We start from the raw sequence: 144,179 nt of genomic DNA, 5'->3' as shown, positions 1-144,179 counted from the left end.
AGGTTCATTAGACAGATGTTAGATCGCCTGGAATTCTCCTCTATCTCTTTTAACTTTTCTCTCAGTGTTTTTTCTTTTCTTTGCTTTTCTTTTAGGGGGAGTCTCACTCTGTTACCCAGGCTGGAGTGTGATGGCATGATCCTGGCTCACTGCAACCTCCGCCTCCCAGGTTCAAGCGATTCTCCTGCCTCAGCCTCCCAAGTAGCTGTAACTACAGGCGTGGGCCACCACACCAGCTAATTTTTGTATTTTTAGTAGAGACAGGGTTTCCCCATGTTGGCCAGGCTGGTCTCAAACTCCTGACCTCAGGGGATCCACCCACCTCAGCCTCCCAAAGTGCTGGGATTACAGGTGTGAGCCACTGTGCCTGGCCTTCTCTCAGTGTTATCCCATGTCTTTATCCTTCTGCTTTGAGTCATGGGAAACTTCCTGGATGTTATGTGTGACATAATCATCAAATCAAATCAAATGAACTTTTGTCTTAAAGGAGAATTTACTGTTCCTTTTGGGCCTAATAAGCATGGGATTAAGAAGGCCCAGAGTCCAGCATGTCCCACTGCTTCATTTTAGATGGATAAGACAACAAAACCTGGGACCAAAAGGAGTTAGTGACTCAGTCAAGGTCATTCGATTTGAGTAGCAGAGTTAGGGTTAGATGGCCCAATTATTTTTCCATCACATCATGTGAAGTGTGAAATGGCCCCAGAGGGGAGACACCTTTAGCAGGGGCCCTTCGTGGCATCACCAGATACATCATGTCGTCGTGACCTATTTCCTGCAGACAGCTTCTCCCAGCAGCTCAGCCCTCTCATTTTGTCTTCCTGTGTTGCCCTGTAGCATGAATCTCTGCCCCATACGCTCTAACATCTACATTAATGAGCAAGCCTATTAGGGGTTGGCTTGCTCTTTGACATTTCTGCCTATATGTCTTCTCTTCCCAGTGAAGCTCTTGGGACCTCAAGACAGGGACTCACATTCTTCTGGCTTGTCTATAACATAGCACTGGCTCCACTAAGGGGGTGCTAGATATATCTGGGGACTCCCTGGGCTCCTGCAGTGGGGACATGATTTATTCATCTCTGAAATATTACTCAACCTAGTGCAGTGCCTGGGACATAGCAGATGCTGACAGTCTCTACTGACAGAGCATTTCCCATCAATCTGAACTAGGATATCATACACATACTGTTTTTCTTAAGGGCCTCTTTTCAACTCTGGGAATTTATATGGCATAGTTAGTTGAAAGGTAATTGGCTTTGGGGAACACAGATCCTCCTTTTATTATCTCTGGATCTTTAAGCAGTTCACACAACTGTTCTGACCCTCCTATGAAGTGGGTCATTTCCACGGAACCTGGGGTGGGGGGAGGAGGAGGGGAGAGATTCCTACTGTATATGGTTGTTGTGAGAGTAAAATGAGATAGAGAAATAAGATGTCTGTCAATTGCAGATCATTAAGAAAAGCCCAGATTCCTTCCCTGTCCCCGTTCCTCATCCACAAAAGCCATTGGCCATCATCAGCCCAGCAGCTCCTTCCCTCACTACTCACTTCAGGGTCAAAAGAAAGGCTTTGCTATAAATTAAATGGAAATGCCCTCAATGTTCCATCTACAGAGTCTTTGCTGAAGGAAAGGTTGTTAAAATTTAGAACCTTTCATTTTCTTGTTAATGATCTAGCTGGGTCTGGAGGAGTGATAAATATAGCCTTTCTCACACCTTTGAGTCAATGAGCCACAAGATGAATTTTAAAAGCTTACTCTAATTAAGAATTTGCACAAGCTGTACTCAATATTCATTCAAGTCTTTCCCTTTCTAATAAGCTACAACTTTCTCTTCTGCAGGGCAGAAGGCTCCAGGGGCCCCGTGGTTCCATACGGAAGCAGAAGCCGGTCTCTGCCCCACTCAGGACTCTACGTTCATTCCCTGTCCCACACCAGGGAATCAGTCTGACCAGCCTGACAAGCTCAGCCACCTAACCCTGTTCCCTCCCTGCCAGGGCACCCTCTGCACCCAAAAGACAGCTCAGAAAGGCAGGCCAGAACTGCAAAATCACTTCTGTTTGTTTCTGACAGGAATGGAAGCCCATTTCTTTTTTGGGGGGCAGAGTACAGAGTCTTGCTATGTCACCCAGGCTGAAGTGCAGTGGTGCAATCTCAGCTCACTGCAACCTCCGCCTCCCAGATTCAAGCGATTCCCCTGCCTCAGTCTCCCAAGTAGCTGGGATTACAGGTGCATGCCAATACACCAGTCTAATTTTTGTATTTTTAGTAGAGACAGTTTCACCATGTTGGCCAGGTTGGTCTCAAACTCCTGACCTCGTGATCCACACCACACCTGACCTTTTTTTTTTTTTTTTTTTTTTTTTTTTTTTTGAGATGGAGTCTCACTCTATCACCCAGGCTAGAGTGCAATGGTGTGATCTCAGCTCCCTGCAACCTCTGTCTTCCCAGGTTCAAGGAATTCTCCTGCCTCAGCCTCCAGAGTAGCGTGGACTACAGGTGTGTGCCACCATGCCCGGCTAATTTTTGTGGCCAGGTTGGTCTCGAACTCCTGACCTCAAGTGATCTGCCCACCTTGGCCTCTCAAAGTGCTGGGATTACAGGTGTGAGCCACTGCGCCTGGGCGCGGAAACCCATTTTGCTTCAACTTCTGACAAAGGCTGGAAGGAGGTGGGAGTAGGGGTGATGGGGCTTTTTCTATTTTCAACTCAAGTACAGGTGGGAGTCTCCAAAATGACACATGCAGATTCAGTCAAAAAAGGGTTCCTGGAAACAGCAGCCGCAATCCCTGCCAGCTCACTTTCAGTTCTTCACAATGAATACTCAGTTCAGTCTCTTTCCACCCCTCTCCCCAGGCCTTTCCCCCTTTCTCACTCTCAGCTGATGGTCTCACCTCCTGCTTCATGGAGTTAACAGCTGGGAACACTCAAGCTTTCCTCCCCAGATCCAGGAATATAACCCAGCCCCACACCCCCAGGCTTTCCTCCTTTCTCCTGGAGAAATGATGTGGATTTTCTCCCATCAAGCCTGGCTTTCCTACCTGATTCCCAATCATTTCACTTTCCCAGGGACCCAGAGTCCTGATTGCTACTGTTAAAAGAAAAGCTTTAGACAAATTAAATGTAACAGAGTTTAATTGGACAAAGGACCATTCATGAATTGGGCATCCTCTAGAACCAGAAGAGGTTGAGAGAGACTGCAGGGCAGCCACATGGCTGGATAACATTTATGGGTAGGAAAAGGAGTGTATAGAAATAGGAACTGAGGTACAGAAACAGCTGGATTGGTCACAGCCAGGTGTTTGCCTTATTTGAACAGCTTTAAACAGTTGGTCACCTGTGCTTGGCCCAAGCTCATCTGCTGTGATTGATTGAGACTTGGCTACTTGTTACAAGAGTAGGATGTTCTTGTTACAAGAACAGTGAGGTTTCCATTCATCATGTACTAGAAGCCTTTAGGTCGCTTGGCCTAAAGCTATGTATGGAGGCAGCTTAGAGTGAAACTGAATGCTACCCTCTTCATCCTCCCATAGCTTTCCCTCCTGTTGCATTTAGGCATGACCCAGTGTTGAGCATCTAGGGTTCCTCAAGTCCTGTTCCAGCCACCAGCCTACTGCTTTGCCTTTTGCCTTTTTATGCAAGCTAGAATGAGGTGTTCATAGACACAAGGCCAGGATTTGCTGGCTGGGGCATGCTGCTCAGGAGTTAGTGCTCTCCAATGGCCATTGGACAGGTTTCCAAAGGTGGCCTTACAGACGCCTTGAATAATGAGGTCAAGTTTCATAGTTTGGCTAAGATATTCACTTACAGGCACTTAAAACTGAATCAGCTAATCTTTGCACTACCTGAATAATGAGGTCAAGTTTCATAGTTTGGCTAAATTATTGGCTTACAGGCACTTAAAACTGAATCAGTAAATCTTCGCACTACCTCATGTAATATTGCATTTATGCCGTATTTGTTTATTTATTTTCTGTCTTTCCCACTAGATGACACGAGCTCCACAAAGACTGAGATTTTGTGTGTCATCTTCACTGTATCTCCATGCTTGGATCAGTGCGTGGCCCCTCTGTGTACCCAATCAACACTTGTTTTTAAAATAACTGGATTAGAAATGAACACCAAAATTGCCAGTACTATCAAGAACACATACATTAAAACCCAGCTCATCACAAAATATTAAAAATTGGTGAAATGAGGTGAAAGGTATCCAGGTGTCTATCCAGCTATTCTTTCCATTTTTCTGTAGGCTTGCAATTGAAAAGCCAGCAGTTAAGAAAGAAAAGCACTCTACCTAAAATAGTGGTTTTTAGTTTCAGAGCTGTTTTTCATGATTGAAATTAATATTCCAGTAAGAGAATACTGAAACCTTCTGAATTCTTCCAGAAGTCACCATCATCTTTGTATTCATCATCAAGGAACTAAAACTGAGCAACAAAATTAATTTCTCACATCTTTTTTGTTCTACTGTAGAAAGTTGACATTTTGTCTTCACAAAGTTAGGGAGCACATTGCCACTGTCCTTGGAACTACACACCAGGCAAAATTTCTCCTGCCTGGCACCCTTGGTGGGGGGACCGAGATCACAGAGGCTGAAATTCCCACCCCCAGAGGTCTTAGGAGAATCTCTATGAGGCGTAGCCTGTCTGAGTCCGACATCCTAGGTTTCATATCTGTCCAGATTCCTGTAGAATCACTATCCTCCTTGGGTTTAGACACAACAAGAGTTGGTCTTGATTTCTTTTAGTTAATTTGGGGAAATTTATTAAGTCCATATCACATACTCTGTTTTGAGACTGGGTGTCCCTCTGTCGTCCAGGCTGGAGTGTAGTGGTGCAATCAGAGCTCACTGCAACTCTGCCTCCTGGACTCAAGCAATCCACCTGCCTCAGCCTCCCAAAGTGCTGGGATTACAAGTGTGAGCCACGGTGCCTGGCCATATCAGATACTCTTTTCATTAGCAGGGATGAGCTCAGAACAAGGCCAGACCTGTGTCTATCACAGCCTGTGGATCAGTATTCCAGAAGATTCAAGACACATTCTGATGCAGGATCCCCATTTCCTCTTCCTTTCTTGAATGTGGTTTTATAAAAAGGTGGAATTAAAATAGGGTCCATTAATCAATGGCAATGCACATCAAGTGAGTTTAGCTAATAAAACTCACAAAATCTTATGAACTGTCATGAATGACCCACTGATTGAAGTATCTCTTTCATGTCACCTAATCCTATTCAAGGCCTAGGAATAAAACAAATAGTTTTTAATCCATGACCTTTCTCCAATGCATGAGCTGAGGCTCATCTCCACATCTTCTTGGTTTAGTGGTTCTCATAGACCCTTGAGATCTTATATGGCTTGGCTGGGTCCCCACCCAAATCTCATCTTGAATTCCCATGTGTTGTGGGAGGGACCCAGAGGGAGGTAATTGAATCCTGGGGGCAGGTCTTTCCCATGCTGTTCTCATGATAGTGAATAAGTCTCATGAGATCTGATGGTATTGTAAGGGGGAGTTTCCCCATCCAATCTCTCTCTTTGTCTGCTGCCATCCATGTAAGACGTGACTTGCTCCTCCTTGCCTTCTGCCATGATTGTGAGGCTTCCCCAGCCATGTGAAACTGTAAGTCCAAGTAAACCTGTTTCTTTTGTAAATTGCCCAGTCTTGGGTATGTCTTTATCAGCAGTGTGAAAATGGACTAATTCAATATCCCAACACTCCTCCACCTAGGAATCTAGGGTTGCACCATGTAAATTTTGTCCAGCACAACAAAGGCTTCTAGAAGAAGCAGGGGCAGATTGGGTAGCATCTAGGTGTGCAACCCAGAGGCAGGCTTGGTGCAGAATGGCAGAGGCAGAAATTCATGATAAGCTTTCTAAGGAGGGTGGGGAGAAAAGCCAGGAGCAAAGATATGACCAAGCATTGGGTCCAGTGCCCACTCATGGGCAACTAAGGTTCTCCCATCATCTCAGGACATGCAAGCTCCAACACTATTGCCAACAGTATTGAGTACGTTGGCCTGGACTCATGGTCTTCCACACAGCTCCCAACCTTCCCCTTCATCATCTGGCCCATTTGCTGTGGTCCAGCCCATGCATTCCCTGTCCTGACATGCTTTGCTCTGCACTTCTCTTTTCCTTCCTCCTGCTACTTTCCCCTCCTCTGTCAAGGCTTCCATGGGTCAGTGTCCATCCCTCCTCCCACTGATGGGCATGAAGCTCAACTCTGGAAGTCTTCCTCCACCAGTCCCACCTTACTGTTGAGACATTTATCCTACCTTCCTTTAGTAATTACAGGTTTGGGGCAGCTATATTATTTTTCACCTACTGCTGTTCCTCTTGAATTTTTCATTAGATTGCACCTGTTTTATGTTCTTAATTTGGTGGTGATGGTTGTGAGGCTGACGAGGGAGAATGGCCTTTTAATCACATTTGAAGAGTAAAATCACTCATTAGACATTTATTTGGAAATACCAAGTACCAGCAATTTGGCTAACTGGGATAAAGAGGGATGGGAGCAAATTGAAGAGAAACAACTCTATCCAAATTTCTTTCCTACCATCGTGACTATTTAATAATTGTGATTTGGAGACAGCCTTTAAAGTGGGCCTTCCAACATGAGGCACTTTGGAAGCTTGAGACTCAAGAGTGCCATTATTTTCCCACTCATTCATTCAAAACATACCTATTGAGAGTCAGGCACTTTTCTAGTTGGGGGGACAGGTGGTGATTAAAACTTGACTTTGGCCTTCAAAAGAGCTCACAGTATAAAGAAGGAGCTAGGTAACTATGCCACTGATTAAAGTATATTTTAATATGTGCTATAGTATTAGGATTAAGAGATTGCCTGGGTTCAAATCCCAGTTCAACTATTATTATTTGTGCGACCTAGGAGAATTTACTTAATCTCAGTTTCCTGATTGTCTTAGTACATTTTGCGTTGCTATAAAGGAGTACCTGAGACCAGGTAATGTATAAAGGAAAGAGGTTTATTTGGCTCATGGTTTTGCAGGCTGCACAAGAAGCATGGTGCCAGCATCTGCTTCTGGCGAGGGCTTCAGGCTGCTTCCACTTGTGATGGACAGTAAAGGGGAGCCAGCACATGGAGATCACACGGAGAGAGAGGAAGCAAGAGAGAGAGGAGATAGGCCCTTTTCAACAATCAGTTCTTGTGGGAGCTAACAGCACAAGGACTCACTCATTGCTGCAAGGACAGCACCAAGACATTCACGAGGGACCCGTCCCCATGACCCGAACACCTCCCATTAGGCCCCACCTCCAACACTGGGAATCAAATTTCAACACAAGATTTGGAGGGGCCAAACATCCAAACTATAGCAGTTGTTATAAAAGTGGAGATAATAGTAAAAAGGTTATTGTGACTTGAAAATCATTCTTATGAGGTGGAAACAAGCTTATAAACAGAATCACTTAGAACACCGTCTGCACATATTGTCAGTTATTATGATAGATGTAAAAATGAAGGCTATGAAAACAGCAAAGAGAAACATGGAAATCAAACTGAATATGTCAAGGAAGGCTTTCCAGAGGCAGAAGTAGAAAGCTCCGTTTTGATGGATGAGTGGGAATTATCTGTATAATGAGAAGGATGGAAGGACATCTAGGCAGAATCATGTGGGTGAAGAACAGGAAACTGCATCTCCATTCAGAGAGTGCGGCCTGCTTTGTGGGCGGGAGAGAAGGGTATTTGTGAAGTTCAAGAGGTAAGCCACAAAGGCTGATAGAAGTCCAATTCTGAAGGGCCTTGAGAGCTCAGTGAAGGATTTGAGAAATGAAAGCCTCTGAAATGTTGAGAAAGAATGACAACACTAGATTTGCATTTTAGAAAACCACCTCTGATTGGAGGGAATCCCACTGGTGCTAGTTAAGAAGTCTTCTAATCCTCCAAGTGAGAAGGGAAGAAATTTCAGGAGAGTGGCTAGCGGTGTGTTGAGAAGAAACATATTCAACGGTGGATGTAGCTGGATGGGGATTTGGGATTGGGGTGGTTTGGTTTTTCTAAAAGACAAAAAAGACAAGAGTGTTTATGTAGTTTAGAGGAAAGAGTGTTTAGGGACAGAGATGGTTCAACTCAGAAAACAGGATGGGAGCATGTAACTGAGCAGAATCTTTGAGGATGCACTAAGGGTGGGCTCCACATCACAGGTGGAAAGATGGACTTTAGTGACAGAAGAGCATGCCTACCTGGCTGGGCCAGGAGAGGTAGCTACAAGGTGGGTGCAGATGGAGGTAGATTTGTAAGACCCCCTGGGAGGGGGTGGGGAAGGACTGCTTGGAGAGTTCTTGTCTTGTGACCTTCATTTTCTCAGTGAAATAGGAAGCAAAATTGACTGCTAAAAATGAAGAGAAAGCCCTTGGAGTGGAGAGTTTGGGTGCACAGGCAACAGGGCTGAGCATTTGGAGGTGGGTGGAGCAGCGATCTGGCTGAGGAGGTATGTGACACTTGTCTGGCTGCATCAGTGGCCCAGCCAGGTGACGGCACCAGCATGCACAGGGCATGATGTTCTCCAGCAGGACCTGGAGCCTGGAGGAGGGCACGTGGCGGGGGTGTTTTAACGCTGGGCTTCTTTGGGCCAGGTGCAATGGGAGGATGAGAGAGTCCGGGGAGTCGGCAGAGGAAACCTGTGGTGGTGATGGACTCCAGGCTGACCGAGAAGGAACTGAAACCAGAAGGCAGCTGATGACAGAGAGAATGGTGGGTCTAGGGACACACACTGAGATGAGATGGAAGAGGAAGAGCTTGGGCAGTAAGACAGTGAAGAGGCTGGAAGGACGGGGTCAGTGTGAGGATGGGACCTGGAGGTACCGTCTGGGTGGAATAGTGCTGAATGATAACATGGGAACAGAGAGTGGCCTTGAACTTAGGGTGCTAAGATGCAGTTGAATGTCTAGGAGGTGGGCGTCCAAAGGATCAAACAACTCCTCTGAGGGAGGACGGACTGCAGGGTGAAGACTGGAGCAGAGAACCCGAGATGAGCGTGGATGGCAAGAACAGCAACACAAGCAGCCTCAGTGTTTCCTGCCCTCTCCCCATCCTCCCAGGTTGGACAAGCTGTCTGCCTTGGGAAATGATCAGCAACTTTGAGCTCAGCAGTGCGTTTCTTCCTTATGTCACCTACAGCATCAGGAGCAGCCGCATCACAACATTAACACCAGCGCGATGCAGGACGGGCCCACCCTGCTTCCAAATTTGCCCCATGACGTCCCATAGGTGACAAGAACAAAGCATCTCTAAATTCGGTTGGGCCATGGGGAGTCAAAGATCCTGCATTCTGTGAGCACCTCTCCTGTCAGAGTGTCTATCTATGATGGACGCAGGCACCTCTGCTCTCCCACTGACTGTTCCCCTGCTAATCCCTAGTGGGCATTCCTGGCTTCATTTAGACCGTGAGGTTCATGCTTTCACCATCCTCCGGTTCCCTGATCAGTTCTGGACCTGAGCATGGGAGAACCGCTGCCACTTTTCTCCTTGTACACTGTGACATTATTGCCCTTTGAGAATAAGAGAAAAGTCCCCAAGGGGTGACAAGTTGTACCCTCCTTTCCCAAGACAGAGAACTCTGCTACTACCACCGGCTCCTAGGAATATATTTTGTAAACTATTTCAATTGTCCAAGGATCCAGAGAGGATCTTGGAATTCTCATTTTGTCCCTGGTTTGAGAAAAGGTTAGAGAGATATGGGGGTTCCTTTAGTATCAGGGAGCCACAGCCCTTTGGAATCTGAGACCTCATTAAAAATTTCTTCACCAAAATCAGTCAAATGCAATGGAGTGTGTCTGAAGGAAATGAGGGTGAGGGATGAGAAAAAGGGAAAACAAAGGTTTATGGCAGAGGGGGTGAGTCTACTCCAGGCTGGTGAGCACATTGGTGAGGTTTGACACGTCCGAGCCCGTCTGTGGGGCGTGATTTCTATGGAGACTGAGTTAGAAGCAGGAGCCCTCCTGAGCCTGAATTTGAATGTCAGAGGAGCCATCAGTTCAAACCACTGCCTGCCTTTATGGTTTCACCTGTGCATGCCCCATGTGAAGGCTCCTATTTCCACAGCTCCATGACAACAGAGGATAAAATAAATTCCTTTAGTCAAAACTCAGCACTGACAGGCTCCAGGCAAATATGCCATTCCTGTTTTTATAATGGTCAGTGGAAAGTGACGGTTCATCTGGGCCAAGAGCCAGATTTTGTTCCGGTGAGCTGGGAAGCAATGTCAGTTTCATCTGGCAGAAGTTACAACCCACTACGCCGGGGGTGGAGAATGGCTCTCCTGGAAGCCGGAGGCCAGCGAAAAATCCAGAAAGCCCCATTTGTGTGGCTGCCTCTGCCGGAGAGCTAACAGGGGAAAGAATCTCAGACACATTAAGGGGTATTGTTTGTCCCAGCTGAGCTCAGCTGTGTTTCAGCAAAAGACAAATTTGCCCTCCAGGACATGGGCTGCACTGCCCTCCTGGTGACCCGAACGCCCTCATGCAGCACCCTCACCCCGTCTCTTTCTGCTCACAACAAACATCAAAACGAAACAAACCAGGGCTCTCGCCACCCATCTTTTCTCTTTGATATGCCGTGGTGAATCAATCTCCACAAATGATGTCACTGAACTTTTCCGCTGGAAGAGGAGAGCTCTATGCCCTGATGTTATGCAGATGAAGTCACTGTGAGTTGCACTTCAAAATGTGTCTGAAAGTCCAATGAAAAGAAAAATCCATATTTGGGAAGAATCTCATCCTGAGGTCCACCGAACATTCTCAGTATCTGGGACACTTGTCACTCAGTCTCCTTACCTCTGGCAAGGTACTCAGGAGACTCATTTCTTAGGAGATGACCCTTGGTTGCTGAAGTATGCCACTGCCCACCTGGCTCGGTGACTCTGAATGCTGCACTGGAACTCACTTACCATAGATTCTTTTCTTTGTAGGCTTAGAATTAGGTCATGGGAAAGCTACATGGTAATGTATGTAAATTAACATGCACAAATATGCAGAAAGACTATATAGTTTTCCAAATTTCCTGAAAAATAATATCTTGCAAGCTTCTCAATATGGCAGTTTATCAGTCTGGCAGATATATTTAGATCATATTCAACTAATGTGTATAAATACCCAATATGGGCTAGGTGTGGTTGTGTTCCTAATTTCACTAAATCCCTGCAAAGACCTGTGCTGTCCTCACTTTGCAGATGATGTGTCTGAGGGTCATGGCTACTCTGAGCTCAGGTGGAGGCAGGGAATGGGGTCTCTGAGCCTGTATCCCACACTCTCCCACCTCCCCATACCTCTGCACAGAGGCCTCCCTGACCTGTGAAGGAACCTCTCCCCAGGAGTCCTATGTTTTGGCACAGAATGCTTTCTCCATATTGTACTGCTCTAGAAGCCCAGTAGTTGAAACAGATAAAAGTGGAGTCACTGGTTAAGTTGGGTGGGGCACCAAGCCCAGCCTTTCCAATCTGTCCTCTGCCTCTTCCTCCATTTTTAGTGATCCTTGGGTCTTATGAACCACAGCTTGAAAACCACTACCCTCCATCGCCCTCTTAGGCTATTTGTTTTAGGTCTATTTGAAGGGTTTCTCCAGAATTGGAGCTCTCACTTTGGCCTTTCAGTACTTACCGAGGCAAAACGCTGGGCTCAATCTGCGCACTTGTACCAGATGGTGACGACTCAGGTGGTTCTCAGAGCTGCCTGTTCTCAGTGCTGGTGGAAGGGGTGGGTGATGTTAGACAGACAGGCCTGGGCTCTCAGGTTGCCCCATCCTAATCCTTTATTTATTTTACATTATTATTACTATTTTTTGAGATAACATTTCACTCTGTCACCCAGGCTGGAGTGCAGTGGCATAATCATGGCTCACTGCAGCCTGGACCTCCTAGGCTTAAGCGTTCCTCCTGCCTCAGCCTCCGAGTGGCTGGGACTACAGGCATGCAAAAACCAAAGCAAACAAACAAACAAAAAACAAGCAAACAAATGAAAACAGTTGATTTAATTTTTAAAATAAAAAATTTTGATTTTTAAAAATTTTTGTAGAGATGAAGACTTATTATGTTGCCCAGGCTGATCTCGAACTCTGGAGCTCAAGTGATCCTCCTGCCTCAGCCTCCCAAAGTGCTGGGATTACAGGTGTGAACCATCATGTTCAGCCCCTGATCCTTTAAATGCAGCAGGCTCTCCTTGGGACAAGCCCTTAAATGGCTCTCTTAAGAACCATTGCTAACATTTTAAGTATGATAGTGGTGTTGTGGTTATATTAAATAAAAGAGCTTGTATCTTTTAGAGATATATATGAAAGTACCTACAGATGTAGTGATAAAATTATTACTTCAACATTATCCAGGGTGAGGGATATGGGTGGGATAATAAATGAAACGTTCGTTTTGTTAAAGCTGTGTAATAGGTACATAAGGGTTTGTTATATCATTCTTTCTACTTTAAAATGGGTTTGAAATATAAAGATAAAGAGATATAGATGATAGATAGATAGATAGATAGATAGATAGATAGATAGATAGAGGTACAGGCAAAAGAAAGAAAAGAGAGAGAGAAAGAAAGAAAAGAAAGAAAAAGAAAGAAAGAAAGGAAGGAAGGAAGAAAAGAAAAGAAAAGAAAAAAGAAAGAAAAAGAAAGTTGGTGCTAGTGAAACCGCCTTTGCAAAATTGTGACTGAGACAGTGAAAGAGATCTAACCTAACTAACTGAGTCCACCTTGCTTCTAACCTTCAAGCTGTCCTTGTTCATTCGTGGGTGTAGGCTGAACTAACTTTGGGAGGAAGTTAGTTTATAGGTTATAGTTTAAAACAAAGACGATAACAGCCTTTTCCCAAAAACAAGCCTCCTTCTTGCCTGGGGACTAGACTACTAACATCAGGAACAAGATTAGAAATTATGGTTTAGGAGTCATGTAGCTGGAGGCTACAAGATTCTTATCCTTCCTAAACTGCTCCTAAGATCAGTGCTTGAGATATTTTGCAGAGTCTGCACTTGATGGATCAGCTGGCACCACCCAAATTAACCGGCTCATCTGTTCTTGTGGCCCCCACCCAGGAACTGACTAAAGCACAAGAGGACAGCTTCAATTCCCTATTATTTCATCTCTTGCCTAACCAATCAGCACTCCTGGCTTACTGGCTCCCTCCTACCTACCAAGTGGTCCTTAAAAACTCTGATCCCTGAATGCTCAAGGAGACTGATTTGAGTAATAATAAAACTCCAGTCTCCCTCACAGCTGGCTGTGCACGAATTACCCTTTCTCTATTGCAAGTCCCATGTCTTGATATATCAGCTCTGCCTAGGCAGCGGGCAAGGTGAACCTACTAGGTAGTTACATTAGGCCCTTGTCCCAGGACCACCCTCGCTTCCTCTTAACTTATTGCTCCCTGCCCTCAAAGGTGCGTTCTGCTGCTCTTAGGCAGGATCCTAGACATTTTCCTGGAGTTGATAACGCCTTTAGTTCCTTTTCTCTGGCTGATTGACTAGGATTCCACCACTACTCGCAGCTTTGCCTGAACCTTTGATTTTGGCCTCTCCCACAGCTTAGGGTTCAATGTGTTTCTCCACAAAGTTTTGTGGCAGAACCTTCACCATTCAGTTCACCCTGGGAGATGTGAACAGTTACTTAGTTTCTTTCCAAAACTCATGTAAACCAAAAATAAAATTCGAAGGCCTCTCGCAACCACCTGAATGGACTCCCTCCTCGGCCAGGGTGCTCTAAAAATTAACCTGAAAGGCTGGCTCAGGCCATGATGGGAAGTGGGGGTTGAACATGCCTCATGATACCCTCCAGCATTAACATCAACACAGACCTAAAGCCTTATAAGAAACAGGCACAATCTATTCTCTCCAAAGCCTGCTACTTGGAGGCTTCATCTGCATGATAAAACCTAGGTCTCCACAACTCCTTCTCTGAACCCAGACATTCTTTTTTACTGATAATAACTCTTTCAACCTATTGTCAATCAGAATATGCCTAAATCTACCTATGGCCTGGAAGCCCCTTCTTCAAGTTGTCCTGCACTTCCAGATTGAGCCAATGTAAATCTTACATGTTTTGATTGATGTATTGCCTCCCTAAAATGTATAAAAGCAAGCTGTACCCCAACCACTTTGGGCACATGTCATCAGGACCTCCTGAGGCTGTGTCATGGGCATGTCCTTAACCTTGGCAAATAAACTTTCTAAATTGACTGAGACCCGTCTCAGATATTTGGGGTTTACGCTCAGACACTTTCATGATCTTCCATTTTACAGATGAGAAAACAGAGGCTTCGAGAGGTTATGTAAACTGCCTAAGGTCATGCAGCTAGAAAGTGGTAGAACCAGGCTTGTGAACTCAAGCAATCTGTCTCCAAAAATGATCACCAACAGGAGGTGATCTGACAAAACCCAATTTTCATCTTTTTTTTTAGTATGAAGAAAAAATCCCTGGAAAATAGAATATAATCTACAATCTTACCATTCTAACAAAATAGTTTTTCTCTGCATGTATTTCATATGACATTCATAATAATAAAAAATTAAAAACTTTTTAATGTTCTCAATTTTTAATGTTCTACCACAAACATTTCTTTGTATTGCTTTACTTCATCATATTGAAATTGCCTTTGTGAAAATTATTAACAGGGAGAAAATTACAACAGTGAAGGAGATCTGATTTAACCAACTCCCATCTTGCTTTTAACCTCCAAGCTTCCCTTAGGTATTCCTTGGCTTGGGCCAAGGTAACTTTGAGAGGAATTTAGTTTATAATTTAAATGATAATAGTCCTCCCCCAAAACTAAACCACTTTCATAAAGCTAATGGAAGACTACCAGGTTAGGAGGATGAGAGGAGCCTGAATTCTGCTAAGGTTTAAACATAAATGATTACCAGCTATTTTTCCAGAAGTCACAAGACTTGCCACTTCCCCAATTACTCCTGACAGATAACATCACTACTGTAGAACCAAAGATTGGCCTTTCGAGTCAGGTTTCTGCATTTCTGATGACCAATAGCTTCACCTGGACCCACCAACCAGCCCTGTGGCCCCCAGCTAGGAACTGACTCAGCACAAGAGGACAGCTTTGACTCTCTATGATCTCATCTCTGATCCAACCAATTAGCACTCCCTGGCCCCCTACCTGCCAAACTGTCCTTGAAAACCCTAGTCTCTGAATTTTTTGGGGAGACTGATTTGAATAATAATAAAACCCTGGTTTCCCATTCAGATGGCTCTGCATGAATTAAACTCTTTCTCTATTGCAGTTCCCCTGTCTTGACAAATTGGCTCTATCCGGGCCGTGGGCAAAAATGAACTTATTGGATGGTTACAATATCATTTCCAATGTGCTTTAGTTTTATTACAAATCCTTCTCTTCTTGGAACTTCTTGTTGCTTCCATTTTTATGCTGTTTGAAATAATCTAGGAATGAATGTCTTTAGGATGTAGCTGTTTCTTCTTTTTGACTTTTTTCTTTTGCACAAGTTCCCAGATATGAGATGATTCAATGGAAGGCTTATGGCACTTGAAACTTACTCTCAGCTGAAGTTCAAATTGATGGTACTATTTTATACCATATGGTATTTTTGCCATGGGGTATTATCAACAAATATTATCTATTTTATATACAAAAACATGAGGTTGTATTAATTTCAGTTTATTTTATTTCTAGTGAGTGGAGTGTTAGTGTAAGGAACGGCTTTGCAGCTGAACAATTCTGCTGGAGCTCCAGGCCAGCTTGACATTGCACAGCCCCAGACACATGCACACATACATAGAAAAGGAAGCTTCTCTTGACCTTGTTTGCACTGTTACAACACACAATAGCTCAGGTACACAGCCACAACATCTGAGCACTCAGTGGATATTGTTTGGAGAAAGAAGTAATGGAACAAAATGTAAGAGACAGAAGATGCTGACTTGTCTTCTTCACTCAGGCTAAAGTTTTGCCATTTAATAATTCAACAGCAGTTGTGCAGATAGCTCTAGTTTCTATGAATTTCTTCAAAGTTCTTTGTAAATGCCATTTCTCAGTCTGAGAAAAATCTCTCTCTCTCTCTCTTTTTTTTTTTTTGACAGAGTCTCACTTTGTTGCCCAGGCTGGAGTGCAGTGATGCAATCTTGGCTCACTGCAAGCTCCGCCTCCCGGGTTCACGCCATTCTCCTGTCTCAGCCTCCCAAGTAGCTGGAATTACAGGTGCCCGCCACCACACCTGGCTAATTTTTTGTATTTTTAGTAGAGATGGGGTTTCACTGTGTTAGCCAGGATGGTCTTGATCTCCTGACCTTGTGATCTGCCTGCCTTGGCCTCCCAAAGTGCTGGGATTACAGGCGTGAGCCACCGCGCCCGTCCTGAGAAAAATCTCTTTTGAGGTATTAAGGCTTGATTATACGGTACCTTTTTTCTCTTCAAAACACTTTTTTTTTTTTTTTTTTTTTTTTTTACAAAAAGGGAAATAGTAACTGTGTCAGGTGGTAGATATGTTAATTGGCTTGATGTGGTAATTATTTCACAATGTATATGGATACCAAAACATGAAGTTGTACACTTTTAATTTATACAATTCTTGTCAATTGTCTCTCAATATAGCTGGAAACAATTTAAAAAATGTTTTTATAATTGTAAATTTAATTAAGACATGCAAATTGTAGAAAACCTGTAAAATACAGAAAAGTTTCAAAAGGAGACAAAAATAACTCATAATCTTACCACTTCAAAAAAGTCACCGTTAATATTTGATGTATTCCTTCTCTTATTTTATACATCAAACAAAATTGCTATCATACTATCTGCATTTAGTTTTATACCCTGATATGATTTCACTCAACATTATATTGGGAGTGTTCTACCAGATCATTAGATATTCTCCAAAAATGATTTTTAAATATTTATATAAAATATATAATTGCAATTATTTGTATATGATACATAATTATAATTTTATAATATTTAGAAAATATTCTTAGTACAAATGTATCATCATTTATTTTACCATTTTCTTAGTGCTGGCCATCTGAAATGTTTCCAAATTTTCACTGTTGTAAATAATAACACAATGAGTATTCTGGTCCATTTATTTGCAAATGCTCAATTTAACTAGCAGGACATGCAAATGTGTTTTTCAGGACAAGTACTCCACACTGGGCACCTTACACAATCAGGAGTTGGGAGCCTGGGTTCTGGTCCCACTTTGCTATTGTGTGACCCTGCAAACGGCTAGCATTTTGTAAGTCTAAGCTACAGCCATAATTTACCCTTTATGAACATTATTCTCCCTCATATCTCACAGCACTTTACAGTTTTTATTATTTTTGCCTCTACATGTGTCAAGTGAGAATATATATGGGAATATTTAGTGATGATAATGAAGCAACCACTCTTATAAATCTTTACATGTGGAACTTCTAAGCTGTGCTCATTAGTAAGAACATTAGACTTAGATCACTGCTAGCAATTAACAGCAGACAACAATAATTAAGAAGCAGAACCATCTGAGATGAGATAGAGTATAATGCATGATGAGAGAGGGAGAAATGTATGGCAAGTTTGAAAGAGCAAATCCAGATTCTCTGGCTAAAAGTCTCTGCATTCAAGGGCGACTACAGCTAATACAGGGCAAAAGAAAATAAGAACTAGAGTAATTGAGGCTGCCAGTGATCCCCTGGGGTCTAGTGAAAAGGCTATTATTAGACCTGCTTATTGTCATGCTTTAACACTCTCTCCAAAACTCTGGCCCAGAACTGCACCCACAAGGTGACTGGTGGTTTATTCCGCAAAGCCCAGGGAAAGAATCTATGTCTTAATCACATTTTCTTCTTGGTTATGGAGAGATTTAAGTATAAGCAAAGAATGGAGCAGTTCCATATGATCACTTTTGATAAACGGTGCTTTCCCCACTTTTGGTTTCATAGCCTAATGCCTGACAATCACCTTAAAGTCTTTTCTGGGCTAGCAAGATGCAAAGGGGTGAGGGGATTTGGTATTTAAATGTCCTAGAGCCAACGGTGCTGCCTCCCAATTCCCTTCTCATTGAATCTAGTGGGATGATTCATCCGGAGGAGAGGCCCTATCACTCCAGGTAGTTTATGCTACTGCTGCAGTTCAGAAGACAGTAAATGGGTTGGCGGTTCACCGAGGGCCGCCTCCTCTGACTGAAGCTCATCAGGACCACGCCAGGGAAAGTGAACTGCATGTCACTGTTGTCACACTTGGAAAGGGGCATCGCTTCTGCTATTCTACAGCACTTCTTGAGATATTGAAGTAAAAGTTTTAAAAGATTAAGAGAGACTGGGGCACGCGGAGCATCTTCTCCCCACGGTAGGGCTCTTTTCCATGCTGAGCTTGCGATGTGACTGCCAAACGCTTAAGTCCATTAAAGCAATAACCACCTGATTCCTTCTCATTGAAGGCACAGTGCTTTTCACCCAGAGGTTTCCTCTTGTGGAAAAGGATTTCTGCCAAACAACGCTTTGCATATAAAGTTTGCTTTGCAGAGACTTGGCTCTCAAGGCTGAATTGGGCAGCTCCTGGTGCTGAACACAGGCGTTGAGCCAACACCAGAGGGCGCCATTTCCCCGGCATCCCACGAGCAGCGGCTACTCAGGGTGGCGGATTCTGGCTTCTCTCTGGGTCTCAGGGTTTATGTCACGTAGGGCATGGCTTCATAGGAAAATGTTCTCAAGGTCAGCCAGGCAGGGAGATGAGCACCTCTGGGAGAAAGTAAAAGAGCAGAGCTGTTGGTGTTTTCCCATGCACGGTCACAACCTGTGCGCCCTGGGGGACAACGGAAGCCTGCAGAAGCTCAGCCCTCTCCACGCAAACCCAGGCCACAGATCAAAGAGGGAGCAGTGTGAGATCCCATCGCAGCCGAAGGAAACTGTCACCAGGACACTGGTCTCAATGCAAAACAGGCTTAGGCAGTGGTCAGAAGGCATACATGTGATTTTCTTTTTCACCGCTGGGCCATGCTGCTGTCTTCCTGCTCCTTTTCACCGGCCTCAGGAGGCCTGCCTTTCACCTGGGAATGGTGACTGTCCTGTGCACGTAGAGAGCGGCCGTCAGAGCTTTGGCAGGCGCGTGGGGAAGGATTCTCGTTCATATGTTGTAATATTGATACTAACAGCCAGAGCAATCAAACCCCTGCTGTGGGCTTGACATTCATCATCCCTCATACCCACAGCAAAGCTACAAGGAGGAGTGAAGAACCGGAGGCTCCAAGAGGCTGATGGCCTTGCCCAAAACTACACTGGAGTAAGTAGCAGAGACAGAAACGAACTCCCAGTCTACATGGCACTAAAGCCACGCACTTTCCACACCATATTGCATCCCAATGATTAATCATTATGTGTTAAGGACAGCAAATGATTATCCATGCAATGAAAACTAGGAATAATTTTTTAAAATGATAAACTTCCCTGATTCACACTATTATGGATGTCCAGAAGAAAATAAACCTATTCACAAACCAGAGGCAATATCCGGCTAATGACCTTGAGTGAGGTCAGCACAATTACTAAACAATTTCACCGAAGAATGAGAGTTGTTCCCCATGGTAAACAAGCCTGTGCTCAAGTTAGCAGGATACAGTTCCCTAGAGATTCCCCACTCCCAGCTATCCCTGGGGTCAAAGAAGGCTGTGTTGGTCCCTTATTTTCTCTCCCTTAAGGGCATAGTCTCAAAAGTGAGAACTAGAAACGTGGGAAGATCTACATTTGCAATATTACATTCTAAAAGGAAGTAGTAGCTCACTATTTTCCCAGCTTGAGATGTATATTTAATAAAAGGTTCACCACAGTCCGCATGTAATACAGGTCAAACCTCTTCCTGAGAACCGATGAGCAAATCAGCTATTTAGTGTCCATTACAGGTGAGGGCTGCCGGCTGACTGCTGAGCAGATGTGGCCTTCTCCCCAGGGTCTGGGCTGCAGTAAGAAACAGTTCAGTCTTTAGAGCTGACTGCTGGGTTTAAATTCTGCCTCCACTTCCTTCCTAGAGATGAGGCTTTTGAGGGCTCACTAACTTCTCTGTGCCTCAGTTTTTTAATCTATAAAATGGGGATAATGGTCACACCCTCCCTTGAAGCTGTTGTGAGGATTAAATGATCAATGTATGAAAAGATCTTAGAACAGTCCTTGGCACATAGTCAGCTTTCTTTAAGGGTCAGCCATTCCATGAGGGTAGGGGTGAGATGCAACTAACAATGTTAATTTCAGACAGGTCTCTCCAAAATTAGGTAGTTCTTACAAATCATACCAAGGACATTTATTATCATTTCCAGCTGGCTGAAAGAAAGGCACTTCATCCATACAACAAATTTTTGAGCAGGAAGCTTAACTAAGATGTGTATAGACTGACACCTCCCACACACCCACCCTAAAGTTCTCAGAGAAAAAAATAAGTGAATAGACGTGTAGCTGCCAGAAACATTTATTTATCTGACACATATTTGTTGAGACAGGCACAGTTCTTGGCCCTGGAGACATAGTACTGAACAAAATCAAATTCCTGCCCTCAGGGAGCTCCCAGTCCAGCACAAGAGACTGACAATAAGCAAATAGACAAGATGAATATATAATGCCACCCAGAGGGATGGTAGGGATGTTACAGACACACAGCCAAGTAACTCTTCTCTGCAGAGAATGCTGTGAGGGAGACAGCCAGGAAATCGTGGGAAGGAAAGAGTGTTTCTGGGCAAGGGAGCCACACATCTGAAAGCCCTGGGGTAGGAGCACTTGGCCAGGAGGCCAGAGGGACTGGAGTTGGGGGAGCAGGGAACAGACGGGTGGAAAACAAGGCAGGAAAGGGTGTTGGGGCCATGCTGAAAGAGACCATTCAGGTTGTGGTAAGGACCTCCGATTTTTGTTCTAAGTGACGGGCAATTATTGGAGGGTTTTGAGCAGACCAGTGACTGTGATACATGTTATGTTTTAAGAGAATCTCTCTAGCTGCCCTGTGGAGAATAGACTGGAGCAGGCAAGAAGGGTGAGGGAGGTAGAAATAACAGAAGCAGGGACCAGGCAGGAGGTTACTGCACTGGTCCAGGGGAGAGTGGATAGTAGTTTGGAGTAAAATGGTGTCTTAGTCTGTTTTTGTTGCTATTAACAGAATATCACACACTGTGTAATTTATAATCAGTGGAAGTGTATTAACTCATGGTTCTGGAGGCAGAGAAGTCCTAGATCAAGGGGCTAGCATCTGTGGAGGGTCTTCTTGCTAGGTCATGCCGTGATGGAAGGCATTACATGGCAGAAGGGCAAAGAGAGGCCAAGAGAGAGAAAAAAGGGTGCAAAACTTGCCCTTTTATAATGAATCCACTTCCAAGATAATGGCATTAATTCATTCATGAGTTTGGAGCCCTCCTCATGACCTAATAACCTCTTAAAGGTCCCACCTCTTAATACCATCACAATGGCAATAGAATTTCAATATGAGTTTTGGAGGGCACAAACATTCAAACCATAGCAGATGATAATGGGTTGGAGGGGTACATTAAATGTAGTTGAATTTGATCTACATCTTAGAGGTAATTAAATATAGCTGAATTTGATCTACATCTTAGAGGTAAAGGTAGAGCGTACAGCATTTGCTGATAGTTTGGATATGGAGTTTGAGTGCAAGAAAGATTCAAGAATGACTGCAAAGTTTTGGCCTGAGTGAATGGCTACTTGGTGTACTATTTACTGAGATGGGAAAGACCACAGAGCTAGGAGAGTTTTGGGAAAACCCGAAGCCAATACTGGACATTGGGTTAATATTGCATATTAAGTTTGGAAAGCCTATTAGAAGATGTGGTAGGCAGAATAATGTTCCCTTAAAGATGTCTGTGTCCTAATTCCCAGAACCTGTGAGTATGTTAGTTTATATGACAAGAGAGAATTAAGGTTGTAGAGGAAATTGAGGTTGCTAATCAGATTACCTTAAAATAAGGAGATTATCCTAGATTATCTGAGTGGGCCTAAAGTGATCAAGTCATTAAGTGTGGAGAAAGAAGGCAGAAGAGTCAGCAGTGTGATGTGAGAAAAACTCAATCTGCCCCTGCTGGCTTTAAAGATGAAAAAGGGGCCTCTAGCCAAGGAATGCAGGCAGCCTCTTAAAGTCTGAAGTCAAGAAAATGGATTTTTTCCTTACAGCCTCTATAAAGGAATTCAGCCCAGTTGACACATTGGATTTAGCCTGGTGAAACCCATTTTAAACTTTTGACCTGCAGAACTGCAAAAGAATAGATGCGTGCTGTTTTAAACCACTGAGTTTTTGGTAGTTGTTTTATAGCAGCAAAAGGAAACAAATAGAGGTGGCAATATAATTTATTGTCTAAACAGGGACTGTTTTAAATGAAAGAAGTGCAATAACTACTTAAACAGGGATAACAGTCATAAGTCAGAACTATCCTAAGAAAACTGGGATGTGGGTTCACCCTACTGATCCATTGTTTTATAAGTGGAGATGTCAAGGAGGCAATGGGTTCTATGTGTCTTTTATTTAGAAGAAAGGCTGGGGCTATTAAATTTGAGAAGTGGCCCATGTAGGTGGTATCTAATGCCATGGAATTGAATGAGATCACAAGACAGTGAATATATATAGAGAAAGAAAAATGTCCAAAGATGAAGCCCACCTTTAGAGGTTTGGAAGCAGAGAAGGATCTGGTAGAGAAGATGGAGAAGGCATACCCAGTGAGGTGGAAGGAAAACCAGAAAAAAGAATAAATAAACTCAAGTAAAGAAAGTGTTTTAAGAAGGCAGGGTTGATTGATTGCATCAAATGGTGGTGATAGGTCAAGAAGGAAGAGGATGGAGAGCTGATGCTGGATTTGCAACATGCAGATCATCAGTGACCTTAAACAAGGAATATTAGCAGAGTGGTGGGCAAACGAATGATAGTAATGAGTCAGAGAAAAATTGGGACAGAAAGCATAGCAACCTTTCCAAGTGTGTCTGTAAAGGAGAGCAGAAAAATGGGGTAGTAGTTAGAAGGGAGCTAGGCTCAGGGAAGATTTCTAAAAGATGGAAAATATTAGAGCACATTTGTAAGCACAGAAAAGGATGCAATATAAGGAGAATGTTCAATACAGACACAGTGTGATTGCAGGAGCAAAGTCCTTGAATAGATGAGAGGAGATGTTATCCAGAGCGTAAATAAAGGAATTGGTCTTTAGGAAGCATGTGCACAAACCTTCCACTGAGCAGGAAGGAAGGGTGCCAAGGCACCCTAACCCTAACCCTCACTTAAAAAAATCCCACCCCTTTAGTAAGGCCTTTTGGATAAAAAGGATTTTTTTCTTATTGTTTATGTTTTTCAGTGAAATAAGAAGGTAATCAGCTGAGAGTAAGGAGTGGCGAAAAGGTGCTAACATTTTGAGAAAGGGGTAAAATAGCATTCCAGAGAGTAGGAGAGAGACTTGATACTCATTGAATTATCTATCAATGACATGATGAAAGTGACAAAAGGAAAGCTACACACTATCCACAGAATATCAGCTACAAACATTATGAAACGTGAGGGACATAAGTTCTTATTGGTTATGGGCAGTGTAAGGACAGATATTCTAAGAAGGAGAAAATAAAAACAAAGGCAAACTGTAATCACTTAAAACTAGCTGAGAATATGACTTTAGCCACACTCTTTCTGCTTGGCTGAATTGCCAGCCTGTGTGAATGTGTTTGTTCAAGTTGACAGTTGCACATACAAACATTTCTCTCCTTCAGGGGCTCGCCATTTCATCCATATCTTGCTGTGGTGGCTTCTGTCTTGCTAACAATAATGATTTGGATATGTCAGCAAAACCTTTTCTAGAGAGTGGCTATTTCTCTCTCTCTCTCTTTCTCTCTCTCTCTCCCCTCCCTCCCCCCCCCCCGTATGTCATAGTCTCTCTCTTCTCACCATAACATATCCCATAACTTGGTTTCTACTTTGCTGGAAGTTTGGACATAGGAATAGTCGGCACACAGCCCAGCCGTGCTATTTCAGAACCATGGACAGTGGCCCCACTTTGAAAACTCTGCCCCGCCTTGCAACAGGAGCATTTTGCTCATATTCAGCCCAGTATGCAACGGATACTGTGACAGATGTTTGAACAATAATCAGTCCTTGTCTTCAAAGAGATTTATAGTACAGAGGGAAATACAGGCTACAAACACAAGTACAATATAGGAAACTATGATTCATAAATAGAGGACACTATGGGAATACTTAGGAAGGAAGAGCTCTAATTTTGTCTTTGGATGGAGAATGGTATAAAGGAAAGCATCCTGGAATAAGAGATGTCTAAGCTGAAATCTCAAGGCTTTAATTAGCCAGGGCAGAGGTGTATGGAACTGCTTTTTAGGCAGAGGCAACAGCAATATGCAAAGGCCTAGAGGCAAGAGGGCATGGCTCACCTATGGACCCGCAAACAGCACTGTACAGTAAAGTGTAAGGAGGAGAAAGTTCCTCCTGACAGAACAAAAGAAGGAATAGAAGCCTGTAAGCATAAACTGCTAGGGGAGTGAAGTTGAAGGAGTAATTAAGTCTCATGGGGTGAAGAGGAGGTGACAGAAAGTGAATATGAAGCAGTGATATTTAAACCTGTCCTTGATGATACATGGACATTTTCTAGATTCCCAGCATGGGGAAAGGTGGGAGAGAAGAACAGAAAACATGTTGTCTGGAGTTTTTCTGTCCATTATGGTAACCACTAGCCACTGTCCAATATGTTAGCCACTAGCCGCATGTAGCCATTGACATTTAAATTAAATTTATTTAATTAAGTTTAATACATTAAAATTAAATAATGTTAACATTTTAGCTCCTCAGTCACACTGGCCACATTTTAAGGGATCAATACCCACCAATGGCTAGTGGTTACCATATAAGACAGTATAGACACAGGACATTTCTATCACAATACAAAGTTCTATTGGTCCATGCTGGGTTGGAGGGAACAGCACATGCGAGGGCTCAGAAGCTTGCATGAGTGTGGTGTGCTCAGGAAATGATGACCAGTCATGGGGGCCTTGACAAAAGTAGATGGAGGGAAGTGGCTGGAGATGGCACTAGAGATTGGCTGCAGCCGGCAAAAGGCCTTTTAAATCATTCTAAAGAAGGGTGGGTTTAGCAATTGGGGGCTGATAGAGGCAGAAGCAGATCTAGATTTATAAAGTTAGTTCAAGTGGCAGTTACAAGGTTTGTAAGAAATAGTAGAAAAGCAGAAGGCAGAGAGAACAAACCAGTCAGCCTTTGCAAAATACATTTTGCTAGAACATCACTTTATATCATGTCACCTTTCATGTGCTGGCTTCCATTGCTCCCAATTAAATTCAATTTTCTCTGCCTGGTTTTCAAGGTCTCTACCTTGTTGCTCACTACTAAACTGCATATTAGCTCTCCTTCAATAATGATAGTAGTGTCACTCTCTCCCTCACATGAAAATTAATTCCTATCTCTGTCCCTGTCAGTCCATGAGTATACTATAAACTCTGAGAACAGAACCACATCTTCCAGCAGGTGAGCTCATAGGATAAGCTTACACAACTCCCAGGATAGTCAACCATTGCCACTGGGATGTCCATTCCAAGGTGTGATTCTCAAGGGTCATAGAGTTAAGAGTCAAGAAAATGCAAATTCACTGATTGATCAGGAAGGCAGTGACTAGTAAGATACACAATCCTCCTGCTGGTCCCTGCCTCATTGGTCTATCAGCCAGTGTCCTGGCAGGAAGCTGAATTCTACTAAAATGTTTAAGGAAATTAACAAAAGGACAATTTACAGAGGTGTGAGCACAATTACGAAAACCTACAAAGGTTACTGAGCTTCCTAGAGGTTGACAATAATAGTAAGCCATTACTAAATAGGAAAAGAAGAAAAACAGTGTCATCAGAGCCCAGTGAGAACTGGAGACAGCGAGGAGAGCGCCCCTGGCAAGAGCTGTAGAGGAAGATGGGCAAACTCTGCTGTATTGAGGCACTGGAGCAAGAGGGAGCAAGGGAGGAAAAGTCAATCTCTCTCTCTCTCTTTCTGTCTTCTCCCACCCTCCATTCTTTTGCCCATGCCTTCCATTGCCTAGGTCCAAGCAAAGGCCACAGGGCAAGAGAGACAGAAGGTGCAGCTCACAGGATCTGGTGGAAACAGGTGAAAATAGAATTGGCCGCATTAACAGATTACTCAGCATAACAATGGTTTAAACAATACAGAAGTTTGTCTCCTGTAAATGAAGTCTAAGGCTAGCACACTGGCTTCCACTGATTGAGGACCCAGGCTCCTTCTATCTAGCTGCCCCTCCTTCTGCAGCATGTTGTCTCATGGTCCAAGATGGCTGCTTGAGCTCCAGACCTCATACTGGCATCCTAATATGCAGGAAGTGAAAGAAAAGGAAGAACACACTTTCTTACTTTAAAGGCACTTATTTGAAGTCACATGTGACTCTTCCATTTACGTTTCATTGACCAGAACTTAGTCACATGTGTACACCTACTTCCAAAGGGGCCCAGAAATGTAATATCCATGACAAGAAGTTTTGGGTCCTGCTAAAATCAAGGATTATTTTACTAAGTAAAAGGAGGAGATTGGATACAGGAGGATGACTCACTCTCTTAGAATCTCAGAGGAAAAATCCTATTCTGTGATCCAATAGACAAATTCCAGGAATGAATAAGAGCCACCTCAATTTCAATAACCAACAGAGTGAGCACGTTAGTGATAATGACATATGCATCATGGCACATCATGTGCCTTTTTGCCACATGATAGTAACTTACACTCCAACTTCTAAGGGAAATTCAATTTTGCTGTGTAAGAATACAGCACATTCAATGAGGAAATGCCAGTTAGAGACATTTGCCAAAGGAAATTTCAAGACACATTCCTGGAAAATATGTTGTCCGTAGCTATTAGGGAACCAGCTGGTTTGATACAGGAGTGACAGATTGTATTTTCGGAGCAGAGGGATAAGTCTGCCTTTAACAAGCCGCTCTTCAATGTGATTCACCACTGCTTATGGAGAAGAGCCCCAGAGGCTGTCACAGTTGCAGTGTGCATGCTGACTGGCTCAGCTCCAAACCTTCCTTGGGGACAACTAGTCCCTTTCTCAGATACCCAGGCACGTCCCCAGCCTGTGCACCCTGAGCACTCACAGGAGGCTGAGCCCAGGTAGAACAACAGTCAGGGCTGCCCCAGCTCACCTGTGAGCTACCTCCACCTTCTTCAGCCTGAAACACATCCCAGTCATCCACCATCCTGGGCTGCTCCAGGTACACAGACAGAAGATGTCTTTCTACCTTCTCCCTTCTAGCAGCCTCTGGGGGCTTTGGTCAGCCCACTTGGGGAGAGGCAAAGAGATCTCAGCCTTTTAATCATTTATTCCACCAGCTTCCTGGAGGAGCTACTGTGTGCACTCTTGTAGAAACATGGGGTACAGAGAAGTAGGGCATGAGGACATACAGTCTAGTTAAGGTGGGCAGGAGTTACACATATGGAGTTAAATCATCCATGGCAACAAGACACATGACACCCAAAACAGCAGTGTCTGATGACTAGCAGATGCTGTCCGTTCCATCATTCCACAGATGGACAAAGTTGCCATGAGTTGGAATGCTCAAGGAGGAAACAATAGACAGAATAACTGTTGGGTAGGGTCTCGGAATATGAGCCAGAGTCGGCTCATGGCCAGTGATTGGGAGAGGAGAGCGTGCCCAGTGACAGAGGCAGGAATGAGCATCTGCAAAGGGACAGTTAGGAGACCAGTCTAGTTGGAATAAGGGGTTTGTGTAGCACAGTACTGAGAAAGGAAGACAGAGGCAGGCTTGTGGAGGGTCTTGACTGCCATGCTAAGGAAATTGGAATTCAAAGAGGAGTCAGGGAGATTTCTGAGTGGAAGGATTGCATCGTAAACGCAGCGTTTGAGAAATACTAGCTGATGGTAGTGAGTAGAATGCATTGGTTGTGTTGTAAAGGAGCTGGCCCCTGTATATAAGGATGCCCTTGATTTTCTGGGTCAGAATAGTAATACAGTTGCGCATTCTGTTCATGTCTTCCGTGAAGAGCACTCATAAAGCAAATAATATCCCTTTATTCAACAAATGTGTGCAGAATGCCTGCTATCAAGAGGTACTGCGTATCGAGTGTCCTCAGTGACCAGTCCAGGCATGGTCCCTGCCCTCTAAACCCTTTCTCATCCACACCTGTAGAGCCTGCTGGGAGTGATGACATGAGCCTGAGCTCACAGAGATCAGGAAGGTGGTGCACCCTGGGGAGGGGGTATACAATCACAAGCAAGTCCAAACAGGCTACAGAAAAGCTGTGGTCAGACTCGGAGTTGTAAGTGGGATTCTGTGTTTGAGAGTGCAAGATAGGACAGTGCTGGACCACAGTGGAGGAAGTGGAGTTGACAGAGGTAGGGATGGATCATGTCCAAGGAATTCTGTCTGAGAGGAGATGAGGAAGACTGGGCAATGGGACCAGCTCCTGGAAATGGGACTGGCTCAAGAGAAGTAAGAAAGAAAACTTCAGCCCTCCATTTGGTGGCAGGACAATATGGTGGCACTGGAGACTTTGGGGAAGGGTGGCATGGTCCCCAGAGACACCAGTGGAAGAAGGGGTAAGTCAAGCACAATGTGTCCTCTGCTTCTGTTCCCTCTTCACACTCTCAGGGTAGACTGGGGAGCTGGATGTCCCAAGCCACTCATGGGCCCTCCCTACACCTCACCACTATGAATGAAGCAGCTGGAAGTGGTCCCCAAGTTTCCCTCTCCAGTGGAAAGAAATTGGCTGGTATTTTGCCTGCCTGAGAAGGGGCAGCCTGAGGATGACCAGATGAGCGTTGTCCTTTCCAGCATCTGGCTTGGTCAGGGCCAGCCAGGAACTGAGTCTTATGAGGGTGGTTGTGAGCCTCAGCATCACATCACACTATCAGCATCCTTCCCTTCCCACCTGCAGGCAATGACATGAAATCCCTCTAAACCCTTCTTGAGCTCAAATCTTCTTTAGCCATGCAAACTTGCACCATAACCTCTTCCACACTGGCTACCCATATACTTCCTGGCCCCTCCCGGTGCCCTGTGCTGGTTTTCCCACTAAGAACCCATCTCTCCCTCTCCTGTGAGCAGCCCCACTCCTCAAAGTCCTCGCGCAGACCTCAGCGGGCTCTGTTCCCCATGCCCCCTGGGGTTGTAGCCTGTGTTCTGGAACAAGGTCAGCAGCCATGCTCTCAAGGGCAGAGGCTAGGATGATATCCAAGCTTGACGTACTGAACCGAAACAAGGAGTAAAGAAGGAATAAATCATTTTAAACTGGCAGGTGAGGGGTCAAGACCATTTCTGTAGCCAACAAGATCTATTGATTTGTATTGTTAGTGAAACAACCAAGCTGTTCAGTTTTTTTAAAGCTGGTTATTTTATTAAACAGACAAAGCCATTCATATTCGCAGTACTGATGTCTGTGAAGACACAGCCTGAACTCCAGCCAGTTGGCAAGGCAGCCCCAAAGGACTCCATCACAGGGGACAGAGAGGAAGCTTGCAAAACTCCCTGCATCCATCATTGGCAGGGAGGCTGAGCTGCCCTTCATTTCCCCTGGATAGAGGCCAGCTATTTCAGTCCTAGTGCTTTTTATATTTTGTCTTATTTTAGGAAGTGGGGAGGCCATTTGGAAGCTACCTGAAGTGTGCACTTCCTTCAGGGTCACGTAACTTCAATCACCTGGGACGGGATAGGGAAATGGAGTTCCATTTATTTCCTTTTGGAAAGTAGCTATGATGTTTAGGAAGTGAGAAATCTCATTTAGAAACAGCACTCAGGTCAAGCAGGTGCCCTCCCTTGGAGTGTTTGTGTCTTCTAGCAGTATCTTCATTCAGTGGCACTCACTGAGCCCTTAGGTACACAGAGAGCAAATTTGAGCATAGTCTCTCCCCTCAAGGACCCTGTAATACAAAATGAAACACCATGACAGGGAAATGGATGGAAAACAACAGCAAGACTCAGGTGTGGGCCAGGTGCTGTGGCTCGTGTCTGTAATCCCAGCACTCTAGGAGGCTGAAGCAGGAGGATTGCTTGAGCCCAGACATTCAAAAGCAGCCTGGGCAATGCAATGAGACCCCCATCTCTACAAAAACTAAAATATTAGCCAGGCATGATGGCATACACCTGTAGTCCCAGCTAGTCAATGGTAGCTTGAGTGACATGGTCACTTGAGCCTGGGGGGTCAAGGTTGCAGTGAGCCAAGATCATACCACTGCACTCCAGCCTGGGAAACAGAATGAGACCCTGTCTCTTAAAAAAAAATATATTCCAGGTGTGTTGATTTTGACAATATTGTGTTGTGCTGATGAACCACGTCATTTCCATTCGTTTTGGCACCTGGATAGCAGATGTGCCCTGGGTGATATGGTTTGGCTCTGTGTCCCCACCCAAATCTCATCTTGAATTATACTCCCATAATTCCCACTTGTTGTGGGAGGAACCCAGTAAGAAATAGTTTAAATCATGGGGGTGGTTTCCCCCATACTGTTCTAGTGGTAGTGAATAAGTCTCATGAGATCTGATGGGCTTATCAGGGGTTTCTGCTTTTACTTCTTCATTTTTCTCCTGCTGCCACCATGTAAGAAGTGCCTTTCACCTCCTGCCATGATTCTGAGGCCTCCCCAGCCATGTGGAACTGTAAGTCCAATTAAACCTCTTTTTCTTCCCAGTGTGGGGTATGTCTTTATCAGCAGCATGAAAACGGACTAATACACTGGGTATAACTATAGTGCTCAGCTCAGGAACCCTGACAGGAGGTGACACCTGCTGAGGACCCCTCAGTCCCTTTTGCCACCTCAGTGGGTCAGACTGCACCACCCTGAAGCCCAAGGTTCCTTTTCCCCGAGAGATGGGACCTCCACCTCAGCTAGTAGTGCTGTTGTCAACACTAGACATCTCCTTTTCCCCATGGATGATTGACAGATGGTTGATGTCAGTAGAGGTAAAATTCCCTTCATATGGATGAAAAATGAGACAAAGCAGATGCTAAAGGAGCTAGGAACCTACAAGAATTTTCTATCAAAATTCTTAAAATTTTGGCATTATGGAGCTGGAACATATTTTTAAAAATTATTTGATCCAACATCTTCATTTTACAGATAAGAAAACCAAGCCCAGAGAAATAAAGGGCTTGTCTGTGGTCCCACATCTAGAATGTGACAGAGCCAGGCTCCAAAACCAGCTCCTACTCCCAGCTTCATCCTTTTAGTTCCATATGAGGCTGGTTTCCCAAAGAAGTAAATACAAGAAAAACTGGAAATTTGCCTCTTTCTCTGAACAAAGTCCAAAGGGTAGGATAATCCACAGAAGGCTATCCTGAGATTGGAGACCACAAACCCAACTCCATGGTTGGGTGATTCCTCAAAGCACAGCACTGAGAATATGAGCAGAAAATATGAAGATGGACTGATGGGAAAGTCAATGGGTTGCCAGGGTGTGGTGGGGGGCACCTGGGGAAGAATGGACCTGGGGACATCCTTGACCTGGGGAGCTAAAAACATTGGCACAAGAGCAATCGGAGTGACCAACCCCAGCCCAGGGCTGGCTGAGCAAGGACATGCAGATAAGAGGAGTGTGCTGGTGGGGTGGGCCTTGGGGTCAGGGCAGGAGTCCTCACGTGCTGAAACGGGGCATGGCAGGGACTTCCCGTGAAGGAACTCAAGGTTCAGGAGTGACAGAACTAGAACCTGGGATTTTGTGGTCAATTCCATGACCACAGGCAGAGGATGGCAAAGAGTTGGGTGGCTGAGGAGGAGTCGAGGACAGAAATGAAAAGCCATAAATTCCTCCAGGAACTCAGCAGGGCCTCAGGTGGAGGTAAGAATTGGGAGCCACACAGCACATCATTGGTGAGCAAGAGCATCTTTAGGGGATGCCAGAGGACCAGGCCAGAGGACCAGGCCAGAGGGTGGGGTCACCAGATGCCTGGCATCAAAAGCCCAGAACATCAGCCCAGCATCCTGTCTTCCTGGGAGGATGGCTGGGGAAACTATGTTGATAAGGTTTGGCTGTGTCCCCACCCAAATCTCATCTTGAATTGTAGCTCCCATAATTCCCACATGTTGTGGAAGGGAGCCGGTGGGAGATAACTGAATCATGGAGGTGGTTTTTCCCATACTGTTCTCATGGTAGTGAATAAGTCTCATGAGATCTGATGATTTTATAAGGGGTTTCCCCTTTCATTTGACTCCCATTCTTTTTTGTCTGCCATCATGTAGGATGTGCCTTTTGCCTTACACCATGATTGTGAGGCCTCCCCGGCCACGTGGAACTGTGAGCCCATTAAACCTCTTTTTCTTTATAAATTATCCAGTCTCGGGTATGTCTTTATCAGCAGTGTGAAAATGGACTAACACACATGTCCTCGAGGAAAACCAGGGCAAGGCAGCTGTGTGGAGGAAGCTGTCCACGGCAGAATGAGGAAGGGAAATTCTGCTTACTGTGACCAGGGCTTGGAGAGGTTATGGAGGAACAGTGTGGAGACATTGGAAAATAGAGGATCCAATGAGGAAACACTAACCTCATTTTTAAGGACCTACTGTGTGTCAGGCCCTGTGTTAGGAGCTTTCTATATGGTATCTCACCACTATGAGGAAAGTATTATTATCCCAACTCACAGCTCAGCAAACTGAGAGACAGAGAAGTTAAGTAAAGAGTAAAAGTAATGTGTGTGGAAATGCTTTGCAAACCCATAAAGTGGTGTGTGCATGTTGGGTATTCTTTTTTCTACTAACTGGGGTTCACAAAACACCCTCTAATACAGCACACTCCCCAATTACAGGTACCCCCACATGTACCCAGTGCACACACTTGAATTGATTGCCCGTCAAACAAAAGAGGAAAAATTAGAAAGCTCCTAGTTGCTCCATTAAAATCTATTTTAGTTCCCTTTCTGTGTGTGTATGGAGATAAGTTAATGACACAGTGATTTTACCTAAATAAATGTTTAATGGGCTTTTCTGGGGTTCTCTCCGGATGCTATTATGCAGGAGGGAGGCCTGTCCTCCTCACATCCAGCCATCCAGGCATGGAGTGGGTAGTTCCAGTCACAAACTGCCAGACATCTGGTGACAAGCGGTGAGAAGCCTCTCCAAAGGCATGTGAGTGGATTGCAGTGAATTATTTGGTCTCCAGAAGACAACTAGGTTTTTATAGACTACAGGGGCCCTGCTCCAGCTCCATTTTCTGAGTTCCCTTAAATATTTATTCTTTTTATAAGTACAGTGTAAATTAGATATAGCAGTGCTGAGGTGGGAAGAAACAATTTCAGTAGATCCAGTTTAGGATGTCTATCCAAAGGACAGAAATAAGCAAGGAGGGTGCAATTGCTAAGTAAGGAACACGATCCATACTACTGAGAAACTTGAAATAGGAGGGCTTGGAGAGTCCAAGTCCACAGAGTGTAGTTTCTCAGGATGGGGAGCAACAGAAGGTGCTCGTGGAGCAACAAGCAGAACTCAGCCCTTGCCCCTCTACCCGCTGCCTGCATGTAAGGGGAGAAGGTGAGGGAAGGCTCCCTGGCTCCTCTATTTCAAAGTTGGCCCTCTGATGAAGAGCAACTGTGCCAGCCTTCCCCAGAGGGTCCCATTTGAGAGTGCCAGCCCAGCGTCCAGGACCCTGGGGATGGTGGTCAGTCCTTCGCATGGCCAGGAGGGCCTTATCTGGCCCCAGACTGGACTACATGGCTTAGAAGTGGGCAGGTGTATTTTTCTGAGAGTGATAGCTAAATTCCCATTCTATACTATGATTATATATTTTGGAGGTTTGCTGATGAGAGGTCATCAATAACTAATAAAACTTTACTTTTAAGTAAAAAGATATCATGAAGATTTCGTGGTTTGAATGAAGAGTTTTACATGTGCAAACTGGCTTTTTAGGATCTTCTGAGAGTGGGATGTGGCTTGAGAGAAGCCCCAATGACAAATTTCAGTTTTTACTGGCTAGCAGATTGTATCAGTAAGGAGTTCAGCTGCATTCATTTAATGTGCAGTAAAGTATTCCTAAAGCATAAGATACAGCCATGAATGAAAAAATTGATGCCTTTGTGGAATTCTATTCTAGAGAAGAGAGATAAATAAACAAATGAATGCATGCATGTAATTGAAGGCCAAATCAGAATGACTTAGACCACATCAGGATTTATTTTTTTAATCAAAATGAAAAGGTCAGCCTTTGGCAGGGGCTGGTGTTGGTTTCCTGGTTTAAGAATGTCAACACGGAATGATGCAATGGACTTTGGAGGCTTTGGGGGGAAACAGTGGGAAGAGGGTGAGGGAAAAAAGACTACAGATTGGGTTCAGTATATACTTCTTGGGTGTTAGGTGCACAAAAATCTCACAAATCACCACTAAAGAACTTACTCATGTAACCAAATACCACTTGTTTCCCCCAAAACTTATGGAAATAAAAAAATTTTTTTTTAAAAAGAATGTCAACATGGAGGTCTCTGCTATTCTCTTGGCCCTTCCCTCATGGTGGTTGTAAGGCTGCTTCAGCTCTGGTAAACAAGTTCTTTTTCTAGGAAGAAAGAAGGAAGAAGTACCAAGTCAAATCTCCAGCTGACTGGGGAGTGTGAGTCCACCCCTTCTATGAGAAGCTTTTGCCAAAGTCCCAGCGGACAGCATCAACCTACATCTCATTGGCCAGTGTTCGTCATGTGACCATTCCTGTCTGCAAGGGAGCCTAGTTCTGTAGGTAGGTGTCTTGCCACATGCAATATTATCAGACCATATTGGATATTGTATATGCAACTAACAGCCTCTTCCTCTCAGATACGTAATATTACTAGCTGTAGTACATACTTCTGAGCAAATCTTGTTCATTTTCCTTTTGGGTCTTTAGGTGCAAAGCAGTGATTAAAGTATTTGATCAATATTGATTGATTTACTGCTGTCATCTTAGAAAAAAATGCCTCAAACATTCTATACCTGAAAAAGCTTTTTCTTGGACTAATCTACCAGTTCTTTGAGTCAATAAAATATCATTGCTCAAAAGAAATGTAGAATTAAGTGAATATGACTACCATTCCTTGTCTTACTCAACCAATTTTGAAAATGGGAAATGCTTTCCTTTTACAGCTAAATATCATGTTGCCAGAAGAAGCTTAATTATAGAATGATAAAATTAGACTATTAGAATTAGTGAAATGAATTATAATTAGTCTGAGGCAATGGCTATAGAATGTCGAGCAGAAAGCCTGAGAACAGCACTTGGTCCTGGAATAATAAAGCCTCTAAAAAATGGTTAGATTGAATTTCAATCTGTAGCTGAATCATCGTTTCTCCTTTTTGGTGCCCTGTGTAATCAAAACTGCTATCACAGTACAATAAAATGGCATTTTATCCTACGAAGAGTGATGGAGTAAAAATGAACTTAACTGTAATCACGTGCTCTACCTCTACGAAGGACTTTACAGACAGAAAGCTCTCTGTATGTGGTTTATGCAGAATGAAGACAGGCGATGCTGCCAGGGAATGGAACACAATTTTTATTAAACAAAGGGTGACTCTTGTACTAAACACAGAGGAGGCATTCTGTCTGTCACTCACCCAATGTCCTTAGCAGCCTCTCTCTAGGTTGAATGGTTTTATTTCAGTCCCAGGATCATACTGAAGAACATGTTGAACCTGGGAGACTGGGGACCCTACTGAGAGGTCCCAGAGAACTTTTAGAAACCGGAAACTTCATTGTGGGTTCCCTATGCCAGACAGTCCTAGGGGACAATCAGGAATGTATTTGGGGAATGAGTTGTGCGTTTTGTGTGTGTGTTGAGAAAGAGGAGCAGACATTTTTGTTCTCTGTTATTGTGTCTTTGAGAGCTAGAGATTAGGGGTTGGAATTGTGACAAACGTCCACCACTCACTGGTGAGGGTAATCTAGCCCGAGGAACAATGGGGGTTTGAAGCTAGAGGGGTCTCAGAACAGCTAGTACAGCACCCTCATTCTATACACAAGGAAACGGATGCCCATGGACTCCCCCAGTGCTTGGCATCACACAGAGAAGAGGCTATGGCCTGGGGGAAGGTGAAAGAACCTCTCCAGGCTTGGGTGTTGGGAGAGCCTGCTGCTCATATCAGGCTCCTAGCCCCCCAGGACTGCTGAGGAACCGGGAGTCAATAGGGAGGTATCATAGCCCAGAAAACAAACAAGCAACAAACTTCCTCTAGCCTATTTTTACAAATGACATTTGACTGAGGATGATCTGAGAATTTTTCACAGATGAGGTGGCATTTGAAAGGAGCCTGGAAAAATCAGGTTTTCAGACCATGAGTGAAGGGAGGACAGTGTTCTAGGCTGGAACTGCCAATCACGGAGCACCACAGAGCATGTGACAGGCAGCCTCTGTGTCAGGGGAGGGTGGAGCAGGGTAGGCGGGAACACTGAGGCGACCAGACAAGAGAAGCCAGATCCATCCCTACTGTGGGCTGTCCTGCAAATGTGCATTATTGGGATTCAGAGAAGATATGTGGGAGAGATTGATTCTTAATGTACTCCTTTTTGTTGTTTTATTTTTATTTACTACTTAATGAATCCATTTATTCAACAAATCTTTATTAAGGCCCCAAGGGAACCTCATAATAACAAATAGTGCTGGTGTCTGCATAGGTTCCTATAAGCCAAGCACTGTGCTGTGTGCACTGTCCTATGAGGTGGGTACCATTAGCATTACCATGTTGGAGACCAGGAATGAATGAAACCCCACACCATTAGGTGTCCTGCCCAAAGCCACCAGAATACAGACCCCAAAAATATGACTTTCCACTCTTCTTTCAAACTCCTTTCACCCTTCTTCTCACCTCTTATTTCCTTTTAGGAACAAACAAAGAATCATTAAATGCAATTATTTCAAATCATGATATTAACAGAAGGGAGCCAAAGTGTCACATAGCAAACCCTAGATCTTCAGGAAAACATGCCCGAAATTGGAAGGAGTAGCAACTGAATGGGAAGTCAAAGCACACTGTGGTTATGGAGGGCCTGACCATGTGTCATCTTGATTCATCCTCTTACCACTCTGGGAGAGGATTCTACCCACTGCAGATGGCAGTGCCAAGGCCTGGAGAGATTTCAGTGATTTGTTCAAGTTCACACAAGGGTGAGGCCAAGTCAGATCAGCCCCCAGACCCCAGACTACACCTGCCCAGGGTGTCCCCATTGCCAGATAGGAATCATCTGGGCTGGGTAAGGACTGAAGACAGAACCAATTTCCTGTACAGAAAAGCCAAGAAGATATAATCTTCTGTGGATGGTGTTTAGTCTTGGAATTCAGAAAAAGAAAAAAACAAACCCTGCTGCTCATTTTGCGCAAACTAACTCCTTTGCATAATGACCCTTTAAGGAAAACAAATTTTTTATTTTCTTCTTGAGTTTTGAGTGAGAAAGGGTAAGAGATACATTTTCTGGACTTCTTACAATTTTAAAACTTAATGGACTTACTCCACGATTTCCTTGTTCCAAAACGACATCAAATCTCTCAGTGGCTTTACAATAATTTTTATCAGCTCCTCCCCAGAGATTCAAGCCTCACTAATTAGCTGCATGTGAACTGTGACTAACATGGGGGATTTTCATCTCTCCTTCTGGATTCCAGAAAGCCCTTTCTGCTTCTCCAGGCAGGGTTTGTCAGCAGTCCTTTCTTCCCACTAACAATTCCTCATTGCACAAAGACGCTCCCCTGGTTGCTGTTGGTGAAAACACAGCATAGTCAAAGCAAAAAGACCAACTATTTTTGGGGCCATGTGTCAGGAGGAATCAAACGAGTGGATGAATTATGGAGGCTGTTCATGGAGTTGAGGGCAGCCTGCCTAAAATAGAAGACAGAAAATACATCTTTAACAGATTCTATCATTTGGATATAATTTTTTATGTATCAGCTCACTTCATTCCTCCATCTAAAAAAGTGAACATAAATGATCTTGTCTATGTGCATAATTGTCAGATCAACCCAGACTCGGCTGCAAAAACTTGATGACAGTTCAGCCCAAGAGCTCCTCTCCATGAATTTTCTCTGAGCAATAAAGATAAATGACAAATGGGCAGGAGGGACTGGTTTATTTCATGAGTTTTTCACTGCTCTGTGGATGGTGTTGTCACAATGAGGGGAGCAGACTTCAGCTCTGGTCTTTCTCTGAAATCCATAACCCAGCACTGACAGAGACCTGGAATCATAAAGCACAAGATGTTTAAGGGGAATGAGCTGGCGAGAAAAGCAGGGCTGTCCCAGACACCGTAATAAATTATCCATCTGGAAGGAATGGGGAACAACTTGCTTAAAGGAGAAGGCAGGCTGCCTGAAGATAGGATTCTGTTCAAAGTCAGACACCTGCCCTGGAAAAACACAGAACTGCACAAAACAGGGAAAAGACAGTTTCAACATGAAGCCTCTCATGACCTGCGGCTGGCTGCTTCCTGGTGCAATTCCTCGGGCCTGCCCTGCCACCATGGGAAAGGTGTGCCTGTATCATCGATCACCAGAAAGAACATCCATTGTGAAATATCCAGAGAATGGTGCAAAAACACCTTTATCTAGTTTTACTGTCAAGTCACCTACTAGTTCATCCAGAGCAAGTCTCAGATGGGCTTCCGGGAGCCTCTGGTTTCCTTTCATTCTCTCCTCCACCCCCGCCCCTTCCCCGTAGGCCGCTGAGCTTGGGCAGAACCCTCCTGCAGGGACCTGGTCCCACCCTGGGGGGCTGGAGTAGATCTCCTCAGTTCTGGTAAGAGCCTATACCCAGTCCTTCCAGACTCTTTAGCGCAGAGCATCTCTAAGACAAGCCAACCTTTCTCTTTAGCTTGTGCCTCTTAAAATGCAGTCTTCAGGCCCCAGAGGCATGATACTGTGGGCCGAGGCGAGAACTACAAATTGAATCCTACACATCAGAGAAACATGAGCTTGAAGATTGCACTGGGCAGGATGGCATGTTTTTGTGAAGATAGGGTTTATTATGCAGATGAATGCAAAATTAGACAAAAATAGAGACTACAAGGAAAATAATAGTCCTAACCTCCAATCCCTGAGAGGTAGTCCAAGCCAGGCCACACTGGTTCATATGAAACAGGGGCTGGTGATGGACAAGGGAGACCTTTCCTCAGAAGGGGGCTGACCCGTGCAGCTTCGTGGCCCGCTTGGCACCATCCTGGGCAAATTTTTTCCAGTGGCCCCTGGGACACTCAGCTCTTCATGGGTGCAGCAAGACCACAGCAAAGGCAGGGTCGGGGGCCAGGTAGTGATGCCCTACAAGGGAGATAGGACACAAAGACACTCCAGGGTGCAGGCAGTGCAGTCCTGGTCACAGGGAAGGGTGAATCACAGCTGGAAGTATAAGCAGACAAGGGAGGGTCTCTGGGGACTATAAAAATTTAATCCACTTGAGCAATCAGCCTGTTTGGCAGCCTCTTGCCCTGCAGCCTGTTCTTCCCCAAACCCTGCGGTCACCTTGTTGGTTTAAGCCAGCTCCTGAAAGACGCCCGGAAACTTGCAGATGAACCCAAGTGATCTTCCCTCCTTACCGTGCTAAAGTCTTCATCCTGGGAGAAGCTGTAGCTTCATCATCAAAACATGCAACCTGTGTGTTGGCATGATAACTCACTGCATCTGCACAGCTGGGACCCCTCCTCTACATGCCATGCCACATCCTCTCTGCTCTCCATCACCCCCTAAAGCCCTCTGTCACTTTCCCTCAGGGAGAAACTGCTTTGGAGAATACTCCCAGTGTCCTCCTTACTTGAGCTAAGTAATAAAACTCCTATTATCAAAACCTGTGTTCTCATGCACACGCATGTTTATTGCGGCACTACTCACAATAGCAAAGACTTGGAACCAACCCAAATGTCCATCAATGATAGACTGGATTAAGAAAATGTGGCACATATACACCACGGAATACTATGCAGCCATAAAAAAGGATGAGTTCATGTCCTTTGTAGGGACATGGATGAAGCTGGAAACCATCATTCTCAGCAAGCTATCGCAAGGACAAAGAACCAAACACCGCATGTTCTCACTCATAGGTGGGAACTGAACAATGAGAACACTTGGACACAGGAAGGGGAACATCACACACCGGGGCCTGTTGTGGGGTGGGGGGAGGGGGGAGGGATAGCATTAGGAGATATACCTAATGTAAATGACAAGTTAATGGGTGCAGCACACCAACATAGCACATGTATACATATGTTAACAAACCTGCACGTTGTGCACGTGTACCCTAGAACTTAAAGTGTAATATATATATATATAAGAAAAAAAAAACCTGTGTTCTCATGGAGAGTCGTTCATTACTTGCCAGGAGAATGAACCTGTTTTTTTCAGGCAATAGAAGGCGTCTGAGGCTCACCCGGAGGGCCTTTGTGATAAGACGCTTCTGCAAGGCAGGACGAGGAGAGCCTCCCTGAACTTGCTGCAGAAGCGGCCCCTGGGAAGGGCTGACCAAACTCCAGATTCTGGGGCCCATGTCAGATGTGTCCAACAAGACTCTCCAAGAGGAGGCCCAGAAATCTGTTTCTGAAAAGCTCTCCAGACTCTTAACAAAAAGAGTCAAACTCTGTAAAATATTTTTATTCTGAGCCGAATATGAGTGACCATGGCCCGTGACACAGCCCTCAGGAAGTCCTGAGAACACGTGCCCAAGGTGGTCGGGGTACTGCTTGGTTTTATATATTTTAGGGAGGCATGAGACATCAATCAAATACATTTAAGTAATACACTAGTGTGCTCTAGAAAGGTGGGACAACTCAAGGAGGAGGCTTCCAGGCTATAACTAAATTTAAACATTTTCTGGTTGACAATTGGTTGAGTTTATCTGAAGACCTGGAATCAATAGAAAGGAAAGTTCAGGTTAAGATAAAGGATTGTGGAGACCAAGTTTTATTGTGCAGAGGAAGCTCTCAGCAGACTTCAGAGAGAGCAGGTTGTAAAATGTTTCTTATCGGACTTAAAAAGGGTGCCTGACTCTTAGTTGATTATCCCCTGGATCTGGAAAGGAAGGAAGGAAAACAAAGGGGAGAGGGGATTCTTTATAGAATGTGGATTTTTCCCACAAGAGACTTGCAGGACAATTTCAAGGTATGGCAAGGAAATATATTTTGGGGTTAAATATTTTTATTTTCTTTCTTGTTATGCCAGAGTCAGATTGGAAAGTAAGTTATGACAAACAGGGTTAAATAAAACCCATCTGATGGGAATTTATGGTTTGTAGGGCATGACTCCCCAGACTCCTTAGATAGGAATTTGGGCATGATAAAAAAAAATCAGAGCTTAGTCCTCAAGGTGATTCTCAGGTGATGTAGCTCCAGTCCCCAGGTATTGAATTGAGTAGTTAATAGAGGAAAACTACATTTGTGCTTTTGTATAAACTGTTGGTTCTTAAGCTGGAGCACTGAAGTATTCAGCAGTCTCTGAGCTGTGGGTGCTAAAGATTATTTTCTGGGCCAAAAGATCCTAATCAACAAACATAAGAATTTGAATAGGCCAGAGCTCTTGATCTGTAACTGCCTATTCCACCTTTTCATTTCAAGAAATCCCCTAAGCAGATGCTGTCTGCACAAACTGATTTCAGAAGACAGTGCATCTGCTGACATGGAGCAACCATTTCTGCCACGGTGCCCGGGAGCCTCATGTCCTCAGGGCCAGGGGCACTGCTAGATTGTGAGGGAATGAACTTGAGGAAATCCAAGGGGAGCGAGTAGATGGGTTTGTGTGTTGGGAGGCTCTTCAGAACCTATGGCTCCAGCCAAAGAAGATTGGGGTCTCCCTCTCAGCCCAGACTCCTCCAACACCCCAAGCTTTGCTTTGGGGATACAGCCACGCTCCCATTCACTTTTACAGCTTTTCTCCAGCAAATCATTTCCAACTTCAATTTTGTTTCCTTGGCGAGTCTTGGTGGATATTATCGACTTTCCCTTAAACAAGAGCAAGGCATTTTCTCCAGGGCTGTTAGTGCAAAGGGTTTTTTAAAAAAAGAAAACAAAAGAGAAAAAAGAAAGAGAAAGTAATACCCCTCTTGTATTTGAGAAACACAATCATTCCTTACCAGCAACCATGAGAAGGACTCCTCCCTCCTCTAAAAGGCTCAGACCCTACTTTGCTATTAGGTTAGTTTTAGTCCACAAGAAAGAACAGGTTCACTGCTGCTCATTGCTCCAGCGATGCCCTGTTTACTTGGCAATTACTTGACCGATTGTTATTTCTGGAACACCAGACAACTATGTCCCTGTAGAAGAATCTCAACCAAGAAAAAGCAACAACAAAAAGCAAACAGTTGCGTAAAGTTAGATTGACAAGGATTACATGCTGGAGGAAGTCTCTCCATCAACATGAATTTTGTAAATATTTGTGATGGATGGAATGTCTTCTATGTGGACTGATTAAAATTTCAATCTCTGCTTAAAAGAAAAGGCACCACAGTTTCAGGGGCATATTCTAGGAGAGTTTTCCTGAATGTGCTCCACAAAACACTAGTCTTATGAAATGCTCCACTAAAAAGACTTTTGTGTCCAATTAAATTTGGCAAATGCGGCATACTTGATGCCCTCTCTAGGACACACATGATGCACTTTTAACTTGTGAATTATCTAGCAAGTATATTATTTAATTTCAAGATATTAGGAGTTTCCCTAGATATTATATTATTACTGATTTCAAATTTAATCTCATTGTGGTCAGAGAGTAAACTTTGTATGATTTCAATTTTCTTAAATCTATTGCAACTTATTTTATGGTAGATACATTATGTGGATTTGAAAATAATGTTTATTCTGTAGTTATTAGATGTAGCATATTACAAACATTAACAAGATCAAGGTGGTTAATAGTGTGGTTCATATATTCTATGTCAATATTGATTTTTTGGCCAGGCGCAGGTGGCTTACCCCTGTAATTCCAGCACTTTGGGAGGCTGATGTGGGCAGATCACAAGGTCAGGAGATCGAGACTATCCTAGCTAACATGGTGAAACCCCCTCCCTACTAAAAATACACAAAATTAGCCAGGCGTGGGGGCGGGCGCCTGTAGTCCCAGCCACTCGGGAGGCTGAGGCAGGAGAATAGCGTGAACCCGGGAGGCGGAGATTGCAGTGAACCGAGATGGCGCCACTGCGCTCCAGCCTGGGAGACAGAGCAAGACTCCGTCTCAAAAAATAAATAAATAAAATAAAATACTGATTTTTTTAGGTCATTGTTCTATCAATTGCTTAGAAAATTTTGGAATTAGACAATTTCTCACTTTAATTTTCTCCATTTTTGCTTCATGTGTTTTAGGGCTCTCTTGCTAGTTGCATACACATTATAATTATGCATTTCTGATGAAATTCCCCTTTTATTGTTATGAAATACCTGTCTTTCTTTTTGGTAATAGTCTTTGTTTTGGAGTCCATTTTACTGGATGCTAAAACAGCCCCTTTTGCTTTTTTATGCCTACTGTTTGGGTGGTCTGTATTTTATTTTCAACATATTTGTGTCTTTATATTTAAAGTGTGTCACTTGTAGGCAGTGTTTAGTAGAGTCTTGCCTTTTAATCTACAATGTTAATCTATGTTTTTTAATTGGAGCATTTAGACAATTTAACATTTACTATAGTTACTAATATGGTTGGAGTTAGGTCTACTATTTTATCATTTGTTTTCTTTTTGGACCCTCTGTTTTGTTCCTCTCTTAATCTTTTCCTGCTCTTTTTTGGATGATTTTTTAGTTTAGATTTTTAGCATTGTAACTTATTGGTTTGATTTTAGAGAAAGATGGTGGAATGGAAAGCACTGGGAATCTTTCCCCCCACTTAGACCACAATTGCACTGGCAAAATCTGTCTGATGTAACTATTTTGGAATTCTGGAGTCTATTAAAGGCCTGAAAATTCCAGGAAAGGCTTAGATGGTAAATTTCAGTTAGTTTTAGTCCATTTTATATCTTAGCATTGTAGCAACTACCCATTTTCCATCCCTATTCCTGTGGTAGGCAGCTGTGCACATGTTCCAGGAACAGCTTGCAGGAGTTAGTATGGGTCAAAAGGACAATGTTCTCTAAATGTCAAGGATCTGTTCTCTGACCTCCAATTTCTGCTTCTGATCCAGAGCTACAGACAAAGAGGTAGGGACCAGTGTTGTTCTGCCTACTGCCATTGTTGCAAGCCCCTGCCCCTCCAGCAGAGGTGACTTCCAGGAGATTTAAAGAGCCGAAATCTTTTGTTCCTCTCTCCACTTCATTTTTCTCTTTTTCTCCTTTGGGAGATAGATATTAAAGACTAAAATATTCAAAAGCAGCTACATATATGGGGGAAATTAGAAAGTGATCTTGCAATATCCAGGGAAAGGTGCAGGCTCAGAAAAGACCTGAGAAGACCTTAAGTTTACACCTCAGATTCATCCTTAGCACAAATACAGCATACATCAGTCAAAAAAAAAAAAAAAAAAAGAACAAAACATCAAATAGCAAGCTCTGGCAACAGGGAAATTTTTTATTTCCAGAGTTACTCTACTTTGTTAGATGCAAATATTCAGTTTTTTCAACAAAAAAATCACAAGGCATACAACAGAACAGAAAAGTATGGCCTATTCAAAGAAGAAAATAACAACAGAAACTGTTGCTGAAAAAGACCTGATGATGGCACTACTTGACAAAGACTTCAACACAACTGTCTTAAACATGCTGAAAGAACTAAGATGGGGGAAAAGTCAAGAAAGTGATGTATGAACAAAATGGAAATATCCACAAAAAGATAGAAAATTTATTCTTGGTGTCTAAAAAGACACCAAGAATCTTAGCTACTTGGGTGTCTAAAAAGACACCAAGAATAAATTCAGGAGAGAAAATAGCTATAGAATAGACACAAAAAGAAATGACAAAGGAATTTAAATATTTCACTACAAAAAATCAACTAAAAAAACAGTGATGCAGACGATGAGGTGCAAAAAGCTATAAGGTGTACAGAAGACAAATCATTACTAGGTGTAAATAGATTAAACTATCCAACCAAAGACAGAGATTGACAGAATGAATATAAAAACATGATCCAACTACATGCTGCTTACAAGATACTCATTTTAGCACCAAAGACACAAATAGGTTGAAAGTAAAATAATGGAAAAAGATATTCTATGTAACAATAATCAAAAGAGAGCAGAAGCAGCTATACTAATATCAGAAAAATACACATTAAATTTTAAAAATAGGTTACAAGAGACAAAGAAGAACATTATGCTAAATAAAATAAGCCAGTCACGGCCAGGCATGGTGGCTCACACCTGAAATCCCAGCACTTTGGGAGGCTGAGGTGGGCGGATCACGAGGTCAGGAGATTGAAACCATCCTGGCTAATGGGGTGAAATCCTGTCTCTACTAAAAATACAAAAAATTAGCCAGATGTGGTGGTGGGCACCTTTAGTCCCAGCTACTCAGGAGGCTGAGGCAGGAAAATGGCATGAACCCGGGAGGCGGAGCTTGCAGTGAGCCAAGATCACGCCACTGCACTCCAGCCTGGGTGACAGAGCGAGACTCTGTCTCAAAAAAAAAAAAAAAAAAAAGCCAGTCACAAAAGGACAAGTGCTATATAATTCTACTTATATGAGCAACTTAGCATAGTCAAAACCATAGAGACAGAAAGCAGAATGGTGGTTGCAGAGGTTGGGGAAGGAAAGAATGAGGAGTTATTGCTTAATGGATAAAGAGTTTCAGATTTTCAAGAGGAAAGTGTTCTGAAGATGGAGGTACAACAAAATGAATATATTTAATACCACTGAATTGAGCTGCATGCAGAAGCTCATGCCTACAATCCCAATACTTTGGGAGACTGAAACAGGAGGATTGCCTGAGGCCAGGAATTCAAGACCAGCCTAGGCAACATAATGTGAAACCCCATATCTACCAAAAAAATTAGCCAGGCATTGTGGCACATGCCTGTAGTCTTAGCTACTTGGAAGGCTGACATGGGAGGATCACTTGAGCCCAGGAGTTTGAGGTTACAGTGAGCTATAACTGTGCCACTGCACTCCAGCCTGGGTGACAGAGTGAGACCATGTCCCAAATAAATAAATAAATAAACAAATAAAATACCACTGAGCTGTACGTTTAAAATGGTTAAGATGGTAAATTTTATATTATACATATTTTACTACAATTCAACAATTGAAAAAATACATATATCTAACTTTTCAAAGTCTACTTAGAGTTGATACCTAAAACTAAGTTACAAACCTTGCAACCTTTAATTTTCCCACACTGACCTTTTTATTATGTCCTTATATGTATTATACTGGCATACATTGAAAACTACAAAGATAATGTTGTAATTTTTCCTTTCATCAGTCATACATGTTTTGAAGAACTCAAGAGGGGAAAATAGTCTTTTATTTATTTATTTTTTATTTATTTATTTATTTATTTTTGAGATGGAGTCTCGCTCTATCGCCCAGCCTGGAGTGCAGTGGCCCAATCTCGGCTCACTGTAAGCTCCACCTCCCAGATTCACACCATTCTCCTGCCTCAGCCTCCCGTGTAGCTGGGACTACAGGCGCCTGCCACCACATCCGGCTAATTTTGTGTATTTTTAGTAGAGACGGGGTTTCACCGTGTTAGCCAGGATGGTCTCGATCTCCTGACCTCATGATCTGCCTGCCTCGGCCTCCCAAAGTGCTGGGATTACAGGCTTAAGCCACCGCACGTGGCTGAAAATAGTCTTTTATATTTGCTTAGATAGTCATCATTTTTGTTGTTTTTCATTAATTCCCAAAGATCCAAGCCTCTGTCTTGCATCATCTCTCTTTGGTCTAAAGAACTTCCATTAATAATTCTTTTACAGCAGGAGAGCTGATGATGGATTATCTTAGTTTTCTTCTTTTTTTTTTTTTCATCTGAGAATCTTTTTCTTTTTTTTCCTCTCTCTTTTTTTCATTTTTTGGGAGACAGAGTCTCACTCCATCACCCAGGCTGGAGTGCAGTGGCACGACCTCAGCTCATTGCAACCTCTGCCTCTCGGGTTCAAGCAATTCTCCTGCCTTAGCCTCCCAAGTAGCTGGGACTACAGGTGCACCAGACCTGGCTAATTTTTATATTTTTTTTAGTAGAGATGGGATTTCACCATGTTGCCCAGGCTGGTCTGAACTCCTGACCTCAAGTGATCTGCCCTCCTTGGCCTCCCAAAGTGCTGGGATTACAGGTGTGAGCCACTGTGCCTGGCCCTGAGAATCCTTTTCTTTTGCCTTCATTCCTGAGGGGTATTTTTGTTGGATTTAGAATTCTGAGTTGGCAGTTCTTTTCTTTAACTATTTTGAAGACGGTATCCCATTGGCCTCCATGGTTTTTGAAGAGAGATCAGCAGTTATTTGAATTATTGTTCTCTGTACATAATGTGTCATTTTTATCTGCCTGCTTTCAAGAATTTTTTCTTTGTATTTGGTTTTTAGCATTCTGATTATGATGTGTCTAAGCATTTTAAAATAGTTTATCTAATTTATGGTTTGCTGAGCTTCTTAAATCTGTAAATTTGTCTTTCACCAATTTTGGGACATTTAAGGCCATCATTTTTTCAAGTATATATTTTTTTGTCCCAGTCATTCTTTTCTCTGTTTCTTGGGCTTCAGTAAAATGTCTGTTAGTCCTTCTGATATTGTCTCACAGAACCCTGGGTCTCTGCTCATTTATTTTCAGTATTTTCTGTCTTTTTCATATTGGATAAGATTTCCTTGACTCTCTTTCTTCATCTCTAGCCCACTATTGAGCCTACGTTGGGAATTTTTATTTTATATATTGTATTTTTCAATTATAATATTTTCCCTTGTTTCTTTTTTATAATTTATATTTCTATGATGAGAACACCTGTATTTTCATTCATTTCAAGTATATTTTTCCTTACCTCATGGGGTATAGTTTTCATAGATGCTTTAACATCTTTGTCTAATAATTGCAATGCCTGGTTCATCTTGGGGTTGACATGTTATTTGTGCATTCCTTTGAGAATTGGTCATATTTTCTTGTGTATGTCAGGTAATTTGGGGTTGTATCCTGGACATTGTGAATGGGTTATGTTGTGCAGACAGTGAGTCCTAGTATAATGCTATGGAGGATGCTCATGTTGTTGGTTTAGCAGGCAATCAGCTTAGTTAGATTTGGAACCGCAAGTTCTGCTTACCTTTTGTGAGTATCACTCAAGGGTAATGCTGAGACTCATGAAGATTATATACAGGATCAGCAGGGAAACTTTTTCTTCCTGGCTCTCTTCATGCTATACTCCCCTCATTCTCCAGACCTCAAAAGATATTGTTTCTTGATTCTTCTGACCAGAAAGATGTCATTTGTGTGGGAGTTTTAGCTACCTACATGGCCACCCCCTGCCACATTGCTCAATGCCTAGGGGCCGCCCTTAAGACAAAGCCCTGAAGAGAGAGATAGAGAAACTCAACCTGTAGGTTGTCTTCTCCAAGTTTTGACTCTCCTCCACAGTCCACCTGCTTTTATTTACTTTCCGGAAACAGAGGCCTCGTGTATTATTTTTTGTATTTTTTCCATCCAGAGTTTTTTGTGGTGATCAGACAACAGGATGGACTATAGTGGGCTTATTGTCACATTAGTGAAATGGGAACCCCATAGAGCACTTTAGAATACGGTGAAGTGCCAAGTAACAACATTTCAGTCAACAATAAACTGCATATGAGATTATAATGAAGTTGAAAAATTCCTACTGCGTAGCCATTGTAGTATCTTAGTGCAATGCATTACTCAAAAAGGGAGTGTGGCGACTCTCAATAGTGTTTGCAGTGATGCCTGTATAAATAAACTTATAGGGCCACCAGTCATATAAAAGTGTATGGTAATGTCCTAGGCCTTCACATTCACTCATCACCACTCACTGATTCTCCCAGAGCAACTTCCAGTCCTGGTATGTGCCCTATACAAGTGCGCCATTTTTTAAATGTTTTATGCTATATTTATTAATGCACCTTTTCTATGTTTAGGTATGTTCAGATACACAAATACTCACCATTGCATTACAATTGCCTACACTATTCAGTACACTAACATGCTATATACAGGTGTGCAGCTTAGGAACAGCAGGCTGTACCATATGGCCTAGGTGTGTAGTAGGTTATGGCATCTAAGTTTGTGTTAGTACATTTCACCATGTTCACACAATGATAACATCACTTAACAATGCATTTCTCGGAATATATTCCCACTGTTAAGGAATGCAGGACTATATTAAAGGTTTGGGAAGTCTGGTGATGATTACGTCGGCATAATATCATCTTTTCCAGATTTAAATGAAGCTTTGCCACAATGTCTTCTATACAGCAACTATTCAATACAATAAACTCTGCCATGATATCTTACAGCAAATTAGTATTCAATACAGGTGTGTTGAACTGAATTTTATGAATTCACTGCTTTTGGAACCACATCCTAAAGTAAGTAAAGAGAAAAATATCTCAAGCTAATCGATAGCCAATAAACGGAACCATTCTCTTTTCCCTCATAGTCCTGCCCTGCTCCATAACATGGAAATGTCCTAATAGTCCTTGTCTCAGAGGGGAAGAATTGGGGAACAAACTTTTGTACTTTTGTTTGTTTGTTATCCTTTCCAGTCCCCATTTTCTCGTTCTTAAGAGAGAATGGTGAGAACCTGACATTCTCTGCTCTGTTTCCCTCATGGTTGATTGTAGTGTGTTAAATGTATCTGCTCATACTTGGCCCCATGGCTTGGTTCTCTGAATTTTAATTACTCAGGCTCCTTGTGGTATGAGACAGGCTGAAGGCTGAAGTCTGCTGTGTCTGGGTGAGTGTATGCCGATCCCACTCTTCAACATGCAGTCCCCCAGGTCTCGACTGTAAGGGGAAGAGCAGACAGAAAGGGAATGCACCATAGCAGCAGGTGCCTATGGCATTCTCCAATACCACCAAAACAGCAATTAAGTGAATATTGCATGTTAATTTCCTCTGGGATCTGTGTCTTCTTCCCAATTAGCTTGAAATCTAGAGGCAATGAGGAGGAGTGGTTAGGCTCACACAGAACCCCCAACAGCCAATGTATTCTTGGTGGAGAAATCTTAGAGGTTGTTAAAAAGACATCAGAATAAAGAGGTATATGACAATCATCAGGAAGATAACAGTGATAGTTGCCATTTACTCATCCCCTAGTGCATGCCAGATATTGCATCTACGTCTCAGGAAAATCTATAAGGAAGGCATTATCACCTCCACTTTGCATGGAGGAGTCAGAGGCTCTGAGTGGCTATGTGACTTAGGAAGGCTGAGAGATGGGAGCTGAACTCGATCCAGGGACTCAAAATACTGAACTGTGTCTCCATGTATCTCCTGATACCACTTCTATTTAACTTCAGCTCCTCAAAGCTGCATACCATGAGACAGAAATAATACAGCTAAATATTAGAAAAGCAGAAAAAATATTTGTGAGTAATTTCTATATATAATAGCAAACCCAAAATAATTAAGTGAAAATTGGCAATCTTTTGTCCTTCATCATATGAGGCAAAAAGGCAAGAAACAATAAATATTATTATAAGGCTTCCCTTAGTTTGCCCAGACCCAATCAGAAGTATACACAGCTCATCATACTCCTCGCAAGTTTAACTGATGTCCCCAGAGAATTCTTTACATTCTGTCTCTTTAAGGAAAGTATGCAGCCGTATATACAGATAGATAGATACAAATAATTTTTTTAAGTCTCATTTACTCTATTTTCTTTATGGAGAAGGAAGAGCATAGCATTTCATCTTGGATATCTATATTCATAATATAACTTTGTTGTATCTGGTATAATGCTCAGGAAATCTTTGAATAGTAAGAGTTGAGTGAATTACATTGCTGGAATCATATTTCATTTAACAAATCTCTGCAAGAAAGAAAAGGATCATTTCCAGAACACTTTGGCTCATGTTTTAATGAGAGAGTGGGTCTCTGCACAGGTGCCTGGCTCGTTATGATTCTGGCAGAATAAGGAAGGATGCCGCTTTATATTTGCAAATATTGGCTTTCCATTTCAGTTTTTATTACCTCCTTATGTTTGTGGCTCCAGAAAGCAGGTCCAGGACCTCTGGGCCTGAAAAAAGGCTGATAATAGGAAAGCAGTAGGAGAGATTCTTGCTCAGAAGAGTGCAGTAGTGGGAGCCGATTGTTCTAGCAAAGTGTTGTGTTCCCAGGGATTTCACCATCCAATCTCACTAACTCTCCATAATGTGTCATCTGTGCAGATTTTTTCCAACTCAAATACTGAAGAATTGGGATGGGGCTCTCATATTACCTTGATAGAGTCACCTCTTCCTTCTTGAAGTTGGAAAAAACAAAAAAATCTGCATAAAAGCTTGTAGGAAGTTCAGGGCTGGATGCGGGTATTTGGGCTGTTTGCAGTCACACAATGAGACTGTGAGCTTTTCTGATCAGTGGATTTCAGTGGACAGCTGTAGTAATCGTGTTACAATCATTTAAATCCCTATGTTCCTTATTTTGCCCCTGAAAAAATAAAATTCTGGCAGTAGGTCTGAAACACAGGAAGCAGTGATCCGGGTTTTCACTCTAATCAAACTAAAAGAACTCAGAGTTTCTTAGTAAACAGAGTAGAAAAGCAACTCAGCCTTCTCTAAGGCATTTCATTTGTCACTCACTCGTTTATTGATTAATAACTGTGTGACCAACACTATGACATGCACTGGGGACGCAGTGGGATGGCCAGGATACTGCCTGAACCTAGTGAGAGAGAGAGGTGAGTAAATAAACTAAGTGACAGCGTGCCAAGTGCTGGCATGGAATGAGGCACACATGCTGTGGACACACATCTCCAGGAGAATAAAGCAGGTTCTTAAATGGGAGTCTTTTTTTTTTTTTTTTTTTTGACAGAGTCTCACTGTATTGCTCAGGCTGGAGTGCAGTGGCGTGATCATAGCTCACTGCAGCCTCAATCTCCCAGGCTCAAGTGATTCTCCTGCCTCAGCCTCCGGAGTAGCTGGGACTACCAGTGCACCCCAATGCACCCAGCTAATTAAAAAACATTTTAATTTTTTTTTTAGAGTTGGAGGTCTTGCTATGTTGCCCAAGCTGGTCTCGAACTCCTGGGCTCAAGTAATCCTCCCACTTTGGTTCCTCAAAGGGCTGGGATTACAGATGTGAGCCACTGCGCCTGACGAGTCGGGGCCTTAAAGCAGAGATTTTCCGGCTGGAGTCAAAACATCAAGTATGTTTTCAAGGCTACTCTTTCAGAGGGTTCTCCACGCATTAGCCACTTTATTTAGAGGGTCTCTTCTCCTTTCACTAGCCCGGTACCTCGAGCCAGTGCTGGTGATAGGAAACTTCTCTGTCCATTCTTCACAGGCCAACCTCGTCCGTCCTACGCACCCCCATCGCCGCACTGCTATTTTATCAAAGTGATTTGGCTTTGCATCTTTCTCTCTCCCTAAACTGTAAGCTACTGAAGGCTTTGGGCCCCTAATCTCGGGCATACATAATGTTGGCATAATAAGCCATGTCATAAATTTTTGCAGAACTGCTCATTGAAATGTTATACTAATAATGGTATAATATTAATATATTATTTATTATTTCATTTAATACATTTTAAACCATATGTTATATAATTAATGTATTAGGATATTATTATATTAATATATTTTTATGATTTTTCTTTTTCTTCAGAGATCTGACTTCTGAGAACCCTTACAGACCTTCAGGCATCCATCATATTTGGCTCTCTGAGCAGTGTTGGACCCTTCATGATGACCTTCTCCATCTGGATGGGACAGAACAGAGTGGATTCGCTTGAGCTAGGGCAGGGCAGGAAACGCCACCAGCTCTCTCTGGGAACACAGCAAGCAGGGAACTTCTAGGGGAGAGTGAACGGTGCCACCCCAGGAGCAGAACCAACACTTCCGTCCGCAGGGACTGGGAGAGACCCTTCCCATCTTCAGAGATCTCCTGATCCCCCTGAGACCCCCGGGTTCGAGGAGGAGCATGTTTCATGAGGACAGTCCTTCTCAAGACAGGGTGACTGGTTGCTCCCCTCCCACTGAGAGTGTCACAGCTGGTCCCTCTGTTTCCCTTGGCTGAGAGGGGAAATAGCCAACATCTGTCATTTGCATAATGTGTGTGCTTTTGCCACTTAGAATTCTCTGTTTCTATAAACAAATGCTTTTACAATAAAACTGAAATGCCAGAAAAAGAGACAACCTACTTTAAGGTCACCACTGCCTCCCAGCAAGGACGTTTAAAAATAACCCCCAATCTGCCATGTGCTCACAACTCTCATTGCGCCAGCTCAATGGCAGGCCCAGTGCCACCAGGACAGCTATGTGGAAGGTTCCGGGTGGGGCAGGGGTGTGTGTTATGGAGGAGGTGAGGGAGGCTGTTCTCATAACAATGCTGGCATCTGGTCTGTGGGTCCACCCTGCCGATGTCTGCGAAAGGGCATGTGGTTGGCCCCTGTTAGACCAGTTCTGGTGCCAGTTTCCAGCTAAAGTGAAACTGCTCCAGACCTGAGTGGGAAGTGCACTGTGAGAAGTCAAGTTCACCTGGAGGGTATGGATGCCAGGGTGTGGCATTGGGTGGACATCAAGCACATCCCTCAGGGAGTCCTGGGGCTATTACCTCTAGAAGCTGCTCCAGCAACTCTGCCAGACAGGATCATAAATTTTTGCAGCTAAATCTTGGGGATGAACTTTTTCAGTAATTGTCAAGCTGTGCCCCACAGATTGCTGGTGATTCTGGGGCAGTGATGTGGTTTGGCTCTGTGTCCCCACCTGAATCTCATGTTGAATTGTAATTCCCAATGTTGTGGGTGGCAGCGGGGGAACCGGGTGGGAGGTCGTGAATCGTGGGGGCAGTTTTCCACCTTGCTGTTCTCGTGATGGTGAGTGAGTTATCACAAGATCTGACGGTTTAAAAGTGTGTAGCATTTCCCCTTCTGCTCTCTTTCTCTCCCGCCACCACGTGAATACGTGCTTGCTTCCCCTTTGGATTCCACCATGATTGTAAGTTTTCTGAGACCTCCCAGCCATGCTTCCTGTACAGCCTGTGGAACTGTGAGTCAATTAAACCTCTTTTCTTCATAAATTACCCAGCCTCAGGTAGTTCTTTATAGCAGCATGAGAACAAATTAATACAGGCAGCTATTCTGTCCTTTACTTACAATAATTGTGTCTGTTGCACCAAATGTGTCCCCTCCCAGGGATTGTTGCCTGTAACTAGGGATCACATTCTGAAATAGAGGAATGGAGTTCTGCTGGGGGCTCCCCACAAGCCAAGAGGCAAGGGCAGACTAGCACAGTACTGAGGGACATTGCCTTGGAACAAATGTCCCACATGCCTGTGGGCAAAACTCACCCTGCTGGCAGCACTGTCTGAACTGCCCAGGCAGAGCCTGTGCATAACATTAGATATAAATCCATCTCTGCTTCCCAAAATTGTCCTGAAAGGGACCAGGGGTTTATGTCTGAAATTTCCCCAAGCAGAGACGTTTAATCCCTGTTCTCCGTCCTTTCTGAAGGGCTAGTCCAAGGACCAGAGACGGGACCAGAGTGAAGTATCTTTCTTATCTAGCACACCCACAACCTACCCTTTGCCAGTCACAGCATAAACAGAACACAAGTCCCACTCCATTCAGGATCATGCCAAGGTACCCCTGTCTACAAGGCAAGGGAGAGGATGGATGCAGTGAAGGATGAAGGAGAGGTCTGTCTCCAGCTTTCACTCCATTGTTCTTTACTGCCTTTGTCATTTCCCAGTTCTGCCTAGACTAGATCATGGGAGCAATTAAATCCTTAAAAGGTTGAAAGGCTTATGATAATTTCCACTTGCTGAGTGCACATGTTGTGGGAGGGACCATGCTAGTGCTTTGTGTACAGCAGCTCACTCACTCTCACACCGATGGGGCAAACATTTCATCTTCATTTTAGAAATAAGAAAGCTAAGGTTCAGAAAGTTTGGGATCTTACCCCCAATCTGGACTTTAACACAAGGCTGTGTGACTTCAAAATCTGTCCTCTTAACTCTGAGGACAGGGACTAGAATGATGAGCAAAAATGCAAAGCAAGTCGTATTTGTCCTCAGCAGTCTTCCCATAGTCCTGTTGTGTGAGGTTTCTCTTGACCCTGGTGGTGATTCCTGATCCCACCCCCTGCAGCTCACATGTATTCATGTGCACACATCCTCTACTCCCTCCCTCAATGTGCGCATGTCCACATATACAAATACCTCGGTTTCCTCCAATTTCACTTTAAAATCTCCTCGTGAGAATGGATTAGTGAAATTCATTCAACCTCAAGTTTTAGTAGATGAAAGCATTTCAGTAGGTACTGTTCCCCATGATATCTGATTCTGAGCAGTGATCAAAAACTAAACAGTTTTAGAGTTGGAGGTTAAGACAATAGAGCATGTGTTTGCTTGGAAGCAATCAATCCACTTCCAGGAGATTTTTTATAACATTTTCCATTTCTAAGTTCAGTTCTACTAAAACCATGTTTGGAGGTAAGGAGATTCAGCACCCTGTGACTGGTGAAATCCCAGAAAACACTTCATATGCTATGATATGTAACCAGAAGAGAAATTAGAAGGTCATTTAGAAAAGACTTTCCCAACAATAAAGAAGAACAAGTCAAAGCATTCTCCCTCAAGGCTTGATTCTTGTAGTGCAACTGATTGCAAAAGTGGACTCAATTATTCCCTCCTTGCATCTCTGCTCTTTTCATAGAACTGGTGGCCACCAGAAAGAGGCAGAATTGATGTGCTACCACCGAACCTAGCTCTCAAGAGGTCTTGCTCATCCCCTTTCTCTTTCTTAGACCCTTGCCTAGCTGCGATAACAAGCCCAGGACAACCTGCTGGGTGAAATACTTGGGACACAGTTATATCCCAGTGCCCCAGCCAGCAGCGAAGCAACCACCGTCATGCAAGTGAGCTCATCCTAGACCAACTGGCCTGCCCCATCCCACCTGCCTGCCAACCAAAGAAGTTTGAGGGAGCCCAGCCAAGGTCAGCAAAGCTTGGCCCAGATCAGCAGAACTGCCAGCTGACTTGCAGACTCATGAATAAGAATAAATGTTTATGTTTTTTAAGCCACTGAGTTTTGGGGTTGCTTGTTATGCAGCAATAGTGAGCTGTTACAGTTATCTACACAGTAAGTGCACTCTACCCCAAAGGCATTGTATAAAGCTCATTTCCTCTAATATCAGCCCTATTGAAAAAAAAAAAAAAGGATTATCTCAGCATATCAAATCAGGCCAGACATTAACTAGATTTTTAACTTGACTTTTCACTCTATAATAAAATAATACTTGGATTTTATAACAGCTAGTGAGTATCATATTTCACATAATTTAGATCTACTTAACCTGTATTTTATACATTAAAAAGAAGAAGAAACTAAAACCAAGAAACAATCTGATGTGTCTGGCAACACAAATACTAACTAAAAATTGATTTTACTTTAAAAATAACCATTTTACAATGTCAGAGTCACATTTTAAAAAGTGGTTTCTTGAAAAGCTTGGTTGCATTCGAGGAAAGACTTCACTCACAGTGATTTGGGGAAGGTAATATTCTACATCTCAAATGGCTTTGGCAAATCAGGGCTTGGGCTTTCACTCTGGTGTCTGTGGCTCTTAGTATGAATCTTGGAAACAGAATTTTCCTGCAAGGAACCAACAAGATGTGCTGTAAATGTCACACTTCGTGCTGCTTTTAGCTTCCAATCCCAGTTCTACTGCTGGCTCTATGATGTTATGCACAGAACCACCCTCATTTCCAATTTTAAAACATTATTCAAACTGTAATGATCCATCACAAAAGATTCAGCACTGTTCAGGGAGCAGTTTCAACCGAGAGTGATTTAGGCAGGCTGCAGGCTGTTACAGAATTTCCAAGGCAAAAGTCATTGTTGAAAGAAAAACAAGCCACTGGTGGGAAGTGAGCATTCTCCACCTCAACATGTTGCCGTATTTCCTCGGGATTATTTAAATAATAACACATTAAAGATATAAACAAAGGCCCCTTCTGTACTTGGTCTTGATTGGTTCCCCCCTCTGCCTCCCTGAGACAATTAATCACCCTCTAGAATTCCCACCACAAACATAAAGATGGTTGCTTGTGGCATAAGGATGATTTTGTCAGAACTCTGCTAAAATCCTGATACGTCATGGGTATAGCTATAAAACTACCAAAATTGAAATTAAAATTAAACTAGTATAATATTCTAAGGGAAACAAATTGGTTCCTAATTACTCATCCCACTGTATTATAAATAAAAATAATATAGTTATTGAATATTTACTCTGTGCTAGACACTGTGCAAAGCACTTTTCACATTTTCATTGAATTCTCACAATGACCCCTTGAAATAAATATTTTTATCTCCAGTCTACAGACAATAGGACTGAGCTTGAATAAGTTGCTCAAGGACTTAGAACTAAAAAGACTTACATACACCCAGGGACCATCTGACTTTAAAGACTGTATATTCAATCCCAAGCATCTCTTCAACATTTTCTAGATTTTTTTTTCTTTCTTTTTTTTTTTTTTTTGAGACAGCGTCTTGCTCTGTCACCCAGGTCGGGGTGCAGGGGCATAATCACAGCTCACTACCACCTCTACCTCCCAGGCTCAGGTGATCCTCCTGCCTTAGCCTCCCAGGTAGCTGGGACTACAAGCGTGCACCACTATGCCTGGCTAATATTTTTATTTTTTGTAGAGACGGGAATTTGCCATGTTGCCCAGGCTGGTCTTAAACTCCTGGGCTCAAGCAATCTTCCTGCCTCGGCCTCCCGAATTGCTGGAATTACAGGTATGAGCCACCATGCCTGGCCCATTTTCTAGATTTCTAAAATAAAGCTCAGTATTACAGCAATTGGTATGTAGTTTTGAAACATGTTCTTTTCATCTTTTTAAAATTGGAGTAATAGCCCTTGCTTTTTGGAAATCCTGACTTCTAGGTGTCCTTTCCTTCCTTGTGACTTTGGAGGGTGGTTCTGAGATCCCATCTAGACTCTATCACTAAAACTAAACAAACTAAAAACCTGCTTAATTTTAAAAATTCAGCTTAAACATCAGCATGTCTCTGGGAAACCCCTGGGCCCCCATTCCCTGTCTGCCCCGCAGCCAGTGGAGCAGCCCAGCCCTTCCTGGCTCCTGCCCCGCTTCCCAGGCTGACCTCCTGCCGACCCTTCCCCTTGCGTCGCCATCTCCTAGTCTCCCCGAGTCTCTCTCCCAGGACACTGCAGTCCCCTGAAAGGCAGCCACTGCTCTCTTTAGCCATCAGCTTGCCTGGTGCTGCCATAGACATCCCATAGTTCATGTTTTTAAACCTGATGAATGAATGAACAAATGAATCACAATTGGCTCATCTGAAGCAGAGATAAGTTGAAGAGGAATCATTTTGTGGAAAGGCATTTTTAAAATGGCATTAAAGGCTGAGCACGGTGGCTCATGCCTGTAATCCCAGCACTTTGGGAGGCCAAGGCGGGCAGATCACCTGAGGTTGGGAGTTCAAGACCAGCCTGACCAATGTGGAGAAACCCCATCTCTACTAAAAGTTCAAAATTATCCAGGCATGGTGGCGCATGCCTGTAATCCCAGCTACTCAGGAGGCTGAGGCAGGAGAATCTCTTGAACCCACGAGGCAGAGTTTGCGGTGAGCCAAGATTGTGCCACTGCACTCCAGTCTGAGCAACAAGAGCCAAACTCCATTTCAAAACAATTTTTTTAAAATATAAAAAATTTAAAAATGGCATTAAAGAAAATCTGTCCTGCATTTCAGGAAGTAGTTTTGAGTAAGTTCAGCCTCAGTTTCCTCATCTGCAGTGGTGATTAGAAATTTGTAAAGATCCCTTCTAGCTCCACTATTCCGATTCTTAGTAAACAGTATACTAATTGAGTTTAGTGGCCAGAGTAGTTGCAGAACAATTTTGAAACCATAGGGCTGCAGTTAGAGTCTCGCTTGGTAAAGTGTGTGGAGGAGACCAGAGGCTGGAGGTGTGGCCCCGTCCTGGTTCCAGCCATGTCTGTGGTCCTGCCTAGCTATTAAGAGTGGCTCCGTTTCACTCTCAATGTTCAGTGGCTTGGGCCACAAGCTATATGGTCACCCTAGTTATGAAGCTCTAAAGAGCAGGGTGTGAGGTACAGTGGCCCTCTAACCACAAGTTCCTTTGCCACCTCTGCGGCATGTCAACGCTCTCGTGCCCATCTGTGTTCAGAGAGACATACAAAAATCAAGGTCACAGAACATCCTCTTTGGCTGAGCACTGAATCTTCTAAAACCCTTGTTGGAAACTCTTTGGGAATGAAGTTTTTTGCATGTACAAAAGTCTGCGGTGTGTCCTGGGGAGAAGCACATAGCTAGGCCTGTGAGTGATGCAAAGATGAACAGAAAGTCTCTACCCTCAAGGACGTGCAAGTAGCAGACAGTATAATAGTGAACATTTTGAAAGCATAAAAATAACCAAAAAATAAATTAAAAAGTGCCATCCATGAGGTACAGTGGACAAGCCAGGCATCCTTACAGAGGAGCGGTAAGGTCAGAGAAAATGTACTGGTTCTCTGGGAACTCAGGGCAGCCTGCCTGGAGGAGGTGGCATCATGAAAGCTGCACAGTCAGAGTGTGGTGCCCATTTTTACTGTGAGCAGTGGGCAGCAGTCCCTCTGCAGGAGCCAAGGCCGGGCCCCTGATTTTGCTTCTGCTTGCTCTATGTTGTGGTCTCTTTCCTGCAGCAAAATGCAGGGACACCAGAGACCCTTGGCTGGGAGCCCAGAAACACAGTGGACTTGCTTGGTTAGTGTTAGGAAATGCTCGCAGGCACCCTTTATTGAACACGCACTCTGTGCCAGGTCTTATGTACGCAGCTGGCTCTCAGCTGCCCCTCATCCTTTAGATCCACAGGCACGAAATTTGATTTTTCTTCCATGGCAACCTGGGCACAGAACTCAGCATCTCTTCGAGGTCCCCCTACTAAATTCCATCCACACACAGCAAAGAGAGTAGGAAATATTTACAGAAGATTTAGGGAAGTCAGAGGAAGGAGTGGCCTCAGACTCCCCAAAGGCATGTCCAGCCCCCAGAGGCCTTTCTTGGTTGCACCAAGGTGAGGGGGAACAGGGAGCATCTTGGGCTCTCTCACTGCCAGACTTTTGCCCCCACTGGAAACAATGCCTTGTGTACTGATGCTCCTCTCACAGGGAAAAAATTCAAGTCTAAATTGGATGGAGCCCAGGTCTGGCCTCCTGAGGACGTTCTGAGGACACAGAAGGCCCTGCAGTGGTCCAGGGCCCCTGGCCTGAGGGATCACCCGTGGCAATGGCAGATTTATCCTGTGACCCTCTGAGAGGGATACGAAGGTGATGCACTAATTTGCCATCCACATTGGTAGAACATTTGTTGATCTTTATTGAGCTTCTAATGTGGATCTCAGGAGACCCTCCAAAAGTGTTCCAGAGTTCCCCAGGGCAAATCAGGAGAGTCACACGGATGGATGGAAGTGAGGTTGCTGCACTGAGGCTGTCTGCTGCCAACGTCCCCTGATCACATTCTCTAGCACTAGGGTCAGATGTTGAAGGTGTGTTCTGGCATTGAGACATTAGATACGATCAGGGCTGTGGAAAGGCTCCTGCCCTCTCACCCAAGCAATCAGTGGTTCAGGCTTGGACAAGAAAAAGCCCAGGCCAGAAATTGCCAGGGGAGAAGCAGTGTTGGCCACTTGTTTCCCTGCTTTCTCTTTTACATCTTTCCTCCAGGCCTGTCCAGTTTCACCCCTCCCGGGAAGCCTTGGCCAGAATCCCTTGATTTCATGGCTCAATCCTGATAATACCTAGAAGGCAACCCCAGACTCCCAGATGTCCCAAGGCTGCCCTCAGTATTATCTTCTTATTGTCAGTGGTAGGAATATTATAACCTTGATGACCACTATTTATGTTAATGACAGCTGTTATAGCTTTCTTCAGCCTGCTGCCTTTTATCTTTGCTTCCCTGCTTCCCAAGGTCTAAAAAGGCTTGGCTTTAAAAATATGACCCTGTGTTTTAGTATTTTCAAGACTTTTGGCAGTATCCTCACCACCATAATAAACCTAAGAGAAAATGCTATAAAAGGCAGAAGAAAAATAACACTACCTTCCTTTGGGATTGTTTGTGGGCCAGGTTGCCCCACAACACAGGCTCCTGGGTTTGACTTCTTCACTCACTGATTCATTTGCAGAAGGAGATGGCAGAGCCTACTTCCCAGGGAGAAGGAAGGGGACACACGGGCCCTGGTCCAGACTTGGTTCAACCGCAAGGCTTATTATTCACCTACCCATCAGCAAGCTTGCTTATCACCATCTTCCAGCTCCTCAACACTGGGCTTGAATGTGAACCTACAGCAGGCCCCCCATCTCCCACCCAATTCCACATCCCAAGAGGCTGGCATGGCCTGCCATCTCCCCTCCCCAGCCCCACTGTGTGATGGTGCATTTGCTTTGATGATGGTAATATTCTGTCACTTGGTGACCCCATTCCTGAGGCTGAGCTCCTGAGGGCATCCCAGCCCCAAATCCCCAAGGTCTAGGCCACGTTGAGGGCATCCCAGTATCAGTGCTCCGTGATGCCACATAATAGATTCTCCTCCAATTCTTATCTAGATCTAAACACACCCTCCACCATCTGCCTGCAGGAGAAACAAAATATCTTGAATTCTGCTACTTGCCCAGAATTTTCATCTTCTTACCTCTCTTGGATGGTTGCACGGTGCAAGGTAGAAACTTTCACCTCTTCCCCTTGAAACTTAAGCCAAGGCTGAGCCAAGTCAGCCCCGAAGGTTATTTTCTTCTAAACCCTTCCTGGTCCTGCTTGGTCCTCCAGGGGTGAGAACACCCTCCCGGCGGGCAGAAGCTCTCCAACCCAGGTCCCCCTGACCAAGGTAAGAGGGGACAAGACAAGGAGGACTCTCTACCTGGCGAGATCAGGCTTTAAGCCAGTTTGCTCCTCCTACCTGCAGACCCCTTGAAATGCAGAGCAGAGCTCCTCTCTGAGGGCTGATGATTGAGGTGGTGGGGTGATGGGGTTGGGTGGGAGCATGGGCAGGTCCAGCCTCACTCAGTACACATGTTGAGTTTAGCTAAAATAGTCATGAAGGCTTTACAAGGCTCAGAAACAATGCAGTGGAAATTGCCCCCAGCCTCATCCTTGGTGGTCCCAAGTATCCATGGTGATAAGAAAGCCTGAACCCTACCCCTGCTCTCCAGGGAGATCTGACAGTGGATGTTCTTAGAACAGGGGTCTGAATATTTTTGAATTTCTGTCTGCATGACCTTGGGGAGGTCAGTGAGTGTCTCTGAGCCTCAGTCTCTTCATATGTTGAATTAGGTTGATGACAGCTGCCTTATCTACCTCCAGGATTGTTGTGAAGTTCAAAGGCAATAATATATACAAGAGCACTTTCTAAAATTTGAGGACTAGAGAAAAAAAACAACGCTCAGAAATTAACCAGGATTTGCTTCCTATTATTCCCCTAAAACCTCCAAAACAAGATTACTGAAGAATATGTAGCCTGGGCTGGGTGTGGTGGCTCATGCCTGTGATCTCAGCACTTTGGGAGGCCAAGGCGGGTGGATCACCTGAGGTCAGGAGTTCAAGACCAGCCTGGGCAACATGGTGAAACCCTGTATCTATTAAAAATACAAAAATCAGCCCAGCATGGTGGCACATGCCTGTAATCCCAACTACTTGGGAGGCTGAGGCAGGAGAATTGTTTGAACCAGGGAGGCAAAGGTTGCAGTGAGCCAAGATTGTGCCACTGCACTCCAGCCTATGTGAGAGAGTGAGCGAGACTCTGTTTCAAAAAAAAAAAAAAAAAAGAATACATAGTCTGGAAGCAAAAACCAAGGGATAATTAACAAGCTTTTTTAAAAAATTGAGGTGAAATGTATATAAGATAGAATTAACCATTCCAAAGTGTGCAATTCTGTGACATTTAGTACAGTCATGATGCTGTGCAACAACCACTTCTATCAAATCCCAAGCAATTTCATCACCCAGAAAGAGAACTCCCTACCTGTTAAGCAGTCACTCCCCATTCCCCGCTCCCCACAGGCTCTGGCAACCACCATTACACTTTCTGTCTCTATGAATTTGGCTACTATCTCATAAAAGTATAATCATATAATATTTGTCTTTTTGTGACTTGTATATTTAACTTAGTATAATGTCCTTAAAGTCCATCCACGATGTAGCATGTGCAGGATTTCCTTTTTTTTTTTTTGAGATGAAGTCTCACTTTGTCGCCCAGGCTGGAGCGTAATGGTCCTATCTCAGCTCACTGCAATCTCTGCCTCCCGGGTTCAAGCAATTCTCCTGCCTCAGCCTCCTGAGTAGCTGGGATTACAGGCACCCACCACCACGCCTGGCTAATTTTTGTATTTTTAGTAGAGATGGGGTTTCACCATGTTGCCCAGGCTGGTCTCAAACTCCTGACCTCAAGTGATACACCCGCCTCGGCCTCCCAAAGTGCTGGGATTAGAGGTGTGAGGCATCCCACCCGGCCAATTCTTTGTTTACTTTTGTTGTGGAATTGCCATATTGTTCTTTTGTAGTAGCTGCACCATTTTACATTCCCGACCAGCAATGCACAAGGGTTCCAGTTTCTCTACATTCTTGTCAATACTAATTTTTGTTTTGTTTTGTTCTGTTTTTGAGACGGAGTCTCGCTCTGTTGTGAGGCTGGAGTGCAGTGATGCGATCTTGGCTCACTGCAACCTCCGCCTCCCGGGTTCAAGTGATTCCCATGCCTCAGCCCCCCAAGTGGCTGGGATCACAGGTATGCATCACCATGCCCAGCTAATTTTTGTATTTTTAGTAGAGACAGGGTTTCACCATGTTGGCCAAGATGGCCTTGATCTCTTGACCTTGTGATCCACCTGCCTCGGCCTCCCAAAGTGCTGGGATTACAGGCGTGAACCACTGTGCCCAGCCTTCTTTTTTGTTTGTTTGTTTTTGTTTTTTGTTTTTAATGATTATAGCCATCCTAATGGTGTGAAGTGGTATCTCGTGTAGTTTTGATTTTCATTTCTCTGAGGACTAATAATGTTTAGCACCTTTGTATGTGCTCTTTGACCATTTGCAAATCTTCTTTGGAGAAATGTCCCTTCACGTCCTTTGCCCATTTTTAAGTTGGGTTGTTTGCCTTTTTGCTGGTGCGTGTAAGAATTGTTTATATATTCTGGATACTAGATTCTTATCAGATACATGATTTGCAAACATTTTTCTCATCCTATAATTTGTCTTTCCACTTTCCTGAGACCGTCCTTTGATACACAAACATTTCTAATTTTGATAAAGTCCAATTTATCTATTTTTTTCTTTGTTTCTCAAGCTTTTGGTGTCCTATTTGAGAATCTATTCTCAAATCCAAAGTCCTGAAGATTTACCCCTATGTCTTCTCTTAAGAGTTTCATAGGCTTAGTTCTTACACTAAAGTCACTGATCCATTTTGAGTTAATTTTTGTTTATCATGTGAGGTAGAGGTCCAACTTCATTCTTTTGCATATGGATATTGGGCCTTTGTTTTTAAAAGTTTAGCTTTATAATACCCGTGGCTGGGTTACCCCAGAGGAGGGAGGCTCTGAGTGTTGGCAGGGAGGTGCACCCATCCATGGAGCAGTAGGATTTCCCAAGCCAGGGAGGATGAAGAGAAGCAGGGCCTGCACCCACTTGCAGGAACTGACTTGGGTGGTGGGACCTCGATGGAGTGTAATCATATAATTTTTGTCTTTTTGTGACTTTCATATTTAACTTAGCATAATGTTAAAGCATATGCAGTGTAATGCTGTGGGGAGTGACTGAGGGAGAGACTGGCACACAGGCTGCACAGGTCTTGACCCCACAAGGATCCTGAGGCCGTGGGCTAGGGGAATAAAACAGGGGCAGGGAATTCCCTGAAGGACAGTGGAACCCCCAGAGCCTCTTGTTCAAGGGATGGGTCACTCTCAAAGTGGAGAAGTAATTGGCCACCACCCCACTGGTAGTGGGGCCAGGCCAGGTATGAAATGACTGAGAAGAATGAAGGAGTGTAATATTTCCTGCACCTCATATGTCTCAGAACAAACTTATGGCCATGATATTACTTAATAAACATAAGACATGATCACCAGAAAATCATCAGCCTTCTCAATTGAGACTCTGTGCTTTTGTTCATGCTTTTAACTTTTTAAAAAGATTGACTTGCTTATTTCTGAATTATCAAGCCGCAGACCTGTGCTCTTGTATGTGGCTGTAACAGTGAGCCTTGGGGAAACAGATCAATAAAATAAAAAGGCCCCAAAGTCACTGGACTACTCTAGGAATGTGCAAGATGTTCTCTGAAGGAGGTGATATGATTTGGCTGTGTCCCCACCCAAATCTCATCTTGAATTGTAGCTCCCATAATTCCCATGTGTCATGGGAGGAACCCAAGTGGGAGGTAATTGAATCATATGCCAGTCTTTCCTGTGCTGTTCTCATGATAGTGAATAAGTCTCATGACATCTGATGGTCTTATAAAGAGGAGTTTCCCTGCACAAGCTCTCTCTTCCCTTCTGCCACGTAAGAAGTGCCTTTGCTCCTCCTTCACCTTCTGCCATGATTGTGAGGCCTCCCCAGCCATGTGGAACTGTGAGTCCATTAAACCTCTTTTCTTTATTTTTTAATTTTATTTATTTATTTATTTGTTTGAGATGGAGTCTTGCTCTGTCGCCCAGGCTGGAGTGCAGTGGTGTGATCTCAGCTTACTGCAATCTGCAAACTCCATCTCCCAGGTTCAAGCAATTTTCTTGCCTCAGCCTCCTGATTAGCTGGAACCGCAAGCACATGCCACCATGCCTGACTAATTTTTGTATTTCTTTTTTTTTTTTTAGTAGAGATGGGGTTTCACCATGTTGCCCAGGCTGGTCTCAAACTCCTGACCTCGGGTGATCCGCCCACCTCGGCAACCAAAGTGCTGGGATTACAGGCATGAGCCACCGCACCCAGCCATGTTAAACTTATTTTCATTATAAATTACCCAGTCTTGGGTATGTTCTTATCAGCAGTGTGAAAATGGATTAATACAGGAGGAATCTAAAAATTTTGCCCAGACAGGCACAGACAACCTGCAGGGTCGAGGTCAAAGCCCCAGCTAGCCGAGGAAGTCAAATAGGCAACTGTAGCAGTCCAGCCTGCAGATGTGTGAACTCCTGAGAAGGGGCCATAGCCATGGTTACTGAAGCTCAGAGCTAGAATTGAATCTTTGGAACCTGAATACATGATGGATTTCTCAAAACAGAAATTGAATCAAGCAATGGGAAACATAGATAGTAAATCAACTCCATATTCCTGATTATTTTTATACCAAGTTAATTTTAAATACTCTATTTCTATAGGAATCAGTGAGACTTCCACTCATCTACAGCTCCAGCTTCTTTTTTTTTTCTAATTCTGGGCCCTCTCACAAGCCTGTGTTTTTTCTTTTTTAACACCACCAACTGAATCTGGGGAAACCACATTTACATCCCAGATGCCTCAGGCAGCCAGCTCTCCAACTCCAGCACAAGCTTATTTCTCTGAGGTTGAGGACATTCATCATGACTTTAAAAAAAGCCCTGTGCTTCAGTAATGCAGCCTCCCTTCTCTGAATTTCCGTTCATTTGAATACTGCCTCTCCCTAATAAGACTCCCAGGTTTTATCCCACATAAACCCACAGGGGCTGGTTACTTACGAAAGGGAGGAAGAGAAGAAGGCAGACAGGAAGGAAAACCATGATTAGGAGCAGCCAGGGAGAGAACTCTCAAGAAGGCCACAGGTGGGCAGGGAGCAGAGGACCATGGGGCTGCTCCTTCTTCCAGCCAATTCTCTCTGAGAAACGTGCCTCTCTGTGATAAGCAATAGTGTTTCCTTGCAGGCCACCTCGCGTGTTTCTTTGACTCTCATCTGCCTTCTCCACAGGGTCAGAGTCCCTACCTCACTCCCAGTTCTTCCTGATGCCTGCCACAATGCTGATGCTCAATATATATTTCTTTAAAGAATAGATAACCTATCTCAGTCCTTTGAGAGGCTGAGGCAGGAGGATTGCTTGAGCTCAGGAGTTCGAGACCAGCCTGAGCAACATAAAGAGAACCCCCTGTCTCTACAAAATATAAAAAAATTAGCCAGGTGTGGTGGCTGTATGCATCTGTGGTCTCAGCTACTTGGGAGGCCAAGGTGGGAGGATCGTTTGAGCCTGGGAGGTCAAGGCTGTGGTGAGCCACAATCATGCCACTGCACTGCAGCCTGGGTGACAGTGAGAATTTGTCTAAAAAAAAAAAAAAAAAGAATCCTCCTGTACAGGGGAGTGCAAACTTGTCGACGATTTTCAATTAAATTTTAAAAGCATTATTAAAGCCTATTTTCTTGCTGATGCTGTGCTAGAAACTTTGTGATTGTGTATGAGGCCTTGTTCTTACCAGAATATGCTGTTGGCCAATTGACTCTGCCTCTGCCTGTCTTGAATTGAAATTTTCCAGAAGAAAGGATCTGATCCAGTGAGTGGCGGCCCCGGGGCCTGGTGGCAGAGTCCCCGGTTCAGAGGATGGGAATCTATGCCCACCATCCCCAGCAGGGCCAGTTTGCTGATGAGAACCCAGAAAGCCCGGGACTACCCCGAACACTCACGGGCCCCAGCCAAGCAGAATCAAAGGCCCACTTACATTCTCATTGTTCTGATTAGTAACTAAATCCTCAGACAGTAACCAATAGGGAGTTTCAGGGATCTTATTTGACCTGTTCAAATTGCTGATTTTATTAGGATAGTTTTCTTGCTTATGTCATTAAATCTCCATTAAAAAATTGGTTACATCCTGTCTGTAAATTTTAAGTGGGCTATGCTCACCAGACTGTGCTAAATTTCACCCTTTCAAGTGTTTAAAAATTTAAGCAGACTGTCCCCTTGAAGATTTTCTATTTGCCTTTTTTCACCTTTTGCTCTTTTTTGAGCTCCATTTTCGCACGCCCTATCCTGTCACAATCTGAACTGCATTCAAGCTCAATGATTCAAAGGATCGAAAACACAGAGCATTGCATTTAAAGTGTACAAAACTTGAATATATTTTCGTCAGAAATTAAATTGAGTGTATGTTTTCAAAAGTTATTTTTGGCTTAAAATATACAAAATCATCTATGAAAATTTAAAAGCTACGAATTGTCCAAAGTGTAAGTCAAATTTATTTAAATAAAGCTGCAATGCTTATTTACATTTTTTGAAAAAGTGATTACATCTTATTAAATATTTTTTGTTTGTTTGTTTGAGACAGAGTCTCACTCTGTCTTGCCCAGGCTGGAGTGCAATGGCACGATCTCAGCTCACCCCAGCCTCTGCTTCCCGAGTTCAAGCGATTCTCCTGCCTCAGCCTCTCGAGTAGCTGGGACTACAGGCATGCGCCATCATGCCCAGCTAATTTTTGTATTTTTAGTAGAGACTGGTTGCACTATGTTGGCCAGGCTGGTCTTGAACTCCTGACCTCAGGTCATCCACCTGCCTTGGCCTCCCAAAGTGTTGGTATTACAGGCATGAGCCACCACACCTGGCCTTATTAAATACTTTTATAAAATTAAAACTATTTTACGGTTCTGGCATTTGGCATCCATCTAGTTGTTGAGGGTCTAGTGTCATTGTCATTGTCTTGTACATGTTAAGTTTCAACCTACACATCTATTTACCAATTTTTGAGTACTAAGAGAGTCTGAGCCCAGCCTCTACCATGAACCGCTGCTAGCCAGCACATGCACTGGAACCATGGATTGGAGATGAGAGGGAGGAAAGGGAAAATGAGATTAGCTATGCAAGAATCAATTGCATTTATGCCAACAGGGAGGATTCAACAAGTTAAATAATTAGTCTTACCTCAAAGTTTCCATAGTTCATATCCTGCCTGTATCTGAAGGGGTGACCTTCTGTGGTGTCACAGATGTTTGTATCAGTGAGACACAGCAGCTTTTTATCTGTGGCCATGAAACAAGAGAGAGGAGAAGTGTCTCCCTGGGCCCTGAATGGTGTTAGTCTTGACAGCAGATGTTTAGGGTTAGGGCAAGCTCTGAGCCAGCACAGGATGCTGGGTTCTGAGGGGCAGAGATGCTGTGTTCCTTACTGAATTTATATGGTGTCTGTTTGTGACTTGCAGGACCCACTGAAGCATGACTGCCATGGCTGGGCCCCTCTTGCCTGACCTAAGAGGATGATTGCACTGGACTGTCCTGTAGAAACGCAGATAAACATGATTCTTGCTCTGAAGAGCTAGACTGCAGGAGCTTTCCAAGTCTGGGAAATCACATCTGCTACACTCGCAGGACTATAAACCTGAGCTGTTTGCATCTATATTGGTAGCAGGCAAGTTCTGCTCAGGCCCTGCCCAGCCAACTTCAGCACAGTGATATTTATCAGGGCCAGGCAGAAGGGTTCTCAAAAAGCCACCACCCTGGAGTCAGATGTTCCATAAGACCTCAGAGAGGACTGCCTACATGCACCTAGGTTGGAAGCGGCAGTCCTGCGAGGCATGGGATGTTTTCTGAAGGGACTCAAGAAACACTTTTGACCTCAGGGAAGGTGGTGGATAAAGGAAATTACATTAACTGTTTGACTTGAGTGTGTGGTGGCCAAGTAGGCTCATGTCATTAAAGCCATCCTTCAGTGGGTGCCTTGTTTATTGATTTGCTTAGCTATTTGTAGTTTTCCTCCTCCCATCTCTCCAGACACTGCTGGACTCTGGGGGAGAGGCCAGAGTACAGGCATGATCTGTCCACCCCAGGATCCTCTACCTGCCTATGGAGGCTTCCAGGGAAGGGCCTGGGCTTTGCAACCTTGATACAGCCCTTCAGACATGGTGATGCTGCGTGATAAATGTTGCAGAATATATAACTGACAGCATGTAAACCTTCCCTCTGTGTCAGAAAACACTTGTGGGTCCTGGCAAATCTCCCCTATCCCATCACTGACTCCTGCAGTTAATAACGGCGGTTGCAAGTCTCCTTTACATACATTGATCTCAGGTCCTCACTAAAATCTTGCGAGGGAGGTACTTTTATTCCCTATTTAGAGAGAAGAAATGGAGGCTCAGGGAAGATGAGCTACTTGCCCTGGTGACAGCTGCCGAGTGGTAGAACTGGGATTGGAGTCGGTCCATGTGACTCCAAAGCCATATTCTTCACACTCAACCCTTTCACTCCTGCCCCACCCTTTCCAGTTTTGTCTGGTGCCAGTTAAACCACACTCTGCCTTCAGACATCAGGCCTCCACAGGAAGCTCCAGCACAGCAGAGGCACTGTGTACAAGGGCTCCAGGTCCTGCTGGGCATCCCCACTCCACAGCACCTCCGTGGATCCTGACCACAGACACCCACTCCTCGGCTCTTGCATTTGCCTCAGCCTAGGTTAACTAGGCTCTGTGGATTTGGGAGACAGAGCTCTCCATATCCTGACTGTTCTGCGGCTGGGGCACCCGCCCTGCCCTGGACTCGGTGGTATGTGGCCCTGACCTTCCCTCCAGCTCCCCACCCTCTCCCTGCGCCAGCTACTGGAAGGGAACTCGTCCTGCTGCCCATCAGAGCACCCAAGATAAGACATGCTTGCTTCTCCTTCCTTCACTTCCCAGCTCTGCTCCCCAAATTTCTTACACAAAGCTGCTCTTCCACAGGCCACATTTTGAATGAAAAGCGAAAGTGGGAACAGGATACACAACATTTACATGATCTGGGCCAATTCCCCTGGGTAGCTGTAGCTTCTTAGTGTCCTAGAGTAACAAACCAGAGGCAGAAACTTTCTCGCTCAAATACATTTTCCATTTTCCATCCTAAACACCCCACGCACCCACTGTCTTAGTCCATTTGGGCTGTGCTGCGGGATAAATATGTCCCCAAACTTTATATGTTGGAAACTTAATCCCTTGTCAGCAACAGCGTTGAGAGGTGGGACTTTTAAGAGGTGATGAGGTCATGCAGGCTTTGCCCTCCTGAGTAAATTAACAACACTGTCTTGAAAGATAGTTTGGATAGTAATGAGTAAGTTTGTTAGGAAAGCAAGTTCGGCTCCCTCTCATGCATTCTCTCTCTCTCTCTCTCTCTCTGTCTCATGCTGTCTTGCCCTTCTGCTTTCCACTATGGGATAACACAGCAAGAAGCCCCTCACCAGGTGCAGCCTCTCAAACTTGGACTCCCCAGCCTCTAGAACTGTAAGAAAGCAATCTCTGTTCTTTACAAATCATCCAGTGTCAGACATTCTGTTATAGCAGCATAAAATGGACTAAGACAGGCTGCTATAACAAGATACTACAGAATGGGTGGTTTGTAAACAATAGAAATGTATTTCTCACAGTTCTGGAGGCTGGAAAGTTCAAGACTAAGGTACCAGTAGATCAAATGTCTCCTGAGGGCTCGATTCCTGGTTTGCAGACGGCACCTTCTTTTTGTGTCCTCATATGGTGAAGAGAACGTCTCTCTTGTGTTTCTTCTTACAGGGTCACTAATTCCATCATAAGAGCTCCATCCTCCTGACCTCATTACCTCCAAAGGCCCCACCTCCTAATGCCATCATAGGGATTAATGCTTCAATATATGAATCTGGGGGGGACACATATATTCAGTCCACAGGACCCACACACCACACATGTGTTTCTAAGCTAAGGGAGCTGTAATCAGCCAGCCGTAAGCAAAGGTATTTGCAGTTTCCTGAAGTAGGCCCCAAACAGAGCAGACCCACAGTCACACGAATATATGGCTGGATTCCCTAAAGGAGAGAACTCTGAGCTTGGGTGGAGAATGAAGCAGGCGACAGATGCAAAATTCTTCAGTTGTGGCTCCTCTTTTTTCTGTTTGAATATTAGGTTTTCTTTTGATTGAACAAGGCCTGGGCAGCATCAGGCCCCTGCAACCTTAACTTCTTAGCACTCTGAGCTAACAAACTAGCCCCTAAATACAGACGAAAGCAGATGGTGTTGCAAGCGCTTAGTACACAGAGGGAGCTTCTGCATGCTGTCTCGCTCCTGCATTGTCACAGCACACTGGGGCTCAGCCGACAGGAGGCTATTTATGGATTCACAAGTTAAGAAGTATGTGTCTGTTGGAACAGGAAGAGTCCCAACTCCCTATTGACACCTTCCAAATGGCAGCAGAGTAACCCTCAAATTGCAAGCTGTCTCTAGGCTCAGCATCCAATTTCCAGGACTCATTGACAGACAGAGGACCCTGTCACATTTATCCCTATTGAAATATTCCTGCCTTAGTGAGGGATGCCTCTCGGTCCAGACGATAGGCCCTTGCTCAGACCTCAGCATATTTGGCAGTGGACAAATTCATCTGCAGACTGAAAGTTGAATTGTGTTGAAATTCAGGGCAAATCTCAAAGCAGATTTATAAAGCTTAAATTAGCATTTAAAAGCTACAAACAAAACACTGAGTCCAAATAAACTAAGTTAAAAAAGTCTTAATCTTTTCAACTCAGTGATATATATATGTATATGTATGTGTGTGTGTTTGTATATATATATATATATAGAGAGAGAGAGAGAGAGAGAGAGAGACAGAGAGAGAGAGAGAGAGAGTGAGAGAGGAGAGAGAGAGAGAGAGAGAGAATAAATCTCACTCTGTTGCCCAGGCTGGAGTGGTACCATCATGGCTCATTGCAGCCTCCACCTCCCAAGCTCAGGTGATCCTCCCGCCTCAGGCTCTTGAGTAGCTGGGACCACAGATGTGTGCCACTATGCCTGGCTAATTTTTGTATTTTTTGTAGACATGGGTTTTCACCATGTTGCTGGTTTCACCAGGCTGGTCTTGAACTCCTGGGCTCAAGCAATCTACCAGCCTCAGCCTCCCAAAGTGCTGGAATTACAGGCATGAGCTACTGCACCCAGCTGACAGTATATTTTAAAAATCATTTCTATGTCTTCTCTATTCAATTGGCAGGTCAACAATGTAGAGTCATTAACATCAACAGGTGGAATCCAGCCCCTGTACTAGTGTAGGACAGGTGCGCTGGATATCCTGTCTTTAAGCCCAGGAGGACTAGATTGGATTGCATCTTTAAGCATCTTTCTTGCTGCAGAAAGGGAAGTGGATAGGGGAAAGGTAGGGGAGGCAGGGAGATAAATTAGGTGGCCCTTAAAGGAGCCCAGATGTCCTAATCTGAGACAATGGTTGTGGGGTTGAGAGAAGTGGTTAGATTCAAAGGTATTTGGGAAGTAGACACATCTGCCCATCACAGCCTCCCTGGTTTCTCAGCCTTGCCCTGATTGTGGTTCTGATATTCCCTGGCACTGAGCTGCTCACCTGGAGGGTTCTTACGCCTCTGGTTCCCTGAGTTTGCCTCCTCTTTGGCAGCTTCTTGCCCTGAGCCCCAGCCCTGCCTCCCCAATCTGAAAAGTCACAACAGAAACAGATGCATTTGTTTGTGTAAGCCCAAGACACTTTTTTTAAAAAGTGCTTGCTATGCTCCAGGATTGGGCTAGGCTCTTGAATGTGTTTTCTTGTCGAATCCTCCCAATAATTGTAGAAAATCTTTATTATCCCCATTTTACCAACTAGAAACAGAAGGCTCAACTTCCTGAATAAGTTCACACAGTTACAGAGTGACGTTAGACAGGAGACAGATGTGTCTAACCTGAAAATCCATGCTTTTCCCAACACATGGCCAGGTATTAAATTTAACTCTATTATTAAGAGACTATATTATATCATCGCCTGCCAGTGAATGATTGTAAATTTAGGTAACCTTGAGCAGAGAGGTGCTGTCTTGATTCTCAAGCAAGACATAAACATTGCTACAATGTGGCATCAGCAGAACTAATAATGAAGACATTTCTTTAAATGTAAAACAACATGCTGAGAGAGATACCATGACCCGTCTCTATGTCACCCCCCCAGCCCTCACTATTTTTTTTTCCTATTAGCTCATTACTGCTTGTTTTGAAACCAGCAGAAAGCTGACACGGCACCAATTTTGTTCTGCAATTTTAACATGTGGTTGATTGTTTCCCTGCATTTTAACTTTCTGTCTAGCTCAAGAAAAATGTGGTTAAAAAAATACTGGAACTGTTTTTGGACTCTATAAAAATGTTGCCGTTTAATCATAAAACTGTGAGCTCCTTGGGGGCAGCAATGGATGTTTTTATCCACCACTGTGTACCCAGCTTGTGGCACATGGCTTGGGCTCCGGAATGCGTGTCAGATGACACTGAACTGAAGGAATTCTTCACGATCACCCAGCGCAGCAGCCCAGGCCTACAGCAAGACTGCATTTGATCCTTCACTGCCTTTAAAAAATCTCACTGTGCCCTGCAGCCAGCATCATGGAGAAGCAGCCCCAAGACCCCCTGAAGAGTTAGTTCACCTTTCTCCTGAACCGTTTACCCTGACCCATGTCGCTCACCGACCTGCGATTTTCTGTTGGGTCTCCCACCTTTTGACCGATCCCCCAATTAGCCTCCCAAAAAATGGACTTTGTTAAGGGTTGAATTGTGCTCCACTGCAACTTCATGTGATGAAGTCCTAACCCCAGTGCCTCAGCACGGAACCTTATTTGAAAGTAGGGTCTTTATATGTAATTAGTCAAGATGACGTCACACTGGAATAGGGTGGTCCCCAATCCAGGATGACTGTGTCCTTGTGAAAAGAACACCGGGTGAAGAACAGACACACAGAGCGCTGCATAAAGATTGGGGTTCTGCTGCCACAAACCAAGGAATTCCTGAAAGCCAGGAGAGAAGCCTGGAACAGGTCCTTCGCCAGTGCCTTCAGAGGTTGCATAACCCTGTGGACACCATGATCGTGGACTTGGCTGCCAGAACAGTGAGACAGGACATTTCTGTTGTTTCAGCTGCTCCATTTGTGGCATTTTGTTGCGGCAGCCCCAGCCAACTAGCACAGCTTGCTGACCGGGCCTTGCACTTCGTACCCATCTTGCTGGCCACCCTCGCTTTCGTCCCAGCCCTTCTGCCTCTGGCTACTCTGAGTGATCAGTTCACCTGGCCAGGCTGCCACACCCAGATGGTGTCCTGTCCCAGCAGCACTGACATAGAAATATAACAGAGCTGTTGTCCCACTGACAGAAATATAACAGAGCTGTTGTCCAGTTGCTACTTCTGTGTTTGATACCCAAGTGACCATTCCCCTCAGAGGTAACTTAGGGCAGGGGGTTGGGGTGTGGCTCCTCAGGGAGCATCTAGGGACCCCCCCTTCTGTGCTCCACCACTTGGAGTCCACTGGCTTTAATAATGGGGATCCATTATTAAACTCAGAGAAAAATGACTGACCCCAGTAGAAGCCTACAGCTTGTGACTGTGTTTATGGATCCACCTGGCATCCACACCTTCCCTTCCTTTTCTGACCCAGATTAGACTGCACAGCCCTTGACAGGCAGGAGCTGAGAGGAGATGCAGGAAGACCCTTTCTCCTGGGACACTTTGCTGCACGATAAGTTCACCAGGATTGACATGCTCTTCCCTAGGCCTGTGATGACGAATGCTGCAGCCAAGAAAGACAGACATGCTGCAAGCATTCAGAAAATGGAGTGTCTCATTCTCTTCCAGCTCTGTGCTGCTGTTATTGTTGTTTAATCAACAACCACAGTTGTAAATCTGTGCCCCTGCAGCCCTGCAGTGCCCTCTCTGAGAAAGCCTCAAGACCTTGCTCCCAGTGGGAGTGCAAGACACCAACCAGTGCTCATGAATTCTTGATGAAAGACCAAAGGCCATGACCTAGTGGTCATCTTCTGATGGGCATTATTAGGAGGCTAAGAAAGAGGAGTAGCTGGTAAAGATGTACCTGACTTGTTCGCAGATTTTTTTTGAAAGTGAAGAATTATTAGTTAGATAAGAAAGCACCAGAGCCAGACTCAACGCTGACTTTCATTCTGTGAGTGCTCCGGACACCCCCATCTGCAGGGTTCCACTTGGATGGTGCTGAAGTTACCCTGTGTGCCCTGCCCAGCAAGTGGACAGAGGAAAGGATGCATCTGACCCTTCACTACAACACCTCCACATCATCTCCAGGAAGAGAACACAAAACCCCAGGAAGCAGCCAAAGCAGCTTGGAGAATACAAGGATAAGAATGTAAGTAAAGATTGCAATTCACCTGAGAGGTGTGCAGCTGTGCTGAAATCAGTCACAACGAATGAAATCACAAGCAGGTGGGTGCCCATGGGCCTGACCACCAACCACCCAGCATATGCCCAGAGTTCTTGGACACAAAGGGTCTCAGCCCTCAGGAAGCTTCAAATGGGGCTGAGAAGATGGGCGTGTACATAGAGAGCAATTGGAGGGCAGGAGAAGACCGAGGGAAGGCGAGAATCCCAGCTGGATCTTCTCTTTGGGTTGGAATTTTAGGGGGCAGTGAGACAGGGAGAAAGGAAACTCCCACGGGAGCAGGGCCCTGGCCTCACGAGCCCCAGGAGCAGAGAGAAGCAGCCAGCAGGGTGCCTGGGTGTGGAGGTGAAAAGACGTGCACTTTGGCATCAACTAGACTCGCATGACCCTGGGCAGGTGACTTCACCTCACTATGCCCTGCAGTTTTCTGCCGTAAAAAGCAGGATAGTGTCTACCTGTGGAAGCTTGATCTAATAACTAAAACAAAATCATGTATGAACAGGGCCTAGAACATAATAGGCCCTCAACCAAGAATAGCTACTTATTTTTAGCAGAGACAGTGTTTCACCATGATGGCCAGGCTGGTCTCAAACTCCTGACCTCAAGTGATCCATCCCCCTCAGCCTCCCAAAGTGCTGGGATAACAGGCATGAGCCACTGCACCTGGCATACTAAAAATACAAAAATTAGCCAGGTGTGGTGGTGTGCACCTGTAATCCCAGCTACTAGGGAGGCTGAGGCACAAGAATCGCTTGAACCTGGGAGGCAGAAGTTGCAGTGAGTCAAGATCGTGCCATTGCACTCCAGCCTGGGTGACAAGAGCAAAACTCCGTTTAAAAAAAAAAGAAAAAAAGAAAAAGAATAGCTATTTATAAGAGAAGCTTAAAAAGCTTAAACTCTGCTTATCTGACAGACAATATGGGGGTGGTCTCTGTCTAAATGCCCTGCCCCACCGCCCCCTGAACTTGCACACCACCTGTGCTTTCTGGAAGTGTGGCTTCAAGGAAATTCGCCAGGCAGAGGCCCGAGCATCCCCACAAGGATTAGATCACAGATGACACGGAGCAGGGCTTTCTGGGGCCCAATGCCTGCATCACACACTACAGAATAAAAGTTATTGCAGAGAGAGAGAGAGAGTGACGAATGGTCAAATCTCCTACCTGATTATTAGGTAAAGTGAAATTTAGAGAGGAAAGAGTTTGTAATCAGACGAAGCAGAGAAACTGACCAAGAAAATTGATTATGTCGCGAAATGTTTAACCTTACTGACACAGGGCTAGTTCCCTGCAGAATGCTATAAATCAACAGGGACGTGTGCCGGCTGAGCTGGCGTTGGCAACCTGGATTTGCCCAAGCAGGAGGCAGAGCTGGCTCTTGTGCAAGAAGAAACCTGCTCTTACTGGAGGAGACGGAAGAATGTAGTTCTTTTCCTTAAGAGAATGCCAAAGCCCTGTACATGTTCTATAAGAAAGAAAATCCACAAATTCAAATACCTTCTTGATTTACTTTAAAGAATATATCCTTTATTTATGAATATAATACAATAAGCAAAAATTCTACAGTTTCTTTGGAAATAAAAACCATTTATTAGCCATGACTTTTCCTGACCTGAAATTGCTGACAGCTCTTTGTTGGAAAGTGACATTTCATAAGATGCTGAGTGTGAAAGCATAACAGATGGTAAACAGGTTTCCTTCCAGTCCCAAGACATGACTATTATAAAAGGAATTGTGGAGCTTAATACTGTATTTAAAGCCAATTTTGAAAATTGACTAAGTCGGTTCTGTTTCTTCCATTATTAGTTAGACTTTTTTCCTCTCAAAAATATACTTTTTTTGTGGGCTTATTTCTAATTTTGACATTTGTCAAACTTGCAAATATAGATGAGAAAATAGGTAGCATTTCTAGATGAAGAAGTACAATACCATTAGAAATAAAATCTAAACTGGATCAGGCGTGGTGGCTCACACCTGTAATCTCAGTACTTTGGAAGGCTGAGGCAGGAGGATCACTTGAGGTCAGGAGTTCAAGATCAGCTTGGGCAACACAGCAAGACTCCCATCTCTACAAAAAAATTTTAAAATAATATTTAGCCAGGCATGATGGTGTGAACCTGTAAACCCAGCTACTTAGGATGCTGAGGTGGGAGGATTGCTTGAGCCCAGGAGTTTAAGGCATCGTGAGCCATGATCATGCTACTACAATCTAGCCTGGACAACACAGTCAGACTCTGTCTCTAATAAATAAGTAGATAAATAAAATAAACAACAACAAAAAACTGACAGTTGCTGTAGACAATGAGCACCATGGGCCATTAGCAGGTCCCAGGAATGGGTCCATTTGGCCCCATCATCAAACTTTGGGCCTGTGCATGAGTCACTCAGCTTTACAGGTAAAGCCTCACCTGTAAATGGAGATTAAAATAGTAACACTTGCCTAGTATAATATGTGATCTACGATGTATTATAAACTCCTTACATTTGTGTTTGTGGTTAGATGTTGTCTAAGAAGACAACTCACCAAGGCCTCACTGACCACGGGGCAAGATTGGTTTCAGCTTCAGATCAGGAACTGGGTTTTGTTCAGTCTCTTAGGGCCACCTCCCACCAACCATGCTGAGAAGAACTGGAAGGGAGATCCTTAGAGAAATCACCTCCATGGGGCCCAAGAAGCTGACACCTCCATTTTATGTATTTTTCTTCTCGTAGTATGTCAGTCAATCAGGATTTAGTTGCAGAAGACAGATACCACCCTAGCTATTTCCAGGATATAAGGATTTAATACAAGGATTTACATTCTTACAAAACCTTTGGAAGGTCAGAGAGTCACCGCAATACCTCACCACGGGCTCATAGTTTCTGCTCTTAGAAGATTAATGGAAAGGACTCAGAATGTCTTTCTTTCTTTCTTTGGTACCTGCTCATGCTTGCTAAGACTTGGCTGTAAATCTCAGGCCACCCCTTGACAGTCCCCTGAATGGTCCCCCTGAACAACCCTTGCTTTGGGACCCAGGACCATTCAGAGATGAAGTACCAGGCATCGAGCAGGAGGAGTGGGGTAATATCTGCACATTATTGCCACTGTATTTGGTCAATATAAGGGGGGGTAAAACCCTTTCTTCATCTTGTCTTTATCTATTGGAGGCTTGCAACGTTCATCCACTTGCAATCAAAGAGAAACAAAGTCAGTTTTTGAGAGTGAAGGCAACCTCCACTTAGCAGCCCCTAGAACACCATACAGCAACCAAAATGACAAATTCGTGACTTACTGTGAGAAGTAAGCCTGCCAAATGGACTGGAGTATGCAGCCTGGGAAGAGGGGCCACGGTATTCTTTCCAACAGAGAGTCAGGTGCCACCCTCCGGACAGCACTGGAGACACAGCCTTATTCTAGCCTTCCTACCCACCCCTATTGAAGGGTCCCATCAACCATCTGCTCCTAGTCTTTCTTCAGCTATGGCACCATGCCATCAATTAGAATTAGGCTGGCTTTCTCCATTCACTTGAAATCACTTGAGATAATCCTTCTTTTTTGAAACACCTCCCAACACACCAGCTGCCAAAACCATTTCTTGGGATGTGACATTTCTATAAAAGTCTGGTTCCGTCCCTTTGGTATGGATTCTTCCTAATTTTGCTCCCAAGGGGAACCCCCATTTGATGTTGACAGAATGTCTCCTCAGTCCTTCCACCGTGCAGCAGACATTCACTGAGAACTGCCTCCAGCTTTCCCAGCATTCTGCAGTTGATACATGAGAAGGGTAAAGGGCTCAAAGCACACACTTCCTCACAGGCATTCAGAGGCTGCCCTTATGGGCAAAGGTAAAAATGAAGAGTAGAAAATCATGGTAGGAGGAAGGAAAGCACTCCCACCAGACTGGGGGAAGGATGCCTGGGGTCTTGGACCAGGGAGAGGAATGGAGGATACCTCTCTCTGGATGCACTGAAGAAGTTTGTGTTGACATAGGAAAGTTGGTTTAAAGACAAGCAGGAGTTGAGATGGAACTAAAGCTGCATTTGGCTTTCCTCTTCATTTATGTCTTATCTGTCTTCTTTGCTTACCTTCTTTATTCCAAGTATTCATTGTTTTGCTTTAGGTCCTGAAACAGATCTTATTTTTTGTCTTTGACTTCAGATATTTATTACCCCAAAACTCTACTTATCTGTAGAATATTGGAGTAATAAATCTTAAATGGTTACTTGTCTTTAAATGGTTAAACAGTTCAGAAATTAATTTTCTATTCTACTTATCTGTAGAATATTGGGGTAATAAATTTCTGAGCTGTTTTTACTCTTATTCCATTAAAAAATTTTAAATGTACTTCTTTATGTGTGTTTCAATTTTTAAAACTGTCTCAAAACTATTTTGCAAGAAAGTAAGACAACAACGTGTGAAAAAAAAAAAACCAAGTTACCGATGGTTATGTCAGAAGTATCTAAAAGGAGTCAGAGAGGCATGGGAGTTTGACCCCAGCTGTAACCAAACTGTAGGTTAGTTGTTTGCCACCTGCAGAGTCCACTTTTCAAGAGCAAGGTCTGGTATAAAAAAAGTGATTTATTCCAAGGCTAGCTTAGGGGAAGAAATACAGGCATCCTGCCTTAAGTGTATTGCTTCACTTTTGGAGCTGACAGCGGGTACTTTTAAAAGGCAGGAAAGGAAGCAATCAAGTGGGGAGTCTTTGTGTTAGCTCTGGTGTCTTATCTACTGGGCAGTTCAGCTGGTGACTGCTGGCACCTTTGTGGGCAGGACTAGGCCAAAAACTCCCCAAATAGGAGGGAGTTCCAAGGCAACCTCCTGGTGGGTGAGAATTCTGTGCTTTGGTCTGTAAATCAACTGTTAACTCTCCTGGAGAGTTCTGCCTTGATGCACATAATCAGGTGAACTTGTCCAGTAGGGAGTGTCTGGTGAAGGGGAGGTAAAAGGTCATATTTGCATTTCTAAAGGGCCAAGTAGGAAGTGGGGAACAGTGGGAAAGAAGGAAAGGGAAGAGAAGAGAAAATTAAAAAAATAATAGTAACTCATTCTCTTTTTCTTAGAAAAAATGGGAGTACTCAGTTACATAGCTACATACACACCCGGTGAAATCTGACCTGTTAGGCTGGGCCAGATATCATAAAAGCAGCCACATTGGACTTTAGCTGCTTCTACTAGGCTTGACCAACAACCTCCTTGGGAGAAAACTACATGAAACTAAATTGATCAACTAAAGATATCCTAAACTGTTAATCAGCCATTATCAATCATGAACTGTGCTAAAACCGTCCAGTGTATAAACTCACTCTAGCTCCCTTACCAGCCCTTACAGGACCATTAATTATTTGCTAGATCTGTGTCTCTCAATATGCAATTCCTAAGACTGATTAAAATGCCTTTTCCATTATTTGCTGCTCTGCAGAGTTTTATTTCTTATTAGGTGACAAAGGTATAAATGGCAAATAGCTAAATATTTATTTGATGGCTTTTTACACATATACTCTTCTACTGCAGTATGGCATTGGTAAAAAAGCTGCAGTGATTTCTGCTAGGGGTGCTAGTAGGCTATATTATTTTATATCATTATATCACATAATGTATCACATTTATGCTTTAATTCATGCATTTATCCATTCACTCTACAGAAATGTATATTAAGCATCTACTCTGTGCTAGCACCATCCTAGGTGTGAGGGATACAAACATGAACATTACATCTGTGATGTTGTGATTTATTTTATATATTTGTATATTTATATATTTGTATCCTGTATATTTATATATTTATTGTGTGTGTGTGTGTGTTTATATAAATATGGTCTTCATCTCTACTTGGCTCCTGGAACCTCTGGAATCTCCAAAGGGATACGTATCTGTATTCTAATGATTGACCTTTGGCTGGGGGCTCCTGGATGGCCTCAGGATGGGATCAGTTGCCAGGGGAACCAACCATGTTATTAGAGGGTTGGGACTTTAAGTTTACCCCAACCTCTGGGAAGGAAGAGGGACTGAAGGTTGAGTTGATCACCAATGGGCAATGATATAGTCAATCATGCCTACATAATGAGCCTCCATAAAAGCCCAAAAGGACAGGGTTCCAGGAGCTTCTGAATATCTGAACATGGAGGTGACACACCCAGAGAGGAAAAGGAAATCTCTGCGTCTTTCCCACATGCCTTGCCCCATATGTCTCTTTCATCTGGCTGTTCATCCATATCCTTTCTAATATGTTTTGTAATAAACCAGTACATGTAGGTGAAGTATTTCCCTGAGTTCTGTGAACTACTGTAGCAAATTAATCGCACCTAAGGAGGAGGTCATGCAAACCTGCAATTTATAGTCACTCTGTCAGAAGCACAGAACACAACCTGGGGCTTGCAAGTGACATCCGAAGTGGGGAGTCTTGTGGGACTGAGCCCTCAACCTGTGGAATCCCACGCTGTATCCTAGTAGATAGTGTTAGAATTGAATTGAATTGAAATGGATTGAATTAGAGGATGCCCAGCTGCTGTGCATGGACAAATTGACTGCGTGCTGCATGGGGAAGTGCCCCATACATCTGGGGTCAGCAGTGTTGTGTTGAGAGTAGGAAGAACACTTTGGTTTGTTTTTTTCCTATATCTCTTACAACATTTTTCATGTTTTTAAGAATTCACTGTTTTGATTAATGTTTCTTGGAATGTAGTCCCTGGATGCATCAGCATACCTTGAAAACTTGTTAGAAATGCAAATTCTTGGTCCTTACCTCAGACCTACTGAATCAGAAACTCTGAGGGTGGAAAGGAGATGGCAGGAATTTGTGTTTGAATAAACACTCCAGGTGATTCTAATGCATGCTGGAGTTTTAGAACTACTGTTCTAGGGGAAAATAAAAAGGGAAAACACAATTCTCTGTGATAAATGTCAAACTAGAGCTGTACTCCAGGTGCTATGGGGACCCAGTAGAAATCACCAGGGAAAGGCAGGGAACGCATCACAGAAGAGATGACATATTAATTGATTTGGGAGATGACTGGGACTTTGCCAGGGAAACAAGATAGGGAAGGGTATTGTAGGCAGAGGAAAGGCAAGAATATGTGAAACAGTCTGAGTGCAGTGGCTCATACCAGTAATCCCAGCACTTTGGGCGACTGAAGTGGGCAGATCACCTATGGTCAGGAGTTCGAGACCAGACTGGCCAACATGGTGAAACCTCATCTCTACTAAAAACACAAAAATTAGCTAGTCGTGGTGGCACACTCCTGTAGTCCCAGCTGCTCAGGAGGCTGAGGCAGGAGAATCGCTTGAACCTGGGAAGCAGAGATTGCAGTGAGCCAAGATTGAACCACTACACAGTCTGGGTGAAGAGCAAGACTCTGTCTAAAAAAAAAAAAAAAAAAAGAATATGTGAAAGAGGAGCATGTGTGTTTGAGTAACTATTGGTAGTCCGTGTAGTGAGGGTTTTAAAAACAGGATACTCAAAATGGAATGGGGTTGACTGAGACTGAGTTCTCAGTTGAAGGGGAAAAGCGGAGTCCATATCGTAAACCTGTCTCACTGATTTGACCTGAATTTCTCTCCCTCTTTGTTTCCTTGGTAGTGTCTTGTGAAAGTTGATATCACTGTTGTCAACGAAAAGAGTCAAACTCTGAAAAATATTTGAAGAGATGTATTCTGAGCCAAGTGTGAGTGACACTAGCCTGTCACTAATATGAGTGACTCAGTCCTTGGGAGGCCCTGAGAACATGTGCCCAAGGTGGTTGGGGCACAGCTTTGTTTTATATATTTTAGGGAAACATGAGACATTAATCAAATATATTTAAGATATACATCGGTTCAGTCCAGACAGGTGGGACAACTCAAGGGGCAGGGTGGGTGGGCTTCCAGATTATAGGTAGATTTAAAAATTTTCTGATTGATTGGCAGTTGGTTGAAAGAGTTATTATCTATAGAAAGAAAAGTCTAGGTAACAATAAGAGGTTGTAGAAGCCAAAGCTTTACCATGCAGATGAAGCCTCCAGAGAGAATAGATTGTACATGTTTCATATCAGACTTAAGGTCTGTGTTGATGTTAATGCTGGTTGACTTTTCCTGAATTCCAAAAGGGAGGAGGGCATGATGAGGCATGTCCAACACCTCCCTTCTTGTCATGGCCCAAACCAGTCTTTCAGATTAAATTTGGAGGGCACTTGCCTAGAAGAGAAAGTCCATTCAAATGACTGTGGCAGGGTGGGGGGCTTCAAGTTTTATTTTTGGTTTGCCCTCTCTAACAACATATATATCTTTATCTAAGGTTGGTAGTGCCAGTGGTATCCTACATTACCTTTTCTCTTAGAATGCCTTGATATGCACCTTAGGAATGCACTTGTAGGAGTATGTCATGACTAGGCAGTTAGACAGGTACATGGATCCTTTCTAGCTTCCCCATATTTGCAGTAATTTTGTGTCTGCTTCATTTTGATATAAGAATGTTGGGTATTAATTAATGACCCTGAGCATGTCTGTATCCTAATCAATTCATCTCGGTTTATTAGCTAGAACTGTTTGTTTTGTTTCAGTGGTTGCTCTAGGATTTGCAATAAATATCTTCCATTTATCACAGTCTACCTTCAAATAATGTTATACCATTTTTTGTATAGTTGAAGAACTTTACAACAGTATGCTTCCATATCCCTCTCCTGGCCTTTGTGCTATGATTGACATACACTTTAATTCTACATATGCTATATATCCCTAAATACATGACTAATTATTACTTTGCTTGAAACAGTCAACTATTTTTTAATCAATTAAAAAGATATTTGACGTCCAGGAGGGAGGTGGGGGGTCAGCCCCCGCCCGGCCAGCCGCCCCGTCCGGGAGGGAGGTGGGGGTCAGCCCCTGCCAGGCCAGCCGCCCTGTCCGGGAGGGAGGTGGGGGGTCAGCCCCCGCCCGGCCAGCCGCCCCGTCCGGGAGGGAGGTGGGGGTCAGCCCCCGCCAGGCCAGCCGCCCCGTCCGGGAGGGAGGTGGGGGGTCAGCCCCCGCCCGGCCAGCCGCCCCGTCCGGGAGGGAGGTGGGGGGTCAGCCCCCGCCCGGCCAGCCGCCCCATCCGGGAGGGAGGTGGGGGGTCAGCCCCCGCCCGGCCAGCTGCCCCGTCCGGGAGGGAGGTGGGGGGCGCCTCTGCCCGGCCAGCCGCCCCGTCCGGGAGGTGGGGGGCGCCTCTGCCCGGCCACCCCTTCTGGGAAGTGTGGAGCCCCTCTGCCCGGCCACCACCCCGTCTGGGAGGTGTACCCAACAGCTCATTGAGAACGGGCCATGATGACAATGGCGGTTTAGTGGAATAGAAAAGGGGGAAAGGTGGGGAAAAGATTGAGAAATCGGATGGTTGCTGTGTCTGTGTAGAAAGAAGTAGACATGGGAGACTTTTCATTTTGTTCTGTACTAAGAAAAATTCTTCTGCCTTGGGATCCTGTTGATCTATGACCTTACCCCCAACCCTGTGCTCTCTGAAACATGTGCTGTGTCCACTCAGGGTTAAATGGATTAAGGGCGGTGCAAGATGTGCTTTGTTAAACAGATGCTTGAAGGCAGCATGCTGGTTAAGAGTCATCACCACTCCCTAATCTCAAGTACCCCGGGACACAAATGCTGCGGAAGGCCGCAGGGTCCTCTGCCTAGGAAAACCAGAGACCTTTGTTCACTTGTTTATCTGCTGACCTTCCCTCCACTATTGTCCTATGACCCTGCCAAATCCCCCTCTGCGAGAAACACCCAAGAATGATCAATTAAAAAAAAAAAAAATTAAAGTAGAACAACTTAGTTGTACATGGTTACAAGAAAATTTAATAGAAATAAATTTAAGAAAATAAAATAAAAAGATATTTGAAAAAGTGAAGGGAAAATGTATTTTCCACATACCCACATTTTTGTCATTTTCACTGCTCAACATTCTTTTGTGCAACATCCAATTCCCATCCAGCAGCATTTCTCTTCTACCCCCCCAAAAAAAACACCAAAAACTTCCTTTAACATTCCTCATAATGCTAGTCTTCTGGTAATGAATTCTCTCAATTTCTAGTTGTCTGAAAAAGTCTTTATTTTGCCTTCATTTTTTGAAGTTTTTTTTTGACTATAGATTTTATATTAATAGCTTTCTCTTTCAGTATTTTAATAATGTGATGGAATGGTCTTCTGATTTGCATAGTTTCTTATGAGAAATTTGCAGTCCTTATTTCCCTTTGTGTTAATGTCTTTTTTCTGCTGCTTTAAAGATTTTCACTCTATCATTTGTTTTGAGCAATTTGACTATGATGTGCCTTGGTGTAATTTGTAAAATATTTTTTGTGCTTGGGGTGTGTTGAGATTTTTGTATCTATGGGTTTATAGTTTTCATCAAATTTGGACTTTTTTTGGCCATTTCTTCAAATATATTTTTCTGTCTCCCTTGCTCTGCTTTTTCCCCCATCAGAGCTCTAATTATACATCTGTTAGATTGCTTGTTTGATATTAGCTCACAGCTCATTGGTGCTTTTCTCAATTTTTTACAATCTTTTCCATTTCTGTTTCCTTTTAAATGTTTCTACTGTTGTATCTTCAAGTTAGTTCATTGGTCTTTTCTTTTGCAATGTTTAATCTGCTGTTATTCTCATCAAGTGAATTTTTCATTTAAGGTATAATATTTTTTAACCCTCAGAATTAGATTGGGGGCTTTTATGTTCCATGTTGTTCATCATGTTTATGCTTTCCTTTATCTTCTTGAAGATAAGGAGTATGTTCATAATAGCTGCTTTAACATCCCTGTGTGCTACTTCTACCATTTGTATCTTTTTAAAAATCTATTTAGGCCAGGTGCAGTGGCTCACACCTGTAATCCCAGCACTTTGGGAGGCCGAGGTGGGTGGATCACCTGAGGTCAGGAATTTGAGACCATCCTGACCAACATGGAGAAACCTGGTCTCCACTAAAAACACAAAATTAGCTTGGCATGGTGGCTTGTGCCTGTAATCCCAGCTACTCAGGAGGCTGAGGCAGGAGAATCACTTGAACCCAGGAGGCTGAAGTTGCAGTAAGCCGAGATTGCACCATTGCACTCCAGCCTGGGCAACAAGAGTGAAACTCCATCTCAAAAAAAAAAATCTACTTAGATTATTAATTTTTTTTCTCCTAGTGATAGGTTATATTGCCTGCTTCTTTACATTCCTGGTAATTTTTAACTGGATGCTGAGCAGTGTAAATTTTATGCTTTTGGTTGCTGGATTCTATTGTATTCCTTTGTATATTGTTAGGTTTTGTTCTGAGCAGCAATTTAATCCTTCCAAGGCTTGCTTTTATTTGAGGCAGATCTAGGGCTAATGTGGTCCCATTACTGAGGCTACCACCTCTGAAATCTCTGCTCAATACTGCTTGTGTTATGAGGTCTTTCCACCCTAGTGGGTGGCAGCACAAATCATTCCCAGCCCTGTGTGATCTCCAGGGACTGTTCTGCCTGCTCCTTTCTGGTTGCTTTTTTCCTGGCCTCAGGGAGTTTCCTTTTACACACACACAGATTTGTTCTCATCCGTAATCTCAAGGGGACCCCTCTGCAGATCTCTGGAGCTCTCTCTTTCTCTCTGTGAAGCTCCCTCCTCCCCAGTATTTTACCCTGGAAATTCCAACCACTCTGACCTCCCTGAACTCTGAATTCTTTCTCCTCAACTCAGCCAAACCACCAGCCCTATCTAGACTCCCTGTCCCTGAGCTTCAGCCTGGAAACTCTCTCCATGCAGTAAACTGAGGCAATTGTAGAGTTTGCCTCATTTACTTCCCTCCTGTTGTCCAATGAATGAATGAAACCTCTTTTGTCATACACATTGCCCAGTTTTCTAGTTGTTTAAGGCTAGAGGGAATCCTGTAACTTCGTCATGGTCAGATGATATGGAAGTTTCCATGCCCTTATTCAGATGTGGCTTCCAAGGACCACAGATCAAGAAGCTGAGGGGAGAAGAATGAGACAACTACACAAGAACCTAGGAACAAATATCGACGTGTAATGCCTTCACTTTCTTGTGGAGGGTCCTCTCAGTTTATTATCAGACCTAGGCTGCTGTGGTTATAGAGGGGGGCTGAACAACAAGGAGACTGTGGACGATTTTGAACTGTGCATTGGGTTTGGTGCCTGCTGCACTCATCAGTGTTTAGCTGTATGAGCTGGGCGGGAGATATCCCATCACATTGTGTTTTCCCACAGGTATCAGAAAGTCCACACAGTCACTTGGGATTCTACCAGATAATTGGGTGTCTGTCTCTAGAGGTTTTTCTTGTGATTCTGAAAAAGCCACAGCTCCTGGTGTGCTCATCATTTTCAGTGTAGGTAGGGTATCAAGCGCATGGGAGTAACTCTTGAGCAGAATGATGAAAAAGAAGGTGAAGCTTGATCATGAACGGCTTGAATACGAAGCTAGAGAATTCTGACTTCTATCACGTGGGTATCGGGAGCCACCAGAGGGGGATGGGCATTGAGAGATATAAGAGCTGCTGTTCATTTTACAGACATGTTTTCGGAATCTACTGGTTCAGGAGATGCAGAAAAAGGTATCAAATTAGTATACTTGTATAAAATCAAATATTCAATGGCTTCATTAATTGGAACTTTGAGTAAACTCTTTTATACTTACCTGATAAATGAGCTGAGAACAAAGAATAAAGAGATGACTTTAAGAATGCACTGCCCTTAAAAGTAGTAAGTTTGGTCCTCAACCAAAAACTGAGTAAAAGGCTATGGATTGGGAAATCTGTAAGCAGGATTAAATGCATAGAAAATAAACCAGAAAGCACTGGTTATAAAACAGAAAGCACTGATAGGGTAGAAATGCCCCCAGAGCTATATTCCAGGGTGGACTAGCCAGGCAGCCAGACTCAATGGGGCTGTACTAAATGTAATGAGATACACAAATTTTTATTTGCTACAACCTCTCAAGCACGTATTAGATGTGGTTGATAGTAGAGTTTTGATAAGTCAATTTGGGGGAAAACAACCCCCAAAAACTATACCCTGATGTTCTCAGATGTTTGAGAAGATTCTTTCTAAGGGGGAGGTCTGGCTGTCGGCAAAGGCCTTGTTCACCCAGGGACGTAGGCAAGTGTGGGGCCAGTTCTCAGCAAGGGGATCCTGCCTCCCCAGGTGGCTTTGGAAGCATGAGGTGAAGGGAGCTACTAGCATGCGGTGGGCAGTGGGCAGGGATGCTGGACACCTGCAATGTGCAGGAAAATCAGCATGAGGAAGAATTGTCCCATCCAACACCAACAGCTTGGTCTCCCTCAGATAGACATTGAACATGTGCTTGAAGAATATTGGCTGGAAGGGATGATAAATGACCCTGCCCAAGTATGCTAAATTATTGCCTTACACAGGGCATCTGCATGTCTTATTCTTACCCTAATTATTGTGGTAGGGGTTGCCAAGGGAGATTTCATAGGCCCGTTGTAGCTCCATGTTGTGGGGTTTCTGCTCCTGCTTGGAGCCACGGGAGAAAAGAATGTTCCTTCAGCCTGTGGATTTAGAACCAGCTCTGGGGTATAATAGAATAAATATCATACTTTGGCTTCCCTCTCCACCCTCCACCCATTATTTTTCTCCTCTCATAGGGAAGGCCCCTGCAGCTGAGACCCCTGATGTCAAACATGTGCCAAAAAGCCAACAAAAGCCCCCACAAAGTCACAGAAAAACATCTCCCATCACAGCCCAAACTGCCGCTGCCTACTCTGGCTCTTGCCCATGCCCACCAGGTCAACCCTGTGCTGCCTGCTGAGCCCACTGCTGTGAGCCCAAACCCTCTGGCACTGCTGACGCTGCTCATGGAATCTGCTGGAGTCCTCAGGGCATCAAATCAGACGGATCTTTGCCAATTCAGGGAGACTCCTTCTCACTGTACCAGTGCCCCCAATTCACCATGATTTGGGAGAAGGCTGTTCTCCTTGGTTTTGCTCACATCCCTCCCAGAGCTCAGAGTGGAACACGTTCATGGAGCCAGGCAGGAGGACACCTGAGGCTTGGGGCCCTGCTGTGCCTCCAGCTGCCACGAGCTATCACCATCCTTGAGCTCAGGGTCCTTCCCTTGGGCTTGCTCTGTCCCAGGAGACCCCTTGTTCTGTCACATAAATAGGTACCTGGCGGCGTGCTCTATAAATGGCCACACAGGCCCAGACTAACCCAAAACTCCTGACAAACACAGGCTGCTGTTAGCCAGACCCCTGCACCCGCAGTCTGAGGAGGGATTAGGTGGCATTTAATAGCCTTCTTCCCTGGACCTAAATTGCTCTCTGATTTGTTCTTAGAAAATGAGACTTTTAGGGAGAAGCAATACTGCACAGGCCCCCACATGCATTGGAGTGGTAATATGCTAGTTTATCCTGGTCTGAGGGAGTTGTTGTAATGCGTGTTCCCTGAGCTATCGAGCACCTATAAGAATACCATATGTAGGACAGTGAGGGAGAGATTTAGGGTCCAGTTGAATGGAAATGTTTCTGTCTATAAAAGTCTTAAGGTTTTCTTCAGGGGTGGAGAACAGCTATAATGTGCACCATTAACTTGCACTACATTCTGTATATAATAATGTTAATAATTTGTACCTCTATTTGGTGTATCAGTTGGGAAAAACTACTAGTGAAATTCTCTGGGCCAAAAGCTGCTCTCAAATATTCCTGCAGGGCCTCTCCATCCCCAGCCCACTCAGTAACTGTGCCTAGAAGGCCTTGTGCCTTGCTTTGCTGACCAAGATGGTGGAAGGACTCCTTGAGACTGGCTGAGTCAGTCTTTAGAACATGTGTGTCATATCAAAATTTGCTCCAGACTGAGGGCAAGCTGGGTAACTTCTGTCTCAATGACGAATAAAAATAGTACCTAACTTGTAAATTGTGAGGATTAAGGGAGTTTTTACATGGAAGGCACTTGCAGCGCATTACAAATGCTCAACACACTTCCAGTTCCTTCTCTCTGATACTCAGTTATCTCTATGGCTACTAGATGGTCATGGCCTAGTCTGAATTGCTTATTTTGTGTCTCTAGGTGTTCTTGTGCCAAGATATCTGCCCTGGATATCTGCTTCTAGATTCTGTGACCTGATGATTAGCCTTGGCCATTGCTCATATTCCTGCTTACAGTAAAATCTGGAAGTGCTGTGCCTATTCTGACTGATTTCTAGGGAAGGCTTTGCTTTGCCTGAATGTGAGCTTCCAAAGACTAGAGGTGTACCAGCCTGCCATGCCTCAGTATCTTGCATCTGTCTGCCCTGTGTCTGGGCCCATGCTCCTTCTGCCATGATCAGCAGTTCTGCCTGCCTTCTGGATTGGTGCTTCCTGTTACAGTGACAGAAAGGCTAGAGGGTGAAAGATAAGACCTATTCTTTCCCTGCTTGGAACTGGAACTGAAAACAAGGTTCCTACTGTCCAGAATCTATATACCATGGTTCTTTCTGTGCAAGAGCACTAAATATCTACCAAGAGAGCTGAGCTCCTAGGTCCTACTGTTCGATCATGTCAAGCCCAAGGATGTGTAGGCTACATTTGCATTTCTCACAGATTAATGGAACGTGGAAATGGGGGCACACATCCTGGGATGAATGCTGCCTCAGATGTTTCCCCTGAGTCTGAGGACATTCACTCATCTTTCCCTCTCATGAAATGGCAAAGCCACAAGATGGAACCTGCCTGGATCCCTGAGTCTCCACATGGAAGGGAGCTGCCTTGGAGAGTCACTGGACTCTAGAAGACTTCGTATGAGTGAAAAATAAATTTTACATATTAAGTAAAATAATTAAGTAGCTCAACTATTCTGACTAACACAAATAGTAATAGTACTGTTTGAAATGCTTTGCATTTATTAACTCATTTAAACTTCACAAAAACCAGTGAAACATTGCTATTTCATAGATGAGGAAACTGAGATACAAGAAAATAAATAACCTGCAATGTGCCAAATGAACGCAGCAGGTCATACAAGTGCTATAGGAGAAAAAGCCACAGCATTTCTAGATAGTCCCTTGCCTCTCTTAGGAAGTAAATTCTTTTTTGTTTTAGACAGTCTCACTCTGTCACCCAGGCTGGAGTGCAGTGTCATGATCTCGGCTCACTAAAACCTCTGCCTTCTGGGTTCAAGTGATTCTCCTGCTGCAGCCTCCCAAGTAGCTAGGACTACAGGTGCATGCCACCACACCTGGCTAACTTTTGTATTTTTAGTAGAAATGGGGTTTCACCATGTTGGCCAGGCTTGTCTCAAACTCCTGGCCTCAAGTAATCTACCTGCCTTGGCCTCTCAAAGTGCTGGGATTACAGGCGTGAGCCACTGCACCCAGCCAGAAGTATGTTATATCATTTTGTCTCACCATCTTCTGGTGGAGATTCAGCAAGTATCATTACCAAGCAATTGAGCTGTTGACACAGAGAGGGAAGGTGGTTACACACGGCATGTTTTTACTGCTTTTTCTCCATCTTCTGTCTCGTCTTAGATAGCAGTCACCAAGCCCGCAGAGGTCATACTGCCTAGGACAACGTCTAGCCACCTCTGTCTTGACAGAGGAAGGAAACTAATGTAAAACACTGGCCTGGTCTTAGTGACATGTCCTAAAAAGCCACTGGAAGAGAACAATCAGCAAGTACTTATTCTTGACCAAAAGAAAAAAGTCACAGGCAATTGCCTACGTTCCTTTCCAAACTTACTTTAATTCTTCTGCTGGGATTAGGGAAGCCCATAATTCCATAAGTACATGACAACTATCCTTTACCTCTCTTTGAATACCCACCAACCTTTTTTATAGCAAAAGTGGGTCCTGGGGTGTACATGCTGCCTTGTCTGGCAGCAGGTACCTTTGTGACTCCATGGAGATGGGGGAGAACGGAGCCTCTTCAGAGAGTGGGACAGCAAATACCACCACCCAACACTTAACAGTTTATGAACCATGATCATCAGCACCACATCTTCTTCTCTTCCTTCTCCTCCTCTATATTAATGAGCAAAGACAATGAGAGGTGGTTCTCAGTGAGCTAGAGAACACTGTGAGTTGGGTGTTGGACAGCTAAGATTGTGTGTGTGTCTGTGTGTGTGTGTGTGTGTGGTTTTCAACAAGATCATTTAAAAAATACACACAGATAAAGGATTCAGTAGATGAGTAGTAGCCTTATGAAGCATGAAAGAACACATTTTTTGACATTAGTATAGTCTGAGCCAGTTGCTGTGGGCAAATGGCAGAATTTCTCTTAGGGAGAGAGCTGCTCTTTAGTTTGGGGGAAAAATACTTGATGGAATTTTGATTATGCAAAGACCGCAAATATAAAACTAATCTGAATGAGAGAGGTTCGAACAGAGTCGGAGGTAAAATTTCTCTCTCTAACAAATGTGCTGGTTATTATTGGCACCTCCCTGCCCTTATAATGCTCCTCCCCACTGCTCGTTCTGTGCCCATGGAAACTGACCTCTGGGGAGGGTACTACCCAGGCTTCCCCGCCTTGTGGCTTCCAGTTGGGTTCAGTCAATGGGAGACACCTGCAGGAGAAAAGCAGAGGCAAGGAGAGAGCGGTGAATGTATTTATCGCACACTACCTCCAATCCCCAATCCCTGCCGGCCCCCAAGGATCCAGTGTTGGCTGCATTTCTCTAGAGCCCCAGCTCCTGATGGGGCCCTCTCTTCTACCCTGGGGCCCTCTCTTCTACCTTTCAGCCCTCCCCAGGCTCTGGCAAGGCTGGTCAGGCCCAGGAGTGATTCCATCCTTCCGCCATTGCTAATTCCTGCTTCACCATCCCTGCTGCTTCCCTTCGCCCCCGTAAAGAGCCTCTTCATCGAACTTTGTTCAGTCAAACCCTTTTGTTCTCCACCTGTTTCCTGCTAGCTCCCTGATGGCTGCCAGTCAACAGGGATATTCAGTTGTCCCCTGAGATAGAAGGGGGTGGGGGCTCTGACCCTTTGGAAAGACAAGGGGGAAAGGTGTCTGAAGTAAAGGAGAAAACCTTGATCAGGTTAGGTCACGGGAGAGATTGCTGTGGCTGAAACAGCCAGCTCCCAGCGGGAAGAGTGGCTGAGGTTTTTAGCAGTTTCCTGGTTGTGTTTTTCCCCGTTTGTTTTGTTTGCTTGTTTGACTACTAGTTTATTTATTATGATTTTCCTTTATCTCCAAACTCTCTAAGCCTTTCATAAAACTTGAAGTCACTTTGTTAAAAGCAGAAGTCCAAAAGCAATTTTCACATTTTAGGGCAACAGGGCTCGAAGAATCAGCCAGCAAACCCAGCAGATGGGCCAGAGGTAACACCCCTACTGCCCTGGAAACGCTTTTGCCCAGGAAAGCCTCAAAGCACCAAGATAGGCACCGACTTCCCTGACTGGAAGGGAGGGCAGCATGTAATTTTATCTAGTTATTAAAGGAAAAGATAAATCCAGAAAACTTATATTCAGAACTTAAAAAAAAATCTATCCAAAGAACTAACGATAGTCAACATGAGGATGTAGGTAACGTTTGTCAGAACTGTGAAACCAATGTCCAAAAGTTTCATTCCAATTGAAAATTAAACTTTCCAGGTTTTTTTTTTTTTTTTTTTGCTTTCATTTGTTTGTTTTTGGTGAGACAGAGTCTCGCCCTGTCACCCAGGCTAGAGTGCAGTGGTGCAATCATAACTCACTGTAACCTTGAACTCCTGCATTCAAGTGATCCTCCCACCTTAGCCTCCCAAGTAACTGGGAGCACAGGTGGATACCACCACAGCCTGCTAATTTTTAAATTTTTTGTAGAGGTGGGGTTTTGCTATTTTGCCCAGGCTGGTCTTGAACTCCAAGGCTCAAGTGATCCTCCCGCTTTGGCCTTTCAAAGCATTGGGATTACAGGTGTGAGCCATGGCACCAGGCATCCAGAATTATTAAATAACCTTATATTACACACACGGATCTGGGAAAATAAAAACAAAACCACAATACCATAGGCATGAATGGTACAGAAGATAGTATATGCTCAGGACCATGTGACACGTGAAGAAATCCATCATCCACCCAGAGCACACACTTTCTGGCTTAAGCAGAGCAGTTGGAAACATTAGATTTTAGGAACAGACATGACCTCATTTGCCATAGAAAGACCGAGGCTTACAATGAATTCAGCCATAAATAAGCTTCCATTTAGAATAGTTTCTAAACAGGTACTTTCTTTTTTAGAAAGAAGCTATCTAAAGCAAAGGGGAAATGTTTTGGATGTCTACAGAAACATTTTAAGAGTATGAAAATCATGCAAAGACTACCCGAAAGGGCCTGTTTTTTATCCCTTTGAATTATATTCAAGCACGACAAAGGTTGGCAGATGAAGTGAGTGCATCAAGATCATTTGATCACTCAATAACTTAATCAAATGTTTCTTGCAGTGTGACACTATCATCTACATACCAGCCTTTGCTTAGGAGAATTTGGTTATTAGGAATCGTAAAACAGTGCTGGAACAGTACCATTATTCTCCTGAGTCCTCCCCACCTGCACACACACACACACACACACACACACACACGGAGTACCCTGTAGCACTAGAATGTTCGTGTGCAGAACAGAGCGACAGCCACCAGACCTCAGCCTGAGCTACAAAGGGCCTGTGATAGTGTTATGGCCTTTTTTGTTCTAGCCTCTACCTACATGTCCAGCCTCAGAGGTCCCCACTCTCCCTCTCCCTGCATCCCTGTCTCTGTAGAGGAGGAAATATTGCTTCCTTCTACCCTTCTAGTTCTTTGGTTGGTCTACAAATTAAATCGACATAGGACAGATTAACAAGAGAAAAAACATTTTGATTATGTACCTAGGCATGGGAGTCCCACAAAAATATGAGACTCAAAAAAGTGGCTGGATGGTCGAGGCTTGTGTAGCATCCTGAGCTACGGAAGGGAAGAGGGGCTTGGGGCCTCTGGGAGGTGGTGGAGGCAAATTAGGGGAGGGCAAGGTGAGGAAACTTATGGCGAATAAAGGTTGCCTGGTCATGAGGACAGAAGTCTGTCAGGTGATAAACATTGTCTCTTTCCTGGTACATATACCCTTACTAATGAAAATTGCCTTTCTAGACCTACACGGCCTTTACAGAAGGGAGAACATATACTTTATTTTCAGCAGTTGAGGGTAAAGCACTTCTCTTGCACTGGTGGTTCTTAATTTATTTTAGCTCAAAATAATCAAGATGACAAAGTGGCATGTTTTGGGCTGATGTGTTCTGAACACTATTTTCAAGCACTAACCTGAGCCCCAAAACACTTTTCAGGCACTGTGTGTTCTGCCCTTGCCTAGGGCATACTTCTCACCTGTCTCCCGCTTCACCAGGTAGAGGCTTGCACCTGTCCTCCCCATCTCTGAGGGGGCTCTAAGCCCTTCAGGAAGCCATTCCAATTATCCACCTGATTTTATCTATTCACAAACAATCACCAAGTGCCAAGTGCTCCCTTCTGTGCTTACAGCTCATAACACCCCCCCCCCCCCATGCATACTTCACTTATCTGCCCCATGTCCACCTTCTACCGGTAGACTATAGACACATAACACATGCCTGGCATGTCATAGGCATTCAGTGAATGTAGGCAAGTGAAGAATGCATAAGTGAACACACACCCCTCATACTCCTCAAATTCACCATTTGGCCAAGAGGACAATCTGCATTTTTTTTTTTTTTTTTTTTTTTGTGAGACAGAGTCTTGCTCTGTCACCAGGCTGGAGTGCAGTGGTGCAATCTCGGCTCACTGCAACCTCTGACTCTCTGGTTCAAGCAATTCTCCTGCCTCAGCCTCCCAAGTAACTGGAATTATAGGCACGCACCACCACGCCCAGATAATTTTTGTGTTTTTAGTAGAGACAGGGTTCCACCATGTTGGCCAGGATGGCCTCGATCTCCTGACCTCATGATCCACCTGCCTCAGCCTCCCAAAGTGCTGGGATTACAGGCATGAGCCACTGTGCCCAGTCCATTCTGCATTTTTAAACACACATGCAAGTTACTAATCCTGAATGACATTTTGTTTCATATCTGTAGGGCTAGTTTTAGGGCTAATATCCACATCATAAATATTTATTTGAACCCTCATTAGAGATGGTTTATATCTCTTTATATTCAGTCTTCCTTTAAACAGCAATACCCTAAAGACAGCCTGGAAATAACTATCACCTGACCCGGTAGGAAGGCCTGGGAATGGCCCTCAAGAGCTTCGACTCTCATCTTAACCTCGTGACAAACCTCGTGTGACCATGGTTGAGAAACCGCCCCTCCTTGCACAGTCGGCCTTCTGTATCCACGGGCTCCACATCTTCAGATTCAACCAACCACAGATTGAAAGTATGTGAGAAAAAACAACAATAAAGAATACCAATACAGGCCAGGCGTAGTGGCTCACACCTGTAATCCCAGAACTTTGGGAGGCCAAGGTGGGCGGATCACCTGAGGTTGGAAGTTCGAGACCAGCCTGGCCAACATGGTGAAACCCTGTCTACTGAAATACAAAAATTAGCCGGGCCTGGTGGCATGCATCTGTAATCCCAGCTACTAGGGAGGCTGACGCAGGAGAATCGTTTGAACCCGAGAGGTGGAGATTGCAGTGAGCCGAGATCATCGTCATTGCACTCCAGCCTGGGCGACGAGAGTGAAACTTTGTCTCAAAAAACAAAAAACAAAACCAATACAACATAAAAGATATAAATTAAAGACAAAACAGTAAGCACCTGTTTACATGACATTTACATTGCATTAGGTATTATAAGTGATCTCGAGCTGATTGAAAGTATATGGAGGATGTGTGAAGGTCATATGCAAACAACATGCCATTTTATCTCAGGGACTTGAGCATCCTTGGATCTTGTTATCTGTAAGGGGTCCTGGAACCAATCCCCTATGGATACTCCAAGGGACAACTGTACTTCATTTTCTTATTTGAAAGAGATTAGACTAGTCTAGATGATGTTGTGGGGACAGAAAATGTAATATCTTTTCTTCACCCATTGCAAGGTTCATGGCTGAGGCATCTATTGAAAAAAGAGAAAGATTAACAAGAGAAAAAAACATTCGGATTCATTTAATATACGTTTTATGTGACATGGGAGTCTTCATAAGGAAATGGAGACCCAAAGACACAGGGAAACCTGTGTATTTTTATGCATAGGTTTGATGAAGAGTGGACAATCGTGGAGAAGTGTGATTGAATAAAGGGGTGTGACCTTGAATAAAGGCAATACGCTGGGGGAATTTTGGAAGGCTTGTTTGTTCAAAGTCTTCTCTGTATCCCTGTGTCTTCAGAAGTAAGGATGTTCTTTTTCTCTGTGTATTGGGAGGTCCACCTCTAGGATGAGAGAAAGGTCAGAGAATTCTTTTATGGCCTGCTTTAGGGGAGAAGGACAGGAGAAGGTCTAAGAGCAACCCTCCTGCTTCTGCTGTTTCCTCAATGCCATCATACCATATTTTGGAGTAAGGTGCCCTGAACCCCATCAATGTCATTTATACAAAAATAATTATGAGATGCCTATTCGGCCGGGCAAGGTGGCTCACGCCTATAATCCCAGTACTTTGGGAGGCCAAGGTGGGCGGATCACGAGGTCAGGAGATTGAGACCATCCTGGCTAACACGGTGAAACCCTGTCTCTACTAAAAATACAAAAATTAGCCAGGCATGGTGACAGATGCCTGTAGTCCCAGCTACTCGGGAGGCTGAAGCAGGAGAATGGCGTGAACCCGGGAGGCGGAGCTTGCAGTGAGCCGAGATCGCGCCAATGCACTCCAGCCTGGGCGACAGAGTGAGACTCCATCTCAAAAAAAAAAAAAAAAAAAAAGCAGAGATGCCTATTCTGTGGTAGGTCTCGGGTTGCAAAGATGGGCAATACTGGAGTTCACCAGGAGAAGGGGAACTAAGTGCTGTTACAGAGGTACGCGCAGCATGCAGGGAGGAATGCAGACTGGGGCTCTGAGGTCAGCTTCCGCAGAGGACTGGCATTTAAGGTGCAGCTCAAAGGTCTTGAAGGATAAAGAAGTCAGCCAAGTTAGTGGAGGGCATCCCAACACAGCGAATTCCGTGAGAAAGGATAAGAGGCAGGAGACACCACTGCAAACAATGGCGGAATGAATTGAAGGGTGGGAGTGATATTCTAGGGAAGACGACATCCACCGTAGCTGCACTGCCCTGAGTTCCCTGCATCTAGGCTTGCTCAGTCTGACAACAACTCTGTTAGGTAGGTATATACCAGAAGAGACTAAGGGAGACCCAGGGTAGCAGAGGGGCCAGTCGTCCAGAAGGGCTGTCTGAGGAGATGCCATTGTTGCCAGCTTCTTCAGAAGGAGATGCCATTGTTGCCAGCTTCTTCAGAAGGGGATGCCATTGTTGCCACCTTCAGATAGGTGAGAGTTTGTCAGCAGAGAATGAGGGAGATCATCCAATGGGAAGGGATGGCACGTGGAAGGCCAGGCTTGGGGATGGAACTTGTATTAGTCTGTTCTCATGCTGCTAATAAAGACATACCTGAGACTGGGTAATTTATAAAGAAAAAGAAGTTTAATGGACTCACAGTTCCACATGGCCGGGGAGGCCTCACAATTATGGTGGAAGGCAAAGAAGAAGCATGGCATCAGGCAAGAGAGCTTGTGTGGGGAAATTCTCATTTATAAAACCATCAGATCTCATGAGACTTATTCACTACCACAAGACCGGTATGGGCAAAACCACCCCCATAATTCAATGATCTCCACCTGGTCCCTCCCACAACAGTTGGGAATTACGAGGGCTACAATTCACGATGAGATTTGGTTGGGGACACAGCCAAAGCATATCAGAACTGAGAGGCACTGAGGGCCTGCTGGAGAGCAGGGAGTGGACCTCACCCTGGCTTCCTGTGAGCACTGCCTCCTCCCTTCCCCACATTGCTGCTTTGTGTTCTCCAGTCCCTCCTTTGTTTCTCTGTATTATTCCTGTGCATGTAATTTCCTGGAGAGGGGAGATGGGGTTTCCAGATCTCAGTAACTCTGCACCTTGCCAGTCCTTGCACACAGAGGCCGGTGCTCAGTCCATGTCCTCTGATGAGCGATGAGGTTAATTACTTGCAGCCCAAACACAGCAGCGCACCTGAAATGTAAATGCAACTAAGAAGACACAAAGGCTCCTTTCTGTTAGTGCAAACACCATTCCTGTATTTCATGATACTGTCAAGGCTGGTGGAGCAAGTTTTGAATCTGTCTTCCCTCGAAGCTCTACCTGCTGCATTAAAAACCATCCCAACCCTCCTCAGGGGTAAAATAAATAGAATTATCTTGCTGGAGGAAATCTTATGGATAAGATAGTTCTGCTCACTGAAGTGATGCTACCTCTTTTTTGTGTGCCTGAGTGCAATGCATTCCCTGATTTTTAAAAGAGGCAGTTACTTAATGTTTTTACAAATGATATACAATATGGAATTTGCCTGGAAAAAAATGCATGCCCTCACCATCCCCTGATATTAAAAGGGTGAGAATTTTGTTATAAGCCCTCTACACGCTGTGTCCTGAAAACCAAAAGGAACACAGTCATGCATTATTCCACATAGAAGTGCCATTTGCTGAATTAATCTGGGATATGGCATCCTCTGAAAGGTGAGTGCCTGATTAGAAATACAATAAGAAGAACAGAAATTTATTTCCCTTTAAAATTATGAAAATGGTCTTATCTAGCCTCCAGGCCATTTATTTGAATTGTAAAGTATTAGCAGACTGTGATGAACCAAAAAGATGATGTAATACTGTTAATAAGTTTTCCTTCAACATTAAAGGTGCATAGAATGCGTTTTTCTTTTTTTAAAAAAACACCCACACACTTTTGTACAAATTATATCTAGAAAGATAATTAAATGGCAACTGTGAGAGAGATTCTTCTTCTCAAAAGAATCTAGTCACCTTTAATAAAAAATGCTAACTTCTTTTTTTTTTTGAGACAGAGTGTCACTCTGTTGCCCAGCCTGGAGTGCAGTGGCAAGATCTCGGCTCACTGCAACCTCCGCCTCCCAGGTTCAAGCGATTCTCCTGCCTCAGCCTCCCAAGTAGCTGGGACTACAGGTGTATGCCACCACACCCAGCTAAGTTTTGTATTTTTAGTAGAGAAGGGGTTTCACCATATTGGCCAGGCTGGTCTCTAATTCCTGACCTTGTGATCCACCCGCCTCAGCCTCCCAAAGTGCTGGGATTACAGGCGTGAGCCACTGCACCTGGCCAAAAAATGCTCTTAATATATGGCTATATGAGACAAATTGATATGATATTTTATAGCTAAATGGTTTCTGTCTTTTCATCACAAACTTTTTTGTTATTTTTATTATGATCAATGAGAATAAGCACTTAGTCATTTAGGTATATAACAAAATAAAATAAAATTGTTATAAAAGAGGTTTCTAATGAAATGATAAACAGGCCGTAATCTAATGAAATGATAAACGTCTGTAATCCCAGCACGTTGGGAGGCCAAGGCTGGTGGATCACCTGAGGTCAGAAGTTCAAGACCAGCCTGATCAACAGGCTGAAACCCCATTTCTACTAAAAACACAAAAATTAGCCAGGTGTGGTGGCGGGTGCCTGTAATCCCAGCTACTCAGGCAGCTAAGGCAGGAGAATCGCTTGAATGCAGGAGGCGGAGGTTGCAGTGAGCTGATATTGCGCCACTGCACTCCAGCCTGGGTAACAGAGTGAGACTCCATTTCAAACAAACAAACAAAATGATTTAAAAAAAAAAAAAGCTCACTTGTAACCTATCTCACTGTGCACATGCAGGGAGAGCTCCAGGCCGGCCCTCAGCCCCAAGTTAGTCCTAAACCTCTGGTCCCCAAGGAAAAGCCCAGCTCTCTCAGTCCCCCTGTGTCTCAGGGAGACTTATTCCCAGGCACAGTGAAATGAGAGGAATCCTGGATCTGTTCATCTGGCAGCAAACAAATATTTAAGTCTCTACTATGTGCCAGGCATTATTTTAGGTCCTTGGAAATTGGCAAGAGCTAAGACACAGGCTCACTCAGCTTTAGGTGTAATGGGAAATAGAAATAAGTAAATATGGTGTGTTAGAAGCTGTTCCAGGGAACCCACCAGGTGCCGGGAGCTCTGAGGAGCAGTCCCTTGCCCAGGGTGTCAGGGCCCAAGGAGGTTTCCAGAGGGAAGTGCAGTCTAAGCTGAGAACTCAAGGATGAGCTGAATTTAGTGAGGCAAGGAGGGCCAGAGAGAGGGTGTTCTAAGCAGAAGGAATAGCGTGAGCAAAGGCCTGGAGATACAGCGTCTTTAGGGAAGGGAAAATTAGCAGACGATCCCTGGCAACTGCCCAAATCCAACCAAATATCCACTCTAAGTGTTTGTAATTTCAGACCCCCTGCTTTCGGTCTCAGGGTAACAAGTTGGTTGCATTAGCTGAAACTCTTTTTAAGAACCATCCAGAAAGTAGTGACAGACATATTTCTGAACAAAATGGGTCAAACTGAGTTGAGTAAACTCTTAGGTTAAATAAATACATTTTTACAGAAACAGAGCTGGTAGCTTCCAAAGCTATGTGTTTCTGTCCTACAGTGGTTGCTGCATCTGTTACCAAACACAGGACAGGAGCAGAGATGAGGGAAGGACTAGTGACTAGAGCCAGGAGGAGCAGACAGGGGAGGTGGTGCAAGAGATCAACTGCCCAGGGGTGTGCAAACCATGCTACCTGCCCAAAAGGAGATAGTCAGATTGAGGGCATGAAACCTTCCCAGCCCTGTTATCACAAACCCTTTCAAGTCACCCATTGAGTTACATGAAACAGGTCAGGAGGTTAATGCAGTACACAGATTCCCAAACAGTTAATGAAACCACAGTAAAATAATCCAATGACCACAATCAGTTATTACTATAAAATCTGATTTAACATTGGAGAATAATGTCATTGTGTTCATATCTTTTTAAGTGATATATTGATCTTTCTATTCAGCAGGCATTTGTTGAGTACCTACTATTTGCTGCACATGATTCAGAACATTCAGCATATACAGGGAAATAAAACACAGCCCCTGAGTAAGGCAGAAAGGAGTGAGCAGAAGTCACTATGTGAGAAGCAATGAATAAGGTGAAATCACCATAAAAGCATGGGAAGGATAAAAAAGTCTTTTAGCCATGTTTTCTGTTTTCTTTCTTTCTATTAGCTCATTTCCAGTCTGTTCCTTTCCATCCATCATTTGCCTAAAAATCCTCCCTCATTATCATACAATTAGACCATTTTATGACCTAACAGGCCCTTTGAGATCACATAGCCTTGATGCTTTCAGACTGTTTGGATCCTAGAGTTTTCAGACTGCCTCAAGTTCCTTGGCAGTCCTCATGGGCCATCTGTTGATAAATGCTTGATGGTTCTATAGTCATTGATTCACTCATGTGGCAACAGTACGGAAGATCTACTTATGCTGGCCACAGCATGAGGTATTGAAGATATGGCAGTGAGCAAAATAATTAAGGAGGGAATGCTCACAGAGGACCCTGCCCACATGGTATCTACAGACTGTGGGGAAGGGCATTGGTAAAATTCATATCACAAATGTAAGCTCACAACTGTGACACGTGCATGACAAAGATCTATACTGAGAAGAGCTATATTGCTGTATCTATTTAATCATGTCAAATAAATACATGATCTGACCCATCAGAAGATTCTGGAAAAACTGCCCTGGGGAGTCGGGGCTGACAGGAGGCCTAAGGATGGGTGTGCATTAGATGGAAGGGGAAGGCAGTCCAGGGGAAGGAAGGTGCATGCAAATGCTCAAGATGGGAGGGATTTGGGTGTTTTTGGAGAAAGAAGGTAGTAGGATAGAGTTCCGAGAGCAAGATGGAGTGTGGAGCAAAATGCAGCTAGTGTGTCCTATGAACCTCATTCTGGATTCCAGTATCTAGAATGGGGTTCTCAGAGCAATGGCAGCCACAGAGCAATGGCAGCCACAGAAGAGGGTTTGAATAGGAAGGAGCACAGGGCTGGTGAAATTAGCATGTTTGCCTTCACAAGCTGTCCCTGGATGCAGAGTGGAGAATGTTCTGGAGGGCACCGCGTGAATGCAGGCCCCAGAGGCAGTTATGGGAAGTGGTTCAGGGAAGACACGAAGTGACTTGGACTCAGGAGCTGGTGGTGGAGGAGCAGCTGGAACAGGCACGAATTGCTGTGTGACTCCCAACACACAGAGCAGGAAGTGCTCCATTTCTTTTTATTCCAAACCAAACCAGATTTGGCTCCAAGTGGCTACTCATCCTTGGGAGCAAGTGACAACTTGGAGCCAGACTTTATTTGACAGTGTGACTCCCCAGCCCTCCCCTATTCCTTGGGTCACTCCGGTGCTTACCCAGTCAGGAATAATTGGGAAGTGATGTCAGAGAATTTTTCCTCTGCTTTCAGGCTATTTTCATGTAGAGAAGATTTAGTATGAACTGTGTCTTCTCCCTGATTCCAAAATGAATTTGGATCTGCATAACCCAAAATACCAGCCATCTGTTCTTGTCTAAAAGTCAAAGCCACACCACCAGGCGCTGACACCTGGAAACATTTATTTGAACTTTTTTTGACCACAAAAAATAGATTGCTTGTAAATCACACCTATCAAAGATTCTAGCTTTTCAGTTGCTATAAAATGTTACAATTGCCACCAAAAGAGGGCATTCTCTTATCTGTTTAAAACAACCCCACACAAGCTACCTGGAAATGTGAATGCAGTCTCTTTTCTGTAGCAGGGGCTGCTGGTCAGCAGTTCACTAAGACATGGGCTTTTTGTCTTGCCCTTCACCGCCTATTTAAAAGTGGAAATCTCTGCTACTTGGACCAACTCCCTATGACTTCTAGGGCAAGGGAGCCCACAACTCTAGAACCCAAAGGCCTGGTTGTCCATGCCACCAGGAGAAGATGAAAGAATACCTTTTTCCATTGGTCAGGCAATTCCTGTAGCGACAGTGCCCACAGACCAGTCTGGGAAGGCTCGGGTGTCCACTCCAGCCCCAGCTTTCTTCTGAATGGCTTCCTACCCAGAGGGCATGTTTGTACCATCTGACCCCACCTCCGTGAGTAAGCTGCTGGGATCGAGAATTCACACCTGCAGGGCTACTACATGTGCAGGTTGTGCTTTGAAGAAGACACTTGGCCTAGAGGGCAGTGAGGTCTGAAATCCAGGCAGTGTTCAGCTGCCGAAAAGCATGTACTTGCTGGGGGTGCCACAGCCTGGGGAAAGGGCTCCTTTTTGAATTAGTCCACCCAGAGACAAGCCCTTTTAGAATCATCCACTCTGGAGGGGAATCTCTTCTCCAGTTTGCCTGCAGGTGATAGGGAAGTGCTGGGAAGGGAAGAGCTGGTCCCTTTAAACGATGTGGAAGCGGGAAAGGGAAGTGCTGGGTAGAGGAGGGCGTGGTCCTTGGCTAGGGCTCCACCCCCACCGACCTCGGGGAGGACAGGCATTTCCTGCCCAAATGCCATGCCCCCATCCTGTGCCTATAAATTCTCACTCATAGGTGGGAATTGAACAATGAGATCACATGGACACAGGAAGGGGAATATCACACTCTGGGGACTGTGGTGGGGTGGGGGGAGGGGGGAGGGATAGCATTGGGAGATATACCTAATGCTAGATGACGAGTTAGTGGATGCAGCGCACCAGCATGGCACATGTATACATATGTAACTAACCTGCACAATGTGCACATGTACCCTAAAACTTAAAGTATAATAAAAATATATATATATTTAAAAAAAAAGAAAAAAATTGACAACTAAAAAAAAAAAAAAAACCCGGTTACCCTAGTAGGCAGACACACAGACAGCTGGATCTCCAGTGCCTGCATGCCGGCAGGCCACCGGTAGAAGCAGAATGATGCAGAGTTTGGCTGAGGCAGAAGCAGAACGATGCAGAGTTTGGCTGAGGCAGTCTGAGGAGAGCCCAGGCTGCTGAGCCTCTGAGTGGCCTGACTCCAGGGAAAAATCTTCCTGCTCCATCCCCTTCTGACTTCCCTCATATGCTGAGAGCTACCTCGACTCAACAAAACCTTGCACTCATTCTCCAAGCCCAGGTGTGATCCGATTCTTCTGGTACTCCAAGGCAAGAACCCGGGATACAGAAAGCTCTCTGTCATTGCGACAAGGTAGAGGGTCCAATGGAGCTAACATAAGCGCTTATAGACAGCAAACTAAGAAAGCACCCTGTAGCACATGCCCACGGGGCTTCAGGAGCTGTAAACATTCATCTAGACACTGCTGCAGGGTCGGCGCCCCACAGCCTGCCCGCCTGTAGGCTCCCCTAGAGATCTGAGCAGCGGGGCACTGAAGAAGCAAGCCACTCCCCCATCGCACGCCCTGCGAGGGGAACAAGGGAACTTCCCCTTTCACAGGCACTGCAGGTGGTAGCACCGGCCATGGGCACCGGACCCAGAGGATTGAACAGTTGCTGCAGAGTTCTGTCCGTTACAAATCATCTATACAAAACGAGGAGCAGCCCAGGCAGGCAGAAAATATCAGAGTGAGAACATAAGATGTAGGGAGACTGAGGTTGACCCAGGGACAGGGCACAAGGAATGCTGTAGTGAGTGGGTGTGTCAGGTTGCAGCAGCAGTGGTGTAGCTGAATCACACTGGAGATAGAGCCTGAGCCGGGTGCAGTGGGGACCTCCTGCTTGGGGGCTATGACCGCGTTGCCTGCACACCCCTGAGCTGCAGCACCACCAGGCTACTGCCAACTCAAGGCCACTGCATAGGGGTTGCCATTTCCTTTTTCCTCTCCTGTATCTTAATAATAAAAGGTACCACGTGGGACAACCTAAGGCTTTTCTTGGTCCTGGAACCTAAGAGTACAGTAGCCAGCGGAAAGTCTAGGAGCTAAGTGGTGAGAAGCACAGAGTGTTCTGGGAACTTCCACGGTAACGTGACTAGTGGCAGGTCCATGACTAGGGGTGGAGTGGGCTTCCTTTTCCTGTCTTGCTTCCTCAGTTCCAGTGCACAGCTCCTCAATTGCAGCTTCCTGGCTCTACTGCACTTACCAGCCTGTCCTGCCACCAGATCACCCCTCCTGACCGGGACAGACAGTGGGCATGTGGCACCCACAGAGGAGACATGAATCTTTATCAAGCTCCTGTTCTAACAGAATTTCTTGTCTAACAAAAATTGCCTTCACAAAACTTATTGCAATCACAATTGTTGTGTTTGTTGATTTACTTTTTGTCACCTCCCCTACGAGGTGATGAGCTTTCAGGGATGGAGGCCTTTTCATTGTGCTCACTGTTGTATTTCTCATGTCCGGAGTGCTCAATGCTTACTTACCGAGTCAAGTTAAACATGCCTTGATACACATCAAAAGGAGTATGGCTTTCTGCAGAATAATCACCTTGGTAGACATTTTCCCCTAAACGTTTTAAAACAAGGCTTCTAAAATTGTCTTCAGGAAATTAGAGTATTCATAAGAAAAAGAAGACTTGATGCTTTATGCATCCAAGAGTAAATGAAACACAGGGCTATATTAATATTTACCAAATCAGCTGAAATCCAACTGCTTAGAGAAATGCTTTTCAGTGGCTGACTCGTGTTTTTAACTACAATGATCCTACTTTCCTGGCCTCTGCATATCTGAGTTTGTTAAAGACAGAAAGCCGATCCCCTGCTTTAAGAGCTAAGGTTCCAATCTTATTCAAATGGTCATATCCATCTGTCCTGATGTAAGAAAACTATATTTACGAATATGCTCATGTTTTCCTTCTTATGAGAAAAAAATCACTAGCAATACATAAAATTCATATTATGCTTTTATTCTCACTTTCATCATCAACATTCAGATTTAATTCCATAGACAAGCTTGCCCATACTTGGTGTGTACGTGCTTCAGGTAGCAAAGAGAATCCATCAGCCCTAGGGTCTCAAGTCCTGGCTCCTTCCTCAAGGCACCTATGTGACTCTGACAACGACTTCTGCCCTAGTTCTATGGAAATGTACGTTCCACAGTAAGATTGAGTCACAGCCAACTGAAGACCACCGAGGTCACCTCTCAGCTCAGCCCAGGCTTTGTATGGGCTCCTGTGGGACCCTCACTCAACAAACAGCTGTGGGAACCCCAAAACTGGAGGGGATCCTTGGCTTCCCCCCAAGGAATTAATTAAATGAATTCCAGGTGAGACTATACCTTGCCATTGAACTGAAGGCCTTGGAGCCTTCTGGGGCAACCTGAGACTCTTTTCCCAGCACAGGTTTTGCTGAGTGTCAGAGGAGCTCCATCTGACATGGCACAGAAGCTCTTCTTAGCTCCACAGCACATTTCATGGGATTGCACACACCTGTGAGGCCAGTGTACTGGGGGCTCCCAGAGTGAGGCAGGTTGTGTAGGGCTGGTCCTGGAGAGGCAGTAATCATGTGCCCAGCCTTCCTGCACCTTTGCTCTGGCAGGAGCTGCATCTGCACAGTTCTGCACCTTCATGCTCATGGTCACAGGGCCAGCCCCACCACAGGATGCACATGAAGTGCAAAGAACATGGGCCTGAAAATCAGATGCTCTGGGATCTCTGCCCTGAACTCCTGACCTTTGGCCATTTAGGCTATGAACTTTGCCATTTTGACTTTCGGCATTCCTGGTTCTTCAAGCCTGACTCCCAAAATGTAACCAGTGTCCCCCTTACACCAGGGACCTCCCTGTTTCCCAGGCTCTGTCTACTCTTAGTCCTGGCCCCTGACCCTGCTCTGCAAACACCCACTTGCTGGGCAAGGGATCAGGCCAGGGTGGCAGGAAGCTAGGAGGAAGGAGAAGGATTCCCTCTCAGCAATCACTGATAGCAGCAGTCCTATGGGAGATAAGTCAGAAAAGGGCTGAGAAGAGGAGTCAGGGACTCTCAAACTGAGCCTAAATTCACAACAGGGGCTAAACAAATCTTCAGCTGATGATTGCACCCAGGCTTCTGGCAAAAGTCAAAGCAAATACTCTGCAGGAGAGCTTCTGGAAACCCCAGTTTAGACCCACAATACTCACACAGATTAAGATCAATGCACTTATAATCCAAGAGAACAAGGTACTGTAACTGAGAGAGTTAGCAAAAGCAACAGACAACAGATTTAGATAGCCAAATGCTGTAGACATTGGAATCGTCAGATAGAAGATATAGAATAGCCATATATTAGAGATAAAAGAAATTAGAAATGCAACCACAAAGGTTATCAAACAGCAAGAAATGATTAGAAATAATCAGATGGAGTTTTAAAAATCTAAATTCTAGAAGCAACACCAAAATTATTTTAATTGAAATAAAAACTCGGTGAATGGGTCAAATGGCAGATTAGATACAGTTGAAGAGACAATTGTGAACTAGGAATTGCAACCAAAGAAATTATCCAGAATATAGCCAAGAGTTAAAGATGTGGAAACTATTAAAGAAATGATAACAGATGTGGAATATTGAATAAGACCATCTAAGATACATCTAATCAGAGTTCCAGAAGGAAAGAATTGAGAGAATGGAGGAAAGGCAGTATATAAAGAGATAATTTTCCAGAATGGATGAACAATGTGAATCCATGGATCTAGGAGGCACAATGTATCCCAATCAGGAAAGATAATTAGGTTGATAGCCAGCTACTCAACAACAGGAATAATCAGCAACCTCTTCTCTTTCCCTTTCATACCCAACCACAGTTCAGGAGAACAGGAGTTAGGAAAATGAGGGGTATGCTTGGTTTGACTTATAACATTCTTTGATCCACCTTCATCCCCTTCCTATAACTTCTGTCTCCTTCAAAGTTGAGATGAGATGGGGGAGGAGGGAGGAGTATGGAGGTTATAGTGACAAAGGACCTTCATGATTAGCCAGTGCTGTTTATACTCCCCCTTGTCTGCCATTGCCTTCTGCATTGGTAGACTTTCAAATGCATTCCTTATTCCTTGATTTTTCTTTTGGTGCTCTTTTGTGAGCTACATTCTTGGGCTTATCCATTTTGGCCACTCCTGTAGCACCTACACCTCAGCAATATACCTTCAGCCTCATTGGGCTAAAATCCCTTGTCCTAGCAGTCAGTGCTCTTGGGTGGGGTCCTCCAAGAGGATGTGAGCCTGATTTCCTTACAGAAGCTCCATGTCTGTGGAGTGCTCTCCTGGGGCTCCTCTGCCCAGCTCGAGGTCAGTAGGGAGATGCACCCTCCCTGCCCTGCCATAGAGCAGAACTGCCACCACACTCTGTGTCCACAAATCCCCGTCAAAGACTTCTCCAGAGTAAAACTCTAGCCTCCTCATCAAGCCTGAGGGAGAAGTTATTGGGCTGACCTAGCTATATTTTAACAACTTCTGCATGGATGAGTCCAGAGCCTTCTTTTAGACTAAAGAGTTCTTGTCACTCAGCTTTGAGACTTCAGCCAAGGTTCTGAGAGAATACATGCATCTGTTTTGTTGTTGGAGACTGATGTAGACAGCAAAAGGGCTGGTCTTAAAATCCCCGTGTGTGAAGTGTATATAGGACAGCTCCCTAGTTTTACTTGGGATGCTGACTTTGTGCTTGCAGGCTGAGGATAAAAAGCAACCAACACACACACACTCTCACACACACACATACACTTACACACTTATGCACTCTTACTCCACATTTACCTTCTATAAATTGGTCTTCATTTCTTTGTATCCCACCAGGTGACTGATTCATTTTCCCTGTCTTGCTTCTCCCTGCCACCCTCCAATTCCACACTTCTACTTCCTCTCTCCACCCCAGGGAAAAGACTCTGCTGGTCTTGAGTCATCAGCACTGTGTGCATGTGTGTGTGCACACACGTGTGTGCACACACGTGTGTGTGTTGTGACTAGTGGGGGGCACATCTTGTCCGTGCTGGCCACACTCAGAACTCCAGGCCAGCTCAGTTTCCTTGATTATTCACTTCATCCAACACTTTTCTCAGAACTCAGTGCCGTAGGAAAAAAACATACATTTGAAGCCTTTCATCCAGAAAACAAGAGCAGAAGCGTATCTAATTATCATGATGTTATTTCATTTCCCAAGGAGGGAACCGCACAGATAAAACAGTCTACTGGAAGCAGCCAGGCTTCCTCCTGTGCTTGTCATTTTTGGAGGCTCTTTTCTCTGCCTCCTAGGTATGCTAAGCAAATCCACAATTCCTTATCCAAAACCTTTGAGGCCAGATATGTTCCTGATTTCAGAAATTTTCAGATTTCTAATATAATACGAACTTCATATTTTATATAACTCCCTTTGGGGCCAGTCTGAGACTACTACCCCATAATTAAACTCATTAGCATTTCTGCAGCAAGGGGTATGAATAGTGTAATGAATTAAGACCTTAATTTACCTCACATGATTTTGGGTCAGGTTTTTCTACCAAATGAGAAAGAAAGAAAAAAAAAAAACCTCTCAGGTTTTGAACATTGAAATTGTAAATAATGGATTGTGGGTATGTATTTCCAATTTCTTTAACTCACTTACATACTACAAATCAGTTATTACATCTTTCTTCCTTCTGCATATATCTTCCTTCCTTTTTTCATGGTAATGGTCTGACATGGGAGTCTTATCTCTTTTCTTCCCTGATCTTACCATTCTTCTTTTTTTGAGACAGAGTCTCGCCCTGTCGCCCAGGCTGCAGTAGCACGATCTTGACTCACTGCAGCCTCTGTCTCCCAGACTCAAGCGATTCTCCTGCCTCAGCCTCCTGAGTTGCTGGAACCACAGGTATGTACCACCACGCCCGGCTAATTTTTGTATTTTCAGTAGAGTTTGGGTTTCACTATGTTGGCCAGGCTGGTCTCGAACTCCTGACCTCAAGTGATCCACCTGCCTTGGCCTCCCAAAGTGCTGGAATTGTAGGCATGAACCCCCTTTCAGGTATAACTGACACACTAGTTTTTACTCTCAGACCTGTAGCTGCAATCCCTTTCCTGCACAGGAGCATGCAGGCACAGAGAAAAGTTGTCTAGATGGATTTTAGGCTTCTTAAAACAGTTTTGTGTCTTATGCAGCTCTGCAGCCTCCACAACCTGAGAGATTTACAAAAAATATAGAGCCTCTAGCGTTTGATGGAGGAACACTAAAAAAGACATTCCAGACAGTGAGCAGCTTCCTCTTCCTTTATTCATTGGTTCAGTGAATGAGGATTATCAAATGGTTCCCAAGCAACCAATCTCACAAGACTTCACAAGAAATGCTTTCTAGTTGCAGATGAGTTTCTGAAGTAGCCCACGGTTATATATGACTGTTTATGCCAGGAAATAAAATATTCAAAACACAGTCCAGCAGAATGTAATCAGACATTTCAAACAGGGATATGAACTCATTTTACCCATCCTGCATATTGCTGACTTCATGTCTCTCAGGTGGCCTTTGCTGTGGGTCGATGCTCCAGGCCTCATACAATTCACTCAAGAATTGCCAAAGTTATTTGCACACCCATGCTCATAATGGCATTATTCACAATAGCCAAAAGGTGGAAGCAACCCAAGTGGCCATTGACAAATGAATGGATAAGCAAAATGGGGTATATACAGGCAATGGAATATTATTCAGCTTTATAAAGGAAGAAAATTCTGACACATGTGACAACATGGATGAACCTTGAGGATATATGCCAAGTGAAGTAAACCAGTCACAAAAAAGCAAATACTGTATGATTCTACTTATACGAGGTGCCTAGAGTAGTCAAATCCATAGAGATAGAAAGTAGCATGGTGTTTGCCAGGGTCTGGGGCAAGGAGGAAGAGGGAGTTGTTTAATGAGTAGAGTTTTAGTTTTGTAAGATGAAAAGAGTTCTGGAAATGGATGGCAATGATGGTTGCAAAACAAGGTGAATGTACTTAACATACAATGTGAATTTACAAACCAAGTGGTGACCCATCACGGTGCACGAAGTTATTTTCCACATGCATCTCTACCGAGTCCAATTCATTCATTTAAATATGGTTAAGATGGTAAATGTTGTTACATGCATTTTGCCACAACTGAAAATAAAAGCTAAAAAAAAAAACTGCTACAAAAAAGGGGGGAAAAAAGGAAGAAAATTCTGACATTTGCTACAACGTGGATGAACCTTGAGGGCATTATGCTGAGTAAAATAAGCCAGTCACACACAAAAAGACAAATACATCATGATTCCACTCACATGAAGTATTTAATCAAATCCTAGAGGCAGAAAGTATTAAATAGAATGGTGGTTGCCAGGGGCTGGTGGGAGGGGGAATGGGGAGTTGTTTAATGGATATAAAGTTTCAGTCTTGTGAGTGAAGAGTTCTGGGGATGGATGGTGGAGATGGTTGTATAACAATATGAGCAGAGTTATGCCACTGAGCTGCACCTTTAACACCTGTTAACATGGTAAATTTTATGTTATGTACATTTTTCCACAATCCAAAAAAAACTGCTAATGTTAACAAGGATAGCTCTTGTTTTGCAAAAATGCTTTGTGCTTCAAGTACCAACATAAGCCAAAAATAATAGAATAAGTCATTAACATATACCTAAGACAAAAAAGCAAGAGAAAATAATGAAATCAATGACCTCAGCTAAGAAAATCTTCGATTTGGTCTTGTGCAATTTGTTTTTGTCTGTGCATATTTTAAATTTGTAGCAGTAATGACTTTGGAAAGGGGGAATCAAGTGAGTCTCAGCTCAGAGAAAACTGGGGCACTGCATCATTTATAGAAACAGGTGCAACTGGTTTTATTTGGACTTTTTTCTCAACTCTCTGGTTGATAAATAAAAGCAGACACTATGTCAAATGAACCAGGGAACTTTGCTCACAGCTGTTGGCAAATTGTTAAATTCCATGAAGATTAAATTTACCTCAAGTGTCTGTATGGTCTGACTTCTTGGCCCTCTTGGTGGTGCCTGCAACAGCACCTGCATCTGCTATGCAGGTAAGCCGAGGGATGACACATCACAGTGTGCAAAGTTGTTTTCCAGATGCATCTCTGCTGAGTCCGATTCAATTGTCACACCCTTCTCACCTTTTATAGAAGTGGTTCTAAACATTGGCCACACATGGAGTCACCTGGGAGATGTCTAAAAATCCCAAGGCCCAGTTTGAGCCTCAGCCCCACAAAATCAAAATCTGTGAGGCTGGGACCCGTGGTTGGGAATCACAGTTTTAAGGCAACTCTATAATCCCCTATATGATATCTGCAAGAGTAACGAAAGCTATATAAATGTCGTCCTCAAAAATATATTCTCTATTACATATTTTGGATGTTTGTCTCCCCCACATCTCACACTAACATGTGATCCCCAGTGTTGCAGATGGGGCCTGGTGGGAGGTGTTTGAGTCACAGGAGTGGATCCCTCATGAATATGAATATCTTGGTGCTGTCCTCATGAGAGTGAGTGAGTTCTCGCGAGATATGGTTGTTTAAAAGTGTGTAGGACATCCCCACTCTCTCTCTTGCTCCCATTCTTGTCATGTGATGTGCTGGCTTCCCTCTTCCCCTTCCCTCTTCACCCATGATTGGAAGCTCCCTCTGAAGGAGATGAGCTTCTCTCCTGAAGGAGATGCCAACACCACACTTCCTATACAGCCTGCAGAACCATGAGCCAAATAAACTTTCTTTCTTTATAAATTATCCAGTCTCAGATAAAGAAAATGTGGCACATATACACCATGGAATACTATGCAGCCATAAAAAAGGATGAGTTCATGTCCTTTGCAGGGACATGGATGAAGCTGGAAACCATCATTCTCAGGAAACTGACACAAGAACAGAAAAACAAACACCACATGTTCTCGCTCATAAGTGGGAGTTGAACCATAAGGACACATGGACACAGGGAGGGGAACATCACACACCAGGGCCTGTCGAGGGGTGGGGGGCTAGAGGAGGGATAGCATGAGGAAAAATACCTAATGTACATGATGGGTTGGTGGGGGCAGCAAACCACCACAGCACGTGTATACCTGTGTAACAAACCTGCACATTCTGCACATGTATCCCAGAACTTAAAGTATAATAAAAAAATTAACCAGCCTCAGATATTCCTTTATAGCAATGCAAAAAAATGGCCCAATATACTCTATTTTCTGGATGTGTGCCCAGCACAATGGTGGTAGGATGGGGTGAGAAATGAGGGCAGGAGGCTGTGAAGATCTATAGCCATCTAAAATTCACAGATGAGGTTACTCAGTGAATTTCTTTAAACTGATGAAAGATTCAGTAGAAAACTCCTTTGATTTCAACCCTCACAATAAATTTTTCTAAAATGGTATCTTAGTCCGTTTCATGCCACTATAACATGATACCACAGACTGGGTAATTTGTAAAGAACAGAAATTTATTTCCCACAGTTTGGGAGGCTGAGAGATCCAAGATCAAGGAGTCAGCATCTAGTGAGGAACTTCTTGCTGCATCATCCCGTGGTGGGAGGCAGGAGGACAAGAGAGAGCAAGAAGAAGGCAGCCTATTGCTTCTAGGCTACGAACCTGTCCAGCATGGTACTATACTGAGTACTTCAGGCAATTGTGACACAATGGTAATTTGTGTATCTAAACGTATCTAAACATAGAAAAGGTAATGTACTGGTTACAATGGCTACAGTGCCAGGCTGTAGGAATTTGTGAGTTTTATTATAATCTTATGGAACTACCTTCTTTTTTTTTGAGACGAAGTCTCACTCTTGTCCCCCAGGCTGGAGTGCAATGGCGTGATCTCGGCTCACTGTAACCTCTGCCTCCCGGATTCAAGCGATTCTCCTGCCTCAGCCTCTGGAGTAGCTGGGATTACAGGCACCTGCCACCACGCCAAGCTAATTTTTGTATTTTTAGTAGAGACGAGGTTTCACTATGTTGGCCAGGCTGGTCTCCAATTCCTGACTTCAGGTGATCCACCCACCTTGGCCTCCAAAAGCGCTGGGATTACAGGTGTGAGCCACTGCGCTGGCCAGAACTAACTTCTATATACAGTCCATTATTGACCAAACATTGTTGTGTGTATGACTGATTTTTACTACACCCCAAATTTGAGTTACTTGCTACTCAGGGCATTCATACATATAGTTGTATGTTTATGTGGAATTGAAACATAAGTTTCATGAAAAATGTTTGCTCCTTTGTGATGCATTCTTTCATTTTAAATTTAATTTTATTTTCTAAGAAATTTGCTCACTGATATGATCCATGAATGGGGGTCCCAACAGCAGTTTGAAAACACTCATTAGATGGCTTCTAAGTACCACGCACACCTCAGATTAATCCTCACGTTAGTGTAGGGTGACCATAAACGGGTTGTGGCTAAGGAACTGGTGGCTGAGCCACTAAAAGACAATACGGAGCCCTGGTCTTTGAGACATCCAAGATATTCAGTGACATACAAACCTGCCAACTCATTTTGCTTATATGCTTGGAGTCTAATCTATATCAAACAAGCTTGAAAATGCTGGGGTTGGAAAACCAAGGAGCTCAGCCTGGCTCACATCACAGTAGGCAGCACAACCACATCAATTCACTATCAGCCACGCATGGTGCTTTTTCCAACATGGAAAGATATTGCTGCCTCTATAGATCAGAAACTTGAGACCCAGAGAGAAGGTCATGGCCTAAGTCACCAAGACAAAGCTAGGACCTAAATCCAAAACTGGGTCTTTTGGTTCCCCGTCCAGTTCTCTAGTATTTACTCCTTGTGCCTGAATAGATGGAGACTTTTAGGAGTGATATAACTAGTAATGTCTTGCTATTGTGCACTTCATGGACACCTATTCTATGCCAGGCTTTGCTCCAAGGGTTTCAAATGTGTTGATTAATTCAGTCTCAAAAAGCAAACCCTAAGAAACTAGCATCATTTTTATTCTTAAGTAGACTAAAGGTGGGAGATAGGGAGTTTTTACTTCCTCCAGGCCTGGACTACTTTTGAAGTCCACAATAGGGAGTGCAGAGCTGAGTGTGTCTTATTGAATGAAACCAAGATGGCCTTTCACCAGACTCCTCTGAGTAATGGATAAATACATTAGCGAAGGATATGAATTCAATTGAGCTAATTCAAATCTCATGCCACTTAATTTTAATAGGAAAAATATTGGCCTATAAATAACCCTTTTAAATAGTCGGAATATGAATATGTGCAATTCAGTGTTGAACTGAAGATATTATTTCAACATCATTTAATCTGATTCATCTCAGGGGAAATGAAAGGGACATTTTTAGTGTCCACAGAGGTGGTTGACTGAAATACGAACAAATCTGAAAACAGAATAATAAAACAGCATCCCATGGCCCAGCTTAAGCATCTCTGCAGCATCTGGAGGCTCAGCCCATGGTGGGACATGACCCCTTCTCTTTTCCATCATTAATGTCCCAGGAGCCAGTAGCAGATCACATATGACACTGGTCATAGCCTGGGCTACTCTACTGGAACTGCTGCTATTCCTTTTTCTCTCTGACTATCCCAAGAGCCCCAGGAGGGCAGGAATCAAGTCTTTTGGGGCTTTGTGTCAGGAGCATCTAGCCCAGTGTGTTTGGATAAATGACAAATGCAGGTGCCCAGGATTGCAAAGTGCAGATCCTAACGGCTCTGGAACCTCTGTTCTTATACACATTCCTCCAACCTAAGAATTAAGCAGCCTCCAGGTTCACCAGCCTTACCCAGCAATAATTATAAGACAAATCAATTATATGCATGCGTCTCTACTAAAAATACAAAAATTAGCTGGGCATGGTGGCACGTGTCTGTAGTCCCAGCTACTCGGAAGGCTGAGGCAGGAGAATTGCTTGAACTGGGGAGGTGGAGGTTGCAGTGAGCCGAGATCATGCCATTGCACTCCAGCCTGGGCAACAGAGTGAGACTCCATCTTAAAAAAAAAAAAAAAAAAAAAACTTTCTGGAGGACTTCTTGGAACCTATAGTATGCTAGAATGTGCTATCATTTTTCTAGGAGGACATGCAGTATTCAGCTTTTCTTCATTTGGGTTCCCCAAGAAGCAGACCCTGAGCAACAAAGATCCAATGGAAGTAATTTACTTTGGAGGTCTTCCCGGGAAACATTTGTAGAGAGTGGAGAAGTGAGAGAGGAAAGAGAAAGCAGCAATTAGCAAGAGTTTGTAAAGCAAGTTACCTGTTATGGACTAGACATTTGTATCCCCTTGAAATTCATGTTGAAGCCCTAATCCTCAGTATGGCTGTATTTGGAGATAGGTCCTTTATGGCAGTAATTAAATGAGGTCATATGAGTGTGGTCCTGGTCCCATAGGATTAGTGTTCTTACGAGACAAGTCACAGAGAGCTCACTCTCTCTGCACTCAGGCACTGACGTAAGGCCATGTGAGGATTTGGAGAGAAGACAGCCACCTGCAAGCCAGGAAAAGAGTCCTCGCTGTAAACTGAACCCTGCCAGGACCTTAGCACTGGACTTCCAGCCTCCAGAACTGTGAGAAAATAAATTTCTGTTCTTCAAGCCACCCAGTTTGTGGTGTTTTGTTATGGCGGCCTGAGCTGCCTAGTACATTCCCTCTGTGGGTAACTGGGACTAAAGCCTGCCAGGATTCAGAGTAAAGCATGCACCAGGCACTTGGTTAAACCACCAGGAAATAAACTGTAGCCTTGAGTTTGAAACCTTCAAACAATAATAGGCTATAAATGTAAAGTGCTAGGATGCTTGGCTGTAACTGCGTGGGCAGCACAACCACAGCAATTGACATGTCCTCCAGCCTGCGGTGGCTTCTTCACTCTGAAAAGATGATGGCGACTTGTTAGTCCCTATCACTGAGACACAGAAAGGAGAGAGGAAGCTGGGGTATTTATACACCAATTCCACTGCTCCCAGGGGTATAACTTTCCTGGCACTTCCAACCTGCAGTGCAGGTGGCAAAGCAGGCTCTAGGCTGGAAAGTCCTCGGGCAAAGTCCTCGGAAAGGAGGCTGACTGCTAGGAATTGGCCGCGATGCCCTGGGAGGGAAGGGACATGCTAGGCATAGGTGCCAAGCAGGTACACTTTCCCCACATGTGCTGTCAAACTGTGGAGCAGCAGAGCCCCTTGAAACACAATTTGGGGATCCATCTGAGGCCCTCCCAAAAGAACTTGACATCCTGCCACAACTGTGGTCTGCCCACTCACAACAGAATACCCCTGCCTGGGGGCCCTAAAAAAACAGAGGATTATCATCTCACAGTTCTGAAGCCTGGAAGTCCAGGATCAAGATGTCAGCAGGGTTGGTTCCCTCTGAGGCCACTCTCTTTACTCTCTTTGACTTGCGGGTGACTGTCTTCTCTCTCCCTGCATGCTCACTTCATCTTCCCTGTGTGTGTTTGTGACCTGATCTCCTCTTACAAGGACACCAGTCATACTGGATTAAGGCCCAGTCCTGATGGCCTCATTTTAACTTAATCATCTCTTTAAAGAACCTGTCTCCAAGTACAGTCCCATTCTGAAGTACTGGGGGTTAGAATTTCAGCATATAAATTTAGGGGGGACACGATTTAGCTCTTAACACGATCTGTGCCTTTGCTGGCACTAAGGCAAGTCACTTAAAAAAGACAAAAGATGCAAGCAGGACTTGCCTCAAACCTGACCCTGTAGATTAGCACGTCCAACTCTGACATGACTTTCCCAGGCATGGCGGACGCCGCAGCAGAGGCCCTCCCAGCTGGTCCAGGAAGAGTCTCTCAGGGCCACCAGATGCTTAGCTTCCCAGGCCCCGGGAAGGGCCCGCCCTGCCACCAGGCTCGTGCTGCCGCTGTCTTAGGCCAACCTCTCAACAGTCGATTTTCCTAGCTCCCTATTCCAATTTCATTGACCGATTCATCAAAAATAAGGCCCTTCTATCTGCCAGGCAGTGTTCTAGGGCCCTGGAGTTACAGTCACATACCAAATAGACAAACATCCCAGCCTTTGTCAAGCTTGTATCCTGGTGGAAAAGTGGAGAGGAGATAACAAGAGAAAGAAATAAAATAGTGCATACATCAATGGTGATAAGTGCTAAAGAGAAAAATAAAGCTGCAAAGAGGACTCGTGTGTTGGGGTATGCAAGTTAGACAAGGTGGCTGAGGCAGGACCCACTGAAAGTGGGATGTTTGAGGAAAGACCCAGGGTAGGCAGGAGCCAGTCGTGAGACACACAGGGGAAGAGCCTTCCGGGTGGAGCAACAACCAGGGTGCTGAGAGGAAAAGGGACAGGAGGGGTAGAGGTGGAGGAGCAGGAGGCCCAGGTGACCAGGAATGGCAGGGGACTTCAGCTTCACTTTGAGGGAGACAGGATCTCATTGGAGAGTTTTGGCCAAGGGAAAACATTATCTGACTGAGGAGCATCAAGCAGCTGGAGGAAGCCAGCAGGGGAGGGGAGCTCTTGGGGTTATCCAGGTGAGCAGTGACACTCATTTGGACCAAGGTGGTTGCAGTGGATGAGGTGGGATTGTGGGGCTATTTTTTTCATTTTAAATATTTTTTATATGATCACTTTATGGTTGATTCATTATTTGAATTTATTTTCTACAGTGTTCCTCTACTAGTTATTTTTAAAATTGACTTTATTTTTTAGAGCAGTTTTAGGTTCATAGAAAAATTGAGCAGAAAGTACAGAGAGTTCCCATATAACCGCCCCCCCACACCCCCCACCCCCACCCACACACATAGCCTCCCCCATTATCCACATCCTTCATAGGGTGGTGTGTTTTTTACAACTGATGAACTTATGTTGACACGTCGTTATCACCCAAAGTCCATAGTTGACATTAGGGTTTACTCTTGGTTTTGTACATTCTGTGGGTTTGGACTAATGTATAATCACATGGACTTACCATTGTAATACCATACAGAATAGTTTCACTGCCCTGAAATCCTCTGTGCTCCACCTATTCTTCCCTCCCTCCACCCTAACCCCAGGCAACCACTGATCTTTACCTTAGAGTAACTGTCTCCACTGCCTTTTCCAGAATGTTCATAGGGTTGGAACTGTACAGAATGTAGCCTGTTCAGATTGGTTTATTTTACTCGGCAATGTGCATTTAAGTTTCTTCTGTGTCTTTTCATGGCTTGACAGTTTATTTCTTTTTAGTGTTGAATAATATTCCACTGTCTGAACAGACCACAGTCTGTTTATCCAGTCACCTACTGAAGGACATCTTGGTTGCTCCCACGTTTTGGCGAATTTGGATTCTGGATGTATTTTGAGGGGAGAGTTGACAGGATTTCCTGACAGCTTGGATGTTTTGTGAGCAGTGACTCCAAGGAGAATGCCAAGTACTTGGCCAGTACAGCAGAAAGAAAGGGATTCACGTGGGTCTTCACTTGCACAGGGAGACAGGAGATAATGCACTAGAGATAGTGACAAGAACAGTCATCACAATTGTTTACTGAGCCTTAGCTTTGTGCCAGGCTGGGATGAGTATACTGTGTGCCTTAGCCCATATAATGCAGCACTAGCCCTAGGCAGTAAATGCTGTTAATATTCTCATTTTACAAATGAGAGAACTGAAGCGAGTTGTTTACTTGCTCAAGGCCACATAGGTCTGCTCATATCTGGCTCCCAAGACAGTAAATATTTATTATATAATAATTGGGTTAATGTGAATCTTCCCTTCAAACATAAGCCACTCATAATGTGCTGACATAAATGACGTCTTTGAGTGTGTAATGTTGAAGGTGAGGGCCTAAACCAAGAGAAATGAATGTCGCCTCCTGAGGCTTCTTGGGAGGCAGTTGGCCAGCCATTTCCCCCAGCAACAACATCCCAACATGCTTTTGGCGGCATGAGTATTTTCTAATTCCCATAAAGGGTTGAGTTTGTTGCACAGGGCTCAGCACACATTAGGTGCTCCATAAACACTGGCTATCAATTCAGAGAGGTGAGGAATGCTCATGAGTTCATAAGAAAACAACTGCTTATAATCTGCAATTTTGCCTGTGCATTTTCCCTATTGATTTGACAAAAAGTATTAACTGTTTTCTATGATCCCTTTGAGTGGATACAAAAGGTGCATCATCACAGCCATCAGTGGTTCTCAAGAGCCATTCCCTGGACTAATCTGAGCCATGGCAGTTTCCACCCATATGGGGGTAATGAGAATAATCAGAACAATACAGTGAGTTTTTACAAAACAAGTTGTGTTTAACGTAAGCGCTCTCCTTTTGTGTGAGATATGTCTGTGTGTGTGTGTGTGTGTGCGCGCGCTAAAAAGGTCTTTACTATGAAATGATAATGAAAGTAGCTAGAAGTGTGCTCATTTAAGTGAGTGTATTCAGCAAAATATAAATTTGGCAACTCCATGTTGGTCTCTCCTTTTTGTACTTGCTGCTGTTGGTGAAATTTACCAATGCATGAAATCCAAACCTCAAGGTACCACTGGTCTTACATGATCATTGTAAACTCAGTTATGTGCAAGCCTCAAGTGTAGCATGTAGAATCAAATGTAGAATGATGAAAAGTTGGGATAGATGGGTCATCTTTATTACCAACAAAAATATGTGCTAATCACTTAGCCACATATGACCCTGGCCTGGGTAGGCAACATCTGGAGACAGAACAGAGAACTAACAATTCTTCACTGTGAGCAAGACCATAGTAGAGCTCTTCTCATCACACATTATCACACTCTGGGTACATACCTTGCAGAACTTTGGGCGTAAATATAGTGTCCCCAACCTCTGTGTGTGGCTAAAGGAGTTGAGTAGAAGTGAAGAGGAGGTGCGTCCTTCACAAGCCAGGGCAGGGCCTTGCACCCACACCCTGGGACCTTGCCATTCCTTCCTCTCGCATTTCATTCAGCAACATTTCAAGCCAGTATTTCAAGAGCTACAGAATGTGGACATGCTGAACCATCATGTTTTGGTTAAAATTTATTGATTATAATTGGCCGCCTAAGTCTCCTAATATAGTAAAAGAAAATTTAGAAGCAAAGTAGCACATCAGCAAAATACTCCACTTCCCTGCTTCTAGCCACCCTTGGACTATCCTTCCATTTTCTCTTTTCAAGAAGGCACATCCAGCAGGAGGGCAATAGAATCTAAAAATCCCATCAGAAGAAAAGGCTGTGGCTTTGCTCACAGTACACATTTCCTTCAAACCACACAGCATAGTACATCAGGTACAATTAAATGTAGGTCACAAGAAAAGAGAGAGATTGCAAACACATGATTCACAGTGCATTAAGTGATAGATCCCCCAGGATTGCTCCTTTGCAGAGAAAGCATGTGTTGTCAAGCTGGCCTGCAGACGTTTAACTCTTCAGCTCAAGTATAAAGCATTTTGGTTGCACAAACAGTGCTCCCAAGTCATTAGTGATTCACAAAATCAATACCATACCTGATCACTGGCTCCTCTCCTCTAGTTCTTGCCCAGACACAGCGAGGGTGTCAAGACCTGAGAAGATAACTTCCTAGCATCCCTGGCCACAGTGCATTCCAACCCTGAGCTGGCAGTGCACTACCGATCTGAGCGACACTGCCCAAATCAGGGTTAATAGTCTTTATTACAAGGCCAGGCAAGAACAATCTCTTCTTTTTACAACCTGATTGAAACTCCAGGTGAACACTCCCTTTTTACTCCAAAACAATAGTGGCCCAGTCTGCTATTGTTGGAAGAAATGTGTACTGTGAGCAAAGTTCCAGCCTTTCCTTCAGATGAGATTTTTAAATTCTGTTGCCCTCCTGCTGATGTGTCTTCTTGAAAAGAGAAAATAGAAGAATAGTCCGAGGGTAGCTGGAAGCAGGGAAGCAAAGTATTTTGCTGATGCCCTTGCTACTTTGCTTCTAAGTTTTCTTTTACTATATTGGCCAATTATTCATAATTGTCCAAACTTGGAAACAACCAAGGTATCCTTCAGGAGACAAAAGGATAAAGAAACTCCACTGGCTTGATAGTTAAAAATTAGATGCCTTTAAACTGTCTTCCGGTGCTTTCAAGAAGTCCCCAAACAGTTATCTCCAGATGCCCAGAAACCAGTCCGTGAGTTCAGCCTCTCTTCTCATTGCACCTTTGGAAATGCTGGTCAACACCTCCCTGCTGGCCTTGGCCTTCAGGGCACTGGTGCCCATCTCCTGGTGCTCTGATGCGTCTGATATTCAGGCTAAGAGAGGGTCTCAGGATTCCACCAAGAGGCACAGTCAACAGCTTCTCCCCATGCTGTTGCAAATGCCTGTGTCCAGTCTTACCCGAGCATCCCTGAATGGTCCAGCCGGCTTTCAGCTGTCATCTTTTGCCCATGACCTCGATGAATCTGCCATGACAGATGTCAGTCAAAGTTGGTGCAAGGAATCAGCCAGGGATCAGTCATCCTCCCCTTTGGATGTAGGGCCCAGGCCTAGAGCAGCCAGCAAAAGGCCTTTGAGAATATTTGCAATGACATCAACAGGAAAGAACTCCAGAAGCAGATTCCTGAGGTTTTACTGAGGTCCTATTAGATTATAAACAGGTTTCAAAATTGAAATGATAATGGAGTCCTAGCTTAGACTTGTGTAGGACAAGCTCCTGTCTTTCTAAAAGAGATGCAAAGCTGGGTCTTCAACCTCTTACCTGAGAAGAGACATTGGATGGATGTAGGATTTCCATAAGCCCATTTTAAAGCTTACTATAAGTGGCACTTGCTCTCTAGGTGGTGTAGTCCAGTGGCTCAGGAAGCAGATCCTGGCACCTAACTGCCTGGCTTTGAGGGCAGGTATAGAACCTCACCGTGTGTCACCTCCCTCAGTCATACATAAGGTAATAGACGTGCTCTACCTTGTAGGGTTGTTGGGAGGATTAAGTTAGAATGTACTTGGAAGGCTCCTAACACAGTGCCTGGCACACAGTGAGTATTCATAAATACTGGATATCCTGTTGTTGGCAACTAGAGGCCTGGCCCTGCTGGGCATGAGTGAGGCGGTTAAAGTTTGCAAGGACCTGTGGGCAGCCCAGGTCTCCTGGGCTCATGACGAAGGCCTACATTCCTTTCCCATTGCTGCCCTCACATATTACCTCAAACTGTGTGGCTTAAAACAACACAAATTATTCAGCAACAATGGACTTTTGTATTTACCCAAATGAGTTGAAAACTTATATCCACACAAAAACCTGCACACAGATGTGGATAGCACTTTATTCATAATTGGCCAAACTTGGAAACAACCAAGATGTCCTTCAGTAGGTGAATGGATAAAGAAATCCAGACATTGGAATATTACTCAGCAATAAAAATATATGAGCTATCAAGCCGCGAAAAGACATGGAAGACCTTTAAATGCATATTGCTATGTTCAAGAAGGCAATATGAAAAGACTACGTACTGTATCATTCCAACTCTATGACATTCTGGAAAGGGCAGATCTATGGAGACGGTAAAAAGTTTAGTCGGGGATTAGGGAGAGGGAGGGATGAATAGGCAAGCACGGAGGATTTTAGGGCAGGGAAACTATTCTGTATGTCACTATGATGGTGGATACATGTCACTGCAGATTTGTCAAAACCCATAGAATAGACAACACCAGGGGTGAACTCCTATGCAAACTATGGATTTTGGTTAATAATAATGTATCAGTTTTAAAAACCCACTCATTTGTTCTGGGGGTCAGAAGTCTAAGGTTGGCCCACAGACCAGCATTCCTTCTTGAAGTCCAGGGAGGAATCCCCTCGATCTTCCCAGTTTCCAGAGCCTGCCAACACCCTGTGGCTCCCGGCCCCTGCTCTGTCCTCACAGCAGGCAGAGGAACATCTTCACATCTCTGTCTTTCTCCCTCTGCTTCTGCCCTCACATCTCTTACTACTGACCCTAATCCTCCTGCCTCCGCCTTGGAAAGACCTTTGTGATTATACTCAGGACCCACCCGGATCCAGAATGTCCTCCCACCTCAAGATGTCTAATCACTTCTGCAAAGCCCATTTTAACAAAAGTAACAGTCCCAGGTTCCTGGATTTAGGCCCTAGATATTTTTGGGGGTCATTATCCAGCCTGCCAGAAGGACCGAGAGAGTTGGAGGAGTCAGGTTAAGGGTTGGGGGCAGGGGGAAGATGCTAGGAGAAGAGAGAGGGAGCAGAACGGTCCCTGTCTGCTGTCCACACCATAAAGCACAGACAGCAGACTGACGGGTAGCTCAAAATCCAAAGAAAATGAAAAACTATTGCTCCATGCACTTGTGTGAATAAAACATTTCAGAAAGTAACACCTCATTACTCTGCCTCCTCCTCTCAAAAAAAATCCCAACTAAATTTATTAAAATATATATTAACAAAAAGTTTACAGCAGCTTTCTCTGTAAGAGTACATGACATATTACACTTTAATTTTACTTGTAGGCTCCAAATTTTCTGCAATAAGTATTATTAGTTTATAGTCAGAAAAAAGATATTTCTTAAAAAAAAAACACCAGAATATATGTAGAAATGAAGTAATGTTAGTGCTGACAATGGAGCTCTCTTCTCGCACACAGAACCGCAGACTAAATATTATCTTTGTGTCGTATGTCCCTCCCATCTTTCTTTCTTTCTTTGATATTTCCATGAACTACCTTCGCCCTCTGTTAAAATGGAAGTTTAGAGTGAATTTTAAAAGGGGAAAGGAGGGATGTGTTGTGATTTTTCATAGTCTCCTCCCTCTCCTTAAACAGCAACATGGTATTATTTTAATGGAGAACTAATTATTAAAATGTGCTTTTGAGCCAGCGTGCATCACATGGCATGTACAAGAATGTTTGTCATGGTTTTAGTCACAATAGCCAAAACCAGAAAACAACCCAATGTGGATCGATAAGAAATAGATGGAAAAATGGCAGCATATTTGTTGTGATCTGAATGTTTACCACCAAAATTTCTATGTTGAAACTTAATCCCCAGTGTAGTAGCATTGAGAACCGGGTTTTGGGGAGGTGATTAGGTCTTGAGAGCTCTACCCTCTTGAATAGGATGAGTGCCCGTAGGAGCTTGTTTGCTCCTTCTGCCAATGAGGACACAGGAAGAAGGTGCCAACTGTAAGGAATGAGCCCTCACCAGACACTGAATCTGCTGGCACCATAATCTTGAACTTACCAGTCTCCAGAACTGTGAGCAGTAAATTTCTTTGGCTTACAAATCACCCAGTCTGATGTATTTTGTTATAGCAGCCTGAACGAACTAACACAATAGTCCTACGATAGAATTCCATACAGCAATGAAAAAGATTAAACTACTGCTCCTTGCACCAAATGAATATGTCTCATTAACATAATGTTGAGTGAAAGAAGCCAGACATGAAAGTGTACATACTGTATGATTCCATTCATATAGCGTTCAAAAACAGACAAACCTAATCTGTTATATTAGAATTCAGAATAGTGGTTTCTTTTCAGAGGATAATTATTGGGAGTGGGCAAGAGGAAGGCTTTGGGGTACTGGTAATGTTCTATTTCTCAAGATGGATAGTTGGTACATAGATATATCTATCTGATATATCTTCATGGTACTGTATACTTGTGAAATATGCACTTGTCTATATGTAGGTTATACAGTTATAAAATTTACTGTCAGATGAAGAGATCAATAAAATCAAACTTTAATTTGGGATTATAGTGTATTCTTAGGTGTGTTATAGACCCTTGGCTGGACAGACTAAAGCATGGTCAGTCTATGGTTCAGATTACTGCACCAATTAATCAGATCTATGCAAACTGGGTAATAATCATTAACATAAGCAAGAAAGAAGCTGACTGGTAAAATTTCAATACAGACACCATGTGCTGTGCAGTACTGGCTCAGTTTATGACTTGCTCCAGCCAGTAATCTGTGACAGTCTCATGATTTACAAATACAGTTACAAGAAGGGGCTAATAAATGTGCCCTCAGGGTTTAAGTTGGCAAAGATGCCATGCGTGATTAAGACAGGCACCGAGCCTTTCTCACATAAAACAGTCATCGTTACTATAGGTTGTGAAAATGCCAGATCATGCTTGAAGGTTTACAACTTCTTGCTGAAGTTATTTAAAAAAGTGACAAAAAAGGTAAGTGATGAAAAGGCAATAAATGTCACACTTCTGAGGGCATCTGCGGCAGTATCCTGTCATGGGCGGTGAATACATCGAGAAGACAGCTTTGCAGACAGCTACTCTATGGCCCTTGTTACTGAGGCTGTGCAAAACGTCCCCATTGGCTCACCCAGTTCCAAGCTGTGGTGAATCCCGACCTCCAGACCTGGAGTTGGTGTGCCTGGTGTCCCAACTCACTTTTCCTCTCAGAAATGCCCATTTGGTGAAGTTCAGAGGGATGCCCATCACAGGACACCACATGAGATCCAGGCCTGGTCAACTGATCCACTCTTTCCCTTTAGCTGCCATTGTTGGTTGTGAGCAGGGGGCACAGCCCAGGCTGGGCCAGAGTTCTCCATGGGAATTCCACTCACAAGTTAAGAATACAGTCTTAGAATGCAAGCCCAGGGCTGCCTGAGGCCACTTTCCATGACTGCCTGGAAGAAACTTGTCTGGGTTAGAGAAGTTTGAAGCACACAGACACAGAGAAGCAAAGACAAGCAGAAATAAATCAGGGCAGGGCTGACTGCCAGCCACCTGTTTCCTGTAGCTTCTCCTTCTTTTATGTGAACCACTCCAGATCTTTCCTAGTCATGCCAGACAACAAAATGCCTTTTTTTCTTAAACTAGTTTGAATTGGATTTCTGCTCCCTGGCAACAAAAGTCCTAACAAATAAACCAATGAACATAGAATCCGGAGTACAGGGAAGTTACAAGTAATCATTCCAAGGGGGAGTGGGGACAGAACTGTGAACACAGTTGCTGTTACCAACAGTGGAGCTGAGTGTCCACATCAGTGTTAGCAGCTAACTCCTGGGATCTCCCCAGTGACGGTATCCAAGCCCCAGGTGTAACTTGCCTCAGTTTCCTCCTTTGACTCCTCCCAGGTTTTACAAATTTTTTTTACAAAAATCTGTATACCTCTGCCATTCACCTCAATACTTTTTTCTCTCCTCCAACACTCAGCTCTTTTTTTAAAAAAATTCTCAAACACATTAACGACTGAATTAAAAAGTCTCACCCCTTTAAGCTCTGTGAAGTCAGGGCCATGTCAGTGTTATTGGCTAGAATAGTGTCTGGCTAGCCCTATGCATTCGCTTTCCCTAAACTGCAATGCCAGTGTGAGGTGCCTAAAATTTTGCCACGTAGGTTGAGCTATATTATGCCAAAACTACGACATGTTTGTTAAGTGACTGTTCATTTTTCATCGCTTCATTCTAAAATTCTTTGATGCATCATGTAGAGAGAAGAAGATTACATCCCTTCATGACAGCATTTGCTGCCTGGCATTATTGTTGATTTGTGTGTGTGTCACTACCAGACTGTGCACACTTGCATGCAGAGACCGTGTCTTACTGAATTTCTACGCCCAGCCCTTAGCCTGGTTCTTGGGACACACACGTGTCTGATGCCTCCCCACCATGAACAAGCCACTCTGAAAACTCCATAGAACCTTGCTTCTCAAAGTGTGATCTGTGAACCAGCAGCAGCAGCAGCATCACTGGGGAAGAGGCTTGCAAATGCAGAAGGTAGGCCCACCCCAAGAACTACTGAGCAGAATCTGTCAAGGTAAAAAGTTCAGACTATTCTGGAGGTAGCAGGAGGTCTTGGACATCATGGAATAGATGTGCCAAATCGAGGAGGTTGGGAAAGGGAGAGGCAGGTGGGTACCAGAAATGCAGGTGAGAGGGGATGAGGCCTCAACCAGGGAGCTGAGGATGATGAGAAGTGGCATGCAGGGAGAGCTGGAGTGACCTTGCAGAGCCAGAAACTGATTGATGGAAGAAGGGAAGGAGAAGCGGGAAGAAAGTCAAGGGTGATTGAGGCTCCCAATCTGTTGGGCTGGGATAGAGAAGACGTGAGCACCAGGGGAAGGCAGGCTGGTCAGCTGATGATGCCCCTGTAGGGTCCCTTGCCTGCAGACCATCTCCATTCATACAAGAGCCCCTGGGCAAGTGGAAGAAAAGCAGTGGGAAAACCTTCACCTCTGACAGGGCAAGACAAGACTATCACACTTTTTCCTTATCCCATCTTTAAACTGGAGGATCATCTTGGAACTTAAGATCTATGTGGTGCTCTGGCTTTTATATCCAGAGGAGGCATGGGATCATAAAAGCAGACAGCTATCAGGTTCTTCATCTTAGAATCCATTGATGTGGCAAAATGAAAAAATAAATTAATAGTGCCACTTCAGTATCTAAATGAATTGGGGTTTGGCCAATGTCTGCAGGAAGCTTCTACAAGAACTCAGTAAATGATTTCCATTTGAAAACACAGCTCAAAGAGCGCTTAATAAGTGCAATTTGGTGATGATAATGATGATCCACAGAGCAGCAGCATCTATCCAGTTAAGCAAATGTTCCTGGGGAACAGTGATAATGAACCAGGTCCAGGACCATGGGCAATTCTAAAAAAGCGTGCGGGGCATTTTGTTGTTTTAAAGATCTGCTTCCCTAACCTGTCCACCCCGCATCCCTGCTGCTAATCGTGAATATCATCCTAAGCAATTCTTTTGGCCCTGAATGTTGTGGTTTAGGTAAAGGCGTGGAAAAGCCAGGACTGTAGAGACTGGAGCTCCCCAGGGAAACCACAGGAACGAAATAGGTCACAGGGCTCCAGGCAGCGCTCCCCTGCCCCGCCCGGTGCAAGCCCGGGGCCGCCGGCTGGGGTGGGGCGCGCAGCGCGGCAGGCAGGCAGGGCTACCGTGCAGTTCTCAGCCTCCTGGCTCCTTCGCCCCTCGCCCCGCGCCCCTGGGCCGCCCTCGCCTGCCCGCACCCTAGAGCAGCCCTGACCCGTGGGGGCGCGCGCGGCCTCCCGGGGATCCCGCGGGCGGGCGGGCGGGCGGCCGGGCGCGCGCGGGGCGGGGGCGGCGCGCGCGCGGGGAGCGTGTGGGCCGGGCGGGCGCGGCGGGGAAAGCTGGGCGCGCGAGCCGAGGCTGCTGCTCACCTGCAGCCGCGCCGCTCACCTGCCGCGGAGTGCGCGCCCCGCGCCCTCCCGGCCCGCTCCGGAGCCCGGCCGCCCCCCCCTTGCCACAGCGGGCAACTGCGCCGACATGCGACACGAGTAGCCCACGCGCTTCGGAACCACCGGAGGAGCCCCCTCGGCCTGGGCGAGCCAAGGTGACCCCCTCGATGACCCCCCCGCCCCCGCCGGCCGCCTGTCCCCGCACCCTGTCTGTCCCCCTCGCGTCCGACTCCCTCCCCGCCGCCAGGGGATCGGCAGCAGTGCATGGGCATCTGTCTGTCTGTCTGTCTCGGTACTTCCATTGCACACACCTCCCTCTCGTGGCCCTCCCGACTGCCCCGTGCGCACGGGGGGAGTCTGGAGCCCCTCTTTGTTCCGGTCGGGGGTGCGTTTGAGGATGTGCACGCGCGCGGGGGATGCGTTTGGAGGGTGGGAGTTCGATGGAAATAGGCGATTTAAATATTCCATCGAGGATGGCGGCCCCTGGCTCGAGACCTGCCGCTGCCGCGTGGTTTTCTCGGCAGCAGCCCAGATGTCAAACAGTTGTTCGTTTTCAGCATGCAAGATGTGATTTTCCAATGTGCATTCCCAGCGCTGTTGCAAACAGACCGCCGCGAGTCCGTGTGTGCCTGCCTCGCTCACGCTGGTGTTTTGAAGTCCTACCCTGTGTTTTCCCCAATGCCAAACGGCATTTTTGTTGTGGGGTTTAAACCACAGAGACTTTGGCTTTTGTTTCATTTCCCAACAGTTCCTCATTCCCGAAGCTTGGGGCATTTGGTACTGGTATCTGAGCAGGGGCTGGCTTTCTGTTTGTCTGTGTGTTTTTTGCATGATCTTGGATTGTCACCCTGCTGTATTTAAACATTAAAAAGCCTGTCTTTTCGTTGAAGAGGACAGGGGTTAAAATGAATGAAGACCTGAAGGTCAATTTAAGCGGGCTGCCTCGGGATTATTTAGATGCCGCTGCTGCGGAGAACATCTCGGCTGCCGTCTCCTCCCGGGTTCCTGCCGTAGAGCCAGAGCCTGAGCTCGTAGTCAACCCCTGGGACATTGTCTTGTGTACCTCGGGAACCCTCATCTCCTGTGAAAATGCCATTGTGGTCCTTATCATCTTCCACAACCCCAGCCTGCGAGCACCCATGTTCCTGCTGATAGGCAGCCTGGCTCTTGCAGACCTGCTGGCCGGCATTGGACTCATCACCAATTTTGTTTTTGCCTACCTGCTTCAGTCAGAAGCCACCAAGCTGGTCACGATCGGCCTCATTGTCGCCTCTTTCTCTGCCTCTGTCTGCAGCTTGCTGGCTATCACTGTTGACCGCTACCTCTCACTGTACTACGCTCTGACGTACCATTCGGAGAGGACGGTCACGTTTACCTATGTCATGCTCGTCATGCTCTGGGGGACCTCCATCTGCCTGGGGCTGCTGCCCGTCATGGGCTGGAACTGCCTCCGAGACGAGTCCACCTGCAGCGTGGTCAGACCGCTCACCAAGAACAACGCGGCCATCCTCTCGGTGTCCTTCCTCTTCATGTTTGCGCTCATGCTTCAGCTCTACATCCAGATCTGTAAGATTGTGATGAGGCACGCCCATCAGATAGCCCTGCAGCACCACTTCCTGGCCACGTCGCACTATGTGACCACCCGGAAAGGGGTCTCCACCCTGGCTATCATCCTGGGGACGTTTGCTGCTTGCTGGATGCCTTTCACCCTCTATTCCTTGATAGCAGATTACACCTACCCCTCCATCTATACCTACGCCACCCTCCTGCCCGCCACCTACAATTCCATCATCAACCCTGTCATATATGCTTTCAGAAACCAAGAGATCCAGAAAGCGCTCTGTCTCATTTGCTGCGGCTGCATCCCGTCCAGTCTCGCCCAGAGAGCGCGCTCGCCCAGTGATGTGTAGCACCCTTGCACCCAGGAGGACTCTGCATTTACCAAGCACTTCCACTGCCTGGCCAAGGTTTGAGATGCTTCCCTTGAATTCCTTGCATTGGATTCCCTCTCAAGCCACAGGAGCACTTAGCATTCGTGAAACAATGACATCGTTCAGATGAGTTAAGTGATTGAAGTGAAAATAATGTTACCAGTGTTTTCACCATTAAAAAAAAATTGTTGAGCTCTCCACTCAATATTATTTTGTTTTGCTTGGGGGCAAGGGTTTCCTTTTATACTTTGTTTGGAGGGCTGACTGGGGGTAGGAAAGGAAGGGATATGATACGCCCATGATGTTATTAGAAGTAAATGAGTTTCAGAGTTTTTACCTGGACTTTAAAATAAATTTGAGTGATTGAGGAAAATTGAGAAAGACTTACTTTTTCCAGACTATTTTTTTTTACATGATGGTAGATTTTTTAATGCTGCATGTATGTAAGAGAATATGACCCCTTTCAATCCAATACAAACAGTTTACATAATTGTGTTTGGAAGGGACCTCATTTGCTAACATGAACTCAGTAATGTCACCGACACTGAAACCGTGAACCCATTCTTATCCATTCTTTCTTTCCTTTCGGCAATTACTGTTCACAAGAATTCCTTCGGTATTTCTATAAATGTTGCAACTCCTTCTGCATGGTCGACTGTGTTAGCTAGGCCACTTGTTTCAAATGTTGCCATGTCAATCTAGATTCCAATGGGTCATTTTTCAATATAGTTTTTCAATATGTACTTTCTAAAATGAATCCTGAAGTAGGTTTTGATCTTCATATGAAGTAGGATTGATTAGATCCACCATTGTAGTTTCTTAAGCTATTGTCTGATTGTTTTCAGAAAACAAAAGGAAAAAATATTAGCAATTGAAAGTACATTAAATTTATTTAAATATATTCTGAAAAAAACTAATGTGACATCATGAAATGAAAAAAATCACCTTTCCTCTCTCTCTGAGAATATACTAATGGTTATTCTTGATTGAGATAATTAGAATAAATATTATAGGCCAAGTTTTTCTGGTTCATACTGTCTGTGGTGCATAATGCATTTGAAACAGGCAGTCCCCTATTTTAATGATTAGGTTTGTTTGTCAGTGCACAGCGTCCGTCTATGACTGTGATATATACCAGCTATATCCTGTAAGGTCATAAACAGAATGACCATTGGCTGTTGATGAAAAGTTAAGTTTGAAATCTTTTAACTCCTTTTCACCAAAAACCAATTTATACACAATAAAAATCATATTGCCTGTTTTCAGAGAACAAGAATGTAGTCAGGCAATTGCAAAGAAGAATTCACTTTAAACACATTGTAAAATCGATGTGTCTCAGGTTTCTTTTCTGTTCATGCAGACAAATGTAGACGCAGGTACCTTCCCTCCATTTGCAATGGATTTATAGTTATGTCTATATAATCAGTGGAAAAAATTCTTGGCAGCACATTAATTTAGCCCATTCAGATGGCAGCAAAAGCAGTATTTCAGGGTCACTGGGGAATCATTTGTAATAAATTAACCTCATCTGTTTGTCCCAGATGTGATGCCCAGGGTGGTCTCAAGACCATTCTGGGAGCCTGCATGCTGATGCCTTCTCTCCAGAGCCTCTTCTAATGCAGCACACGTGTGAAAAAATCCTCTACTTGAATCTGTGTCTCCTCCCTGAGGTTACTTATGGAAGCAGGAGAGGGACTGAAATACTTAAGAAGTGGGAAAGAATTTTCAATACATATCACTGTATGATCAATCTAATAAAACTGATGCCTTTAAAACATTTCTTTTGAACATTTGATGGAGTTAGTAGGTTGAACATGATGAGTCTGTTCGTTTTTAATTAATTAGAATTGAATAGCATCACCGTAGGAGACTTGACAAAGGTAAGTTGGTTTTGAGAGGGGCTAGGAAATATCCATAATGAGGTTTTAAAGGAATAAATGATGATTTTATAAAAATAGTGGCTCCATTTGCATATCTCCAATAGTCAGAATTATAATGAGAATAATATGTACTTGTTGTGACCACGTGTGTGCCAGGCCCCATGCTGCGTGTTTTACTATAATCACAAAACTACTACTTTTATAGGTGAGAAAACTAAGACTAAGAGAGGCGGGGATAAAAAATGTGCCCGAGGCCACAAAGCACAAGGATAGAGTCAGAATTTGAAGCCACGTTTTCCAAAGTCTAAGTCTTGCTCCTTCCCTGTACCTTGCAAGCTTTCATCCCTCAGTGGATACCAGGGCTGAGGAAACTGATTTGTAACATGTTCCTGTCACAGAGTTTTGGCTCTACATTTAAGACATAAAACTTGGCCTGGCGCAGTGGCTCACGCCTGTAATCCCAGCACTTTGGGGGGCCAAGGCAGGTGGATCACCTGAGGTCAGGAGTTTGAAACCAGCCTGACCAATATGGCAAAACCCCGTCTCTACTAAAAATAAAATTTAGCCGGGCGTGGTGGCGGGTGCCTGTAATCCCAGCTACTCAGGAGGCTGAGGCAGGAGAACCGCTTGAAGACAGGAGGCGGAGGTAGCAGTGAACAAAGATCGCACCACTGCACTCCAGCCTGGGTGACAGAGCAAGACTCCGTCTCAAAAAAAAAAAAAGACATAAAATTTCCTGTTTAAAACTACACTAGTTACGTGGTTGCTTTTGGCCCATGTTTTTAAAACATATAGTTTCAGCTAAGAGATTTTTCAGTTCAACTAACAACATGCCCTTACCGTTTAAATTGTGAAAAATGTTGGATATTTATGTGGTTTTCTACAAGGTTTCTTTTTTCCCGTGGAGCTAATTATTTTTAAATGTGCACACATCTCAATGTACATATGTGTATGTATGTATTTATGCATATGTATACCCAATAATATTAACTTTGCAACAGGACCAAAGACCTCATGGAAAACTGTCTTATTTCCAACAGTCCTGAGGTAGCAGGTAATCTTTTACTCCACATAATTAAAATTTCTAGCTACCAAGGAATTGATATTTTTCCAGTAGAAACAGTTATCCTTGTAACTAGGACAGTTCCATTACTTTACCAGAATCCTGAATTAGTCAAAACTAGTCATCGAAGTTATGACTATCTGGGGTTTTGTTTCCTTTTATTCCTTTAACTCTGTATTTCTTTCTATCAGTGAAGTTTGTTTTTAAAGGTACCTGGGGCGGGGAAGCAGGGTGGAGGTAGAGCCCCTCCTTGCCTGGAGCCTACAGTAAGGAGCCAGGTTCAGGAGGAGTGGATTCCTTGGTTGACTTGGCCATGCAGAAATAGTCTTAGACTCCCCCAGGATTTAAAATAGGATTGAAACAAGAAGTTTCAAAGAGCAGATGAGGAATAGAGATACTTAGTGCCAATAAAAGTGTCGTGGAGACTTCTTCGGCTTTTTAAAAAAAATGCTTAATCCATTATTAAAATAATGATTGACTTTATTTTATAGTAATATATGATAATATGAAGTTAGGATGACTTGCCATTTCAGATTTAAAATACATATTAATTAAGTGACTACTATGTTGTGATTTTGAATAATGTTTAAGTTTCTATATTGATTGTATGCCTGGTATAATAAAGGAAAAGACTGCCTTATTGTCCCCTTTAAAATTTGTCATAATTATTGAATGTTTCGATATATGGTTAGGACTTCTGTTTAGAATTCTAAGAATCACAAACTAATAGGTTTATACATCACGGCTTGAATTCACAGACAAATCTGTCTTCTAAAAAAATTACAGGCCGGGCGCAGTGGCTCATGCCTGTAATCCCAGCATTTTGGGAGGCCGAGGTGGGCAGATCACGAGGTCAGGAGATCAAGACCATCCTGGCTAACATGGTGAAACCCCGTCTCTACTAAAAATACAAAAAATTAGCCGGGTGTGGTGGCGGGGGCCTGTAGTCCCAGCTACTCAGGAGGGTGAGGCAGGAGAATGGCGTGAACCTGGGAGGCGGAGCTTGCAGTGAGCCGAGATTGTGCCACTGCACTCCAGCCTGGGGGACACAGCAAGACTCCATCTCAAAAAAAAAAAAAAAAATTACAGAAAAAAATATTGGTAATTTTGGCTAGAGCTCCTCAAACTTTAACTATTTGAAGAGTATACAAATCACCTGAGAATCTTGTTAAAATGCAAATTCTGCTTCAGTCAGTCTGGGGCATGGCTGAATTTCCAACAAGCTCCCGTGATGCTGATGCTGACGGTCTACAGACAACACTGATTCACAATGATACGTGTCACACTTTTAATATAACGTATAAATACATATATATAACATATAAATATAACATATAAAAATATATATTTGAATATATATAGCATGTACCTATAACGTATAAATAATATATATTTGAAGTGTTTACTTTTGTCAGAGGTTAATAACTAGTCTGTATTCAATGGAGATGAACTTTGAACTTTTCCTACAGCTTCTCAGGGTCTAATAAAGACCCATAAATGTATTTTTTCCATGTTAATGAACTAACTTTTTAAAATCCTAATGTTCATTATCTTAATTTAGTTCTTTCAGAAGCTTTATGTAGATGCAATGTGTTTCTCTAGGTGTGTGTATGTATACCTGACAACAAAGGTTTTCACCTCCACCTCAAGGACAGTTTTCTTTAGGACATGAGTGGCTTATGTCTGGGGGCTGCATGTGTCTGCACGAATTTATCTTGAGATGATTGAGATGAAAACCTTTGTTCTCTGAGTTCTAAAATTCAACTGAACTTATTCCAAAGCAACCTTTTCTAGACAGGTACATCAGAGAAATTTAAAAATAGCTCACCTTCATTTGACACTTATCTGTAGCCTTTTATTTTTCAGCATCAAAAATACTATTAATGTTAATAGTTACCCTGGTCACAGGTACTCTGCTACCTTTCTGCCCAAGGAAGTGAGAACATTTTTTAATCCAATAGAAGCATGTTAAAGTACATAGTTAAAGTAGATTTTAATATATAACTTATATATGTCCACTGTGTAAGATACTTACAGAAGACATCTAGGAATTTTTTAATCATAAAAAATTCAAATACTAACATCAAGCATAAGTGAACAAATTTCAATTGAAAATAAGTTTGGGACATAAATAAAAACATTTACTAGGGCACAGATTCCCTTGGTAGTTGACTATTTGAACAGACAGTTACCAACAGAATATTTTAAAAGGCAAAAGAGCATCTTATGGAATTCTCTCTATGGCTTGGATTTGCATTTCTCACCAAACAACATATTTTGAATCTACGGGATTCTTATATGGGTTGACGAAAATACAAACCTTCCACATATGGAGAAATGAAGGCCTGTCTTTTACAGATATATGTGGTTACTGGGATCAAACCTAAGGGAAAATGTGTTCTGATCCAACTATATCCTTACTCCTTCCTAGATCCTTTTGAAGCATGAACAAATTTACTCTGGGATTCTATAGAGTCTAATAATTGGGAGAAAACATATGAAGTAGAATTTTCTATATCAAATCTAAATCACCTAAGTCAAGATCTCTTTGGAAACTGAAGTTGTATACTTTTTTCTCAGTGCCTTGCAGTGTTTTGATATTGCAAATCTTGATCTTTCTTATTATATTGTAATTCTATTTTTGTCTTGGCCAAGCCCCTGGAGGTACAGAGAACCCCTTAATCCCAGCTCAACACTGATATATTGAAAATATTCATTAAACAATATTGTTCTCTTCTTCTTCAAATAAAACTCTAAATTATTTATGTCATATGTTTCTGATTTTATTTTATATCCTTTTGATCATTTTCCTGATCCCTTTTTCCATATCATTTACCATTTCTCTGCATACCTTTTCATATCTAGTGATCAGAATGAGGATACAATAATCTGCTAAATGGAGCAGAATGATGGATTATTCTCTGCTTCTGGTTACTGGATGGCAGTGGTTCTTTAAGTATGAGCCCTCACCAGCAGCACCAGCATCTCTTGGGAACGTGTTAAAAATGCAGTCACCCAAGATTTACTGCTGAAAACTCAGGGTATGAGGCCCAGCAATATGAGTTATAATAAGCCCTCCAAGTTGATTCTGATGCATGCTAGAGTTTGAGAACCATGCCATATAGCTTTGACTGAATCCTAAAGTCTTCCTGACATTACTAATAACGTTAATATCTCGGCAGTACTAGGACCTCTCAGCATTTTTTGCTATGTCTATGCAAGGCAGTCTTCACATTGTACTGTAGCAAATTATAGATGATTTTTGTTTGTAGATGTGCTGCCTTGCACTGATTTCACTGGAACTTGTTGCTCTTTTCAAGGTTATTTTCTAATTCATCAAATTCAATTAAACTTCTGCCCCTTCTGTTAAAGTCATATCACTGTCATGTGCCTCAGACAGAAAGACAATTCAGTGAGAAGAAAAAAACCCAATCAGACCTCTTTTTTGGCATCATGGAGATAAGTCTTCCTGTTCGTATTTGTTACTATCTGTAAATTGCCCCGAATATTCCACAGTTGCAGCCTCAACCATCCAGCAGTGCATCAACTGTCCATCCATTCCCCCATCTGTGGTCTGTGGTTGTGCATAGACACACACACACATATGCATGCGTACAATCACACCCTTTACCTTCCTCTCTCATACTTCCACACCCTTCCATTGTCCTTCTACAATCCCAGACCAGAAATCTTCAGTGAGGAAGTCCAGAGAACTAAGGCAGTTGATTGAGGGTCTCATTTTAGGCTAGTTTTGTGGTGTTGATAGGCACAGCTTTGGCAAGCCTAGGTCAGGATGAAAACACTTCCGTGATTCCAGACCGAGGACAGTTTCTATGATACAGGTTGGTTTACATCTCACCCCACTTCACACTAACCTCAAGATGCTGTGATTCATAGTCCAGAAAGTTCAATAAATAAGAGCAATAAACACATTTTACATAGGAGTTTTCTTAATTCTAGGGATTGACTTGAGGCTAGAACTATGAAATAGTTGCATCTACTGACAGCACAGAGGGATGTCATTTTTTCTCTTTTTTCTTTTTTTTTTTTTTTAAGACAAAGTCTTGCTCTGTTGCCCAGGCTGGAGTGCAGTGGCACAATCTTGGCTCACTGCAACCTCCATCTACCAGGTTCAAATGATTCTCCTGCCTCAGCTTCCTGAGTAGCTGGGACTACAGGCGTGCGCCACCACATCCAGCTAATTTTTTTTTTTCTGCATTTTTAGTAGAAACGAGGTTTCACCTTGTTGGCCAGGCTGGTCTCAAACTCCTGACCTCAAATGATCCATCTGCCTCGGCCTCCCAAAGTGCTGGGATTACAGGCATGAGCCACCACACCCGGCCTAGGATGTCATTTTCATGAGTGCTCTTTAACCTTTCAAATTACTAAATCAATTCTGTCAATTTTCTTTAGGAATATTTGAAGCTAAGAAAACATAGTTTAAGTGCCCAAAAATGTTTCTTACTAAACACACTCTCTTTTTAAGTTCAAGATCCAGTTTAAGAAGCAGCAAATCCCACAATACAGGCTACAGAGAGGTTTTTCACCTATTAATGAAGACTATAAATCAGATATGGTGGCTCGTGCCTCTAATTCCAGCTTTTTGGGAGGCCAAGATGGGAGGATAGCTTGAGGTCAGGAGTTCAAGAACAGACTGGGCAATAAAGCAAGACCCCATCTCTACAAAAAATTAAAAAATTAGCCAGGCATGGTGGTGTGTGCCTGTAGTCTTAGCTACTTGGGACTTAGGTGAAAGCTCTGAATGGGCTTTGGGACAGAGGTGGCTACTCTCCCAGCCCAATGACCCAATATTTTTCAGATGTAGATGCATTTTCCCTTGAGACTTTTGAGATGTCTCAAGTGAGGATCTAGCTATTTCTGAAACACCTCAATCCAGAGGTGATGATAACTAAAGTAACTAAAAAGACTGAGGTTTTGCTCTCCTAAGCCCTAATCCAGGAGCTAAAAGCCATGAGACGTGCCCAATGGGCCTTGTGTCCCCTCCTGTTTGCATTCCTCTTGAAGTTTGTCACAGGGATGAAGGTTTCCTCCCCACCCTCGCACTCCAGAGAACGGAACACAAACAAACCGTGCCCAGATGGTGAAAAAGCAAAGCTGCCCAGGGCTGTGGGCAGCCTATTTCAAGCTGTTCTTATGAAAAAGTCTTCACTCTGCATAAGGTAATTGTTTCAGTCCAGGAACACTTGACAAACCCTGACAGTACTTCCCAGATAATATGCTTTGAAGCTTATCCACTCTAACCAGCTTACTGTTGATATGAAGACAGTTTCTCCCACTTTTAGACATTTTCCCCCGTCTAGTTACTAGCTGGCTCTCAGGGACTCATTCCAGGATGTCTGGAGAGGTTGAAGAGGTTTGGAAAAGAAAACCTGATGGCTACAGGGTGCCTCCCTCGACCTGCAGACCTTGATGGAATGACATGGCTTGAACAAGCAATGTTGATGACAGATGCCATTGTGATGTAAACTGACAGTTCCATAGTCTTTTTATTTATTTACTTATTTAATATTTTTAGAGATGGGGTCTTGCTCTGACACCCAGGCTGGAGTGGAGTAATGTGATCATAGCTTACTGCAGCCTCATGCTCCCAGGCTCAAGCAATTCTCCTCCCAAGTAGCTAAGACTACAGGTACACACCACCATGCCTGGCTAATTTTTTTATTTTTTGTAGAGATGGGGTCTTGCTATGTTGCCCAGTCTGTTCTTGAACTCCTGGCCTCAAGCTATCCTCCCATCTTGGCCTCCAAAATGCTTGAATTAGAGGCATGAGCCACCATATCTGATTTATAGTCTCCATTAGTAAAAAGATTAAGAACTCTTGCTCTAGACTTAGGCTGCCTGGGTTCATTTCCCATCTCTGTCACTTTCTACTTGACTAGCCTTGGGCAAGTTACTTAACTTCTCTGAGGCTCCATGTGTTGGTTTGCTAAAATGAGCATGCTGCAAGAACCTTCCTCATGGTATTGGCTGAGATAAGACATACGGACGATTTTATATAGTATTTGGCACATATCTACTTGGATGCTACTTTCCAGTAGTATTATTATCACTACTGTTGCTGCATTGGTATTATTATTACTGTTACTTACCCAAAACCTGTCAATTACTAATATTGCTTCCACTAGTTAGTGAGGTAGAAACCCAGATAAAAGCTTTACATACATAATCTCATGTAATCTTTTCAGCCGTGCTATGAGGTCTGCATTGATATTCTCCATTACAAATAAGGAAACTGATACACAGAGAGGTTGATTGGCTGCCTAAAACCACACAGCCTTTATGTAGCTCACCGTGAACTCTTAGAAACAAGCAATGCCTGCTAAGAAATCCCAAGTCAAACCAGCCTTTGCATAAAAAGGTAAGAGGAGTCTTCAAAGGCAGCCCAAGCTCAGCTCGAGAGGCGTGGCCCAGACACACCCAGGCACTCGGGGTCAGGGGTGGGGGGCGGCGGGGCCCGCCTTGTGGGCTCTGGAAGGCAGACTCCCTGGAGACAAATGGGATGCTGGTGGATCTCAAAGGGCAGACTGGACCTAGGTAAGTGTAAAGAAGACTGAAGAGTTTTCTGGGAGAAGTAACTGTGATGGGATTCAAAGGAGTGAAGAGGAAGTGACTTTAGCTTATTTGAAATGGGGCAAAATTGACATTTTTTTAAATGACATTTTAATTTGAACCAATTCTCAAAAAAAAATCCTGCAAACTATATTTATATGAATTTCAGTTTAATCACTAAAAGCTCACATTTAGGTGCTTTGTAAACTTTATAAATGTAAGATTTTAAAAAATGTATTCATGTTTATTGAAATCCATCAAAGCATGTGTTCCAAAAAAGAACTTAGAGATGAAAAGTTTGCAGTTGTATAGACATGGATTTACACAAATAAAAAATATTTATTTTTAAAAGTCAGCTATTTTATGTGTACTTTTCAACATAAAACATAACGTGCTCAGAATTTTTCATTTTAAATAAACCTGTTAGATGTACTGGTAGCGTCCAGATTCTTAAGCTGGAAAGGACTTTGCAAGCATTCACTTCACTGACCAGGAAGCCCAGGCCCTGGGCAAGCTCTGACCTGGCAAAGTCATTAGCCAGGGAGCGGCAGACCCAGAACATGAACCTGGAGTCGTGATTCCTTGTCCAGAACTTTGTTCTTGGGCAGATTTTCATTGACAAGGAAAAGCTTGAAATGTGAAAGACTTTGTCTAGTATTTGCTTTCTAGGTTCAAATAATTTTTTTCTTGTCTTTTTTTTTTCTTCTTCAGATGGAGTCTCGCTGTCACCCAGACTCGAGTGCAGTGGCGCAATCTTGGCTTACTACAACCTCCGCCTCCCGGGTTCAAGCGATTTTCCTGCCTCAGCTTCCCGAGTAGCTGGGACTACAGGTGCGCGCCACCACACCCAGCCTTAAGTTTGAATAATTTGTAATTACTACTGGCTATAAGAAATCCTTGTTATAGTTGAATAATAATTATCACTATAAGGGCTAACACTCTGCACTCAATTTGTTTCAGGGGCCATACTAACGACGTTGTGTGTATTGACTTATTTATTCTCCACATCCACAAAGATGATATTTGGTAGTATTAATTCTACTATTTAAAAGGAGAGTGTTCACACATGCAAATTGAGAGTGATTCTTATAACCCTTCTTTTGTGTCTCCTAATCCTGTGTTGTACACATCCCTGGAGCTTAACACACTTTCACTATGTCTGGGCCAAAACTCTTCAACAATTTATTGGCTTAATAATCAAGGTTGCATTTCAGAAGCCATTGCATTTAAATACAGATTGTATTATGTTTTTGTGCCTAACATATCAGTACAAAATTTGACAGACACAGTAGTCATTGTGATTCTTTGTCATATCTGGCAAGCTATGAAGAGGGGTAGGCAAAAGTCCAGAACCCGTCTCTATCCTGCCAGAGTGTGTAGCCCTTGCCAGACCTCACCAGTGTGTCTTGTGTCTTTCTCGCATTTTTGAGAAGGGGCAGGGAAACTCCACACATGGCAGAGTGATGAGCTTGTGGAAATAATAATGACACAACTAGATTAATGTGTGCAAATACATAGTTAGATGGAAGAAATGAGACCTGGTGTTCAGATGAGTAGGATGCCACAGTTAACATTAACCAGTTGTACATTTCAAAATAACTAGAAGAGAATACTTGAAGTGTTCCTAGCATAAAGAAAAGATAAATGTTTAGGTGATGGATATGCCAGTTACCATGATTTGATTTTATGAATGTATGAAATTATCACATGCATCCCTAAAATAGGTACATATATTTTTATCAATAAAGAATTAAAAAATAAAATGAATGACAAAAAGTAATGACACTATATTTAAAAGTCACAGCAAACAGCACAATGTATTGAGTATTTGCTGTTCCAGGCACTGTCATAGGCGTTTTACGTAAGTGAATTCTTTTCATCTTTACAATGACACAGTGACATTTAGGTACTTTTATTATCTCCCTCTCACAGATGAGGAAATTAGGGATTGAAAGACGAAGTAACATGCCACGATATCCCACCTGTT

The 144,179-nt window shown here is 44.0% G+C and overlaps 1 protein-coding gene and 2 long non-coding RNA genes across 4 annotated transcripts; 1 reads left to right on the top strand and 2 right to left on the bottom strand.

The window, feature by feature from the left end:
- Window positions 1-9,618: 9,618 nt before the first annotated feature.
- Window positions 9,619-15,035, bottom strand: LOC107968048 (uncharacterized). Its single transcript, XR_001708923.4, has 3 exons — window positions 14,859-15,035; window positions 11,611-11,694; window positions 9,619-10,684 (listed from the first exon to the last, which is right to left on the bottom strand). It is a non-coding gene; the product is annotated as an uncharacterized LOC107968048 (long non-coding RNA).
- A 53,687-nt stretch (window positions 15,036-68,722) lies between these two features.
- On the bottom strand, window positions 68,723-132,115 carry LOC134808114 (uncharacterized). The gene is made up of 3 exons (XR_010150406.1): window positions 131,969-132,115; window positions 93,388-93,457; window positions 68,723-68,884 (listed from the first exon to the last, which is right to left on the bottom strand). It is a non-coding gene; the product is annotated as an uncharacterized LOC134808114 (long non-coding RNA).
- Window positions 130,690-138,434, top strand: GPR12 (G protein-coupled receptor 12). 2 transcript variants are annotated; one of them, XR_673754.5, is made up of 3 exons: window positions 130,690-130,903; window positions 131,639-132,715; window positions 134,221-138,434. XR_673754.5 is itself a non-coding variant. In XM_001157503.7 (2 exons), exon 2 carries the CDS (start codon window positions 131,654-131,656, stop codon window positions 132,656-132,658), a length of 1,005 nt encoding a protein of 334 aa, XP_001157503.1. In that variant the 5' UTR covers window positions 130,690-130,903; window positions 131,639-131,653; the 3' UTR covers window positions 132,659-133,062. The 2 variants fall into 2 exon arrangements, 1 of the variants encoding a protein (XP_001157503.1); XM_001157503.7 differs by lacking the exon at window positions 134,221-138,434 and having other exon boundaries at window positions 131,639-133,062.
- The last annotated feature ends 5,745 nt before the right edge of the window (window positions 138,435-144,179 follow it).

The sequence above is a fragment of the Pan troglodytes genome, chromosome 14 (assembly GCF_028858775.2).
Source record: "Pan troglodytes isolate AG18354 chromosome 14, NHGRI_mPanTro3-v2.0_pri, whole genome shotgun sequence".
Classification (NCBI taxonomy): Eukaryota; Metazoa; Chordata; class Mammalia; order Primates; family Hominidae; genus Pan; species Pan troglodytes.
This window is presented reverse-complemented; position numbering and strand designations above follow the sequence as displayed.

Coding starts and splice junctions, on each gene's coding strand:
- GPR12 (XM_001157503.7), top strand. CDS start 131,654: ATGAATGAAGACCTGAAGGTCAATTTAAGCGGGCTGCCTCGGGATTAT.